This window comes from Ambystoma mexicanum, chromosome 1p, assembly GCF_040938575.1.
Source record: "Ambystoma mexicanum isolate Mex_15411 chromosome 1p, UKY_AmexF1_1, whole genome shotgun sequence".
In the NCBI taxonomy this organism is placed as follows: domain Eukaryota; kingdom Metazoa; phylum Chordata; class Amphibia; order Caudata; family Ambystomatidae; genus Ambystoma; species Ambystoma mexicanum.
This window is the reverse complement of record NC_090921.1, coordinates 665,439,656-665,583,834: the sequence shown is the minus strand read 5'-3', so window position 1 is coordinate 665,583,834 and position 144,179 is coordinate 665,439,656.

Here is a 144,179-nt window from a genome sequence, read left to right as displayed (position 1 = left end):
GCAGCTATCATGCAACAACCACACCAGCTGCACACATACCTGGTGCGCCCACGCACTTTACGATGCTCTCTCTCTCTCTCTCTCTCTCTCTCTCTGTCTCTCTGTCTCTCTGTCTCTCTCTCTCTCTCTCTCTCTCAACTGACTGGAACTGCGGTTCCCGAGGACGTTCAACCTATCAGCGCCTTGAGATCTCACCAATGATACATAAGGCGCTATACAAATGCAAAATAACATAGCATAACAGTGTATTTTCCCTTGTTCCCACCCTTACCTTGAAGCGTTTTGAAACACATTGTGTATAGATGCTATATAAATAAACTATTATATCATATCATAATCATATTCCAAACAGGTCAGGTCTCCGATGAGCATGACCAACACACAAATTAATGAAAACAAGACGCTAACACCATAGGATATGACATGTACACTATGGAATATAACAACGAACACTAGAACAATATGACATACCCCTGAAGAATGTTCCTACAATTAAGCATTACAGAACTGAAACAAGCTAAGAGTGTATGCAACAAGAGTGTATGCAATAGAGATTTATATCAGAAATCCTATATATATGTTTCCCATTATAGAACACAGTAAAGAGCACAACTTTGAATTAATATGGAAAACTAATGCAAAGTAGAAGCTCTTAGATTCGAGCGAAACAGTACATCATGAAATGTACTGAAATCTTGTCAGAGAGCTCATAGAGAATAACTAGGAGGGGCCAAGAGGATAGCTCAGGGGAAACGTGTTTGTCTTGAAACCAAGACACTGCAGAACACCACACGTTTGAATCCTGGTTTGCATTTAAAGACTGGTCTCTGGTATTAAGCGCATTAACAAAAAGGTTACTTAACCAGATAGCTGCCAACTCAAAGAGAACAGTATTTGTATTTCTGAACCAGCGGGTAGTACTCTTTCTCAAGAAACCTGCACCCTTTTTGCATGTTACGAGGTAAACAAAAGCGATAACATGCGGAAAGTTGATCACTGCCTTGTATTTAATTCCAGCAGTGCACTAATTAATTACAGTAGCATACCTGTTATGCTATCAATTCATCGATGTGAATTGTCAGAGAAACAGAAATCAGGAAATCTGGGCCTGCTTAAATGAAATGCTGTACTGGTGGCTGGAATTCTGCTGTGTGCTTGCTTGGTCTGTCACATTGTGAAAGCAGAACCGACCTGTAATACGCTATTACAGTTGAGTAGCGTTGCCACTTTCTCATTATAGATAAGTAGTGATGCCCTTTTCTTATTACAGATAAGTAGCAATGGCCCTTTCTTATTACAGATAAGTAGCGATGCCCCTCTCTTATTATAGATAAGTAGCGATGCCCCTTTCTTATTATAGATAAGTAGCGATGCCCCTTTCTTATTACAGATAAGTAGCGATGCCCCTCTCTTATTATAGATAAGTAGCGATGCCCCTTTCTTATTACAGAGCGATGCCCCTTTCTAATTAGAGATAAGTAGTGATGCCCCTTTCTTATTATAAATAAGTAGCATTGCCCTTTTCTTATTATAGATAAGTAGCGATGCCCCTTTCTTATTATAGATAAGTAGCAATGGCCCTTTCTTATTATAGATAAGTAGCAATGGCCCTTTCTTATTATAGATAAGTAGCGATGCCACTTTCTCATTATAGATAAGTAGCGATGCCCCTTTCTTATTACAGAGCGATGCCCCTTTCTAATTAGAGATAAGTAGCGATGCCCCTTTCTTATTATAGATAAGTAGCGATGCCCCTCTCTTATTATAGATAAGTAGCGATGCCCTTTTCTTATTATAGATAAGTAGCGATGCCCCTCTCTTATTATAGATAAGTAGCGATGCCCCTTTCTTATTACAGATAAGTAGCAATGGCCCTTTCTTATTATAGATAAGTAGCGATGCCCTTTTCTTATTACAGATAAGTAGCGATGCCCCTCTCTTATTATAGATAAGTAGCGATGCCCTTTTGTTATTACAGATAAGTAGCGATGCCCCTCTCTTATTAAAGATAAGTAGCGATGCCCTTTTCTTATTATAGATAAGTAGCGATGCCTCTTTCTTATTATAAATAAGTAGCATTGCCCTTTTCTTATTATAGATAAGTAGCGATGCCCCTTTCTTATTATAGATAAGTAACGATGCCCCTCTCTTATTATAGATAAGTAGCGATGCCCTTTTCTTATTACAGATAAGTAGCGATGCCTCTTTCTTATTATAGATAAGTAGCGATGCCCCTCTCTTATTACAGATAAGTAGCGATGCCCTTTTCTTATTATAGATAAGTAGCGATGCCCTTTTCTTATTACAGATAAGTAGCGATGCCCTTTTCTTATTATAGATAAGTAGCGATGCCCTTTTCTTATTACAGATAAGTAGCGATGCCCTTTTCTTATTACAGATAAGTAGCATTGCCCCTTTCTTATTATAAATAAGTAGCATTGCCCCTTTCTTATTATAGTTAAGTAGCGATGCCCCTCTCTTATTATAGATAAGTAGCGATGCCCTTTTCTTATTACAGATAAGTAGCGATGCCCCTCTCTTATTATAGATAAGTAGCAATGGCCCTTTCTTATTACAGATAAGTAGCAATGGCCCTTTCTCATTATAGATAAGTAGCGATGCCCCTTTCTTATTACAGATAAGTAGCGATGCCCCTCTCTTATTATAGATAAGTAGCGATGCCCCTTTCTTATTACAGAGCGATGCCCCTTTCTAATTAGAGATAAGTAGTGATGCCCCTTTCTTATTATAAATAAGTAGCATTGCCCTTTTCTTATTATAGATAAGTAGCGATGCCCCTTTCTTATTATAGATAAGTAGCAATGGCCCTTTCTTATTATAGATAAGTAGCAATGGCCCTTTCTTATTATAGATAAGTAGCGATGCCACTTTCTCATTATAGATAAGTAGCGATGCCCCTTTCTTATTACAGAGCGATGCCCCTTTCTAATTAGAGATAAGTAGCGATGCCCCTTTCTTATTATAGATAAGTAGCGATGCCCCTCTCTTATTATAGATAAGTAGCGATGCCCCTTTCTTATTATAGATAAGTAGCGATGCCCTTTTCTTATTATAGATAAGTAGCGATGCCCCTCTCTTATTATAGATAAGTAGCGATGCCCCTTTCTTATTACAGATAAGTAGCAATGGCCCTTTCTTATTATAGATAAGTAGCGATGCCCTTTTCTTATTACAGATAAGTAGCGATGCCCCTCTCTTATTATAGATAAGTAGCGATGCCCTTTTGTTATTACAGATAAGTAGCGATGCCCCTCTCTTATTAAAGATAAGTAGCGATGCCCTTTTCTTATTATAGATAAGTAGCGATGCCTCTTTCTTATTATAAATAAGTAGCATTGCCCTTTTCTTATTATAGATAAGTAGCGATGCCCCTTTCTTATTATAGATAAGTAACGATGCCCCTCTCTTATTATAGATAAGTAGCGATGCCCTTTTCTTATTACAGATAAGTAGCGATGCCTCTTTCTTATTATAGATAAGTAGCGATGCCCCTCTCTTATTACAGATAAGTAGCGATGCCCTTTTCTTATTATAGATAAGTAGCGATGCCCTTTTCTTATTACAGATAAGTAGCAATGCCCCTCTCTTATTATAGATAAGTAGCGATGCCCTTTTCTTATTACAGATAAGTAGCGATGCCCTTTTCTTATTACAGATAAGTAGCATTGCCCCTTTCTTATTATAAATAAGTAGCATTGCCCCTTTCTTATTATAGTTAAGTAGCGATGCCCCTCTCTTATTATAGATAAGTAGCGATGCCCTTTTCTTATTACAGATAAGTAGCGATGCCCCTCTCTTATTATAGATAAGTAGCGATGCCCTTTTCTTATTATAGATAAGTAGCGATGCCTCTTTCTTATTATAAATAAGTAGCATTGCCCTTTTCTTATTATAGATAAGTAGCGATGCCCCTTTCTTATTATAGATAAGTAACGATGCCCCTCTCTTATTATAGATAAGTAGCGATGCTCTTTTCTTATTACAGATAAGTAGCGATGCCTCTTTCTTATTATAGATAAGTAGCGATGCCCCTCTCTTATTACAGATAAGTAGCGATGCCCTTTTCTTATTATAGATAAGTAGCGATGCCCTTTTCTTATTACAGATAAGTAGCGATGCCCCTCTCTTATTATAGATAAGTAGCGATGCCCTTTTCTTATTACAGATAACTAGCGATGCCCTTTTCTTATTACAGATAAGTAGCATTGCCCCTTTCTTATTATAAATAAGTAGCATTGCCCCTTTCTTATTATAAATAAGTAGCATTGCCCCTTTCTTATTACAGATAAGTGGCGATGCCCCTCTCTTATTATAGATAAGTAGCGATGCCCCTTTCTTATTATAGTTAAGTAGCGATGCCCCTTTCTTATTATAGATAAGTAGCGATGCCACTTTCTTATTATAGATAAGTAGCGATGCCCCTCTCTTATTATAGATAAGTAGCGATGCCCCTTTCTTATTATAGATAAGTAGCGATGCCCCTCTCTTATTATAGATAAGTAGCGATGCCCTTTTCTTATTACAGATGAGCAGTGCTGTCACAATGTGACTATGCCAAGAAAGGGATTTACTGGTTTTATATGGATAGTGCAGGCTTCCATATTATATAGGATTCCCTGTTTTCAGTCGTTATGTTTTGTGAATTCTGCTGTTTTCCCCCAAGAAATGTACTATCTGCTTTATTTTGCTGTTTATCCCATTGCTCCTGGCTCACAAATGCAGGCAACATTATTTTCCCAATGTTTACACAATACATGTTGCTTTCATAGCTGCATGTATAGAATGCATATTATGTGTACAGGCAAAATGTCACAGTTTGTATACAGTTCTGTTTGCTCTGAGAGAAATAAATTGAGGGCTGCAAGAGGAGGCCGAGAAGGCAGGATGTCAGGCGAGAGGGGCAAGATTGAGAGACAGCGGCTGAAGGCAGATGTGTGTGTGTGTGTGTGTGTGAGAGAGAGAAACAGAGAGAGATTCAGGGAGAGAGAGAGGGGGGAAAAGAACAACATGGATGCGGAAGGGCAGGCGCTGAGGGAATTGGCCAGTCGGAATGCACCCCATTTCCAGTCTTCAGTGTTCATTTTTAAAAATCATTGTCATCGGGTGTCTCAGTCAGATTGATTCAACTGATATGAACCCACATTAGACATCTTAGAAAGCTATTTCCAGTGAAAAAAGGCCATGTCTGGAAATAATTTTGAATGACCTGGTCACAAAATAATAGTGTCTGTTGGACTCTGCCCCCTCTTTCTTGCCTGCCCCTCCTCCACCACTGGCCTTCCCACCTAGCACCGCATCAATTACCAGCGAATGGGAAAGGATTCATGGAGCAGGGAAAAGTGAAGGCATGAGGGCTGGGTGCTTTGGAGAGGAACCATGATAGCTACCAGGAACATTGCAAGCACTGCCATAAACAAGCACACTTGACTGCAAGGAACCCCACATTCGCAGCAAATAACGGTTGTTAATCTTATTCACCTCATGTTGCTATTCCCCAATTCAATGGCACCCATTTCATTGACGTTGGAAGATTGGGATCACAAGGAGAGCAGGTGGCCTGCAGCCAGACCCACTCCCCAGATTGCTAGCGATCTTCAGATGGTGTCCCCCCTCATGGGAGGAATTTAATTGACATTAGGACACATCATTTTTCTTCTCTCACACAATAGTAAACTTAATGCAAAGTGACTTCTAAGCAAGCATTCTCTGATGGCTCTTACATCTAGCTGTGTTGCAAAATGACTGCCCACTTGTTCCACCCAGCTCAGCGTCCTAATTCACACTCGTGCCACCAGAAAATACAGAAATAGATGTATTCAGGGATGTTCTGCAAACACAGTCTTTTCTTCATGCCATTGTACATTGTTAATTACAGAGGCCCCTTTCACATCAATTTCTTATTGGTTTAACCCGAAATCCGGAATGTCTACACGCACGCACGCACGCACGCACACACGCACACACACACGCACACACACACACACATATTACAGAGCCTGTGATAGCGGCCCTGTAGTTATGGTTAAGTTGCTCAACCGATAGGAAGAGCACTTTTTGGGCAGCTTATTACTTTGCCCCTCCTAGACTAATTCTCATCAAACCTTGCAGAACACGTATGTGGTTTTCCTCATACACACAATGGAAATTCTTTTTGCTGGAGCCTACAGCCTAAACCGTTGGATAGATTTTCACCAAACGCGCAGCAGGAGCGGCGGATTGGTAATTTGTGATGTCATCTTTGATATCCCGGGTTTTAGTCTTAGCAGTGCACGGTGGTGGTGCGAGTTATGGTTGCTTAGATTATCATAACTGGCAGATTTCTGTTTTTTTTTGGTTTTACTTGTAACCATAACGTCCTTTAAACAACGTTTTTTCACTGAATTTCATAGGTTTTTATTACTGCAACTTAATCATAATGTCCCTTTAACAAAGTTATTTTTGTGAATACATATATATGTATAACTATATATTTTTTCAGTTAAATAATCATTTTGATCAAAGTGACGTTAATGAGATGGTTTTTATACAACAAAAGCCTAGGAATTCAGCAAGTGTTGGAAGCTATGCCACATTCGCTTCCCTGTTGTGCAGTGCATGAGCCATGAGGTCATTGGTCACATCTCCAGCTAGAGACCCTTAAAGGCTGGCCAGGCTGAAATAGTGCAAGCCATATTTCAGGATGATCTCGTCGTGAGAACGGTGGTTGCACAGTCATACACTTCTTGGGCTTGTTCCTCTAGAAGGCCGGTACGGAGGCGACACAATCAGTCATGTGTTAGGCCTTTGACGTGTGAAGGCTGGTCTGGCAATGCTGGAGTCAAATCCTGTATCAAGATTGTGTTTCTCCTCTATGTCCAATGATGAAAGGGTAGAGTCTGGCAGGGGCACTCAAAGGCCTCTGTGAAGCTTGCAAGATTGGGGCTTTTAAAGGGCATATTGGGCTGGGTGGTAGTGAGTGCAGCAATGAACCATTGTCTCAGAATGGCGGGTGCACTGGTGCTGTGCCAGTCACATGCCAGTGAAGAGCCTTAGAGATATTGATGGAAAGTGTCAGGTCTATATTTTATGACCCCTGAATATCTATGGGTGGTAAGAGTGAGGATTGGTCTCCTGAGGCTGTGATGTCTGTTTGAGCCACCTGTCTGTGCATTGAACATCTGCATGCATTTATAGTCATATGTTTTTCTTGATTTTCCTGCCCTGAAACTATTTTTTAGTTCCGCGGTTTTAAAATAATGAAGGGCCCAAAAGCTCACTGATTGGGCTGTCCTTTGTGTGTACCGGGTGCTTTTTCAAGGAGTTTAATATGTTCATTTAGTTGCTAGCCAGTTTCTGCTACATAGTGGCTCTCCTTGAGGCATTTCATTCACAATATCAAGTATATAACATTGTTGGATGCCCATGTAAAACTCTGCATCATTTTTTCATCCTGCCCCATATGGTGTATCTTGTATCTGTAGACATATGGACAGGTTAGACATCCTTTGTTTTGCATGGTCTGTGCTATATGTATGTAGTTGGCTTCCAATCATCATTTCTTTGAGATTGGCGTTCCACCGGAAAGCAAGTAGGGCCATTTCAAGGAAAACCTCCCACGGTCCTTCATCTTGTTGCAGAATGGGCTGCAGTTTCTGAACATTCTTGCATAGGCTTCCACCTCTAGATTCTATGTGATGACCAGCGGCACATGACTGTGGGCTCCTTTTGCTCTGTATTCCAGGATGTGGCTCAGGGATACTCACTGCCTTCTGGATCTGAATGTTCACAATCCTGCAGTTGTATCCATGGTTTATTAAATCTAATCCTAAAGCTTGTATTTTGTATCTGTGTCCCTTCTGTCTGGGCATATCTGGTTGTATCTTCCTGCTTTGCTGAATAGTGTGGCATGCTTTCAGTGCACTGGGTGTAAGCGGTCACTCTTCAAATATATCGCTTGTTGGTTTGCAACATACTCTGGTCTGTAGCTGGACATATTTTTATTGTTGTAATGGTGTTGAGGTAATGTATTTTCTCAGGGGAGTATGAAAGTGTGATGGCTGTGTGGAATTCAGTGGGACTTCTGCGGCAGCTTCTGATGTCCTGTTCCCCATCATTCCAATGAATGAAGATAGCACCTAATGGTCTGAAGTCACGAGTGGCAAGAAAATCACTCTTCAGTTGTGCCACGTATAGATTTCCATATTGCAGCACCATCCAAGTACCCATGGCTCTCTCTATAATTTGGAGATACGTGTCAGTACCAAATGTGAAAGAGTTTTGGTTACGATGAATTATATGCACTTTGGCTATATTGTCAGCAAGTATAATTGAGAGGATTTATACATGCCCCAGTGCCATTGATGAGATATGTTAGTTTAGAGTAACTTCACATTCATGGTTGGTACTGATGTGCCCTTTGCAGTGGCCTAGGGCATCCCGTATGTTCAGTAAATCAAAGGTGTCCTGAATGTAGCCATGAGCCTCTCTTATGAATGGCTTCTAGATGTTCTCAGCCCAGCCAGAGAAGTTCTCAGTGGGCCCGATGCAGCGATCATAGGGCACTCAGGGTGGTGAACTTTGTGTATCTTGGGGCACCTGCCGAATGTACCCTGTACTCAGATCTGCTGCCAAGCCCTGAATGTCTTCCTTGATGTCATTCTGAAATGGCTCTGTAATCTTGTTGAGTTCTCTTTCACATTGTTTGCTTGTGTCATCCTGCAGCTTTGTATAGCACCTAGTGTAGGACCATTGTATGTGTGCTTCCTGCAAATATTCACTGGTGTTCCCTTTGAAAGCACATCTTCCTTTGTTTTCTGGTTTGATTGTGATACTCTTGTTGCTGTTCAGAGACATTGCGCCCCTCCTTCTTTTGGCGCCATTTTATAGGACTATTTAATTTGTTTGTCCAATATATTGGAAACTGCTGTATGTCTGAAACTGACAATACAGCTGTAAAGTTTTGGCTTGGGACCATTTTCCGGGGGCAAGTAGGGGTGTTGCGTCTTTTCCTTGTTTTCATCCGAGTTACTAAAGATTCTGTTGATGGCCTGGCTTTTGTCCGGCTTGCCATGAAAGTATTCCATCAGTCGCAGTAGTCTATAGAAGGCTTTGAGATCGCTGCGCAGTTCCATTTTGTCAATAGGAGAGAATCTGAGCCGACTAAATAGTACTGAGTTCTCTGCCTGTGTTGGGGTATAATTTGAGACGTTGACAATGCAGTCCTTTTGTTGGAGGAATCTCCTCTAGTTCCATCACCAACACATTCCTCACCTTTATTATTCAGAACAATAGCAGCTTCCTCTTGTGCTCCCTTAGCAGATCCCAAACAGATCCCAATAATTCACCTTATGCACTTATGTTAAAGGATCAATGATTTAGAGAAAGCAACTAGCAAAAGGCCCTTATTCTTTTTCATGATCATTAAGAACACTGCCAGATTTTTCACAAAAATCATGAAACTTTTCTGTTTCCTAATTCAGATATGTGGTTTATGAAAACAATTAGATCTTAGTCGGGTCAAGCATTACGCGGATCACCTTCATTTATGTATTGTATTGCATTGTATTTTGTTATTTATATAGCCTTCTTTCCCCACTTGTGTGGCTTCAATGCACTTTTTTCTTGGTTGGAATGCCCTTGGTAACCGTAGTCGATGTGGTTAGAGATTCTAGGAGGGTTAGATTAGATGTGTGTGTGCATGTTTCCATTCTAAGTCTTGGGTGGCTGGCAAGGCTCGACTAAGCAGCCCAGTAGAGGTCAGACACCTGGGTGGGTGCTCTGGAGGGTTAGAGATAGATTGCTGTTGTCGAAGAGAGTCTATGTGAAGCCAGTTACACCATGTTCCTTTCGGGTGGTGGTCGCTGTATGCTAGTGGCAGAGGTGTTGGGGTACGTCAGTTGTTTAAGTCTGGACGGCTATGTGTGGAACTAGGCCGGATGTGCTTAGCCGTAGACGTGCTCTGTCGTGGATGGATGTTTGACCGTGACTGCAGCCTGTGTCCATGCTAGTGGTTTGAGCTATACGTACCATAGGCTGCGAGATTGCTTATTTGTCCAGGTTTAGGATTGAGAGTCCTGTAGCGAAGGCCTGTGTCCACGCTAGTGGAGTAGGCGATACGTACCGTAGGCTGCGAGATTGTTTACCTGTCCATGTCTAGGGTTGAGAGTCCTGCAGCGAAGGACCAAGGTTTCATGCTGTAACCGGTATCAGCGTATAATAAACAGAGACGGAGTCAAAACCTAGATTAGAGGATCCTGTACCGTGAGAGAAGGCCTATGTGTCACAGTGCAAAATGCACACCATTGGCACACCTAGTTCGAGTCTACCACTAGATTTGAGGATTCTGTATCGAGGAGAGAGTGTCTGGGTGTCACCTTGCAGCGTGATTCGTTATATAGTGAGCCAACGTGGAGGAACAGGTTTCGAAGTGCAGGATGTCTCCACATATAACAAACAGGTGGGGGGGCTACCCCTAGATTTGTGTAGGTGGAAAGTAGCCTAGGCTTGGGAGGCCGTAGGTTTCAGCCTATTGTAGAGTAAGAATCCGTAATGTCACAGTCATCGATGGCTTGTTGTACCTAGTTTGCGGATAGGATTGTGATGGGGGAAGAGGTAGTGTTGGGGGCTTCTCGGAGAGAGTGATGTGGTTTAGCAGTGGCAGTGAATGATTGATGGTGTGCATGTGCTAACCCGGGCCACTTATCTCGTTGTTAGTTGTCTCTCATGTGGATTGGTGTGCGGGGGTGCGGTGAGTATGATGCAAGTATGGCCACAGTGAAGGCTGTTGGCTTAGCTCGGGCGCTTGTTGAGTGTGAATGTTGCTGTGAGTGGGTTGATGGTGGATCAGGAGAGTCACAATGAAAAGCTGCTGGCTTACCTGGGGTTCTAGTCGGTTGGCAGTATTTTTGAGCGGTATGTGGTGGTGCATCAGGTGAAAATCGCTGCGAGAGCTGCCAGTCCCTAAGTTACGATCGAGAAGCAATGGAGTTTGTTAGTTGTGTATCCCCGGAGTAGACTGGCTTAGGAGAGTATTGGGAAGAGCCAGGTTTTAAGGGCCTTCCTGAATTTAAGGTGGTTTTCAATGTTGCAAATGTGTAAAGGGATGGAATTCCAGATGGTTGGCGTTCGTACAGAGAAGGAGGAGCTGCCAAGTCTTATGGAGCTATGTGGTGGGATCACTAGGCGGAATGCATTGCGAGATCTGAGGTTCCTGAGGGGTTTGTAAGGGACAATTTTGTCTCGCAAGAATTTGGGGCCAGTGTTGTGGATTGCGCAATGGGTGATGCACATGTAGTCAAGGAATGGGGCCCAGGTAGATGAATATTTGTGATATTCCTAATTAATAGACCAGGTAATTGTGTCCATTTCTGGAGGGAAAATACTATTACCAACAGTGACGCTGATTATTACAGCATTTAGAAACTGGAAATATTCAACATGGAGCACCATAGAAATCACCAATGTATTATTATTGTAATTTCAGATAGGCAAGTGGTTATGTGTGTTTAAGTGAAATCAAGCTGGAGCACAAAGGTTAGGATTTGAGAATATTCCAGGAATATTCCAGGAATATGGTGATTCTCCCTGGTCGACCTCTAAAATCTGTTATGTGTGAGTCACCCTTAGCCCAGCCAAACCCTGAAACTTATGCAATTAGTGCTCTATGTTAATGCCTCCGGGCTGGGCATGGACATCTGGGTGAGCAAAAAAGTGACTAAGTGCTGTTACCGTCACCCTTTTCACAAGACTTCACCCTCAATGAAAATGTTGTAATAAGCTCTAGTTTTTAAGAAATAAGGATGTACTTTAAACTACCCAACAGGAAAGGCTCAATCAACTGATTTCAAAACTCGATTCTTGTGAGAAGACCTTTACGAACTGCCCAGAATACAGACCTGCAGTAATGGCTGAAACATTTAGAGAAGATTCGTCCCTACAGCGGAAAAAAAACGGGCGGAGTCGTTCAGGGCTTCTGGTTCTCTCGCGATGATTCGACACACAACCAGGAGCCTCATATCTCTGGAGTATAACGTGTTTATTTGTCGAGTTCATCCAGCCAATCAGAAAATTCTCGGGGTTGATTCACAGAGTTTGTTCAACGAATCAGAGCCCTAGATTCTCCGAATGGAAGTGAGAAACAAATATATAAGACCCAGCTCACTTTCTGTTCCATAGTGGGCTTTGCTAGGCAGTGAGACAAGGAGTACTTAGTGCAGGCACATATTTACTTGGTGTTTAGAGGGATTTTCTGAGCTTTTAAGCAGTGTTTTGGGCGATTTAGAGAAGGTGTATCAGTTTGGTGTTGGTTTTTTGTGTAGTTTCTTGGTGTTTTGTGTGTTTTTGTAACCAATTTGTGTGCCTCTGGTCTTAGTGTTTGTTCAGTGTATGACAATGTATTGTGTTAGTTTCCCCTTTAAAAAATATATAAATGTTCCTTTTCCACGTGTGCCTATCCCCTTATATAACTAGATTCAAAAAGGTTTCAAAAATGTTTCCTACACCTAACATTAACCCCAAAAGTAAAAATAAATACAAAAATGTTTTTCCGTTTCTCCAGATTCCCCCTCTGGGTTTGTTGTGTATTATTGTGTGCCTATTGCGCTCTGAAACACTTGTGTACGAGTGCGATAGAAATAAAATATCATATCATATTGTATAGCGTTGCAGTAGTAGTGTATTACTATAGTTTTGCAGTAGTATAGTAGTTTCAGTAGACGGACTGTGATGCTGGATAGAAATGTAAAAGAATGCTAGGGATGGTGGCAGATGGGGTGGGGGTACTCTGCTGTTTGTTGATGCCAGTTTGCAGGCAACGGCCACACAACATCACTGATCCTCTGAGTCTGAGGGGGTGCCTGCGGCATTAGAGTAAGCTTCAAGAGTGGGAGAGGAGGCAGGGCCATTGAATGAGGCCCCAGTGACAAATAGCATAGAGTCAATAACGGCAGGGCCTCTACCAGACCCCCCACCCATGGATGCAGAGGGGGCAGGGCCTCTAGTGGGTGCCGTTACAGAGGCAGGGAAGTCAGAGCCTCATGTGGATACTCCACAGAATAAGTGGAGGCAGTTACTCATGTGAGCACCCCACAGAGGCAGAGTGTCAAGTGGATGCTGCCGGTGAAGATTGGGGAGGAAGGGCCTCATATGGACCCTGCCACGGAGGCGATGGAGGAAGTGGAAGGTCTGGGGGCATGTTCCTCACGGCAGGAGGCTGGAGCAACCTCCTTGGAGGGGGAGCCTTGGATCGCTCCTGTCTGGGTGGAGGGCACAGAGAAAGAAGTTGTCACCACCCAGCAACGCAAGCGTGCTGCTGAGGACGAAGGGGAGGTCCAACTGGAGGCGGCTCAGGGGAGGGTCAGCCTGTGAAAATGCTACCGCAGGTGGTGGACTAACATGAGCGGAAGGATGAGGAGCAGGTAGAAGAGGAAGGGATGGTAGAGGAGGAGACTCTTACTGCCTCTACTGTGGTGGAGGGGGCAGGCCAAGCACACAATGAGCCCAAGGGAGCTGAAACATCAGCCCCCCTTATACAGTCCACATGGCCCTGATGAGTGTTGAACTATTCTGCCCTGACACCAGGGAGACCATCAGGGCGACCATCAGGGCATAATAGCATGAGCTATTCTGCACAGAGAGTGTGTGGGAGGAAGATGAAGCCGGGGCAGAAGGGAGGGCCCAAGGGCCACACTCTATGGATGATTGCCATGAGGAACCATGGGTGCCAGTGACACCAGAGGGTGTACCGTGCGCACAAGTTCTCTATCTCAAAGAGGAAGAGGGTCCTAGCAGATTCCAGGGCAGGGGATTCCCAATGGCAGTGACATTGGGCACTCCATGTCCACACCCTTGCACCTGTCCAGAGGAGAATTGCCTAGCATTTCGGTGCTGGACTGCCGCAGGGAATGACAAAGTCTGAAATGCTTTGGCAATTTCTCCTCTGTGAAAGATAGTGAGCTAAAGACTCTGGGTAAGGCTCTCGTAACCGAGACTAATGTCCGGCAGTGGGGTGCCCATGGACCTCCTTGTTTGTAGCATAATTTAAGTGACTTTGGGTCTCACCCTAAGTTACAAGGGGAATCCAGACGTGGACTCCTTGCTCACTATTCTTAGAGAGGCACAGCTCCACCCTACTGATGAGGTCCAACCAGACCGAAATACGTGTCTGGGGTTGCTGTTGGCACTCTTGTTCAGAGCAGAATTGTCTAGGAGTTCAGTGCTGTACTGCCCCTGGGCAGGACAAAGACTGATATGCTTTGAATACTTCTCCTCTGTGAAAGATAGTGAGCTAAAGAATGTGGGTAAGGCTCTCGTAACCAAGACTAATGTCCGGCAGAGGGACTCCCAGGACCCCACCACCCTGCCTTGTTTTTACATCCTTGCACCTATCCAGCCTGCCCAATCAGTGCCTTTGCCAGGGGTTCCTGTGGCTAGCGGCAGGCCCCCTGTTGCCGGTGCTGCTCCAGCATGCAGTTGAGGGCAGCACACCACAGGGAGTGCCTGTCTTTGGGCGGCAGCCCCTGGGCAACACAATGAGGCATGGACTGATCTAGTGCCTTCATTCGCTTGCTCGCTGCCCTGATTTCATTTGCATTGCCTTGGTTAACTTTTGGTAGAGAGCAGTAGCATGTTTATTTTCATCAAATCTATGAATAAGTCTGAATAAGTTTGAGCTGATCAACACATGAATTGGTTTTGTTTTGAAACCTATCCAAGAAGAAGTGGGTACTATTCGAGAGGCACACTTCACAGAAAATGGCCTGTCCACTCGCCGATAGGTCCGGGCTTCCAGATGGGGCAGATATGAGAGTTTCCCAGTTTGTTTGTTTGATGCAGAGTTTTAAATATGGTAACACACTAGACTTCCCCGATTTCATTCTGATATGGCGTTTCAGCTACTTCCACTTTCACTTTAGGTAACTCTGGCGTTTTGAGCCTTTCACAATGGGCCCTTTATCTCACATGAAAGATGCTTTGTTCCGTTTTCTTTTATGGAGGAAGTTTGCTTCCAGTAGCTAAGCGGATCTGGAGAATTTGAGGCACTCCAGTGACTGCAGTAGCCCACATTTGGATGTTAGTGTCACCCTCGCCCTGCATGGTTCACAGGCTAATCCGCTATCACTGCCCCATGTTACTTCCCACCCAAGGGTGGCTTGGTCTTCACCCCAGACCGCATGGACGGTCCCAGAGTAGCCTTCAATGTTTTCCGTGTGAATAGGCACTTTATAAGCTCACTGTACCTGACCACTAGGCCTTGGCTATGGACAAAGTGGTGTTGCATTAGTCCTGAGTTCTGCACAGTTGTGGGCATTCCATCATGCCTGGGCTCTGCACAGGATCATGTGGCAGGCCTGGGAGGCCTAGACTCCATCCAATACAGTACTGCCATCACATGCATCGTTATTCCTGCACAGGTAAGACCATGCTGTGAGACCTGGGCTCCACACCGGGTAGTATGACAACCCATGAATATTGGCACTGGACAGTATGCCATCCCTATGAGGCCTAGGATCAGCAGGCAGCGGTGTGCCACTCCCCTTAAGGGCTGCTTTCCACACCAGGCAGTATGGCAGTCCAATTAGGGTTGGGCTTTGTACTTTACAGTCTGTTTTCTGTGCTGGGCAGTATGGCATCCAAGCACCAGGCAATATACTATGCCATGAGACTTAGGCTCTGTGCCATTCAGTATGGTCATCACACTGAGCTTGCCCTCTGTCCAGGGCAATATGGATGCCCATGACGCGGGTGTCTCTCTTTACATCAGTGCAGGAGATGCTGCTAACTGGGCGTCGGCCTTCAGATCTGTCGCAGATCCTTAGTTTCCGCCCACAGCTCGATGTGATTGGCCACAAACAGTGTGTTTGTAGTCAATCACATCGAGGCATGAGCGGATTTCCTTGGATTACGGGAATCCCCAGAGACTCCACGCTCTTCCCGGAAGACCCCGAGAAGAGCATAAAAACCCTGTGTCTCTGGAGTGAACCCGGAGACTGGGCAGGTACGCACCAGATGCAATGGCAATGCCACAAATGCCTATCCACTTTCCAGGGGAGATGGTATAAGTGGGCCGGGACCTTCATGGTGCTGTAACCTTTGACTAACTTGTTGACATAACATGCTTTGTCGGGAAATAGAGTCATCCTTTGCGGTAGGCAGTATGCTGTATTTTGCCACTACCAACTATTCAAATCAACAGGTATTGTGTGACAAAGAAAGAGCCATCACCATGGCAGAGCGAACTCCAATTATGAGATGAGCACTTTACCTAACATCAACATTTTAGTGGTCATTCACCATTGCGAGTCTGGCAGCGACACATGGTAGTCCGCCGCCGGATGATTCTGCAGGGCTGAGTGGAGGCTGGAAACAGACAGGGCGAAGGAATGAAGGCCTAAGGCGTCATTGTACGCAGGCCAGGAAGAGTGTGGAGGAACTTGCACATGCATTTTCCGGGTACCATCAAATTATGGGATATTAATGGCACAGGGAAGTGCTTGGGCAGCATTGTGGGATGGATGGAGAGGACGCAGGGGACTGAAGGGAGCATAGTGCAGCATGTGGCTTAGGAGTTGCGACCGAAACATGTTGACAGCTAAGTAGATGGAGAAGGCAAAAAGAAGGAGGTCTCCCTTGTATCGTTTATTTTTTCTTCTGTCAGTTAATCAGTTGGAAAATGTGTATATGGTCTTTGTGGGGTTCAAAATTAAGATTGGATAAGCAGGAGCTAAAAGCAGCTCCTGGGTATCCAGCATTAACATGGAGCTAGCAAATAGCATTCCGCAAATCGAACTTCCACATAAGATGGAAACCTATCATTGTGTCCATTATTTATGACCTCTTATGCTTTAAATATTGCAAAGATGTGCCCTAATGATTATTTATAGATTGTACCAAATGCACAGAGTTAAATTCACTTAGGTTTGTTTGTTTGCCATCATTGGGCCTGGGGAGCCAAAAGTAGCTCCTGGTAGCTGTTGGTGTCAAGCCAACCATGCTCTTCTGGGATACAAGCAGGAGCTAAATAGCTCCCAGCTCCCCTCAATTTCAAACCCTGTCTTTGTGAAATCAATCGCCTCCGGTCACTGATCTTAACTCCTTGGAACCCTTTCCTAACAACTACCTGAACAGATGCTGCTTCAACACTTGCCTGAAACTAAACAACAGTATTATGCTACCATGAATATAATGTAGTGTTGTATTCCAAAGCTTGGGTCTCAAGACTGAAAGTCTTCTCTCCTCTGGTCTGAAGCCTGTCTACTGTGTCATGTGGCATCGAAAGACAGAGAGCATTCCATTTTTGATAGTTGATCGAGAAACCCAAAGCCACCTCAAATCATGCTAATTCTTCACCCATTGTGGCACGGAGGGACGTAGGAAGGTCTATTAGTGTCAGCATGAAATTGTCAGCATAGAGGGACATTTTGTACCTGGCCTTCATAGGTCACCTACATAATCTCTCTTCATCCTCCATAAAAATCCTTCATCCTCCATAGACCGAATGCTCCATCCTGAGATACACTCTGTGATGCCAATCTTAAGGTAGGCTGGAGCAGCACACAGAATGCATTTGAAATTGATGCTCAGAAGTTTAATCTGAAGTCTCTACTAGACGCTGCCATATATACCTGCAAGCAGCTTGGGCATGATTACTCTTCCTACGTCTAGAAAACAATCAGTCCTGAGTCACCTGGATTCTGTTAATAGGTTTCATTGAAGTGTCCCCAAGAGTGCATTACAACCATCCAAGCTATTACTCAGTAGGGCTCCTGCTACAACAGCTTACTTATCAATTGGCATAAAGGGACAAATCCCCTGTAGCCACCATAGTATTCCTGGTGATTTATTAAGCATTTAATCTGATCTGAGATAAGAACTTGATACGTTTCCCATGAATCAAAGGGGATGAGATGTGAAGAGAACTTCCTTCATAGTGTTAGCAGGACATCATCCATCTTCCCCTGACTAAGATGAAGCCAGTAGACTCAATCCAGGCTGAGATGTTTTCCAGGCTTCTAGGCTTCCAGGCTTCGAGTTCATGTACTTATGGCCAAACGGGTTTCAGTTTAGCTATAACTTCTATACGGTGGTGATACTTTATCTTCATAAAGAACAGTTTTAGAATCGTGCAAGTGTTTGTAAAAAGTATTCATTCATATTTTCTTATGTGCTAAATACCGGAGACCAGTCCCTAAGCGCGGGGCTGGGATTCGAACCTGTGTTGCTCTGCGTTGTCATACTTCCAAAACAAATGCATTGCCACTGAGCTGTCCTCCCTCCCTGTTAATAGTAAAAAACAAAAGTAGTGGAACTCAGTTCCTGAAAGTTCCTGCTTACTTCAACCACTGGACACTGTTGACTTGGGAATATGCTGTCAGTTCTGAGACACCATACTGAGGGGTGCTCAAGGATGCCAGTCAATGGAAATAAATGGCAATTGGGTCAGTCATATCCAAGATCATGATATCGGTTGTCTAGGGCCCATTTGGGAAAAGTTTGTTTTGATGAATTCATATTTGTGGCTCTGTTAGGGAGGTCATAACTTGAAGACAGTCCCAAGATCATGGCCCCTTAACGGACTTTATGGCTGTGCTTTGATACCAGGGCTCCATACCAGACACCATGGCTGTCCCATGACACACAGGTTATATATCAGACTGCATGCCATTGCTTAAAGGTTTGGGTGCTGTTCCTGGCAGTATGTCTACCTAAGATCCTTTGATGCTGCACAAATGTCATCACACGAGGCTAGAGTTTGCACCAGGCAGTGTTGCCGCCTCATGAAGCTTAGTCTCTGTTGGCCAGCAATGCAAAGTATGACCCATAATCCACTGTGGAGGACAGTGTCCCGAATGTACAGAAAACTCCACTAGGGGTTGTGGCAATCTCAGCACTCCTCCCACTACATTTTACACATGGTCCCTCTCGTTTTCCTTTATCCTACTGAGTGTGACTTTCCAATTCCAGGGGCATATTGAAAGATCAACAGATATCAGATGAGGTGGGAGGGGTCACTGGTGGCCTGGTTGCGTCATTAGGAGTGGGCACTCCAAAACCAGTAATCTCCAGCATTCACCTCAAAATAGATTAATCGGAGCAGCCATGTATAAATGACAACGCCTTAAAATCGCCCTCGTTTTCTCCGACTGTCCACAACCAGACGTACTAGATGTGAAGCAACTGTTGTCCAACTGGCTATGCGAGGCGAGATGCTCGCCCATGGGCGCCACCACGGCGTGGGTGTTTTTTCATGTGGTGCAGCTCGTGACGTGGCCCGCAGTCGCCCTGGCGTCCTGACGTAATGTTCGAATACAGAGCAAGGGCTGAACCCTGAAGCCGGGACACTCTGTGCTTGTTTTCACCACGCATGTTGACGGTCTGATGGGAAAAACACCAGTTGAACAGGCCGTGGGAACAGGGAGGCGGCAGTAATTGTAGTTCGTTTCTTAAATGGCGCTTTAAGACCTTCTGACATCACGGGTGGGAGGGCGTGGGACGGGAATGTAACATTAGGGATTGAGTAAACACTTGCCAAAATCTTCCACGCCAGCTGGATGTTTTTTTCGGCAAAACATAATTGCTATTTGGAACCAGCATTCGCGCATCGTCTTTAAGACAGTTGGTTTGTGCCAAAATCCCTGTGTTCTTCTGAAGCGCCAGGTGCAGGAAAGGCCATGATTTCCTGGCCTGTTCCCAAAAATGAACAAAACAGAAGACCTGGGGACCTTCTTGACTGTGGAAAGCACTTCCGGGATATAGGACGTAAACGTGAACAGTCCGATTTCAGCTCGATGTATTCCTTAAAAAAATACAGGAAAGAGTCGGACTATCTGGGTCTTGAACGAATATAATACCTGACATTTCAACCAGCTACACTTGGCTCCTATGGTGGGCAAAGTGGCTGTCTCAAATGGAATGCCATTGAGGAGGGCGCTGGTAAGCGCTTAGCATTCAAGTGTCAGGAGACCATTCAGGCTACAGCACGTGCTCTGTGATTGGCCAATGTATGTATTGTTATTACTTTGATCCTTTCCCAAAGCTGTCTCAATATTTTACTAATTAAAGCATCCTGTCTATCCCAAGATGTCTATCACATGAAACATTTCATTGAACCTCAGAGGCAGGTACAGTCCTACCCTGGGGGTTCGGAGGGAACACGCCCGCTCTCTGAAAATAATAGCAGAACAGAAGTTGCTTTATATTATTTATGCTTTTATTAGGGAGTGCAGTTGGCTTTCCATCAACATGCCTTTCCAAAAGGAAACCGTACGCGCCCTGGCTCTGACTGCAATGAATGTGGCACCGCTCAGACTTCAAAAAGGCGATTGGAAAGGATCCCGTGGTATCGTTATAGCGGACATTGTTTCGTGGGTTGCCGCAGGCCGCCACAAGGCTCCTAAATGGTGCAGTAAGTTTGGTTGCAGTGTTGTCGTTCAGCTACAGAAAGGCCCAGTCTAAGCCGTGGTGCAAGAGGACACAGAATGACCATCAAATATGCTACTCTAACCGTGGCGGCGGTAGCGCAGAGAACCTCTATCTAGGCTAGGCTCGTTATTTAAGGGGATGGTGGAAAAAACATATCTCTCGCGTCGTCTGGAAATGTAGGTGGGTACTTTGAACACCCATCATTGGGTGGTGAGGGTGTTTCAGGCTTGAATAGTTGGGTGTGGGTGCTCAGGGATGGCATGTTGTGGTCATTGCAGGTGGTCATGTTGGGGATGAGACTGTTTTAGGGTCTAAGGCTCCATGTTTGAATGTTAGGGTTCAGCATCTTTCAGGCTCTCATGTTTGGATGCTACATGCTCTTGCGGTGAAGGTATTTTAGGCGGCAATATATGAGTCATGGGTGTTCCAGGTTCTAATGGTGAGGTTCTACTAGGTTCTAAGGTGAGTGGTGAGTGTGTTCTGGGCTCTCATGTCAGGGATGTGGGCAGGCAAGGCTCTCGTTTTAGGGTATTGGAGTTCTAAGCTCTCATGTTCGGATGAGGGTGTTCCAGGCTTTCACGCTGGTGGTGAAGGTGTGCAGATGTTTCAAGCTTATATCTTGAGAGTGAAGGCATTGCTGGCACACATTTGGGGAATTGGTGTTCCTGGCTTTTCATAGTGAGGGGGTTGTAGGCTGCCATATTTGGGTTCTAGGTTCTCAAATTTGGATTGAGGGTGTTGTAGGATCTCCTGGAGAGACCTGTGCTAGACTTCCACTTTTAGAATAAAGATGTTCTAGCCTCTCATGCTTGGAATGAGAGGTTCCGTTCTCTTGTATGTGCGGCAGAGGGTCCCAGGCTCTCTTGTTTTCGGGCATGGTGTCCCATGATTCCCAAGTGATATGCATTCCAATGGGGAGTGAATGCATAGCGTGCGGAGATTCTTGTGCGGTGCGCTCACTTTTCACTTGATTTGTGGTATACTGAGGTGGTGTGGCGGCTATTTTCCATTGTCGCAGGTTATTCTTTGCACCGTTGGGGTCCCACTGAGTGCCCGAAAAGAGGTTTGACTATCCGAGGCACAGGATTCATGTTGCTTCCCAGTACTGGACCAGTTGTAAAGTAATTGTTCAAGCTGTGTGTTGCTAAATGAGATACAAAGGGCATTACAATAGTGTAAGATTGAATAAGAATCATAACAGACCTGTTGTCTACAGCCTTAGTGGCATGCATGTCCTTTTGATAAATTAACAAATGTGAAATAAATAAATCAATGTGTAATATAGTCCAGTGTGAAGAATGGATGATTGGTCTCAGTTGGATGAGTTATCAATGTGCATAACTGTACTCATTTTCTGCTGAACCAATAGTCCTGAATGGAAAATTGCTTGGGTATGAATACTAGGCATGGTTCCAGTCCAGTCTTAAGGAATGGGGACAGTGGATGGTTTTTGAACGGTTTTCAAGCTGAGACTCTCCTTGCAAGATCTCCTGAATCTGTGCGTTTACGGGAGCCAACCAATGAGATGCTTATGCATCCAAGGCTAAGCCAAGATCTTCTTCCTATGGTGGGATGTTTCTGGGTGTCGTCTACGTACATTTGGTATTGTAGGTGAGGCAGGCTCTTTATGCTGCCCATTGGGTTTATGTATGGATGAGGGAGTGCAGACCCTAGGCTATTACACAAGAGATAACGATTTAGTCTAATAGACCATCTTCAGATCAAGTTGTCCAATCACAAAGAGGTTTCTCACAGTGAAAATTCCTAACGATGATGCAAAATCCATGCATCATTTACAGCTAGCAGGAAATGACCAAACACACAAGAATCCGGGATAGCAGGACAACAGGAATCCAGCATACAGCTTAATTACATATCTCAGAGTGAGATGATCAGGAACCGCTGCTGTACCTGCCAAACAAGACAGACCTGCTACTCCGTCCCAGCACCAGCCCCGGGATCTGGGAGTTTCCTTTCTGGCGCAGAGAGGTTGATGCTTTAGGAAGGCTTGGACACAGTTGACTTCCAGCCCTCCTTTCATCCGTTTGCCAAATGTATCAAATGTGGACTCAAGCATAAGGGTCCCAAGTGCTAAGCATTGTGAAACAGTTCAGGGCTTGATTAGCATTCCGAAACATTCCCAAGTTATGCCTGTGTTCCGCATACTCTGCGCACAGCGTGAACAGAAAACTGGATTCCCCCCAAAAGACCACACATTTGCTCTATTTTGAACATTCTCGGAAAAGTAGGGCTTAACCTCTTCCTAAAAAGGTTAGGGTTTTCCATATTCTTGACCCCACAAGGAACATAATGCGTGAGCTAATGCTTTCAGGGCACCTTACTTCCGTCAATGCGCATAATTGTATGTAATTAATTATAATTGGTTTTTTATAACACACTTAATACTGAAGGTTTCTAAGCGCGGACCGAATATTTGAACCTGTGTTGCTCTGCATTGTCTTGCTTCCAAGATGAGCGCGTTGCCACCGAGCTATCCTACCCGTGCCATATGTACAAACACTTAGTAACTCAGCCACAGCCAAATTGGCGCTTGTTTTTCTGCCTTCTGAAGGATATGGTGCGGAAGGGTGCTCCACATAGCTCGTACCTACAAACCTGAGGTTCCTCGGCTCGGGCCTTAAACTCGTTGTGCTATATCTCAAATGAGGATTAAAAGTTGTTTCCTCAAGAATCTATGCCTACACAAATACTAACCACATTATTTTGATTGAGGAGTAAAGCAGTGAAAAAAATGCAGACATTAGCTTTCTGCCTGTTTTACCACATACATATATGCAGATATGCCGAAACAATATCTATAGAAGATATCCATCCAACCAAGACCAGTGAAACAGCAAAATATTTGGGCAGTTTCACTGTCTATTTACAGTCAGATTTTCAAAATGGCTATTCAATGTCGGAAATCACCAGGTCGGAATAACAATGCACGTAGAAAGCATTCTATACACTAGAAACAACACCTGCAATTAGCACCTACTCAAAATATGTATTTATTTTATTTTACCATTTATAGCAGCGTACCAAGTCCTCAGGCAGCAGGGTACTAGTTTCGTAGGTACAGTTAGATAGGTGGGTACAGTATGAGCCACTAGTTAAACAGGTGGGTCGTTAGTTTTTTTCTGAATACTTGGTAAAATGTCTCAGACCGTAAGTGGAGCGGGAGATTGTTCCAAAGGTTGGCCACGACGGTGGGAAACTTAAACCACCTGCACTTTTCAGTCTGAATCTGATGCTGAGTTGTCACTAGCTGTTGGAGGATCTGAGCCATCTGCCTGGGGTATAACACGATGCCTCTGGGCTGTTTGTGTGCTTTAGAAGTGTGAAAAGAAATCCATATATATTTCTTGATCCTCTGGGTGAGGTAAGACAGGGCTTTGTTTGCCATTTAGCGGTGTGCAATTGTGAGGATTATAAATTGTATTATTTCCCAGATGGGCAGCCAGTGGACTGAACGCCTTGACTCAGAGATAACCCAGCACTCCCTCTGAGCAGGCATGCTGGGAGTCCCGACCTGTACTAAGCTGCAGCACCAGAAGAGGAGAAGGAAGGCGCCAAGGGTGTGTATGCCAAGGGTGCAGAGACCCTTGCCTCCCATAGATATGTGTGACCAGCAGGTGCCTGTCACATGCTGGGTGGACATGGGCAAAATACAATGACTCTTGGCAGAAATCGAGGAGTACCTCAGCAAAGAGATCAGAATATCGATAGCGCCCATGTTGAAGCTGTTCAGTGTGGAAGAGGTTCAGTTCAGGGCATCCTGGCACTTTCACATGGCATTACACATATATGTGTCCCTACCATCCTTACACAGGTCCTAGGCGCCATGATGTAACGCACAGAGCACTGCGTCATATTTCCCCGGGACAGAGATGCTCGCAATGTCATGGAAGCCACATTTGAGGACATTGCTGGACTCCCTAGCATAGTCTGAGCCCTGGGCTGCACACATGTAGTCATTGAACCACACAGGGCCCAATGGCAGATCTTCTTCAACAGACACATGCAGCATAGCACCAACGTGCAGATGGTCTGTGACGCAGGCCTGCTCCTCATGCAAGAATACGCATGCTTCTCAGGGTGAACGCAAGACCCCTTGATCCTGTGGACAGATATGTGCCACGCATTATGAAAGGACTACAGCAATGCCGGACTTGGCAGCTGGGTATGTGTCTAGTACAACACTTGTACATGAATGTAGATCTTCCCCAAGTTATGATAATAGCCATCTTTCCTGAAAGCCTTCCTTGCACAGGCCTTGGTGATGGTGAGTGAAAACAGGTTGGATGGGGCACGACCGGCAGGCATGTCATACAAATGGAACATGGGCCAGAGTCTCTAGTCATTTCTCCCAGAGGTCTTCCCCAACACCTCCCACAAGCATCAAGCCCTTGCACACAGCCACCGGCCACTAGACGAATGCCCCTAGTTCCACTTGAATCCGAGTGATCCGACCGCGGCTGATTTGGCTGCGGTCGGAACGTTCCCATGAGAAAGGTGTGAACTACCAAAAGTTTGCACCTTTCTCATGCGAACACAGGTACTAGGGGGGCTGCAGGGGGTGTCCCCCATAACCCCCATTAAGCATAGTGAGCGGGGTGTTGCGGGGGACACCACTGCAGCCCCCACAGTCTTTTTTTAAAATGTTTATTATACTTACCTGCAATGCTACCACCAAAGGTACGAACCTTTGGTGTTCGAACCTTTGGTGGTAGCATTTTTAGAACTTTTGGTCATTGCGAGTAAAATCGACCTAAACCGTTCCACTTGACTTGGCGTTGAGGCAGCTCCAAGACTACTTACATAGGTTCTTCATGGGGAGGTTGATGAGTTGAGGAGCAGGTAACCTAAACGTTGGAGTGTGTATTCCTCAAAGCGCCCCACAAAGCCGGGCTCACCATTCCTTTCCCTAAAAGGGGTGCTGCAGCTGCAGGAGGTTGCAGAGGAACATGCACCCTGCTAAAGAAAAGGGGTTGGGAGTCTAACAACACTGCAAACTCGAAATATGCCGTGTCTTCGGCCCCTTACTCAGTACTGATCTCTGTCAGATCTCCTGGGAAAGCTAAAGGAGAGCTCAGGCTGAACCATAGCAAAACGCAAAATATGAAGCATTTATATAATTTTTGGGGCTGCCCTTTCAGAGACATGGATGAGATTTTTAGGGCGTATCCTTGCTAGCCCTCTGTTCTGGCTGCATGAGTCCCAGTGCTTTGTGCATCTTCCCTAGCACCGAAACCATACAGACGCGAATGACTGCCAGATCCATCTCCCATTCTGGTCAACCCATTTCTGGCCTGTAATTGACAGGTGTCTGGGGAGTTGGTGGCAGGGGTTGAGAGGGTGCAAGGTGATTTGGTGCTTGGAGCTCCTCATTGTCAGGATTTACAAATGGCACCTTTGGAGAATTAATAATTGCTGATGGAAAGGGACGGTCAAACACATACAGCAGAAGGATGAATTAGAAGGAACAACAGCCACTGTAAATAAGAACAATGCAACAGGAAGAAAACGAATACCGCAATGGTGAACATGTAGGGATGGGAACCATATACTAGACCAACAATATGGAATCCCTCCAGGGGCTTACACAGGTCGGGGAGGCTCAGTACCTCTGTGTAAGTTATTCTAATAAATAGTCCCCCTACAAGCACATGGGAAAGGGGCAGTAAGTGTGGCTGGCTTCTTTGTCTGGACACTAAGGCACAACCAAGTAGCGTAGATAAATCAGACAAGCCTTTGTGCGTCCAGTCGGAACATATAGTGGGTGCCTTCTGTCAGTGTGGTGAAATTGAAACAATGTATTGGGGGAAAGGTCATCTCTTTGGAGGGGCAGGGCTGCGGGAAGGAGGGGTGGGGCCAAGGGGTGTGGCCCCCAGCCAGATTGCACAGCACAGTATGCCTTGATAGAACCCAATCCTAGCGATTTGCATAAAAGCAAAGAGAATTATGGGAACATCATAATCTCCACAATTTTAAATGTTAAACATGTATTATAGTAATTCAGTAAGAAGCCCTTTTAAGTGAATAATGGACTCTTCTATTTTGATTGGTCACACTATTCATCCTAATAAAGAGATGTCTATAAATTGACGGAGATATATGAACAGCTGCAACACTGCACGTGAGGTTTTTGCAGTTTTTTTCTGAGTCCTGAGTCTTCCGAAAGCTCAGTTGAAAAAACCGCTACTTGCGCGTGCAATGCGATGATCAGTTCTGCTTTCAGAAGATTAGGCAGCGCTCCGTGCCGATACTTCTTAAATCGGTCTGCTCATTGAGGCAGCCGGACCTGGGTGAGACATGTGTGGGCCCTTTGGTTTGTAATGTGCTGGCCCCTGGGTCTGGGGGACAGAGCAGAGCTCCTCAAAACATTTTTTGCCAGAGCGCCGCTCCAGCTAATTCCAGCTCATTCCCTGCACTGCCTTCTGCAGGAACAGCAATCACCCACTGTTACATGAAATCACCAAAGGCTACAGGTAAAAGGAGGCAAAGGAAGGGGCAGAGTTTGCCTCCTAGGTATAGGAGCCAACCTCTGTACAAAGAACTACACAGAGGCGCAGGTGAGGACACTGTAGAACACTTACCAACAACCAAAAGCACAAAGAGGGAAATAAGAATTCAGAACAGGTGCAAGGAATATAGGAAATTATTGCAATGTACTAGGCAACTGTAGCTTGAGATTAAAACGAGGTAATCTACAGCAAGGGACTTCAACAAGGTAACTCTAACAAGGGACCAGAACAAGGTGACTGTAGCAGGCTGTAAAACTGGACTGGAAACACTAGAGCTATGGAAAGCAGGGGCTTCAGACTCAGGACTCGATCTAAGAAGAAATATACAAACAAAAGCAAGAGAGATACAAGAAGCACAGTCATTGCTGAGGCATTTTGAGTTTTGCAGTCCAGAAAAGTGTGTTCCTTCTTCTGTTCATGAAGGAATTTATGTGTGTGCAAGTCCAAGAGAGTTTCCAGATTAGGCTGCCAGTTTTCCAGGTATCTTGCAGGTGCATTATGGGAGTTGAAGTCCATGTTTCCAAAAATACAGCTTTGGGCCAGGAGATGCAGAATGATGATTCTGGGGCATGCCTGTTGATGCTTGACAACATCCAGCAGGTCTACAGACATCACCACTGAGAGACAGAAATGCAGAGTTGTGACAGTCATGTGCAAGCAGCCCCTGCTACACTGGAGCAGAATCAACCTATTCAAATGTTCACCTTTCGGACTAATCAGCTGATCGCCTAGAGAAGGCTCAATGGGTGGCTTCTCCACATCATCCTCAGTGTCAGCCACCTACAACGTGTCACCCGGTCCTCAGCTCCTGGGTTACCAGAGGGCCCATGGTAACAATGTGACCGTACATGCCCGCTGTGGGCATGTACGGTCGGGGTGGGATGGTATGTACAGGTTGGGGCAATGACGAGAGCTGGAGCAGGGTGCCAGGATAGTTGGCCACCTGACGGGTCATGCTGTCTACTTCCCCTTCCATGGTGTTCTCTTGGTCCCTTGTTAGTAGTATGCATGTGTCCCTTTGTGCCCACAACATGCATATCAGACAATACATCCATATTTTCGGGTGTCCCATATCCCCCCACTGTCATTGTTCCTCTATGTGGTTCTCTACAGGTGTCCATGTGATTCCCAAGAATGGTCATTGTATCAGTGGTAGAAGTGCACCAAAAAAAGTTGTGGAACTGCGGTCTCGGCAGGTGAGAGGGTAGACTCAGCATAGTGCAACACATGACAAGGTGTTGCAGCCGGGGCATTGCAATAGTCTAAGTGACTAGTAACAGGCTCCTATTACAACTTTACACTTGCAAAAGGACATGAATGGGCAAATCCTCTGTATAGAATGGTGAATATGGCCGTTTGAAGTAGAGAAATGGTAAACAGAAACAAATACAAGTAGTGGAACACCGCTCCCGACCGTTCCCACTCACTTCGATCACAGCGTTTTATTCAGTTGAGCATGATCTCTGTGACTGCCTCGTAACATTGTGGGTTACAATTCAATGTTCTACAACTGGAGCTACTGTTAGAATAATGGATGTGAAATGTACTAGGGAAGGAATGGGAAGTGTCATTCCCTACACACATTGATGGACCAGTATCCATATTTCCTTACTCTATCCATTTGTGTGAATCACACAGGTCCCTTGAACGCTCAATCCATCGTGCCCATCACGGACATGTGGACACCACTTCTTTTTGTTGATCTGCCGGTCCAGTTGTGATTTATTTCACATTCACATTCTGGGATATCTAGTTATGGATTTTCCACTGTTTTTCAAACATACAAATCCATGACTTCACAGTCACACCTGGACCCGACCTCTAGAGATTTATGGCATGACATGCCATGACAAATTACATGTGACATTCCTGGTGTGCCATTCACATATGTGGCCTAGGGTGATATCGAATCGTTGTTCCTCACTCCATCTTGCATTTCACCTGACACAGATTATACTCAAAAGACCTCATACAGTGACTGCTACTCTGAAAATGTCCATGCCTTTACAGGCCTGATGGGGGCAGGGGGTTGGCATTGCTAAAGAGGGTGGTCACATGGTATTCTTAGGTCAATAGTGCAAACAGTTGTCAATCACATGTGCACTCAGCAGCTGTGGCCAGGGCAGTTTCTAGTCCATTTGCTGCCCAGGGCGAAACACTAAATTGCGCCACCCCCCCCCCGGCTTGGCATGCGCGCCACTCCCAAACTATACCCTGCGGTTAAGTAACTCCTACCCAACGTCAATAAATCACTGTTATACACATGAAACAGGTTTTATTGCATTGTGATTCAAGAACTTTTTTATTAAAATAGCTTTATATTTTTCTAACTATTAGTGTCTATTTTAATTTCTTGTATGTGTGACTTATAAAAGCACATCATTGGCTTTTTGGATCCTTGGCTTCTTTAGTCCATCGTCCAACTGGTCCTTGATCGTCACTCTCCTTCGGTCCTTGGCTCCCTTCTTACCTGCCAGGTATTTCCATGTGCTTCGTGACACTGAGCCATCCCAGGCATCTCCTGTTAAATGCTAGGACTGGCATTTGTGTTCTTCCCATTATATGTATGGGCCTAGAAGGAGCACCATGCAAAGTGAAAATCCAGGACTGTTTCATGGCATCACGCATGGCATGGGCCCCCCACTTAGCAGCAAGGCCCCTATGAGCTGCTCTGCTTTTCTGTCACCCCTCTGGTCCTTGACTCCCTTGTGAGCACTCTTTTCTGCTCAGTCGCCCTTCTGGTCTTGGGGAACCGGGTTGATCGCTCTCCTCTGGTCCTTGGTTCATATGGCCCATCACCCCTCTGGTCATTAGTTCCCTCACAAGTTGATCTTCTGTTCCATCACTCCTCTGGTCCTTGGTTCATATGACCCATCACCCATCTGGTTATTGGCTACCTCATGAGTTGCTCCTCTAGTTAATCACTCCTCACATTTTGATGTAATCATAAAATACCTGGGTGGTTACCGAGGATAATTTTTGGTGAAATAAGGGAAGAATAATGTGTTTACAAAGCATCCACTTGTACTCCCCCCAAGTGAACAAGCCAAGTGCCAGGTGCTATGGTAGTACTGGCGAGAGGACTCAGTCGTCTGGTTCACGTTAGAGTTGTCCTGTCAATGTACTGAGCAAGAAGGAAACTCTTTCAGCTCTCTTTAAGCAAACCTTAACATCAAACTTTGCACTCGCAGTGCATGCCAGTGTTTTTTCAGAGCAGTCTTCTGAGAATTAATGACTTAATTTTAGCTGGAAGTAGTAAAAATGTGTTAACCAGGTCTGCTTTCATCCAATCGATGTATAAGAACTGTGAGTGTCCATAAGCGAAGTCCTGCTAAAAACATTGGCAAAGCCAACAGTTTTTGGCTTGTGTATACGTTTTAGCCATTGGGTGTGCAACCTTTCTTTGCACACTTTACTAGGGGATTAACAATTGGGCAGGCTGCTTGTAGCACAAAGGGAACTTCAATTTAGGTGCCCCCTGATGCTATGTGTGTGGGGGCACCATCAGTCATCCCAGGTCGCTCATTGGCTTTCAACACTGTTGACTGTGGGGCATTAATAAAGGTTCTATTCGTCAACATGGAAAACTAGGGGCTACTTTTTAAAATGGGTTTCATCTCCCTAAAATGGATGTTCAATTCGCGCAGATGCGTCCGCTCAAGCTCAGACCGCATTACTGTGGAGCAGATCATAAAGCCAAATCATTGGAAGACTGAATTTTAGTGGATAAGTTCACCTTCTTTTACTTATTCAAAGTGTAACTATTTTTTCTTCTTTGCCATGCTCACGTGCGGATTACCTACGTGAGCATGGCAAAGAAAAAAAAATAGTTACATTTTGAATAAGTAAAAGAAGGTGAATTTATCCACTAAAATTCAGTCTCATTTATTTTTATTTTTTCCGTTCACTTTTAGATTTTGCATGAAACGTATGCCCCCTTGTCTTAGGGAACAAAATATAAGCCACGGTGAAGTTAACTCCTAACATGATTGAAAAAGGAGTTAACTTCCCTGTGGGTTGTTGTTTCTTCATTCACCCGCTGTGGCGCCGCCGAGTCTGATAGTGACCCCTGCTGCCAATGAAATTTAGCAGCAGGGGTCCTGGCGCCGCAGCGGGGATTGAAATGAAGAAGGCTGACGGGCCGGGGATGTCAATTGGGGGTCGTTTGTGCGCGATTGCTCGTGTAGCTGATGTGCTCTCGTTAGGTGCCTGCCCCGGCACCTAAGGAGAGCACATCAGACATCAGAGGCAGCGCCAGCACTTGCTGCCTCTATTCGAGCAATCGCGCACAGCCCAGGGCAATGGAGCTCGCCCAACGGCGAATGCACCCACAGGGCAAGTGGAGCCCTCACCAGTGTGGGCTATTGCGCCCCTGGGGTAATTGCGCCCCGGGCAGTCGCCCGCCTCGCCCGGGCCAAGAAACGGGCCTGGCTGTGGCACACCCACAGTTCGACCACCTGGATTGCCACATCATCCAAGTCTGCCTCAATTGGCACAGATGCCAACGTTGAGACCGGGATTCCTTGAGATTCTGTATTCTTTTTCATTTGAGTGCAAAGAGCAGGCAGAGTCCACTTGGATCAGCTATTATGACAGCTACCATGCTTATGTTTGTTTTTACTGATCTCTGCCGTGCACAAATGCGTGTACTATTGGAATGTGTCATGGTGGCAGTCCCCTTTCTCAGGGTTCTGGATGGCAGACAAGGTGGGGGTGGGGGGTACAGATGTTGAGCACCCAGGTGTCTGTGATTGAGGAGTATGATCAACATGGCATCCATGGGGGCGTCATAAGCATTGGGGAGCCGTCAACAATGCCAGAAGCTGTTTGTTATTATGCTCAAACAGTGATGTCAGTCATCAGGGGCTGCAGAGCTCAGCACCAGCCTTTTGCTGGGCACGAGCAACGAACTCAGTGTTACATAGGTCAGGGAAGTCACATCAGAGTCCATAGGGGGTAGGGTGGGGGGGCATCAGGAAATCGCCTGTGAGGGGCGGTAACAGTGGTCAGCAAAGAGAGATGTCGTGCAAGGCTTGGGGAAGCAGCAAGGCAAGAGGCCTTGGGCGGGGCTCTTGTAGTCATGATGGCATACACCCCTTGGTAGGGTAGGGTAGGATTCCGTAGGCTGGGGGGAGGTAGTTCCAGCACTGAATCAGAGGAGATCATCTAGGATTTCTGTTTCATGGAGCATGGTTGTGTTCTGGCGCAGGTGGGTGTGCTGGGAGCACTGTCGACAGGGAGCAGTGTTGGCCATTAAGGTGTGGCAGCTCTTTGGAGACCCCATGAAAAAAGAGAACATGGGCAGCCTACCAGCCTACAAGCAGTTTCAAAACCAGGGGCAAGGAGAACCGGGGAGGTAGGTTCAGAGGTGGATCAGAAATCAGATTCGTGTTTCGCAGGGCTGGAGTTAGCTCACCAACCACATAACAAGTGGGCACACCATGAGCAGGTAAGGCACCTCACATTTGGGAGATGGACAGAGCCAGGGGGTGGTAATGGTGCTTGCTTTTCAGGATGATTGTGGGGAGCTCAGCAGGATCAGGTGGCTCCCTCTTTGCTGAAGGGGAGCAGCAGGGAAGGGCCGCTTGGTCAAGTGTTGATAAAGTGGGGCGATTACAGTTTTGAACGGGGGTTGCATAGTAGTAAAAGTGATGGAAAGAATGTAAGTGTGAGCGGGTTGCAGCAAGGGTGTAGTTCACGACTCAGGAGGAATGCTGTTCAGAGGCATTGCTAGGGGGGCTGAAGGGGCTTCAGCCCTGGGTCATTTGGTTGTAGCCCCGGATAGAAGCTCAGGGACTACAACCAAAAGGCTATAGTTAGCCCCGAATCCTGGCAGTCCCGACATTAGCTTAGCCCCTGATCTTTTCCAGACCTAGCAACATGCCGATGATCCTCAAGCAAGACATCACAGAGCAACACAGGTTCGATCCCCGGGTCCGCGCTTACAAACCTCCGGGTACTAAGCACGTTATAAATAACATATCATCTCATATCCTTAGAAGGGATTGGGTGTGCCCTTTCAAAGAGGAGGAAGGCAGCCGGAAGCTGAGCGGAGTGACAGTGGTTAGAGAGCGCAATGTTGCGAGACAGTGCTATAGGAGGAAGGAAATGAACTGAGACGGCCCCATGAGCGGAGAGGAGGGAGAATGGTAGGGCAGCATGATGCCTTAGGGGGAGGGGCTGGAACAGACCACATCAAACAGTCCAGAGCAAAGTGAGGGGTTGGGCACCACCGAACAGATGGAGGAGGAGCCTTTAAGCACAAGCCCCACCAACAAAAGCACAGCCACAGAGGAAATTGGGTCTGTTAGCCCTAGTAATGAATACATGCACTGCCACGAAGGAAAGAACAGGGCTCCTCAAGCCCAATCAAGTACCACACAGATACAGAGGAAACAACAGGGAGACTGACAGCCAGCAAGGCCACTCAGGGGCCATCTCCATAACCCGTGGCAGCAACCACACGTGGCAGAGTGGGGGTTCTTATAAAGTTCAGAAGGAAAAAGAAAGACAAAAGGAACTGTGCTAACCAGGTATTGTACTTTTAGGGGATATATTATTTACAATCTGACTCACAAGTGGGAATTGACATTTAGGGGCAGACTGCAGCTGCAAATAGTATTGAGATGGATTGAAGCCAATGTGCATTGGATAAAGAAGGAAAGGGGGTGAATGAGGGGATGGGAGCCCAATGAAAGTGTGATCAGGAGCTTGGTCAAAGTTCATACATAGGGGGTTTGCTAGAAGGGTATATTTTACTCTTATGAATGTAAGGACAAACCATGATTGGAGTAAATGAAAGGGGCAGAAAAGAAATGTGAACAATGACAAAAGACAATGTTATGGTTTTTATATAAAGGACCTAAAGGATTTAAAAAATAACTCCTCGCGAGTGTCCTGAGCCTTATTTAAGATCAGGAACCAAGGATTGGGTCCATCTCCTGTAGTAACATCAATTTGAGTGGTGCAGTGCCTCACATCCCAGCTGGATTGGGAGGTGGGGTGGTTCCAATGTGGCCCTTTGCCGGCCCAGGATAAGTTTAAAGTGTGCACACCCAGGGAAGGGCCATAAAAGCAGGAGCTACATTGGAGGCACTGCTGATATGTGCCGGTGTCTTAGTGACCACCCCCACCGTAGAGACACCCCTACTTAAAAGCTCTGGGGGGGTCTGGCCAGTATATTCTTGGGACAGGAATTTTGCCGGAGGGGTGGGGGGGTGTAAACCCAGCCCACACTGGGCCCTTTCAGGCAGTTCTTTTTTTGTATATATTGGTGGAGGGAGAACATCACTAGAATGAATACTGGAAAAAAAGAAGACACAGACAAAGGGGTTTTAAACATCTTTATTAAATGAGTATGTGTTTGCTTTGTTGCTTGTTAAGACTTAACTGACTGTACCACGTTACCCCACCCTGGGTGGCACATGGAACACTGAGACTGTAGACAATGGACAGGTCTACCCTGCCAACAATAATGACTTACCTGTTTGAGATTCCACAAGGGAATTAGAAGAAGTTGGAAGTGACAGATGAAAAAAGGAGAAACAGAAGAAGACAGAGAGAGAGAGAGAGAGAGAGAGAGAGAGAGACAGAGAGAGAGAGACAGAGAGAGATAGAGAGAGACAGACATAAGAAGGAGGAGGAGAGAAGAGAAAGAAGAACATTAGCGCTCCCTGGGGAACCACAGCCTTTAGCGGTCCTCCATGGCATAAGGGAGGTTGCTGGCCACGTTGGGTGTGCAGCCCGGGTGAAGAAACGTCTCCTCTTAGGGGCTACGTGAGCGGGCATCCTCAGACCGAGGCATGGCCTGTGAGGTTTACAGTTCATTTGGGGGCTAAACCAGACAGACCGGAGGAGAGAGAAAGCCCCGGGCTGCGTGGTGCGGGACGGCCCGGGTGAACATGGTGGTCACAGCCTAAGTACACCCACACCTGGGTCAGACGGGGCGGGTGGTCAAGATGAAGAGCCCTGATGGCACCAGTAGTGTGCATGAGACTCAGCGACTGAGTGCGGCAGTTCGGTGTAGAGTTCATCTAAATGGGCAGGACATGGGCAGAGCCCAACTTTGACAGCACCCGCTTACAAGAACAGCACCGCCACAGAGGAAATGAGAGATCTGATCGCCCCAAAGTATTACACAATCCCTATCACGGAGGAAATGAAGGGCTCCACAAGTCCCTTAAAAGCTCTGCCACAGAGGAGATTGGGGCTGTTAGCCCTAATAATGAATACATGCACTGCCACGAAGGAAAGAACAGGGCTCCACAAGCCCAATCAAGTACCCCATCAGCATGGCGGAAAAAACAGGTGTACTGACAGTCAGTGTTGGGAAGGGAATAGCCCCGTCCCACCCCCTAAGTGCTTTAAAGTGAGGCGAGATGTATTCAAAGCACTATGATGGGCCAGGGGAGAGGGGGGATGGTGAAAGGACCACCTCCCAATACAAAGAACCCCACTTCAATATAATCAAATCTAATCAACCCATATAGTGTAGCGCAGGGTGTGAGCAACGTTGTTATTTTGCATAGATATTACTAATCAAAGGCAAATGCAGCATTGCATGCACTAGGCCCAAATTGCGAGACAAGGGAAAACTCCAGCCATGCCATGCCCAAGCTCCCATGAAGACAGCCTACACCCCCAACCACCACAACGGGTATTCATTGTTCTAAGAGTGTTGCAAAGATGTGTTTTCTACTCAAGAGGAATGTGCCCTACAAGGCCCTGATCACAGACCGGAGCCTGGTGTGCATGTTATCTCACACTGGCCAAAGCATGACCCGGCTCATCCCCAGGCGACCACGAGTTATAGCCAATATAACTGACTATATTTTAAGATCCCTGAATTCTATGGCACCATGTGCCGTTTGACCACCATCCCCAGAGTAACAAGTCCTGAAATGCTCAAAGAGGATGGACAGAGCACATTGTTGAGCAGCAATCACATGATTTGTATTGCAAGCTGCTGGGAGGGATACATTATAGTTCAAAACAAGAGTGGAGACCTTGGAGCCGGATAATGCGGTAGGGAGTGAGTGAAATGTGTTTGTGAAGGTTACAGTGTCCCAGAACCTCCTTTGTGCCTGTACTAAAGCCTGCCAGGCGCACGGTAGAGTGATAAAATAGCATTATGTCAAGAGTGTAGTTAACTTGTTCTTTGACCTTCAACGTGAGAAGAAGATGATCACTGCAGCACCCATGTGATGGAAGACAGACTGGGCTGGAACCAATGACCTGGCATCTCTTATGGAGCAGGTGCATCATGTATAAGCGCACACCAACCAGCCACGCTATGTATGTATACTGTATGCACTGCATCATCTATGACGATGTTTTTCTTTATAAGATTCTGCTTCTACTACTTTTCAGCAGAACGTTCTTAGCAGCAGAGTTCTTTGCTGTTGCTCTCATCTGCATGTGAGATTAAACCTTGTTATCCTTACAAGATGGACCTTTCTTCCCTAGCAGGTTGTATTTTCTCTGGTGCTAGCGTTCAGGGACTTGCCTTCACCAGCAAGGCAACTGCAGATGCAAATAGTATTGAGATGGATGCAAATCAATGTGCAATGGGTAAATAAGCAAAGGGGGGGAGTGAGGGGATAGGAGCCCTGGGAAACTGTAATTAGGGACTTGCTCAAAGTTCATACATAGGGGGATTTGTTAAAAGGGTGTATTGTACTCTTAGGAATGTAATTACAAACCATGATTGGAGTAAATTTATTTATTTATTAATAATGTGTTACAGTTTATATTTAAACTTTACACATACTGATATATTATATAAATTCATCATATTACTTATTACATATTACACATTATTTCTAATCAGCTAATCAACTAATCAAATAAAAAGAAAGAAAAAAAAAATGTTTAAAAATACCATTAAACATAGCATAGTTAGGACTTATTACGCTTACAATTCTTCAGATCATTCAAACTTAATAACGATTGCACATACTAAAAATACTAAAGCACATATAACAGAGATCATGATCCACTACCACAGTCTATAACCTGCTGTTTAACTAATTCATATAGAGATCTTCAAAGATCTTTCAATTTCCGACCATACTCTAAAAGTTGCGATCTGTAACTGCATGCTCTGAGTGTTCATGAGGCGTTGCCAGAAGGCAGGTTCCCTTATGAACTCCGTATCATGGACAAAGCTGCCAAAGTTTGCTATGTAAGTATCCATTATGTTTACACATCTGGAGAGTACATGATAAGCTGTTTCTTTGCATCCTTTATTCTTACAAAGTCTACAATATCTCTCTGTAGAAGTCAAACCATTATGTTTGCTTTTGTTAGTCAGCAGCGGTAGATTGTCAACCCTCAGTAGAAGTAGAAATCGTCTAAGTCTACTAGAGGGACTGAGGGATAGATATGGCTGCATTTGTTTAAATGTATAGAGCATGTGGTGAGCAAATTTGTATTTTGGAAGCTTGTCAAGGTGTGCATAATTTTCTAGCCAGTCCCAAAGGTCGATTTTTTTAGAAAGTGCTTTTTTTTGAGGTTCAGTAAGTTTCTCTCCACTCATAGTCCAACATATTGTCCTTAGAAGGGCTTCAATCTCCTTTTTCAGATGGCATTTGGTGGATTCCTTTGTACTTTCCGTGTTAAATTCTTTTAATAATCGAGACTCTGGTTGATTAGCCATCTTTAAGTACAGTTCTGCTCTCCTTTTCAGGACAATGGACCTCAGTGAGGAAACCCCAACTTCCAATCTTAGCAATGCCATTGGGATGGATTGAGGGAGACCTAGGATTCTTCTCCAGAACTTCCCCTCTATCACTTGCAGCCAGCTTAAATCCATCTGTAATAGCGCTTCCAGTCCATAGACCACCATTGGGGTTAGTACCTGGGTGTAGATTTGACGGATTCCGTATAGTGACATTCCACAGTTCTGCCTTGCAAATTGGCTGATCAATGACGTTACTTGTGCTGCCCGATGTTTTCTTGTTTGAATGCAGATGTTATAACCCAACCTGGCCTCTATTTCGACCCCTAGATATTTATATTGTTGGGTATATTTAATTTCTATTTCATGCAAAATTAATCTGGGTCGTGCTATCTTCTTATTTGAAAAAACCATCACCTGAGTTTTCTCCTGGTTGATGATTAGGTCGTTGTTTGTAGCATATTCCCACAGCTTCAGTGCGGACCTCCGTAAGCCACTAAATGTGTGATCCATAATAATCAGATCATCGGCATACGCTAGTACCGCACAGTGGATGGTACCGACAACAGGGGGGCAATTATGTTCACTTAAAATGACACCTGGTAGATCATATGTGAACAAATTGTACAAGAATGGGGCCGTCACACAACCCTGCTTGACGCCACGGTTTTGTGGGATCTTCGCTGTGAAGTCCCCCTGATTACTAAGTCTGCAGGCCACTGTGTTGTCCTCATGCAGTAATTTTAGATAGTACAGGAGGATCTCGGGGCAACCTAATAGTTCAAGTTTTGCCCATAGTTTTTCACGACGAACCGAGTCAAAGGCTGCTTTGAAGTCTACAAACAGAGCATATAGAGGTGGATTTCCTTTCCTCATTGCTTTTGTGCGCAGGGTGTCCAAGATAATGATATTATGGGTTGTTGAATATCCTCTCCGGAAGCCACTTTGAAATGTGTTGAATATTTCAGTTTTAGACGCCCATTCTTCTAATTTCTCCAATAGAAGTGCTGCAAAGAGTTTCCCTGTGCAGTCTAACATTGAAAGTAGTCTGTAATTACAGGGATCCTTCTTGACTCCTTTCTTAAAGATTGGGATTAAATAGGCATGTTGCCATGATTTAGGAATCCTCCCGACTGCTAGTACTTTGCCAAATAATATGCTTACAAGTAAATGAAATGTAAAAGCCGAATGGGTAAAAACTCCTCCAGTGTGCTGTGCCTTATTTAAGATCATGAACCCAGGATTGTTGCCCATCTCCAGTAGTAACATCAATTTGAAGTGCAGGTGGCGCAGTGCCTCACCCTGCCAGCTGGACGAGGAGGTGGGGGTGGTTCCAGTGTGGCCCTTTGATAGTAAGTTCAAAGCAGGGTTGTCCAACTCCAGGCTTCAAGGGCCGGAATCCTGATGGGTGTTCAGGATATCCCTAATGAATAATAATTAGATGAAACGTGCATACATTTAGAATCATTATATGCAAATGTACCTCATGAATATTAATGGAGGGTATCCTGAAAATCCGACAGGTTTCTGGCCCTCGAGGCCTGGAGCTGGACAACCCTGGTTTAAAGTGTGCGCACCCGGGCCAGAGCCATAAAACCAGGGACTACAGGTGCTTCCATTAAATACATTGCACGAAAACCGGTGGATGAATTTGCACCAAATAAGATACAAGTTGGGCACAAAGTCTCAAAGATGTTCCTTTTGCGCTTTGGGGTAAATCCATCTGTAGTTTGTAAAAATTTGACAGAAGAAAGGGGTACCCACTGGTCCCAAAAATGCTTGTTTATCTTCCGTGGTGCATTGCAGCAGTGAGACTTTTCAGAAATCATAATCTGCTATTTTATTTTGCTAGATGCAAGTGACTCCTGAGGTGATCCCGAGGGAGGCTGAAAAAGAAAAGTGCTCAATGATTTATGATATTCGGAGTCAGGAATGGGGTGGTTGGGGGGTAAAGAGGAACACATATGTAGAGGGAGATTTATGAGTGGGCTGGCTTTCATCAGGACGAAGGAAGTGGTTATGCAGAGACAATGAATGATTGATCCGGTGTGGGTCGTGTGGCTTTTGGGTTACACAGTAATCCGTGCAGCTAGATCGATTAATCGATTAATCGATCTAGCTGCACGGTTTATACTCCGATTTACCGTCTCACTCATACTCTGATGATAGCCACGCCTATCAACCTTGAGTTTGTAACAGGCCTCACTTGGATTCCTCTCAACTGATGCAAGAGTCCCATACCGTGTTACGCACGAGTGACACGATCCACACAGGATCAATCATTTATTGTCTCTGCATAATCACTTCCTCCGTCCTGATGAAGGCCACCCAATCACTGGCACCATAACATGCCATAAGTGGCCGAAACACACCCGTGTCGACAATTCCTCTCACAGTGTTTAATGTCAACATTATCATCTATTAGCTGTTTCAATCAGCAGATTCCGAAAGTTGTGCGGTTCCCAGCAAAATAGAATGGGACCCATTTGTTTTTCTGTACAATATGTTTTGTAAGAATTGTGTTTGATGTCTAGCACTATATGTGCATTGATTCCTATGCTGTTTTTGAGCAAAGCACACATGTATAATGATATGTTTTTGTCTTGTGTAATTAGGATCACGTTAAGATACTTTGTTAACCAAATATGTCATGTTAAGAAACTCAGTATGAGTGAAGAACTTTTGCAAAAACTTACCTGATGCACTAGAGTTTTTCGTCCGTTCGGGACGCCCTGATCATCTGTATACTTTATTATTTAAGTTTTATGTGAGACTGTGTCATGTGAAATGTCTCTGTATTACACATTTCAGTAGAGGAAAGGACGGATGAATATGACACATCCCTTGTGGCCACTTACCCAGCCTTCGGAAATAATGTAGCACTATATTTCATGGCAAGCCTGTCAAAAGAGGTGGGGGAAATGCTGAAGGACTCGAGGCGGCATCTGCCGTGACCCACTCCTGTTACATAAGCATGCTTAGAGCCATATGTCAGAGAAAGGATTGCAGTTAAATTTTTGACAGCCATTTTCTATTTTTCCATAGAGCATTATCAAGATGGCGGCCCTGACCACTAACCTGCTGTTGCACTTCCCCTTTACACAATTATAAAATATGGACTGTCTCACCTTGAAAATGAATATCTTCAGTTTTAGGAAAACCACTTGAGGAAAGGACTCACAAATAATATGTATAAGACAAATAATTCTGTTTAAAATTACTCTGTTATAGGTCACAACAGTTTTGTCAAGGGTTGGGGGAAAGTCTAGGTGGTACTATTGTTTCTCATAATACTCCTGAGGGGCTCTTACCCTAGGTCGCAGCAGCCTGCAGTTTCACTGTCACAAAGCATGGTGTTTGTGATTGTTTCTGGCCTGACTGCAGGAGTTGGCCTAACTCGAGTGCATATTTACGCCCCTAATTTTGACTCTGCAGAATTCCTTCGAACTGTCTTCTCCCGATGCACTGAGTTCCTCGATGCAGAGTTTTTAATTACTGGAGAATTTAACAGCCCCCTGAGGTGTTCACTGAATGGCCACTGATAGGGTACCATAAACAATTCTAATACAACTATGGTCATTCTTAATATGGCAGTGACATCTGAGCATGTGGGCTTTGCTGTAATGTCCATGGGTCCAAAAGGAAACTTACATATTTCTACTCAGTACATGATAAGCCTTGCAGGATAGACCTGTGGATGGGCTCGCAGGGGATTTTGCATCTCAAAAAGGACGTTACAATTCTTCATTGCAATGCATGTTTTCACTCTCTGTTGCTTATACACTTTGATTTGGGTAAAGCGATCCCCAGACTGCACATCCGGAGAGTCAAATCTGATACACTCACTGACATAGCCTTCAAAACCATATGGCTCTAGCAAATAACACAGTTTTAACAACAAAGAAAGCAATTTGGCAAATCAACTAAATATTTCTTAGGGGAATGTGCACAGCCATAAAAGCTGAGGTATTGCCCATGACACACAAGGAGTTGGACAAAATAGACCCTCAATTGTGGGCACTAGAGATTGTCTGCTGTCCTCATCCTCTTTGACCTATCCTCTGCTTTTGATACAGTGAATCACGCCATCCTGATTAAGTGTCTCCGCAAGAACCTGGGCATCATGGGTCAGGCTTTTGCGTGGCAGACCTCCTTCCTCTTGGATCGACCCTCCCAGGTCCAACTTGGGTCCTTTCTCTCCACCACCTCTCTCTCCACTTGTGGTGTCCCCCACGGCTCTATCCTCTCACCCTGGCTCTTCAATGTCTACTTGGCCCCTTTGGTCCACCTGATTTCCACCTTCTCTTCCAACTTCCAGTGTCATGTGGATGACACACAGCTCTCTTTCAGGTTTCCCTCAGCCTCTCCTCCATTCTTGCTCATTCCTGACCATCCGCGATTCAGAAATGATCTCTACCTCAACGCCAGTAAGACTGAGATTCTGCTCATTGGGATCCCTGCTGCCACTTTTCCTCTTGCACCATGGCCACCCTCCTTGTGCCCTCTACCCTCGCCCTGATTGGAGGCAAAAAAACCTTTGGCTCATCTTCGACTGCACTCTCTCCTTCTCTCCTCACATCAGTGACCTTGCCAGGAAGGCCCACTTCCAGCTGCACCTCTTCAGAGGTATTCTACCAGTTCTCACCTTCCCCCAGAAGCTCTGCTTCTCTCCATGCTGGACTACTGCAACAGCCTCTTTCTCAATCTGCCTAGCTCTACTCTTCTCCCCCTTTAACTAATCCAGAACAGGACTGTAAGACTTTCCCCTGGCTTTAAGCCCAGCGACCGCATCTCTCCAGCCCTGAAATCCCATGCACTGGCTCCGGTGGCTGCAAGGATCCAGTTCAAGACCCTTTGTATTGTCCAAAAGGCTTTCTGGGGCAAGGGCCCACACTATATCCAACTCTCTTGCTGCCTAAATACCTTCCTTCTAGAGCCCTTAGCTCAGATAGCTCAAACTCTCTGAGGGTCAGACGTTTCTCCAAGCTGAGAGTGGGGGTAGATCTCTCTCCTCTGCAGATGCCTCCCTCTGGAACGGCCTCCCTGCCCCTCTCATACTTGAGCCGGACCACCTGAAGTTCCAGAAGCTATTCAAAACCTTCCTTTTCTGCTCTGCCTTCTCTCTCCCTCTTCCTTGCTAATCTTCCTGTCTGGATAACCCTGTCTGTTCTCCGGGTACCCTCAGAGTCTCACAGGTACCAGGCCCTTTCATGGCCTGTCTGTCTGCACTGCCTCTGGGCCTAATGCTCACTTAGAGCTGTAACTGTAACTCCTACTGCCCCCTGCCTTCCATGCACTTACCCAGAGCCACGCTGGTCTGGCTGCACTTACTCAGAGCATTGGTGCCCTGACTGCACTTTCCACTTCCCTCTGCACTTCCCCTTCCCCCTTGCACTTTTTTGTCACACTTGCACGATCCAAATGAACACAGTCTAGTAGGATCGCTGTCCTGTTTTCCCTCTGTCCCCCCCTCCACTGTCTTGTGGCGCCTAGAAACACTTTGTACAGGTGCGTTATAAATACCTCATCTTGTCATATATCATATGAGTCTAGCTTTAGAGTTGTAACTTTACCCTGGATTAAAGAGAATCTACATTGCAGGAAATAGCCACCCCCAAAACTCAATACATGCACCAGAATATTATGGCTATGAATAATGGAGACGGTGGTCGCCCTGGAAGGATGCTGTCAATGAAACAGGAAGTTGAAGGTAGGGATATTGAATGGGTCCAGACACCAGATCGTTAAACAAAATGTGGTTACAGTGAAACAAGGAAGTAGGTTTGAGGGTGAGAATGGATTCAAGAAAGGTGGCTCAGCATAGAGGCAGGGGAAGGACATTCCAAAGTTTTGAGGCTGTTAAGGAGAAGGAGTGAAAACGTGATTGGGGGTGGGGGGCAACAAACAGTTAACAGATGGCGGTGGAATGGGAGGTTGCCTGAGCAGGAAAATAGAGAATGACCAGCAAAGGTAGAGCAGGGGAGGAGCAAGAATGAAAGCACATTTAAATACACTATAAAGATAGCGAAGTCTTAGCAGGGCAGGCAATGAAGGCCAATGAAGCGTGGCAAGTGAAGGCTGGATGTGAGACGTCTCTATGTGAGTGGGCGAATGTATTTCACTGCATTTAATTTTTTGACTAGACGGTTTTGCTGAAAATATATGGGGACCCCCGCCTCCCCTCCTTCACCCCCCTACATTAATTATTCACCTAAACCCACCCCCCCCCATATATTTTTGCGGCAACATTTGTGGTAAAATAAAATTGCCAATTTGACGACGATGAAAAAAGCTGCATCCTTTTTCCATCCACGGAGGCGGATGGAAAAGTGACTGAATGGGTGAGTGATCATCGAGGAGGAGGGGAAGAAGCGTGGGGGGAAGGAAATGTGCTTAGGTGAGAGAAAATGATAGGGCAAAGGGGCATGGCGTCTGAGAATTTAGGGTTTAGATGAATTAAGCTGCAATGAGTGGGGGAACATTGAGTAGATAATGACAGAAAGTCAGAGCTTGCAGAATGAAGGGGATCTGAAAAGGAATACTTTAAAAATAAATCTTGAGAAGGATCCATATACAACTCAAGCCATAAGAATCAATGACAGATGGCAGAGGGATAGATCGAGAAGGGAAGAGAACCAAGGACTGAGTCCTTTCAGACACCATACATAATAGGCCTCATCCTGAGACGGGCTGTATCCCGGCACTAATTACACTGGGATACCGCCCAATGCTATTAGCGTTACCGCAACCTGCTCTCACGCAATTTGCGCCGGATCCCAGGAGGTAAATCCTTATTCCCACATGGTCCATTGGACTCAATGGGGGTTTCTTGGCGCTATTAGCGCCGGCACAATTAGCGTCAAAAACAAGTGGAAAGGGGAGATTTTACCCCCAGCAAAAAGCTGGAGGTAAAACTGCCCCTTTCAGCCCAACGTGAGATTGGCTGGAGTGGTAAATGCAACGGAAACCTGCTTCGAACTACGAGCGTGTCAAAATGTTAATAGCAAAACCGTCAATTCTATAAGGAAGGATGATGACATCAGCCCTTCGACTCAAACGCCACAAAGAAGATCAGCTGAACTGGAAAAGAGTTGAATGCAGCACCATCTCAAATCTTGCCAGCAATCATCAGAGCAAACTAATCAAAGGGAGCTAGCCACTCCAGAAAAAAAGAAATCAGTTCATATATCGCGGGGAGAGAAACAACTATCGATAACTACTCTGCGGAGGAAACGGCTTACAAGTGACGCCTCCCAAGCGGAGAGTAAAGAGACCCCCTCAAAGAAACCAGATAATTTCTCCATTATGTCAGCAGTCACCATAGCACTTGCTCCATTTAGCAAATTATATGAGGCTCTAAATGAGACCTTAAAATATCACAACAATATGATAGCCCTAATGTTGACAAAACTGGTTCACTTGGAGGATTATGTAATGGCCACTGAGACCTGGAAATCAAATGTTAGAAATCAAGGCACTATGACCGACACTACGGCAAAAAAAGATTGCTCAACGGAAACTAAGAATGGGGAGCAGATATGGCTGGAAAAGCCAACTGACTTAGTTGAAGAAGGAGAAGGAGCACAAGCATCCAGAAATCGTAGAGATCTGGAGCTGAACGAGTTGAAAGAAGTGGCACCGAAAGAAACTCCCCCTAAACAACGCAAGCAAAAGATGAGTGTGAGAGAGGCGCACTCAAATCAGGCAATATTAAAATTGGATGTACAAAATCCAAAGAAGCCTAAAAAGATCTGGTCATTGGAAAAGGGGGTAGAGGACGGATCACAGTGTTCTGACTCTCCCCGACTTAAAGTCAAAGCACAGATAAGTTCCGGTAACCAAATCAAACTACAGATGTTCCCTCTAAAAGGACATGAGGTCACCCAAAATCATGACAAGACTATCGCTTTAAAACCACCAATAAAGTTGTTTGCTCCCTCTTCCCCTCGCAGGACCCGGTAAGCACGCCTGGTTTTACCAGGCGTGCTTACCGGGTCCTGCGAGGGGAACTCGTAATGCAGCGGTAAGGAGTGAACGGCGCCGGCACCTTTAACGGCGCCGTTCACTCCGTACCGCCGGGGTCGTAATGAGGCCCACAGTGTCACACACCATGGAAGAACCGACCAAGCACACCATCATCTGATAACTACAGGTCACTAGATGGCCGCCGCCAGACAGTAGCTATTCCAACTAACTCAAAATCACGCTACATAGAGGGCGTGGCCGACTGCCGAGCGATGAGCATGTAGGTCCTGCTAGCTCCTGTGCCACCGTGCGAATCCTGATGAAATCCTGTTAGATAACCACCCGGAGAGTGTGTAAATTTGGACTGCAAGTGTAGGGGAGGCCCCCAGGAATCGACAGTCTATCTTGAGAAGGCGCAGGGAGAGAAAAGAAGCTGTGAGCACTGCCAAAAAGCTCTGGCGGCTCGCCGAGGAAGAGTGTGCTCAAGATGGCCGCCGCAAGGCAGTTACAGCTGATGAGCTGGTGAGCTCACCTGGAGCGCGGGGAGAGGAGGAGCTTGAGGCTCTGAGTGGGCCCGGCATGGTGCTGGTGCCGCGGGAGTGCTGCACCTGGCGCGGCAGAAACGCCTGCTCTGAAGGGGTGCCCCGCACCTGGGCGGGAGGAGAGAGGCGGCGGTGTGGTTCGGCCATAGCGAGAGAGTGGGGGGCGGGCCTCCCCCCTTCCCTGGAGGTGTCCCTGAGTGCCAGGGAGGTGCAGCGGTGGAGCTGGAGGCAGAGCGAGGAGCAGAGACGGCGACGCGGAGGGCTCGGGAGCCCTGCACGCAGACGACACAGAGCAGCCCTTGGCGGGTGGCCCGGACGAGTGGTGCCGCTGCTGGGGCTTGGAGCTGCGGCGGCATTGGAGTGCGCCCTTCCCCCACATGTGGAGACGCCAAGACACAGCGCGGTCTGAGAGGCTGGCAGGAGGGGCAGAGCTGGAGGTGCTCCCACCGGGTAAGGAGGAATTACGGTGTGTGAAGGGGAGGAGGAGTGGACGCTAGGCCTGGCACGGTGTTGAGCTCCTGACTGGTGGGCTGGAGGAGAAGGCCCTCCCCAGAGCGTGGAGGACGTGAGTGGGCCAACCTGGGTGGAGGTGCTGAAGGTTGTGACTGTTGCCGCCCCAGAGACTGGTGGGGCCAGGAAGATTGGAAGAGGAAGGAGCTTTGGGGGTACCGCGCCTGCTCGGAACTTTGAGTGGGGGCCCTGGCTCCTGGGAAAGGAGGATCCCCCCTGCGGGTTAAGGGTGCTCGACTGATAAGTGAGCGGTGCCTGGCCTGGATGGGGGTATCTGCCTGCTAGAGGACACAAGGGTAAGCGGGCAGGGGGAGAGACTGATCTGGGGGACAGCTCATCGTAGGAGCATTTCAGCCACAAAGTGGTGGAGAACCTGGACTTGAGGAGGAGATCCTACAAATCCTGCCTACCATGGGCAAAGTCAGCAGCGGATGGACAAATATACTGAAACAAAAGACAGAGTGGCTTGGACCGGCAAGTGGGGGAGAGATCCCTGGATGGGGAGGGGAGTACAGTAACGTTGGTCTCTCTTATGGAGGTGATACAGGCTTCTAGAACCTCTCTCCAAGAGTGTATCAAGAAGGTGGGGGTGGATGTCTCCTTGGTGAGAGCTGACCTCTGCAAAGTATGTGAGAAGGTTAGGAAGCGGAGCAAAGGGTTGGTATGGTTGAAGATGATATTCAGAAGCTTAAACACCAGGTGGCAGGCTTGATGGGGGCGACCCAAGTGTTGGAAGCCAGGGCAGAGGATGCGGAGGGCCGCTGCAGACGTTGTAACATTCGTCTGGTTGGAATACCGGAAAGAGAGGAGAGTCCTAGTGCGGAGTTATTTGTGGAGAACTTGATCCTGAAGGTATTGGGGATCAAGGGACTATCCAACCTCTTCACGGTGGAGAGGCCCCATAAGGTCCCAGGGCGACCCCCGCCGCTGGGAGCCCCACCGTGGGTGATGGTAGCTAAGATTGTGAATTTCCGGGACCGGGATCCTTCAGGACGCCGTAGAATGGGGGGCTATGAAATGGCAAGTGCGAGGGTGCGGATTATTCCGGACTTTATGTTGGAGGTGCAGCGTCAAAGGAGGTCATTCGATATGGTGCAGAGCCACTTGCGGGAACTCAACTTTAAATATATGATGTTCTTCCCGGCGAAGTTGAAGGTGTTATCCAGAGGGAAGGCGTGGTTCTTTACATCCCCACGGGAGGTATGAGACTGGTTGGATGCAGGGTCTCAAAAGAAGGAGCCCCAGGGGGGGGGGACTGGACGGGTGGTACCCCCGGACGCGGTGGAGCAAGAATAAGGTGCAATAGGAGTGACCATAAGCGGGTATTTCAAAAGCGATTGTCTGGAGTGAAGGAGGAATGGGAAGGGGGAGTTATGACACTGGTGGGGTGGCACGGGAAGGGTGATGGAACCCCCCCGCTTTAACAACGCTATTGGCTACTGACCCTGGGGGAGAGGTGCATGAGGGGTTGGGTGAGCCAATGGGTCTACAGTTCAGGAGAGGAAGGGGAGGAGTCCGGGAGGGTTGGTCCCTGACTGGTAGTTGGGGAAAAAGGGGAGGGAAAGAGGGGGCACGGGAGGGAGGGAGGTGGGGGAGTGGATGGAGTGTGGGGGGCGGGGGAAGGGGATTTGGGAGGGGGGAGTTGTGGGGTAGAGCGCCAGGTTGGGGACAGGCGTGTGAAGGGGGGGTGGTCCACGAGAAGTGGAGGAAAGGTATGGTACAGCAGCAGTAGGGTATGGGGTGTGGATGGGGCCGGATTTGGGTACAGGTATTAGAGGTGCTAGAAGGGAAGAAGTGATAACCTGATAGAAGATCGAGTTCCAGGGTGAGTAGGCTGGGAAATCTGAAAATTGGGACGTGGAATGTTCGAGGGCTGGGGAATTACCATAAGAGGCGGAGAGTGGGTGAGTTTCTGAAGAGGCAGAAGATACAGGTGGCGTTTATACAGTAGACGCATGCGGGTGCGGAAATGCTGGGGAAGCTGGGTAAAATGTGGGCAGGGCAAGTAATTGGCACAACATACTCAACTCAAGGCAGGGGGGTGCTCATATGGGTGGTGCGAGGGACACCTCTGAAAGTAGAGACGGTACTAAAGGATGAGGTAGACAGAATAGTGTTAGGGCAGGCTTTGTGGGAGGGTAAGGCTATCCGTCTGTTCAATTCATACGTGCCCAATGTGGATGATAGGGACTACTTCCCCTCGGTGCTTCGCATGATGAGGGAATATATAGGGGGGAAATGATAATATGGGGTGGAGACTTTAATTGTTATCTGGATGAATGGTTAGATGGGTCTGGGGTTAGGGGTGGGCCTAAGAAGCACATGGCGGGGTCGCTTCACAGGATAATGCAGGAGCTGGATCTGGTGGCGGTCTGGAGGGAGAAACACGGGGAGGAGCGGGGCTATTCTTATTATTCCGGGGTGCATGGTTCATATTTGCGTCTGGATTACATTGTAACCAGTAGGCAGTACTGCCGACATTTTGGGGAGGTGGCGTATCTGGGTCGTGTCTTGTCGGACCACTCCCCCTTGGTGGTTATGTTATTTGGAGCCCATGAGAGGCCCCCGCGGCGACTCTGGCATCTGCATAGCGAGGTACTATGGGATGGGGCCTTCGTTGGCGAACTCAGGGAAGATAATCGGGGTACTTCGAATTGAATGAGTGTTCGGTGGGTTCTAGGGGGGTGTTGTGGGAAGCCTTTAAGGCGACTATAAGAGGGAAGTGCTTGTCTATGATGGAGGGGAGGCTGTAAGCACCTCCAAGATATGCTGCAACGTATAGAGGCCCAGGTGGCGGAGTTGGAGGGGGAAGCAGCTGGGGGTGGGGGCGGAGGTGGGGGAAATACTGGCGTGGAAGCTGGAGCATTATCAGAGAACCCTGGTAGAGTTGTCGCGTTTTGATAGTAGTCGGCGGGATGTTAGATTGCATGGGGAAGGGGATAAGGCTGTTAAACTGTTGGCTTGGTTGATTGGTAGGGAGCACCGAACCGGGTTATAACTCAGTTTAGGACGAGTGCGGGGGAGGTAGTCGGGACCCAGAAAGAGATTAATGACACTTTTATGGCATTTTACAGTGAGCTATATACGAGTGAGGAAGTGTATGTTGAGGTTGAAGTTGAGGACCTCATGGAGTCGTTGAGGCTTCCGGAACTGGGGGAGGACATGAGGGACGGATTAGAGGCTCCGATTGAGGAGTGGGACATTAGAGGGGTGATCCGCACAATGAAGAGGGGCACTGCGCCGGGCAGTGACGGGCTCCCGATAGAGTTTTACGCAATGTTTGCGGATCTGCTGGTGCCGCAGCTCCACAGGGTACATGAGGAGGCGTTCCAGAATGGCTGTCTCCCGGAGTTAATGAGGGAGACAGTCATCACAGTGATTTTGGAGGATGGGAAAGACCCGAGGGACTGTGCGGCGTATCGCCCCATCTCCCTGCTAAATGTCGATGGAAAAATCTTGGGGAAAATCCTAGCTGCTAGACTGGCCGGGGTGGCGCCGCTCTTGATCCACCCAGATGAGTGCAGGTTTGTTGGGGGAAGGAACACATCGGGTAATCTCTCCTGTCTACATCATGTTATGGATCTAGAGAAGTCACAGAGGCACGACATGGCAATAGCCTCATTTGACGCCATGAAGGCTTTCGACTCCCTGGAGTGGAGGTGGCTCTTTCGAGTGTTGCGAGAGTTCGGGTTTGGGGAGAACATTTGTAGGTGATTGGCGCTCCTCTATAATAAACCGCTGGCAATGGTGAGGACGAATGACTGGGTGTCAGCAACATCGGAGCTGGGGAGAGGGACGCGGCAAGGGTGTGCGGCTTCTCTGAATCTATTCGCCCTGGCCACAGAGCCCGTGGAGGTGTGTTTTTAAGGCAGTACATGTCGGAGGCTGGTATCGAGGTGGGGGGGTCAGAAACACATAGTGTCCCTTTACGCGGATGACTTGTTATACGTGGTGGATCCTGAGGTGTTTTTGGAAATATTGTGAAATTTTAGATTTATGTCGGGTTTCTGTATTAACTCAGAAAAGTCAGTGCTGTTTCCGCTAGGGGGATTGAGAGACCGCCCGGTGAGGGAGTTGCTGGAGCTGGGCATACGATGGGAAAGTGAGTCATTTCATTATCTGGGGATCCGGATATTCCATGAGATAGAGGACACGTTTGTACATAATACAGGGAGGGCTCTATCTAGGATAGAAGATTCTGTCCGGTTCTGGAAGGTTCTTCCCCTCTCCCTGATGGGTAGAGTGGCGCTATGCAAAATGGTAATTTTACCACGGTTGTTGTATTTTTTTGTCAATATACTGTATGTGGCCAAAAGAGTTTTCTTTAAGATGCAGGACGTTAGAATTAGGGAGCTAATCTGGGATACGGGGAGACGAAGGGTGTCTCTAGACATACTGCGGAGACCTAGAGAGGAAGGTGGGTTGGGCCTCCCGGACTATGAGAAATACTTTGTGGTGGCACAATTGCAATCGGTGCTGACATGGGACCAGCAGGGGGTAAGGGGACCTTAGGGGATTGATAGGAGATCTGCCATTGAAATGTAGACCGGTGGAATTGCTGTGGCACCCATTGGGTGATAGGGATAGAACTGTAGTGTTTGAGGCGGTGAGGGAGACGTGGAAGAAATATATGGGTGGAAAGGGGATTGGAGGGCGTTATGAAGCTGCGCTCCCATGGGGTGTGGATCAGAAGCTTCGCCAGGCCATTGGGAGGATTGGAGTACAGAGACTCGGGGAGAAGGGATGTGAGAAGGTGGGGGAACTTTTTGAAGATGGGAAGTTGCTTACCTGTAAGGAATGGTGTCGGAAGTTTGGATTACCGCAGGGGCTTTTCCTAACATATGGGGCGGTGGTTCGCAGGGTAGCGGAGATATGGGTGGGAATCCCGGAGGAGCCGGACTCGTGTCCAGTGCTTCGGTATTGTTAGATCGGGAGGGGGGTAGAGCGTGGATTTCGCAGATTTATAGAGTCCTGCGGGTGGGGAACCCAGGGGGTGAACTGAAGGTTAAGGAACAATGGTAACGGGACATGGGGCGCCAAATACTGGCAGAGGAATGGGCGCAGGTCTGGGAATTGGTCCGGAAGTCATCAAGGAATGCCCATTTCAAATGGTTCAATTTAATATTTTACATATGACATTTGTGACCCCGGTTGTACTTCGGGCAATGAACGGGGATCTATCGGATGAGTGTCCCAGATGTGGTGCGGCGCAGGCAGTGTTTTGGCATTTGGCATGGGAGTGTGGGGTGATGGGGACTAATTTGGAGTGCCGTCCGGAAACCTGTTTGTTGGGTAAGCTGCCAGGGGGGAAGAGGTACAAAGTACAGAATAGGATGGGCCGTTTCTTGCCTATAGTGGCTAAACGCTGAATGGCAATAGCATGGAAAACCCCGCAAGATCCGGCGATTCATCTATGGCGGAAGGATGTGTGGAGGTGGGGGTTGGCGGAATTAACGGTTCTGCAAAACATGGAGCCTGAGATGGACAAGGAGGATATGACGATTCACTGGTCCCAATTGTTAAATGACCTATCGAAGGACAATGATCTACGGCCGCCGTGCAGGAGGGTGGGCAGAGGAGAAGGGTTGGGAGGATCAAGAGGAATGGGGATGATATGAACTTGGGGATGGGTGGTAGGCCGGCCTAACCTACAAAGGACTCATGCTTGGAGTTGGACTGTATGCTCTGACCAGGGGACTGAATGGAAGCTGGGTGGTTGATTCTGGACATTGGATGGGGGAGGGTAGGTGGGTGGGTGGGGTGAGGGTAGAATATTGTTATCATTGTTGGGAATAAAGTGTTAAGAGAGGAGTGGGGAAGGGCGGGGAGGGGGAGGGTGGATATAGGGGTGGAGGGGGTGAAATTTGGGTTTGTCTTTGGATTTGCCGTTTAAGATGCTAATAAAGACAGTTTAAAAAATAAATCATGCTACATGGATTCAAACCCAGTCAGAGACTCGAGAAGAACATTAACAGCGAGATTACAGAGCACCTATCAGGAATGAAAACAAGAGGGAAAGACCAGATCACGAAGATCAGGAGATAGTCCAGACAAAGTCCGTAATCCAGATCGAAAACCAATGGGGCCACAGTCCAAACTCAAAGTGACGTTTAATCAAAATAGATTGGAGAACAACAAATCCTCCTCAGCAGACGTCCATTTAAAAATTCTCCAAGAAAAAGAAGCCAAGAGATGGGCCTGGATTCGGGAGGCGCTCGCTACTAACACACGTCAATAGCCACTGTGAAGTGTGATTAAAGTGGATTCAGCTGAGCCAAACTCTGAAAATAATTTAACAAAAGTACAACTCACTCTAGGATCATGGAATACTAGAGGGCACGGACATTTAACAATCCTGAGCAATATAAATCTCAACGAGTTTGACCTGATATGTCTTCAGGAAACCTGGCTCATGGCACCTCCAAGTATTGACAGATCTGAACGATCAACTTTCCAAGCTGTCAAAGGACGGGAGGGCTGCCCGACCTCTGGACTGCTAGTCATGGTTCGGTCAGGAAGCTCGCTGAATATCGACAAAGAACTTTTAATTTCGACATTAATACAAATGGTCTTGGTCAGATGGACCCAGTCAGCAAATACTGTTAAAAACACAACAAATACCTGGATTCTAGTAAGAAATGTTTATTGGAACCTGAAGGCTCAATCACTTAAGATATTTATGAGAAATCTGACCCAAGCACTGTACGAGGCAAACACTAAGTATCCTATTCACCACACCATCATCTGTGGCGATTTCAACTCAACTATTCCGGGAGTTGGACCCAAAGATACAAAAGCTACAATTAACCATATGTGTTCAAGCAAGTGGCACCAACAAAACTCAAAGAAGCAAGGGGGTCAATGGTCCAAAGTTATGGATCAAAGAGACACGCATAACCTTCATTACATGATCGATCCCTCCAAACCCAGAATACCAACGCGGGAGAGAAATGGCCGGGACTCTACCATAGACCATATTTACATCTCAAAGAGTTTGTTTACCACTTTGGAAAGCTTTGAGGTGAGGAAAACCCCTTACAGTGACCATAACATCTTCATAACCACTTGGCCAGATATGATAACTCCAAATCAATATATGAACCTTTCAGTAGAGGTTGGCAACCAAGGGGTGAGGTTAAACCTAACAAAAGAAGCGATCAGAGAAATAACACACCAGTACATGACTAAGACGACAACTGAGTGCTGTAATCTAGAGTGGCCAATTTTGGAATATTGTCCTCTGCTAACCAAATATAAACAACAAACTAAGATGAGGAGAAATCCTGCCAAACAGCACCTGCACACCTATAGTGTAGAGCTAAATGAGAAGAAAAAAAACATGCAAAAAGCCAAAAGAAAAGCCATTAAACATCCGACACTTGAAAATAAAGATCTGGCCTTCAGGCTGACCAAGACATACAAAACATGGTTTAGAAAACAATGCCGGAACATGTATCAACATGACTCAGAAGCCATGCTCAGAGCATTATGTAGCAAAAACTCAAGAGATTTTGGTCAATAATAAAAACAACAGGTACATCGACCATCAATAACTTTCAGAACTGCATGAGTGAATCCAATTAGCTATCGCACTTTGTGGACCTTTTCTCTTTGGCACCATCGACAGAGAAAGACACCCATCAACCCAAACTAATAAAATGGGACATAGAGTATGACAAAGACTCTATATTGAGGAAATTACACCAGGAGGAATGGTCTGATTTTCTCTCAAAGATTATACATAGATGTGTGACACAAAACCAGGTCCCAGCGTCCTGGAAAACAGCCAACATAGTACCCATTTTTAAGAAGGGAGATAAGTCCAATCCAACACACTATCGGCCTATAGCCCTTCTGGACACACTGGGTAAGGATTTTGGCTCACTACTTTTGGATAAATTCTAAATTTGGTGTAAAGAAGCAGAATGCATAGACTCCTTTCAATCAGGATTCATCAAAGGCACCGGAACAAACGCTAACATAATGCTCATCACTACACTTAAAGCAAAAATTCTCTCAGAACGACCTAGAGTGCATCTTGCGATTATTGACCTATCACAGGCCTTTGACCGGGAAAGTCACTGAAAACTATGAACAAAATTGGCCAAATGGAAGTGCCAGGCCTCTCTAATGGAGCCAATCAAGTGCATGTACTCTGAAACCTCAATGAGGGTAAGGCTTAATGGAGTAGATCTATTGTCAAAGTCTATAAACACTGATAGAGGCATTAAGCAGGGATGCCTGTTGGCACCGGCCCTGTACAATGCATACACCAGAGACATGGAAGAGACAGAAGCTGCAATTCGATAATTCCCGCCAACTATAGGAGAGGAAATAATTTCGCGCCTCCTTTATGCGGATGAGATAATTTTACTGGACCAAACAGAAATTGGTCTTTAGTGGTAGCTGAGCTCTCTTTCAATGTACCTGAAACAAAATGAATTGGAAATCAATAAGGAGAAAACGAAGATACTGACACTTGGAAAAGGAACTGGGGGGGGGTGAAAAAACATCAATGGAATTTAGAGGGAGTGATCCTAGAATCGGTCTCAACAAACAAATATCTAGGTATCACGATTAATAAAAGTCCAACAGAAAAACCAACTCAAGAGGTTCTCCACGCCAAGATGAAGACACTTATGTCACAAGCGTTGATGATCCATAAAAAGTACGGTCACTACTCTTTAACAACAGTATTGAACTTTTATAAAGCAACAGTGGTCCCAACGATCATATACGGAGCAGAGGCGACACCTAGTATCCCGAGTCAACTGTGGAAAAAACTAGAAGGGCAATTCTGGTGAAAAATTTGGAAACTACCTAACTCGATGCCTATAGTCAGTATAAGGACTGAACTAAGTTTAGTTTCGTTAGAAGGCCATATGGAGAAAACCAGATTACAATTTTGCGGAAGGATTCAACGAACTCCCAGATCCAAAATTCTGGATTTAGTCAAGAAAGAAATTGATGGAGGCAAAAACATTGTCTTACTTGACTGGGCAAAATGGAACCTAAAGCTTTTAGAAGATGTAGGCAGCTCACTCGAAGAATTGGATCCCGAGCCCGCAAAAGTAAACTTAAAATGTATACCATGGGATTGGATCTGTTCAATAGAAACTGCTTCAAAATACAAATTGACGAAGCATTTGCCACAAATTACCACACAAAAGGTTAATGAAACAGGAAAGTACCTAGGAAGATTTCCAGACAGGATTCTCCTAACAACCTACTTGAAAGAACGATTAAATATGCTAAAAAAATGTTTAAAATCAGGGGACAATCCAAAACCAATAGTTTCTGCAAAAACGAGGACGTTACAGAAACAATTAAACACCTATTATTGGCATGCCCAGGTTCCTTTGCACTTAGAAAATTTACTTGGCACACCACATGGAAAATCTAAGAACATATGATGAGGGATCATGGTGGGCCAGGTTGATGAACAGACACAGTAAGAGGCAGGTTATTGCAGTAGCCAAGATCTTGCAATACCTGGGCTTGGAAGAGGAATCAGCTAGTGGAAAAGAAATTTGAGTACGACAGAGACTTTGTGCCCCTTTTGCATTTCTTCTGTCGCCAATTTTGTAAAGATTGTTTAAATAACAATGAAACCCAATAAAACATTTTGTTTTTAAATGCAGCATTAACGCAGCATTTTACCGCTCCACCGCAACTCATTTTGAGGCCCGTAGTGGGGAGGAGTCCGTCCCATGTTACAAATAGGAATAATTGGAGAGACAGGAACCATCCCATGAAAGAGCCAAACCACAGATATCGAGCATAGAATGACCCACTGTGGCAAAAGCTGCAGAAACAATAGAAAAGAGTAAGAGATGAACCCTTGCTGCAGAGAGCAGAAACGAAAAAAGTTAATGACATGTAGCAGAAGCGTTTCATAGGGTGGGATGGGCATAAACCAGGCAGTTGTAGGGGTAGAGATCATTATTATTCAGCTGAGGAGAAAGCTGGGATTAGGGAACATGTTCAAGGGCTTCAGAGAGAAAAGAAAGAAGAGAAATTGGATGATAGAAGTGACAGATGGCCAAGAGAAGGTTTGTAAGAATGGACAGAGAAATAAAGCATAGTTACACGAGAGGGTAAATAAACTACAGGAGGAGGAAGAATTAAAAACAGACAAGAGATAAGGAAGAGGTGGGAGGTGGGGGAACACCGGGTGAATAATTGCTGATGGGGGACGATCACGGGGAACTGCAGTGGTATTGGCTCTTTAGGGAAGGATAGAAACATTTGTCTCACTGGCTGGGTAATTGAAGAAGACCTAGAGAGGGGATTTGGGTTAGAACAATGACGAGACAGTGGAGATGTAAGGACAGGGTTTGTGGCTCTTGAAGTCAGGGGTAGAGAGGCAGGAGTTTAGAGCAGGGTAAGGAGCACGAGGTGTCAGAAGTTGATTCAGCAAGGCAAACAGATAATAAGGGTGTGGGGAACAGAGGTAGTAAGAGTGATAGCAGAGTTGCATAGCAAGGAATAAGTCAAGACCATAAGAGGAATGCAGAGAAGTGCGGCTCAGTTTTCTGGAGTCTTTCCAGGGGGTTTTGAGAGAAGGGGAAACCCAGGGTTGAGGTGGTTTACGTGAGTCTACAATGCACGCGATGGATGATGAAGAAGAAGAATCAGGCGCTTGAGAAAGAAATCTACCGGCGATTCAGAGTTATGGTGTTTGTCAGAGATAAAGTACAGAGTGTTGAAGTTGCACAAACCATGACCCATGAATGATCTCACAGGCGGGCAAGTGGGGAAGGGGGTTTCAAGGCACACCTATGGACAGTGGTCATTGGGGAGAAAATGAAAGGCAGAGAGATTAGTTTCAGGGAGAACTTGGAGAAAATGGCATCAATCAATGAACCGAGATGATCAAGGTCCTTCTGCCAGCGGAATAACGCCAGCTGCCTTTTATGCTGGAGCATCTCTCTGACCGAATTTTGCCAACATCACTGTTCTCCGTTGAAAGCACTGTGGGTCACTCTGTCACTGAAGTCTTTTCACCCACATCTATACATCTTTAATGCTGGCGTTTCCATATCTTTCCCCACCTAGGGGGTTTACCTTGAATGCCTGTGCTCCTCGCTTTCACTCCTTGTCATGGATGCCTTCCTTTTGGGAACGGGTCCCCCTCCCTTTACGTGGGCCAGGGCTACTCGGGCAGAGCCCTGACTGTCTCCAAAAAGGGCTCCCAAAACAATGCCCGGGGCTCAACCCCCGACTTGACATGCCAACCCCTCAGGAAGCCCGTTTAACCGAGAAGTGGTGCACAGTTAAAAGGCTGCCTGCAGGTGCCAGCACTTTGCATTAGAAAAAAGAAAAGGCATTGCCTCTTCTTTTTTTATCCAAAGTGCTGACACCTGCAATCAGCCCTTTAACCATGCAGTTAAAGTGCTTCCTGTTGCGTGTTGGGTCTTCACTCAGAAACAAAAGGAGGGGCTGGTCAACCCAGCCCCCTCCTGTTTCTGAGTTAAGAGCTGTCATGCAGCAGGCGGCACTTACACTGAAGGAGCTGAGCGGTTAAAAGTTTGCCTGCAGGGGTCACTGATCCCCTCGATTTAGCATCTCACTTAAAGCACAGCTACAGGGTTCTAATTACAGTGTATCGAAGTCCAGCAAAGAATGGCACCCTTTGCCAATCCTACTGCCCTCTGTCATCGCTTAATCTTGTAATACAATTCTGGCAGAGGTACTGCCTACCTACTCCTGTCGCTCCTGCCCTCGATGGTTCTTGCACACCAGTCAGGGTTCATAACTGGTGGGTCCAGCCAGGCTAATCTAAGGTGCTTTCTTTCAATGTCTTGTCACTTCTTGACCCGCAGTGGCCATGATGCTAGACGCTGATAAAGCCTTTTATTCTGTGCAGTGGCCCTTTATGTGTTCATTTCTATGTAGAACGAGTGTAGTATAGCTGAGGGGTTTCTCCCCATGGTTAAACTACTCTACAAAGATTCACCTGCCAGAGTGTACACAAATGGATATGTTTCCGGCCCAGTTTTATTTTAATGAAGGACAAAACAGTTCTGCCCACTGTCCCCACTCTTCTTCGACTTGACTAAAGAGTCCCCGGCATGCAAAAAGACCATTCACAAAAGGGTTTACTGTTCTATGGACTGAAAGTTTGGATGTCACTTTACACTGACACTATGGGCCTCATTTCACAGTAGGCGGTAACCCCGCCGGTACCGTACCGAGTCCGCCATGGTGAATGGCGGAATTACCGCCCTATTCCAAGGTGTGTGGGGGCGGTAATTCCCCATTCACCATGGCACTTCCCCATTCCCATTTGAATGGGGAAGGTGACAATTACGGTACCGCAAATTGCTGTACCGTAATTGCCTACAAGGTCCCTTTGGGGGCCGTTCCTTAACGGCTGGTAAAACCCTACATTACGGATACAGTACGAAGACTCATATCGGCTTCAGATGCCTGGGCTGGTGGAGACTGAATATTCAGGCTGGAAGGGCGGGTGGCTGTGAAGGATTCAGGCAGTCCACTCGCGGAGGACGGCACTGTCACGTCCTGCAGGATCAACAGTGCAGGAAATACACTGGATGTAGCTCGCCCCGCGGCGTAGGTGAAGCCGATATGAGTCTTCGTACTGTATCCAACGCCCAGTAGGCCTCCTCATCGGATTCCATCACGATGGGCACCATCAACATAGTTCCTTTGCCTTGACAGCCCATGAACAGTCTTAGGGCCTCATCACAACTTGGGCGGTAACGGTAACGCTATTAGCGCGGGCGGTATTAGCCCTACCGCCGAACTCCCCGGCGTTAATAGCGCCAGATCACGAGTTCAGCGGTAATGTAAGCCCCCATTCCCCACTGAGCCCATTCGGGAATGCCCCATTCCCCATTGCGCTCAATGGGGAATCTTTGCGCTAATACCGCCGGCGGATTTCCCGCCGGCGATAATAGCGCATATTTCCGGCGGATTTCCCCCCAGCTCAGAGCTGGGGCGAAATCCGCCGAAACCCTGATTCGGCGGACTCTTAAATCCAGCGGTAATAGCACTACCGCCGGATTTAAGGGTTACCGCCGAAGTCGTGATGAGGCCCTTAGTCCCTTGTTGGGCTTTTATTCCAGCACAGACACCTCATCCATTCATCGTGCCAGTGTCTGGCTGACTGAGTGAGTCTTCTGTTCCATATCTCCTGAAGAAGACATTGTGCAATAGACATACCACGTCGAAACCGGTTGAGCTTTGTTTCCCAGGGATGTGATCTACACTACATTTTCATCCTTAGATCCACCCTTATGATAGATTGTTTTAATTATTTCTATTGTATGCTTTTCTACTTCTATACAACCAAAAAAAATATATTAAAATCATTAGATGGGATGCGAGGATTGTGCTCACTCCCTATTATGAATTAACTTTGTCATTTTTAGCTACTGTTGTTTGGATGAATGTCACGTTGAATGTTGTATGGTTTGAATGCTGCACTATGAATGGTTTTGATGATGGACTAATTTTTGCCATGTTTAATATGTACCTTTGCTGTTGTGATATGTAATAATATGTTCTTTAAAGTGTTGTGTCATTAATTGACTATTTTTCAAATTTCTGTATCATGATAAAATAAAACTGATACAATTTGGAAGCAACACAGTTTTGTTCTCTTGACAATTTTTCCGGATTTCTGTTACCTATGTATAGTCAACACATTTACAAATGACCACTGTGTATAGAACCTAGCACCAGCAAACTAACTACCTAAATGTTTAAACACATAAACAAAATATTTGCATAAAAAGTTATGTTATGCAGTGTTTAATTTCAACACTCATAGATGCAGTTAAGATTCCTTTAACACTGCCCAACATGTTTCATTCCCCTTTGTGGTTAGAGGGATTGTCTTCAGGGGCTGTGATTTGTTGATAGTGCAAGATTCCTTGCTGGGCTGTCATTCAAAAATCAATTTGAAAGTTGTTCTGGTGAGAAATTGAATTTTGATTGTGTCACAAATAGCCATAAATGTTACAAATTGTACATGACCCTGGTCTGATTGCGAGGGTCAGACAGCCTCACAGCCACATTGTGATACTGGCAGATTGTGGTTACCGGGTCTCTGGAGGACATGCGGTCTGTGTTCATCTATGTGCCGGCTCCATTGAAATCTGGTCTGTATTTTGGAAACCTCCGACGTTCACCATGTACACCTTCTTCTAACTAAAAAAGACACCTCGAATATTGATGTATCTATCGTCATGAGGTGGAGAACAGGCCTATTGACCATCGCGCAATGCGAATGGGAGGCTGCTCTGGGCACAATCGCTGGCGATAAGGGCTGCAAGGAGGTATGATTACATACCATTCCTTTCTGTATAAATTATAAACATAGGCTTTTGAAATGCAAGTTTCTGTATCAGGTGTAATACCCCCTCTGAAAATCAGAAAGTTGTTTCCCACTTTGGATGGAACTTGGGCACGATGCAAAGTTGATGATGCCGATTCATACACCTTAGGTGGCTGTTCCACGCATATCTGCATTACGCTTAGAAGATACAGCACGTCTGTGTGATATATTGGGTACAGTGGTGGCCTCTGCTGCCCCCTTGATGTGAGTGAGTGGCTCGCTCCAGGGTATTTTGCCTGTGCATTGTTTGTGACCCAGAAACAAGTAGCATTGAATCGGGTGCATTTCTAACCACCTACTTGTAAATGTTGGTTGGTACCAGAGCTGATTTCAGCCAATGTATGGTAGGGGGTTCACAGGGAACTGCTACCAAGAAACTCTCACCCCAAAGACGTTCGGTCATGCATCAGGGAATATCCGCCTCACTCTACTGATTATCTTGCAAACAATGCATGATGACCTCAAACTGTTGTTATGGTATTCCCGATAAAGTCAGCTGTTTGTGCTTTAATAGCACACCTACTATTGCTACTGGTGCGGGATGCATTGCATGCAGTGGTCGAAGTGTACGAAAAGAATTAGTGGAACTATGTTCCCTGCTGGCCTGCCCCCTGCTCCCCACAAACCCCATCTCCACGCCCCCTCCCATGCGCAACACAAACCCGAAACATACCTCTGTTTAAGGGACATTTTACAAAACATGCTAATTGCATGGAGAGGACCACCTGCGTGTAGAAACATTGAGTATTCGCCTGGTTTTTGCACTTTGTTTTGCCAATTATTTAAATGCAGCCTTTCAGTGACACATGCCAAACAGGATTTACAATAGATTCCTATGGAATCTGCCTGCTTTTAGAAGGTATCTAACAATAAAAAAAAGGGTGGATCAGTAGAATGGGATGACACTGGTTACATTAGATGTATATCAAAATATTTATTTGAAAAAACTCATCACATAATCAATCATTTTGCTAGAAAAAAATTTCATAAAAAATCTTGAATCAATTCATACCTTCATACGTATCCACATTCAAAAATACATTCAAACATCCATAAATAAAACTCCCAGTGTAATAGTAACACCAATTTGTATTATTCCAAAATATTTTCAATTAACATTTCCTATAGTGACCCAGTCCATAATATCAGGTGTCATTATATAGTTGGTTTCGAATATCACCAGATATCCCTCATAGAGATCACGTTGACACGTGTTTCGGTCAGAGACCTTCTTCAGGACGTCGGGCGGGGAGCAATTGCTCCGCCCAGTTCTCCACGTATATGGGCCAGTAATAAATCTAAAATGTAGAAAACCAGAATGTCATCCCTATTTCTTTACACAGGTGACAGGCAATGTCACAATATGCTTAAAAAATTAGCACATAAAGCCCTACTCTCCCCCACGTTCCGGCTTGCGGGACGGTAAGTCAGGACAACGGAAATCAATCCTCCATTGGCATCAATATCTATGTGGAGCCTATGGAACCAACAAGAACAACTCAAGTGTCTGTCGCAGAACAACCCACTAATGCACCTGTCTGCAACATTACAACACATCCACTACTAGACATAACTAAGAAAAAGGACTTACAAACACAACGTAGCTGGTGGAGACTCCTATAGTGCATAAAGACCCAGGAACACCTCAAATCCACGTACAGTTACGCCAGGTGGTGTATCAGTCAAAAAATTCTCCCTAACGCTGTAACAAGGGGAAACACAAATGCCATATATCAATGCGGGACCTCGCTACTAATTGTGTCATGATGGGCATAGTGTTTTATGTACTTGTCACCAAGTATATCATGATTAGAGGAGACTAGCCCATACAAAAGGGGGAGACCTCACTGTGTGCTTATGTCTACACATCGATACGAATACCGTGTTATGGACTTAATGCCCAATGCGTATTAAAAACCATCCAAAAGCACCATACAATGTAGCGTGTCAATGCGGCATCACCCGTATGATATAGTAACCACCACCTCCTGTGCGCATCATACAAACACTTTCATGCGAGGACTCAGTTACAGCTATGACCATGTTCAATCTATGTAGTAAGGTTCCTAAAGAGCCCAACACCGCGTCGCAGACACCTCGTGTCTATTCACCATAGATAAATGTATTTTCACGAGTTAGCGTTCACTCGTGTATGTCTACCTAGCGTACCGCACAGCTCCGTGCGTAGTGGGAAACAAATCTTCACGTCTGGTCCTCCTGCTTACACGCGGCATCAACACAGCGACAACAAGAGTGTGCGCTGACCGCTGCCGGGGACCAATATTTGTAGCATCCAAACCTCATTACAAACGAAAACACTAACACTGGAAACTACCAAAGGACTCACTCACTGGAGCCCAGCACCCCACATCAACCAGCTACAACACCACTCAAAACGGAATAACTTGCTAGAAAAACGAGCGGGCAGTTCAGCCAGCTCAGAAAAGATGAACAAGCACCTTTGTTACGAGATCTAGCAGGTTCAACACATATAAAAATATTGTTTTAACAAATATTTTAACGAAAAAAAAGAAAATGCTGAACGAATTTTTTTTACATTTTTTTTGACAAACACCAAACACTCTGTGTGTATAACAATAACTAGACACAGGAGAAAAGAAAAAATGAAAAAATAAATAAATAAAAATGCGAAAGTGCACCCAGATTCACTGCCACGTTTATCACATACAACGTGGACTAAACCAAAAATGGTCAATGTTAATATTACACATACCGCACACACTGATAGAAGGAACTGAGACATATACAGAATGATAACCTGCAAATACATATTGCATTTATGTGAACATATGAACAGATGATACCATTGATTCCCCAAGATACAGCAGACCAAATGGATTGGATCAAGTCAATTGAGACACAGTATATACCAACATGTATAACCAGTTGTGCTGCTTACATAGTTTGTGCATATGTGGGAGCTAATCGCAACTTGTTAAAAACGGATGGAAAAAATGAACAAGATAAATATGTTCCAATGTATATTATCGTTATGATAGAATCAGTTCATGAATATTGTACCCACACCAAGAAGGCAGTAATATTCATTCTCAATTTTTTGTCACCAAATTGTTCCATTCTACTGAAACATTCAGTCCCTTCTGGACTGTGTTGAGAGTATGAATCAATTTTTGTTCAGTGTAATACAATCTTGTATCAATATCGCCCCCTCTCATGGTATTCCTGATATGTTGAAGTATAAACCACTTCATATCTGTGTCCTTGTGTTGCATTTTAATAAAATGTTCCACCAGCGGCTTATCTGCCACCCTATTATGTATGCAGCTCCTATGCTCTGATATCCGCTGTCTGACCTCGCGTGTGGTCTTACCCACATAGAGGAGTTTGCATGGACAGCTAATGATATAAATTACATTTTTCGTTAAGCAATTGGTGTGACAGTTCATCTTCCATACTCTATTGCCATAATGGAATTCCTTCTTGGTTTCCGTAAGCGGGCACGCAACACATTTACCGCATTTATAATGCCCTATAATGGGTGGCAACCCCCATTGGTCATTAATAGTGGGTTCTTTTTTGGGCTCTCGATAGGTATGCACCAGTTTTTGTCTTAAGTTTTGATTACGTTTGAACGCAAACATCGGCTTTTTCAGTAGCGTGCCGGGCTGCTTGACTAGGTTCCAGTGCTTATTGATAATTCTTTTTACATCCGTGCTTACTGGATTGAAAGTGGTGACACATACTAGGCGTTCATTCTTCTTTCTTTCCCTAGTGGTCAAACATATTTCCCGGTTGGTATTATCCGCTCTCTTTAGTTGATCTTTCACTAATCTGCTTGGATAACCCCTGCTTTTCAACCTATCCTTTAACTGTTCCGCATGGGATTTAAATTCATCTTTCTCGGATCAATTTCTTTTAATCCGCAAAAACTGCCCATAAGGTAGGTTTTGTCGAAGGCTGGCTGGATGGAAGCTGTCAAAATGTAGTAAGGAATTTTTATCGGTGGGTTCTCTGAAAAGTGTTGTTATTAGTTGACTCGCGGAGTTTTAATCACAAGGTCAAGAAAACTCACCTGGCGAAAATTATGTTCAATTGTGAATTTGATATTCGTGTCACATTGATTTAACCAAGCATGAAACTCATTAAGAGATGTCACTGAACCCCTCCAGATTAGGAAAACATCATCGATGTACCGCTTCCAAAGCTTCAGATGCATGTTTAAAGTGGGGTGGCTCATAAGCAGATTGTCTTCACCAAGGACAAACTGATCCTCGAAATTGGCCATATATAAATTTGCCACATCGGGGGCAAAAGTAGCCCCCATACTAACGCCTTTTTCTTGTTTGTAAAGTTGTTTCTTAAACAAAAAGACATTTTCTGTCATGGCGAGCCTGATACATTCTTGCACAAACTCAGTAGGGGGAAGATGTGGTCTCGTTCTTTTATTCAGATATTGGCCAAGCACGTGTAGGCATTTCAGTTGGGGAATCGCCGTATATAACGACTCTACATCCATAGTGACCAGAATATCATCCTCTCTGATTTCAATGTCTCTAATGATGTTAATCATATGGGTAGAGTCTTTTACATGCAATGGCATCATCAGTACAAAAGGTTTAAGGAACACCTCTGAATAGACCGACAGTGGTTCAAGCAGTGAGTCAATGGCTGATACTATAGGTCTACCGGGCGGCTCAGTGATATTCTTGTGGATCTTAGGCAATATGTAGAAGGCCGCCTTCTTCGATTCAGTTTTATTAAGGAAGCGACCTTCTTCTTCACTAATCCACTGTTCGTTTACTGCATGGTGCGTTAGACTTTTTATTTTGTCTTGTAGATGACCTGTGGGATCCCTCTCTAGTTTCTTATAGGATAATGTATCCCCCAATAGTTGCAAACATTCTGCTTCATACTTAACCGTGTCTAATAACACAATCCCGCCCCCCTTGTCCGCGGGTTTTATCATGATCGAATCTTCACTGCATAGTCTGATGAGGCTTTGTCTCTCTGCTCTTGTCAAATTATCGGGTTTATGGTTCTTAGACTTAATAGCTGCAAGTATTTCTCGAGTAACAATGTTCTCGAAAGCTATGATTTCGGGTGTACAAGTATGTGCCGGAGGAATGGAATTAGATCTTGTTTTTAACCCGCTCACATTGGGTACCGCATCTGAAACAGAGCTTTTTTCATATGGATGCGCTGGCAGGTAGACCTAAAAAAAATGCTTGAGTCTTAAGTTCCTAAAAAATCTGTGTAGCTCCAATGCCGTATTAAAGGCATCAGCTCTCATCGTAGGGACATATGAAAGCCCTTTGGATAGTAAATCCAGATCTGATTTGACAAGAGGATAATGGGATAAATTGAAATGGGCATTAGATCGGAAGGGCCTTGAATCACTGGTTGGAATACCACTGCCTGGTCCTCATTCCTTGTCCCTGCACGTATTGTGGTTGTCGCTGCCTGGGCCTGCCTCGTTGTCCACCTCTGAAAAAAACCTGTTGTTGATTTTTCCCCCTCCCACCAGTCCCTGTACTGGTACTAGGTTGTCCATTGAGAGAAGGGTCTGATCCACTGGAGGATCCTGAGGTGTTCGAAAAATTAGAATAACGGTTATTCCTCTGATAGTTAAAACCACCTAAGGGAGGGTCTGTGAAAAATCCTTTTCTCAAATATGGGTACGTTCTTTCCTCATTGTAATTTGCCACATCTTTTTTCAGCTTGTTAATTTTCCTTTCCAAATTTAGATGCTTGTGTAATTACACTCTGTATGTTTCTGTAAGAAAAATTGGGTGAAAAATCTAATTCATGTATGTCATTGTACCTGATAAAAAATTCCAAGATAAGGTACCAAAAAACTGAGTGTTTGTATCCAATTGTTTTTGAACTCATGATGCAAAGGAGAGTGCAACGGTGATCCACCCCCCCACCCCTTTTGACCTATTCAATTGTATCCTTGTCCCTACGTAGCCCTCCTGGGCAGAATAGGTTCCTCACCAGGAGCCCCAATTTATAAAAAAAATTAAAGAAACGTATCCATCAGCCAGACAGTCTTCCTAGCGGTAATCTCCCTCTAATGGGATCCATGAAGTATGGGGTGAATACATGCCTATGGCTTCGGGTGAAACTAAACTCAAGAGGTTAACTATCTCAAGGTAATATTATCCCCACCAATAATATCGCCATATATATCTTTGTTGGGAACGGCTATAGGCAATATTATTAGTGGCCATAATTTTGGGGGTAAATGGGAGCGGGGGTTGCAGAGATGTCCCCTGCTCCCTTTAAATAAATGTGGGGAATGCAGGGGTGTCCCCCGCAGGGTCAATAGGTTAATATCGCCACAGAAATACGGCACCATGCTTGTAGGGCGATATTTTTGCGGGGATATTAACACATGCAACCCTCAAGGTACGAGGATGGAGGACACCAAAACAAGAGTAAGGGTCAAAGCTATTATGTTCTAGCGGGCTCCTGCCCGACATCAAAATGTATACAGAAAGTTAGGCAGCAATGATAACACCGACACGGAGCTGGTGTCGGGTGATCTTCTTTATTCCTTGATCACTTCAGCTCTGCCTAAAGGATGCCCCCACATGTGACCAAGCCCATGCTTGAGTCCTGTGGGACTCCACAGGAATAGGAACTTATAGTTCCTGCCACCTGACATCCCATGCCGGTGGGACTTGTAAGATCCCAGTGGCCCCGGGACATCAGTCGGTGGAAACTGCATTACGAGGTCAGCTGGAAGGTTACCACCAACCTCGTAATTAGGCCCTTTGTCCTGGAGTAGTACCATGATGATTTCTGGGATGATCAACAACTCCAGAAGAGCATTGTCTACAATGTAATTGATTAATTGATCCGCTTTGGATGACTGGGCTTCTTCTTTCGCAGGTAGCGGATACCTGAGAAGGAAATCTTCCGTGTTGTTGTCTTTCCCTGGCTGGTGTATAATGTGAAAGCAGTATTCTTGTAGCTGAAGTCCCCAGCGTGTGATCCGCAGAGGCATTTTGTCATTGGGCTTGCCATATTTCGTCGTAAGAGCCTGATGGTCCGTGACAATGGTGAATTTTCCTCCGTATAAGAACAGGTGATAATGTTCACATGCCCAGACAACAGCTAAACTCTCTTTTTCAGTCTGTGAATATGCACATTCAGTGGCTGACAAACTCCGACTGGCATATGCAACAATCCGTTGAGGCGAGGAGGAGCCCGGCTTGAATTGAGTCAGTATAGCGCCAAAACCTACTGGACTTACATCCACGGTTAACTCTGTCTCCAGATCAGGGTCGTAGTAGGCCACGCAAGAGTCTGACGAAATGCAAGATTGTATTTGCCTTAACGCTTCTTCACACACTTCTGACCATGCAAATTCTTGTCCTTCGGCAGTGAGAAGTCATAATGGTATGCTCACTGAAGCAAGATCCTGGATGTATCTTGTGCAGTAGCTGGTCATGCCCATAAATGACCGTACTGCTGATGTTGATGTGGGAGTTGGCGTGGCAACTAAAGCTTGCACCTTGGACAGACCAGGCTGTAGACCTTCACTTGAAAATATATGCCCAAAGAATGTTAGTGTCGATTTACTGAATTCACACTTGGCCTGAATTCAGCATTAAATTGGTGTTCTCTAGTGCCATGAACACTCATTGCAGTGTAATCATGCATCATCACTGTATTTGAGGCACTGGGGAATGTGCCTAATGACTTGATGAATTTTGGTATGAAATATTTCAGCTGCTGCTTAGACTCCAAAACTGAGCCTCTTGTACCTAAATAATCCCAAATGTGTTGTGAAAGTGGTGATATAACACGATTCAGGGTGCAGTTCTATCTGGTGATACCCTTTGTTTAGGTCCAGTTTCGAGAACTCCTTTGACCCATGTAGTAGACGCATGAAATCTGTCATTGTTGGAGACAAATGCCTTTCTCTTTCAAAAGCTAGGTTGGGTACTTGCATATCCCCGCAGATTTGTATTTTTCCTCCTTTTCCTTTTTTCTCCACAGGGACGGTAGGAGAAATCCATGGAGCCCTGTTGCATGTTCAATGATGTCTTGATTCAGCAATGATTATATTTCGTCTTCTACTTGTTTTTAAATGTTCAAGGGGATTCCCCTATAATGCTGGGCAACTGATTTGACATCAAGATTGATGTGTAATTTAATCTGAATCTCCTTCAGTTTTCCCAGCCCAGTAAACAGCAAAGGAAACATTTTGACGATCATGTCTTTGGGGTCTGTGGTGTACGCCAACATGTTTTGATACATTATGTGGACCAAATTCATTTGCATGGCTGATTTGAAACTGAGGATGCTTTCTCCTGGTACCTCACCTTTTACAACATAATTGACCAGCTTAGCCGACTTGTCTTTATATGAACAGGTTGTGTCAAACAACCCTTTACATTGTAGCGGTGTGGTAGATCCATAGTGATATATGCCGATGTCAGGAGATCGCAGTTACACAGTATATTTGAGACCTTGGAATGTGTCTTCACTTATAAAGTTGACCGTGGCATCTGTGTCAGGTAGGAACTCTCATGCACTTCTATTTAGTTGAAGCAATGATGTTATTCTAGTGAGGTCTTATTTCCTATAGCATGGACATATCCTCTCCTGCGATCACCACTCGACGATGAATCAGAGTTGTCTTGATGTCTGAGTGAGGCTGCTATGTATCTTATCTTCTGACGCGGCAACTTTCTTCTTGGTTCTTCTGGAGTGGACACTGCAATATTCCTCTCTCTTTTCTGTATATCTCCCAGATTTGCACTGCAACTCCTGGCATCGGCCTGGGGAGCCCTTCCGCCTGGAGGCGGGAGACCACCATATTCTCAAACAAGAGAAAACCCTGGCATCTGTGCTACTGCCAGGGTTTCTGTGGTCTGTAGATCGCTGGCTGTATTATATGTTCTTGCACATGGATTGAAAATGATTTTCACCTCTGCAGCCGTCAAACGAGTGACAAATCGCTGGACATGGGCCAACAGGAGGAGAATTGTAGCCACAATGGTAACATTTGTGTGGTTCCTTGTTGACTGACTTATCCATCGCTTGTACCTGACATATGGGCGCTGCAGCCGCTGTATGTGTTATGTTTATGTTGCCCAGGGACTCCGCCTGCATACAGATCCCCATGTCAGCTCTTGCGAGCATTAATATTTCTTCTAAGGATGTTTATTTTTTGCAGCAATTTTTCCCGGAATTCAGCAGATACACAGCCTGCAATTACTTGTGACTTTAGAGCTTCCTCCATTGAATAATGGTCAAACTCACAATAAATGACTCTCTTTCGCAATCTCATGACAAATGTGTCCAAGGTCTCATTTTTCTCTTGAGTGGTGTGGAATATATGCCTCTTGTAAATAACATTCCTAAGCGGAGAAAATAGGTGTTTAATGAGTCAATAATTCCTGTTAATGTGTCAGTGACACTCTCTGGCATCTCAAAAACAATGGAGGTCATTATGACCCTGCGGTAGCCGTGCCGGTAAACACCGGCACAGCTGCCGCCAGAGTCATGAATTTTCTGGTGCCCGGTAATGGGCAATCATTACAGCCCCGGTGGACCCAGTAACTGCCCATTTTCGAGTGTCGGAAAATATTACTCTCCATTCCCATTTGAGTTTCATTGGACTCAATGGGAATGGAAAGGCCAGATGCACCGGCACCATTCATGAATGGTGCCGGTGCATCCGTCGAGTTCTGCACCCGGGTGCCGTTCCGTCCGCCATGTCAGACCTGGTGGGCTGAAAGGCACCCGCTCTCAGAACTCGTAGTTTGTCGGTCCGGAAAGAACAGTACTAGTAAGCTTACCAGTACTGTTGTTTCCGGACCGGCAAACTTATAATGAGGCCCAATGTCTCTTACTACTGGCCCTAGTGAATGCATGAGTATTCCTCTCAGATGTCGTTCTTCTCTTACCCTGGTGGCATCAACGTAGATGTATAATTCTTTTAACCATCTATTCCAGCATGGTGCCAGACGGCTGATGTCTGAAATGTCAAATGGTGGGACACCCTTTAGTTGCAAGCACTCATTTCCTCCTTCCACTCTGTTTGGTAGACTAGAGGAAAATGTTGACGGGGTGGCTTTGACACTAATGATTTCACTCTCAGACATGATGGCTGTCTTGTGTGCTTTACTCACAGTGCTGTAATGATATGAGTTTTTGCTGATGCCTTCTGAATCATGTGTTTATGAGGGTCACTGTCTTGCCACTAGACCTGTGGATTGAGTTGCCCTGATGTGAAATATGACTGCACTGCTTTTCAGGTCTCCTCTGGAGGTGTGCAAACATAGAGGGCAATGTGTTGAGGGTATTGAGAAAACATTGAACAACCAACACAAATTACCCAGGCCACTGTCCGTAGAACGTGCTGTGAACAAATTATTTCTGGCACAGGAAATGGGCTCCTCAAAAAGTGCATAGCCAGAGGGGTGGGGGCGCCTAACCCACATGCTCTCTCCCCAGCGAATCAACCACCCGGCAGACAGACCAGGCTCCCGTGAGTCTGTTGAAACTGGGACGTGACCAACAGGCAGCGTGAGGCCTACACAGTGTGGCTGCCGGCATCCGCCAGCCAAGGGCAGTCCTGCACACGGTGAAGACGCAACCCAGGAGCACAGGGCGCAGGCAGGGTCAGCTCACTACTCATCACCAATATTATGTTCTAGCAGACTCATGCCAGACATCAAAATATATACAGAAAGTTAGGCGGCAACGATAACACGGACACAGAGCTGGTGTCGGGAGATCTTCTTTATTCCTTGATCACTTCGGCTCTGCCTACAGCACGCTCCCGCACGTGACCAAGCCCACGAGTGAGGCCGAGCGGGACATAGACAGGGGACACGGTAGGAGGGGCATAGAAACAGGACACTACAAAAGTTCAGAGGGCCTAGGGTCTTTATTCAAATTCCATACCCCACACAGTACAGTTGCAGGTATAAAGTGCTCTGCAAACTATTTGTAGGTCAGACTAAGACCCAGGGTTTATAGTACAGTATCATGCTTTCTTAGCTGCCTGGCCTGTTTGTCCTTGACTACTCTGTATCTCCTGGGTTTTCATGCAAAGGTCTGCACATGCTTACCAGGCAGGAATTTATGATTCCCTTGCCTTAAGGGGGTGACCAAATGGGTGGAACAGCTATCCCCAGTGATTGTTGCCTACCCTGCCGTGCCTAGAGACCCAAGCTACAACTCACTGATGACACCCAATGAGGCCGAAACATGTCTGTGGTTGCTTGTTGTCTCATGCAGAAGAGATGTGACCAATCAGTTTTGGCTGGACTAACTCTTTTGGACTGGGACCAACACTGATTTCCATATGGTCTTTTCCCTTTCTGTAATTGGTTGGTAGGCTGAAGAGCAATGTTCTGAAGGGTTGCCCGGAGCGATGCCAGAGGTTAAGAATAATTCTAAATATTCCAGACATCTCCTTTTTTGTTTTTCTTAGCTGCCTGGTGTGTTTGTCCTTGACTCCTCTGTCTCCTGGATTTTTGTGCTGGAGTCGGAACATGCTTACCAGGCAAGAACCTATGATTCCCCCTGCGAGAAGGGATGGCAAAATGATACAGATACCCGCCAGTACTTATGATATGATAGGTTATTTATAACGCGCTTAATACCCAGAGGTTTATAAGTGCAGACCTGGGGATCGAACCTGTGGTGCTCCGTGTCGTCTTGCGTCCAAGGCGAGCATGTTGCTCCTGAGATATCCTCCCAAGACTCCCCTTGCCTTAGTCGATGCCTACCAAATATTTACCTGGCAAAAATCCCTCCTCTCCCAGGTACTTTTTCAAATGGAAGCTATTTTCACTTCACCTTCCTCATAACCAATTCCCCACCTGTGACGGATAAGTCTCTGGTAAAGTAAGTTAACAGACATTAGGGGCCCATGATCAACCAGCTCCCCTCTTAATAGGAGATGGTAACTTCAGTTTAGGAAGAGGTGGGCAGAAAAGGTTAGATTATTCTCAAAACTCGCAAAAAAGGCCACCCTCATATCTCATATCTCCCATACTATGGCCCTCCCCAGAAAGCTGTTCTGAGTTCTCAACAGCTTCCAGGGAGCCATATTCAGGGCATTGCTCTCATGGGCTTTGAGTGTGCCGTGGGACCTATTGTGACAACCTGCCTATAAAACATTTAAATGTATGGCTAGGAGAGTGAGTCAGAGGTATTTGCTTTACGCTCTCTTTTGTTACCATCTCTGACACAAGTATTACCATCCCATTGAACTTCTTCTCGCTTAATGGTCATAAAGATAACAGAAAGTATCTTTCTGGTGACAAAGAATTAGGATAGAGAAGCGTGATGTAGTCAGGGTCTGAGAAATATGCAGGATCCAGGAGTCAATGTTAAAGTATGCTTTATTTTTTGCTGGTAACGTGATGGAAAGTATATAAGGTAAGTCCATATAAATTTGATAAGAATTCCAATAAATTTGATATAAACTGTGATATAGATTTACTCGAACACCCATACATTTAATCGGAACCCCAATAAATGTGATGACCCCATTACATTGTATGTACATTTTATATGAATTTTGTATACATTTGATAAGAACCCCAATGGATTTTAAATTTAAAAAAAAAACTACTTTATAGCACCCTTATAGTTTGAATTGGTCTGTGGGCTAAATAGGCATATGTCTATGACTATGGCGATATTATGGGCGAGGACTCACAATACGCATATATAGTTGTTATTGTAGGCCGCAAAACCATGTGTACTCTTCAGACTTCTCTGTGCTATCCAGCGTGGCGTCAAGGAAACTGTCATTATGAACAGCTACAGTTATGACAAAGAGAAAACAGCCCTCACAGCCCAACCAATTTGATTATAGTTATTTACCTTATTTCCTTAGGAGAAGATCCAACAGTCTTTATGCAATGGATGACTCATAGGCTTTGATGGCAGACCGTAAAGATAGGGAGCCCAGTGAGAACATGCCTACACTTTCTGTGAGCGGTCAGCTGCCTCTCATCGCCACTGTCATGGGGCGGTCTGTTGACGATCTCATTCAAAACACTCAGGTGGATGCAGCAAAAGATATGGCTAAATTGCAAATGGCTAACGGTGCTGATGATGTGGTTCTCGAACAGCCAATTGGGTAGAGCCCATGCTATCCTATCTAGATATTCAACATGCTGAAATGGAGTCTGTAGACAATGGATACGAGTCTATGATCATGTAGAATGATGGAGTTGATGTGGGGGAGAGTGACCTCAACCTCAACTTTTGGGGACTGCAGGACATGGATCATCAATATCAGATGTCGAGTCAGCCTGTGGGTATATATTTAAAGCAAACATTTATACCTTTTAGGGGTGGGACACCTAACCTGGAGTTAAAATCATACATTTCTGTTTTTGTCTACAGCCTCAAGCTTACAAAATGGATGGCAATGAGGAGAGCCAGGGTGTAGCAGACACTGTCAATATTTACTGTGTTTGCTGCTGAAATCAAATTGAAAAACTGGAGAATCTCAATAATAGATTGTGTAAGCAATGTATCTTGATAATGGAGTCTGATAGTGTTAAAGACGATGCAGTCACAACACTTGTGACCTGCGCTGATAACCTAGCCTTTCAAGGCATCACAGCCATAGAGGTGAAAATGTGTTTAAAACAACACTTTCACAAATGGTGCGCTGGGCATAAAATTGATGAACCGCAGCAGGAGGCTCATAAATGTTTGAAAATATGCTATACAGATAAAGTGTTATGCAAAATATGCTACATGTTGAGCCCTAAACATCTTGTAAAAATTATGCATCTAATACAGCCGTCAGCCCAGCTAAGGGATTGGAAAACTGGCAGAACAATGCATTTCTGAAACATTATGGTCTATATACAAGTGGCGTATAAGCCCCTTTTGAAAATGTAGCCATTTAGATGGGGGTCTCTGCTGTGTGTTAGACGTATAATGGAGTAAACTGTTTCCAGGTGGAGGGAATAAGGCATATTTAAGCCATTACAACAGAGAAATGTGCATGGTGCCCTGGAAACAGACCTATGGAAATTGAGAATGTAGATCATTTACATGTATTTATGCTTATTTGCACAAAATGAAAAATGAACACCTGTTGGGAAGCTGCCAATGCAATGTGAAATCCGCGAGTGGATGTGTACAGCAGTTAATGTTGGCTTTATTTAAAAAGCATCTAGGCAGTCCATCCCTAAGAATGTTGTGTTATCTGCAAAGACAAAATACAAAATGTTGTGGGATCGCTATCAAATTGCGTGCGCTATTTTCCACTCTCGAACTTCAAAAAAGAAAAGGGGGGGTCGGCAGCAAGTGATATCACTCCCTCAAACTTCCCACAAAATTTGTACAAAGTAGTCAAGAGTATCAGAGTTCGGGAGGATATCTCGCGCTCACACCAACAACTTCTTATGAGACCTATTATCACTGTTGTTAAAATTCCTCAGGATAGGTTCAAAAAATCCTCAAGTTACATAACGCTTGTCAGTTCAATATATTTGAATTTTTCTTCCAAAGTAAAGAACAGCCGACACGTGTTTCGACCTTTGGTCGTTATCAAGGCTGTACAGATTATTACATTCATTCAATATATCGAGAAAAAGAGAGAAAATTCAAAAACCATACCATATAGTGCCAACATGTCAGGTCAGGATATGGGAAAATTCACGCCATAGTCAAGATATAAGGTGAATATTCAAAGAAAAATAAACATAAAACAATAATTTAGTTTTTCCTCAAAAAATATGTGTGTTCAACATAACATCCAGTTATCAACTGTTTTCACAATAAAACTCAACTCCAATATATTAGTTGCATGGATTACTAGTTATCAGCCTGTGACACCATTCCAACATGACCAAAGGAGATGTGAATATTCTAAATGCAGCATTAGAAAATAGAGATGAAACTTACCCTCTCTATGTCAATTAGTTATGTCTTCCATCCCTGTATTGTAGACCCTTTAAATTAAATTTAATGGTATGAATTACATAAACATTCTATCCCATATTATAGCATAGATTGAAATTAAGAATGTTCACCAACCTGAAAATCTATGTTCTAAAATACCATATGTTCCAATAATCTTTAGGTTCGAAATGTTTTAGGTCCAAAATTGGCTTTCACCTACAAGAAATATGTATTTTACTACACTTCATAGGGTTAACTATAGACCCCCATATTAATCATTTCCATAGTTAAAAATACTCATGGGTTAATAAATCTCTCATGTGTTACCATTTAAATTATATTGTTAAACAAGAAAATATATAATATAATAATATTGCATTAAGTTCAGTTCCCATATGCACATCACGAGTTACTGAAGGATCTCCCTCAACTATTCCAAAAGGATGATTCTGTTAAATAGAGTACATCCTGTTTAAAATACAATAACATTCTTCCCTATTAGTATTCCAATTCTCCATGGACTTACCTTTACATGGGCTGAATCCCAGAACCTCGTTATGCTAAGGGGATCCCACGAGTTTCCCCTTCCATTTTAAATGCATTGGAACTCACGGGTTCGCGGGCCGCACCGTGATGACGTCACGCGCACGCACGCGCGATGACGTCACGCGCGTGCGATGACGTCACGTGCATGCGCGCGCGACGGCGCCATACACACGCGCACTCAGCGTTACATGGGCATTATTACAGAGTTCCTTGATTAAGCAAGCAACATATATTGCCAATATGTCTCATTAATTGGCTGGTATCAATCAGTTACAGTTACCCAATACTTTAAATTGATAGGGCTATTCCAATTCGAGTTTAACTTTCTGTATTGGTTAATACAAAATGGTGCAATAAAACCACGACTAATTCTACAGTTACATCCTCATGATATGCATACGCCCACCAATCCAATAGATCTCATTGCAACCCTTAAATTATTTAAATAATAAAATTCATGAAAAATATTCTATTTTATTTCCATGGCTGTACTTTCACTAATGAGTACATGAGATCCTATGATTTCTGATCCCATGTTACAATACTCTGGTAAGGCTGGAACGGTATCACAAGTTGTGATAATTACATTAGATAGCATTACCAATTATGCTGGTTTCATTCATTGTAAATCAGAAAGGAAGAGGAATATCAATCATGATATTACTTCATAAGAAAACATGCATTTCATGGTCCTGGTTAAGACCGACTGTAGTACTTCTAAAATAACAAATTAGTTTGCTCTCTTGTTGCCTAAGTTTAAGCCTAAGATTACCACCCCGTTTACCCATCTTCACTTGCATGAGACCAATGAATCTTATATCTTCCTGGCTATCCAACTGATGTTGCAGCTGCCAATGAATGGACATTGGTGTCTTAGCATCACTACTCCTTAGACTGGCCAAATGTTCCCTTATTCGTATTCTCAATTGCCGAATAGTGCTGCCAATATAAAGCTTACCACATATACAAATAATGGCATATACAACAAAGCACGTTTTACAGTTAATGAACTGGTTAATCTTAATTGTCATTGCATTGTCATCTGTAAAGGAGTCACAATTAACATGCACATATTTGCACTGATTACAATTTCCACATTTAAAAAATCCCTTCTTTCCTTTTAGCCAAGTTCCTTCAGTACTGTCTGCCTGAACATCCAAAAAGGAGGGACTCAACTTCTGTTTGATACTATGTGCTCTCGTGAAAGTAAATTTGGGTTTCTCAGTCAGAAACGGTAACAGATCCTTATCAAGTCTCAAAATTTCCCAGTGTCTAGACACCATTTTATAAAGTAAGGATGAGTCTTGCGAGAATTGAGTTATTATAGAAATACAATCACTCTCAGGTTTCTCTTTCACACGGTCACATAGAAGCTCCAATTGACTACACGCTTTGTACTTATCTGCCGCTTTCTTTATACATTTCAGGTTATATCCTCTCTTTTGGAATCTTTGCGTAAGCAGGTCAGACTCCTTCTGATAATCCAAATCTAAACTGCAGTTTCGCCTGGCCCGATAAAATTCCCCCGCCGGGATATTATCAATTGTAGATCTCTGATGACTACTTTTTGCATACAGTATTGAGTTAACTTCTGTTGATTTACGATATGTTTGTGTTTCAATCTGCCCATTGTTCACAAAAATATGCAGATCTAGGAAGTCAATGCTTTGTGTGCTTGCTAAACCTGTAAACCTAATACCGAATTTATTGTTGTTAGTATGTAACACAAAGGTGTCATATAGAGCAGGAGACCCTTTCCATACAATTAAAACATCATCTATATATCTTCTCCATGCTATTAGATTCGTTTGAAAGATCTCCTGATTGTAAATATGTGTTTCTTCAAATTGGGCCATAAACAAATTCGCCAGAGAATGGACAGTACTATGCACAGGCCAAAGGAGTGGCCATGGGTGCTAAATTTGCGCCTTCTCTGGCGAATTTGTTTGATGTTTTAAGAGTTGGTAAGCTTTTGTCTTTCAGATGCCGGAATGCAGTGTGAAGACCTCCGGAGCGCATGAAGAGTAGGTAAGCCTTTGTCTTTCAGATGCCGGAATGCTAACCTGTTCTTTCTTGTCATAATAGGTGTTGCTGAAGACTGGATTCAGGATGGTAAGCCTTTTTCCTTAGGCCCAGGATCCGATGCAGAAGACACGATGAGCGTTCTGCTGCAGAGGATGCAGAATAACGCAAAGCAAGATTCATCCACCGGGTGTGGTTTAAATAGCCTCCTGTAGTGCTTAGGTGTCTCCTTCCACAGCCACGCCTAGGCAAGAAAAGAGTTCCTGCTTTTCAGAAGAGTTCCAGTGTTCTGAATCTAGGGAGTGGCTCCTGCCCCACCCAACAGGAAAAGTAGTTCCAAACAGAAGAGGATCAGAGGCTCAACTGGCAGGCAAGTAAGCAGCATGGTCTGCTGCAGGTAAGTCAACCCAAGCATTATGAGCCTGGCGCTTCCAGCGCTGGGACTCGGCATATTTATGAGCCTGGTGCCACTGGCGCCAGGACTGGGTCCAAAAGGTCCCAATTGGGACTGGTTGGCCCTCGGAACCTGGGTTATGGATCTGCTTCCAAGGGAGTTGGGAAAACCCTGACCTTTTGGAAGCAGAGATCATGACATTAACTCAATACTGTATGCAAAAAGTAGTCATCAGAGATCTACAATTGATGATATCCCGGCGGGGGAATTTTATCGGGCCAGGCGAAACTGCAGTTTAGATTTGGATTATCAGAAGGAGTCTGACCTGCTTACGCAAAGATTCCAAAAGAGAGGATATAACCTGAAATGTATAAAGAAAGCGTGTAGTCAATTGGAGCTTCTATGTGACCGTGTGAAAGAGAAACCTGAGAGTGATTGTATTTCTATAATAACTCAATTCTCGCAAGACTCATCCTTACTTTATAAAATGGTGTCTAGACACTGGGAAATTTTGAGACTTGATAAGGATCTGTTACCGTTTCTGACTGAGAAACCCAAATTTACTTTCACGAGAGCACATAGTATCAAACAGAAGTTGAGTCCCTCCTTTTTGGATGTTCAGGCAGACAGTACTGAAGGAACTTGGCTAAAAGGAAAGAAGGGATTTTTTAAATGTGGAAATTGTAATCAGTGCAAATATGCGCATGTTAATTGTGACTTCTTTACAGATGAGAGAAAAAGGGTGGCAGAAAGCCAACAGGGTACAGCGCATAAGTCAGCAAATTATGTGGCTGTGAAAGGGCTGCGGCTGAGAGCTTGGGTGGGAGCCTGCCAAGTTCCCACTGGTTTAGGGAAGTGGAAGAAAAGGGGGGTTTTGCTCTCCAGCTTCGCACTCACAAAAAGTAAATAAGCAGTTGCAATTATATATGAATAGTTTTAATGCAGCCTGACACGTGTTTCGAGCTGGACGCTCTTCTACTGAGGCTTAGTCTTGGCTTGGCTTGGGCAAGTTGTAATTACTAAATTTGAGGTATAAGCGTTTTAACAAAAAATTATTAACATAGGTCAGGGGCTCCCATTAATTTGCAAGTGCACGGATGAATTGTCAGTAAATTATTAACTTGCAGTGTGTTCACTGCTAAGTGAGGAGAGGGAGCCACTCATCCTTACTTTATAAAATGGTGTCTAGACACTGGGAAATTTTGAGACTTGATAAGGATCTGTTACCGTTTCTGACTGAGAAACCCAAATTTACTTTCACGAGAGCACATAGTATCAAACAGAAGTTGAGTCCCTCCTTTTTGGATGTTCAGGCAGACAGTACTGAAGGAACTTGGCTAAAAGGAAAGAAGGGATTTTTTAAATGTGGAAATTGTAATCAGTGCAAATATGCGCATGTTAATTGTGACTCCTTTACAGATGACAATGCAATGACAATTAAGATTAACCATTTCATTAACTGTAAAACGTGCTTTGTTGTATATGCCATTATTTGTATATGTGGTAAGCTTTATATTGGCAGCACTATTCGGCAATTGAGAATACGAATAAGGGAACATTTGGCCAGTCTAAGGAGTAGTGATGCTAAGACACCAATGTCCATTCATTGGCAGCTGCAACATCAGTTGGATAGCCAGGAAGATATAAGATTCATTGGTCTCATGTAAGTGAAGATGGGTAAACGGGGTGGTAATCTTAGGCTTAAACTTAGGCAGCAAGAGAGCAAACTAATTTGTTATTTTAGAAGTACTACAGTCGGTCTTAACCAGGACCATGAAATGCATGTTTTCTTATGAAGTAATATCATGATTGATATTCCTCTTCCTTTCTGATTTACAATGAATGAAACCAGCATAATTGGTAATGCTATCTAATGTAATTATCACAACTTGTGATACCGTTCCAGCCTTACCAGAGTATTGTAACATGGGATCAGAAATCATAGGATCTCATGTACTCATTAGTGAAAGTACAGCCATGGAAATAAAATAGAATATTTTTCATGAATTTTATTATTTAAATAATTCAAGGGTTGCAATGAGATCTATTGGTTTGGTGGACGTATGCATATCATGAGGATGTAACTGTAGAATTAGTCGTGGTTTTATTGCACCATTTTGTATTAACCAATACAGAAAGTTAAACTCGAGTTGGAATAGCCCTATCAATTTAAAGTATTGGCTAACTGTAACTGATTGATACCAGCCAATTAATGAGACATATTGGCAATATATGTTGCTTGCTTAATCAAGGAACTCTGTAATAATGCCCATGTAACGCTAAGTGCGCGTGTGTATGGCGCCGTCGCGCGCGCGTGCGCGTGACGACGTCATCGCGTGTGCGTGCGCGGGACGTCATCGCGCGTGCGTGCGCGTGACGTCATCGCGGTGCGGCCCGCGAACCCGTGAGTGCCAATGCATTTAAAATGGAAGGGGAAACTCGTGGGATCCCCTTAGCATAACGAGGTTCTGGGATTCAGCCCAGGTAAAGGTAAGTCCATGGAGAATTGGAATACTAATAGGGAAGAATGTTATTGTATTTTAAACAGGATGTACTCTATTTAACAGAATCATCCTTTTGGAATAGTTGAGGGAGGTCCTTCAGTAACTCGTGATGTGCATATGGGAACTGAACTTAATGCAATATTATTATATTATATATTTTCTTGTTTAACAATATAATTTAAATGGTAACACATGAGAGATTTATTAACCCATGAGTATTTTTAACTATGGAAATGATTAATATGGGGGTCTATAGTTAACCCTATGAAGTGTAGTAAAATACATATTTCTTGTAGGTGAAAGCCAATTTTGGACCTAAAACATTTCGAACCTAAAGATTATTGGAACATATGGTATTTTAGAACATAGATTTTCAGGTTGGTGAACATTCTTAATTTCAATCTATGCTATAATATGGGATAGAACGTTTATGTAATTCATACCATTAAATTTAATTTAAAGGGTCTACAATACAGGGATGGAAGACATAACTAATTGACATAGAGAGGGTAAGTTTCATCTCTATTTTCTAATGCTGCATTTAGAATATTCACATCTCCTTTGGTCATGTTGGAATGGTGTCACAGGGTGATAACTAGTAATCCATGTAACTAATATATTGGAGTTGAGTTTTATTGTGAAAACAGTTGATAACTGGATGTTATGTTGAACACACATATTTTTTGAGGAAAAACTAAATTATTGTTTTATGTTTATTTTTCTTTGAATATTCACCTTATATCTTGACTATGGCGTGAATTTTCCCATATCCTGACCTGACATGTTGGCACTATATGGTATGGTTTTTGAATTTTCTCTCTTTTTCTCGATATATTGAATGAATGTAATAATCTGTACAGCCTTGATAACGACCAAAGGTCGAAACACGTGTCGGCTGTTCTTTACTTTGGAAGAAAAATTAAAATATATTGAACTGAAAAGCGTTATGTAACTTGAGGATTTTTTGAACCTATCCTGAGGAATTTTAACAACAGTGATAATAGGTCTCATAAGAAGTTGTTGGTGTGAGCGCGAGATATCCTCCCGAACTCTGATAGTCTTATCTGCAAAGACCACCGCTGACATACAAATGTGAATGTAAAATGTTCTATGTGTCGCACACATATGTTTCAAAAAATGCCATGCAACAATGGACATCTGCTGGCAAAATCGCTACAAAGGGGGTTTTGGCGATTTAAGGCTGCGTGTGGAACATTGAAACTGGTGGTGTATGAAATGCAACATAATTTCCTAGCCGTTGAAGGATATTGGCTGTTTGATAGGGAGCTTTATGAAATCAGCCACCACTGCACTGTGTATGTTTGCATATTGACACAGTGAACGGCAGAGTGTGTATGAAGTAATTGAGCATACTGCAGAATGGAATATGTATCCCGATTTATAACTGTACAGCAACAAACAACTCTCGATATTCAATATGAATACAAATCTTATGGTGTGAATCTGAATAAAAATCTGATGTTGTAAATGTCTATCAAAATCTGTTGTTTGTAAAATTTTGTTGTCTTTTTGTCCAACGCCTATGGGGTAAACATGTCCAAAATATATTACGATGAAGGAGGTGTTGGTAGGTATGGAGGTGTTGAGGGATTGTATTGTAAACTAAGAAACTATGGTGAGAATGTGTCAATGAGTGCTGTCAAGACGTGGCTTTCGAATCAGGAGTCCTACGCGCTCCACAAGCCAGACCGAAAACATTTTAAACGACGAATTAACATGGTATCTGGTATTGATCAATAATGGCAGTCTGATCATTTGGATATGAGCCAATCCCAGGGAGACAATGAGGACTTTTGATATATTCTACCCATCAATGATGTCCTGTCAAAATATGCCTATGTTGAGGCTTTAAAACACAAGACTGGACCCAGTGTAGCGGTGGCTTTTAAATGCATATTTAACAGCAGGCAAGTGCCCACTTAACTACAAACAGATGCTGGTAAGTAGTTTCTAAATAAACTGCTACAGATCCTTCAGAAACAACACAGGGTGCACCATTTCATAAAACACTCCAAAGTAAAGGCCTCTATTGTAGAACGTTTTATACAAACTTTTAAAACACAGATCTGGCATTTCTTCTCAGCTAAAAACACCCGTAGATATGTGGAGGAGTCACCCCCATTTATAAATGTGTATAACAGCATACATCACATCAGCACACATTAAAACTACCCCATAGCTGTAACACCCCAGAATTCCTTGGAGTTCTGCAAAAAACATTTATGTTAAAAGACTTTTTGAAAAGGAGGTAAGAACTCCACTTAAAAATGGTGCTAATGTGTTATTCTCTAACCTCAGTCCGTTTTACAAAGGGGTATGAGCAGAACTATAGCAATGAGATCTTTAGCATAGATGGAGTGGCTCTCCGGGAAGATCTTTATATATCCAGAATAATCGATTAATTAGGGGAAGCTGTTCAAGGTGTTTTTTGGAGATCCAAAAGGTCAGCAAAGACCAACACAGAGTTTATAGAATAGAAAAAGTCCTAATTAGGAAAGGACAAGGCGCTAGGAAACAATATCTAGTGAAATGGCTGGGGCGAACCGTGAAATTCAACAGTTGGGGGGACGACAGCTCTCTAGAGGGCACAGGTGTATAGTGGGAAAGTCATGAAGCCTGCACCTTTTTTAATTGTGCTACCCAGCAACACCTCTGCAGATACATTCCAGAGAACAAAATATCCAACTTCTCCATGGAGCTGACAAAACTAGTAAATTTGTAAGGGCAGTGGACTATGGCACTCACAGAAGTTCAATACGTCAGTTCGTGGGATACTTTCGGCAGCAGGGATGCCATGTTTATCATAATATGAAATAACCCTCCAAGGCTTTCGTTGCGACGGATCGCCGAAGGGTACTACCCAAATATTCAGAATATTGTCAGTGTCATCAACAAAAGCAGATCAACCATACCAGAGTATGGTGACACAGAGTTACATCTAGACCCGCTGAAGAGGAATGTTTTTCTCCATGGGCTGGACACGTCTGTCAGGTTTTCCTCAATGGGGAGACTACATAACATACTGGGAATCATGCAACATGTTGAAAGTAGAGGACCGCGGGACAATACACAAGCTGATATCAATGGGGTGTTTTACAGTTTACTGATTTACAGCAATATAGAGGAGTATCAAATGATGGAGGGTAGCTATGAACCATTACTTAGAATCGTCGAGATCAGAGGTATCAGCACTGATATTGAGAACATTCAATAAAGCAAACCTGATTATGTCCCTGCATGTAAAAAGCATTTTGATACATTAGTATTTAGATAAGAGACGATCAAGGGCAGTTTGTGGGCCTCATTCCGAGATTGGAGGTAGCCATGGCGCTATTTGCGCCATGGCTGCCTCCAATACCGGGTCCGTGTCCGGTCTGGTTGACTTACCGGGACATTCCGACCTGTGCGGACGCGGTAACTCCCCATTCAACCAACCATTCCCCATTCCCATTTGAGCCCCCATAGGGGTCAATAGGAATGGGAAAGGCGCTAATTACGGGCCTGCTAGTAGCAGACCCGTTATTAGCGCCCTGGTCCCTTAGTGGGACCCGTAAAGAACGTGTGGTCAGACCACATGTCCTTTGCGGCTCCCGCTAAGGGACCTCGGAATTGGGCGGTAAGGGTTTAACGGCACCAGTCTCCTTACCGGTGACAGTTATCCCTTAACGGTGACCGTTATCCCTTACTGCCCAAGTCAGAATGAGGCCCTGTATAATTTAAATATGGAAAATCTGGGTGTGGTTGCACTTCCAACCGCTGCGGCTCACAGATTAATAAAACGGTTTTATAATGGCTGTGGTGAAGAACTATGAGGAGCCCAGGGCTCATATGGAATATTACAGGACCCAGGCTGGCTAAGGTGATCAGCCATACCTTAGTGGGAGCTCTTTAATGTATGGAGCGGGGCTCTGCATTATCTTAAAAGTCTCTCCTGGTGTGCAATGCCCTTCCTACGCCCCGGCTTTAAATTAGCTAAATTGCACGTGAAAACGGCTGCCACCAGTATTGCAAAAGCCGTCATGGGGATTTTGACAACAGCTATTTCCAATCCTCTCACCAAACAGAAAAAGGATTGGCAGGGAAGATCAGGCTTCATTTATAGACCTTGTGGGAGTGTTAAGAGGAAGAGGTCCACATCACATCTATACAGCCCTCCGAAACCCATCATGAAAAGAATCTCAAGGGATGGACGCAGACATCATACCAAGATAAAGCATGTTAGCCCTAAAACACAAAAGGGCAGTGATATCTTTTAATGAACAATGGCCTTCTTATATGGTTTCCCTGGGGAGTGTGTGAAATCGGAGCTTGAACTCGTCAGTGTACCACCAACCCAAACCAGCATTGAGAAGAGTTTTTTTATGGAAGGGTCACTCATGGCAGCGCTATCGCTGCTTGCCTCCATAGAATTCTTTGTATCAGGATCGACCGACATGTATCTGGATTTGAATGACACATTGCTGTATCTAACTTGTAAAATAACAAAGGCCGACGGCACCTACCTTGCAAATGGTGTACAACCACCCCACAACTGGTGTACAACTGGCTATGATCCCTACGAGTGTGGAGCATTTTCGATAGCGTTCTCGGGATCAACACAAAGCTAAACATACTCTTTGATATTATGAACAGTCTGCAGATAAAAGGATTCCTGAGTAATGATAGACATGGCAGGAAAACATTTTACGGTATGTATGCCAGCGATACATACCTCACGCAACTACCCCGCAGTCACCCTCATAGCCTGGTGGTGAACACCGATCCACAGGACCGGGATGGAATGCACTGAATAGCTCTGTGGCTGGAGAGGCATACACTAATGGTGTTTGACAGGTTGGTAAGCTTTCCACAATACCCCATATACAACAGTGTTTTAATGGATTATGTGAAAAGCATTGCAAAGTATTTATGTTAAGCCACCGTGCCGGTCCAAGACTCTAAAGTTATGACATGCGGGCAACACTGTATATTCTTTATCAGTCAAATGTCAGAATGGCGATCGCTGTCGGCTGTTTTGAAAATGTACTTAAGCAATCACAAGCAAAACAATCAAATGGTGACAACATTCGTTAATAATGATAAGACATTACACAGCATGTATAGGTCTCACACCCTGTTTACCCTGTGTCAGAAATGCAGATGTGTGTTTTATATTTAGTGTTATTTTGTATAAATAAAGTACGTTTTTTTAAATTAACAAGTGTTGGGTGTGATTATACATAGATGTGGAAATGTAATAAACAAAAAGTCAGTTTTGTTACTTAAAAAATGTTTATTTATAAAGGACATGTTTAATACAGAAAAGAGAAAAGGCATCAGTTACACTTGAACAGTTATATTTAATACAGAAAGGAGAAAAGTCATCAGTTATACTTAAAACAGTTATATTTAATACAGATAAACAATGGGTCATTCTCATTAATCAGACAACCAACTCAGACATATATATCTTCTGCAATGCCTAGGCACTTCAGAAGTATAGATGGCAAGGTCATCATAGCATCGTGAGTTGATAGTTAAAGAGTATTTAAACCCAAGGTATGTCACCTTGTTTCAGGATAGGGTGATTGGGATCTGTTTATAGAGGTGGTTGGCCATGATGTATTTACAGGACTGTGTTGTTTTGGGGTAGTGGGTTCAACAGCTTTCGACCTATCCAGAAGGAATTATTGGGTACCATTACCTACAACGTGTGTTGGGATGTTTAAATCAGCAACCTCCTGCATGAACTCGGTCCAGCCACTGTGGGCATTTTGCATAGAAGTTGGCTGTCGACTTGTAATATCTCGTACCAGATTGTGCAGGTTTTTGCCCCTTGCAACCCTACTTCTGTAGATAAATTCTCCGCTATCAGTCCACTCCGTCACATCCTTTTCAAGCTCCATTTTATGTAGCAGTGGTTCCGCATTAGGTCTATAGTGCTGGCTAAGTGTATTCACCATGTCTGCCAAAAACAGGTCTAGTGCCCGTGGAGCCTTGACACTCTTTCACCGGGTGGCATGTATAATGTTAGTTTGTTCTTTTCTACATTACCTAGCCTGATTTAAGTATGTATGCAGAATACTTGCATATAAAGCTGCTTTAACATGAGCCGTTAAATCAGGCCTGTTTAAAACACCCTTCATTTCAGAATCAAGCCACATGGTTGCAACCTTCCGTATATCCCAATCCTCTGGGGGTGCAGGTGCCAGGCTTTCTAATTGGCATTTGTCCACCAAATACATTTTGTGAGCGTGCTCCATCACTGACCTCCGAGCAATCTGGTGATTAGTGGTAGGGCTTGCCTATGAGAGATCCTAGGATTCCATTGCCTGGTTAGACCACTTTTCCTTGAGCCTGTATGGATACCCACCTATTAACCAGTTTCTTGATGACAGCATCCTTCTTTTTTAACACACTTACTTGGTGTTGTGTTAAGGGGACATTTCCCTTTAAAGAAGTGGTGCACAGCATGCAGCCCGTGGGCCAAATGCGGTGCTTCAGGACATTATTTCTGGCCCTCCAAGCCATTTCATTGAAGTGTTGCCTGGCTCAAGGTCAGCCAGTCACTGTCAGTCATATCACGTGTGTGAAGCCTCTGTGGTGCAGTGTATGTCTTTGCATCATGATTTGTGCAGTTTTAAAAGGGCTAAGCATAATGTCTCACAGTAAAAAAGTAATGAATAAAAAGGTCTCCTCTAAGAAAACATTTTCAACTCAATTCTTTGAACCAATGCCCATACCACCTGCACATTCACTTTGATAGCTCTGCCCACTGTTCGGAGCTTGTGTGGTACATTTGACACTAGAGCAAAACAGGTTGTGCACCCCTGCTTTAAATTGTTCTGGACAATCTCAGAAATTTGCGGGCACCATATTGTCAGAGACCGTAGCTAGAATGGCCTTGAGTTGCTGGATGGTGGCGTACACAAGTATTTTGAGCAGTAGAATGTTTCTGAGTGTGTGTGCAGTTAGGTTGAAAGCTGTAACAGCTACTGACGTGGTACTCTAGCTAAGGGTTTTTTCTAGATGTTCCAGATGCCTTTTTAGGGGTGTAGACAGCGGGTAGACTGGGTGGGAAAATATTGGTGCGTAATCTATAATCCTCTAGAGTAGTTGCTTTTAAATCAACCAACAGATATCCATAGGGTTTACTGGTAGCGTCTTCAAAAGCCTCCATGACGAAACTCGTTTTGGACAGATACATCTGTCGAGCTATCATGGCTAGTTGTTGTTTATCACATGGATTTTAAATAAATCTAAATAACTAGAATTTTGTGTTACAGATAGTCCTACCTTTGTTGAACAAGTTCTGCACGATATAGCAAATGCTTAGATTATAGTTATGTCCATAATAAGGCTTTTCTACTTCGGCGCTCTGATCTCCCTCTGTCGTCAAATCATCAACGATGGCCATATTCACCATGCTCGGTGGTAGTAAATGATCATCATTCAGACTGTCCGGCATACCTTCTACAAATTGGTGGTGTTTAAACTGGTGTTGTAAAGTGGTATAGAGAGGCTGCCAACAGCTATGTAGCCAATGTTTTTTGGGACATATGACATCACTCTGTGTGCATTTTCTAGCTGGTCCAGCCACTACACATGCAAACGGATGTTGTAGGCTGGTATCCATAACACCCGATAATCAATAGCCATAGGGATGTGTCCAGCCTCCTAGTGCTAGCGTCCTTTTATCAAACATGATGCGGAGAGTCTTTTGTAGAGTTTCTCGTGCTAATTTTCCATTGGCTTTTGTCATAAATGATGCACAGCTGTGTAACGGTAATAGCCCTAGGGTTGTTACGCACATCTACCTCTGCATACGACTGTACAAGCTCTTTCAAACTGTCAAAATTGATCTCAGCTGTTTTGTTAACGTTCAGTGTTATGCCTTTCTCATTCATACAGTCCCTAGAGATGTGCGATAGCTGTATGTTTTAGGCCCTGCAGATACGCTCTCCACAATGTACTTGCCGGGTGCTAACTCAGAAGTTAGAATCTCGGTGGCCAGATTGACATGCCCAGGTGCACTGACAAAGATAACACTATTGGTGCCATTATACAGAACGCGTGAGCTGTTGTGAATGCGGCTATGACTATATTGGTATTGTCAGAAGTTGATGGATACTCCTCAGTGGATCGCCACCACAAACAAGCTATTTCAACATCTATTAACACCTAGCTGCTCACGTCGTAAGAATTAACCTATAAATAAGCATGAAGCCCATCGTGGTCTGTGATGATGACTGTGTTTGACAAATTAACTAATTGTGCAAACTTGCCCCTTAGCGAATTAAGACATATGGGGTCATTACGAGTTTGGAGGCAGCCATGGTGCTATTATCACCATGGCTGCCTCCAAAGTAGTGTCTGGGTTCTCTGAATGGGGACTTAGCGGGTCATTCCAACCTTGGAGGACCCGATAAGTCCCCATTCAAAAAACCCTTCCCCATTCCCATTTGAGCCCCCATAGGGCTCAATGGGAATGGGGAGGAAGCTAATAACGTGCCTGTAAATTACGGTCCCGTTATTAGCTCCCTGGTCCCTTAGCGGCTCCCGCTAAGGACGGCTGGTTTTACCAGCCGGCCTTAGTGGGACCCGCTAAGGGACCTCGACATACGGCGGTAAGGGGTTAACGGCACTGGCATCTTTACCGGTGCCGTTAACCCCTTAGCTGCACTCTTAATGACCCCCATAGTTATGCTAACAACCGCGGAGCGGGGTCGTCCTCGATGTGTCCCAAACGTATGTCCTGATGTTTGCGTAAGCCTGTTTAGTGGCATCGTCGCCACACCATGGAGGAAAGCCAGTGGCCTCTTGTTTCTGCTGTAGGAACATTTGAATGTATTCACAGAAGAGAGATAGGGTGATTGTTTTAAAATTCCATATCTCGTGTATGCACCCCAGTTGATAGCCACATTTTAAAGCGGCCTGTAACTTGATTGTACACCAAGTGCATGTCAGCACCCATTCTTCATCCGTGTGTGTACACCGGGGCTGTTTTGTCTAGACTCATGTATGACAAGAGAGGAACATTAGATTGCCACCACTTCTATAGGACAACACAGGTAAGTAAAGGCCTCGGGTGAATAGACCTCACACCTGATCAAAACAAAATACTTGTCTATATCACCAAAATTGTCAAAGATAATCTTGGGGTGTTCCAAAGGATATGTGTTTTCATTGTTCATAGCCGACTTTAGACTGATGAAATATGAATAGTGTATTTGTTCACCCTCTGAGATGCGATGGTGTAGCTTTAAAGCATTCATACGACCAACGTACAATACATCTCAGGGTTGTATGGGGTCAGGCAGTTTCTTCTTATTAAGAAAACTACCCAATTTTGAGTTGCTTTGTACCATTGCTGGCCACTCATGTTCCCAGATACTAACAACGTGAACTCCCTGACTGGAAAGGAACGTCTGTTTCAACAGGGAGCGTCTATACAACTGCTCATGAATAGTACCTCTCAGGTTGTTGAAAACCCTGTGGGGGTAAAATTCAGGACACCCATGATAAAAACTACAGTTGAACTTCCACACCCTGAACCAAAGCATACCTGTCCAGCCAGTATTTACTGTACCTTTTCTCACTGCTACCAATGAGGGTGTGTTGTATGGCGATGTTTTCGGTCTTTGCAATATATAGGAGTCAATGAATAGCCGCTGTGGAATAACATTTTTGGTGCCCTTGGCATGAATCCTGGGGCAGCAGCGTGATCGTTTAGGCTTTAAGTACAATTGTCTGTAGATCTGCATATAGCAACTAGCCAGCATGACACTTTTAAAAGGATTGACCTATGACATGTGTAAGCCACCTTGCATAGGTGTTTCTTGGTGGGTCATTTGAATAATCCTGTCCCTGAACAAACAACATGCTTGTCTTAATAAGTTGACATATTCTTTACAGTAAGCCCTTAATTCCTGGTGAAAGTCAAATATGATGTGCTCATTTGCCTTATACCACGTCATGAATTGGTCTTTCTCGCTAGGCATCATGTGCTGGACACCATATTGATCAGGGGCTGGGATCAGGCCTACATAGGGGCTCTTTACAAGTTGGATGGAGTGGGTACAATTATTATTATTATTATTATTTAATTCTTCTAGAGCGCCATATTCCCATGGTCGTCAGGGCACACAAAAAACAAGGAACGTGGACAGGATAAAACAGTTACAGGGTCAGTGCAGTGGGATCAGATGGACTGTGCACAGGAACTCTTCAACCTGGTCTAACATTCAATAGATGAATTTTGACCAGTTGTTTAAATACCAAGAGAGAGCCTATTGTTCTCATTGCCAGTGCAAGGCCGCTCTAGGCTTTTGGTGTCTGAACATTGAAACTGGTGCAGCAAAATGTAACCAGTTTAAACCTAGGATGAACCATTTTGAAGTTATACTGAGACTGCAGGTTGCAGAAAGGGTGGTCAGGCGGTCTGTTAGGTATGTGTGTACTTTGGTCACCCAACATTTGTAAGATAGTGTCAGGATCTTGTGAGTGATCCTGTGCTTTATTGGCAGCCAATCTAAGGCCATCTGGCATCTTTGATGTGGTCTCTCCTGGAGAGGCCATGGATTGCACAGAATGTGCCATTTTGAGAATCTTGAAGAGATTGGATGTTGGTTTGTGAAGTGCTAGCCAACAGACTATTGCAGTAGTTTAGCCTGGTGTTCACTAGGGCAGAAGTCATTAAGGATCTACTTCTGGTCGAGATGTAAGGACGTATATGACTAAGGAGCTTGGTCACCTAGCCGCAGGTGGATCGAATGTGCGAGACCTGAGGTCTCATGGTGAGTTCTGTGTCTAAACACACTCTGAGTGTTTTGACACTTTTTGCTACCATGATTCTGCTACCCTCGATGATAAAATTTTCCTAGTCTAGATTGTGTTGCTTTAGTCGTGGCCCAGAGGACACGATGAGGAACTCAGTTTTGTCCATGTTCACGGCTAGGGAATTTGAGGCCATCCAGATTTGGATTGCATCATGGACTACGTTAATGGCATGGGAGTCCTTTGTGTAATCAACTCACAGCTCGAGGATGACCTGGGTGTGCTCTGCATTGCTAGTATATTGCGCAACCAGGCAGTCCAGGAGCCCGAGCAGAGGCCTGATGTAGATATTAAACAATGTAGAGGCGATACAGCAACCCTGTGGGACTCCACAAGTCATGGCTGTTGGGATTGATTTGGTGCTGTCTATTGCCACTCTAGCAGTGCGGGTCCCCAGAAAGGAGGATCCATTGAGCCACCATGCTGGAACAACAGGCCTGATCCTTTAACCTGGCCAACAGAAAAGTATGGTTGATCAGATCAAAGGCCATTGAGTGATCCAGCAACATCAGCAAGGCATGGTGTCCTCTATCCACTATGCTGATATGGTTAATAATAATAATAATATTAGGATTTTAAATCCTGCATAGCGGTTTCGGTTCCATGTCTGGCTCTGAAGTCCGATTGACATGAGCCCAAGATGTTGTTCTCGATAAAATCCTGGGTTTGATCAGGGACAGGGAGGAAAGGAGTTGCACAATAGTGCGGATCAGTCTTAGCCCAGTATCTAATCTTGTCTTATGCTTGCCTTTAAAGACCTGCCCCACAGAGATGAGCCTCTGGTAGGTCTGGGGAGAGAGGGCCCGGTGTGTTGGGTTAGGGCAATGCTAGGCATACTCTGTGGACATCAAGTCTGCAGTCAGTTAAACTCAGTGGTATCTGCCTTCTATGACCTGACCCATAGAACAAGCCTGAACTGAGAGGTCGACTAAACACCAACTCTTCCGAATTCACTTAAGATCATGTTTGGCTGCCTGCCATGGTTTGACATGTAGCGCAAACCCAAACCAAGTTACTATGTAAGAATCCAGAATCCAAAATCCAGAGGCAAGCCTGAGGATGACCCAGGACTTGATCATTGGTGATAAAAAGGGGGTTTGCTCGAAAAGAAAAAGCCCAACGTGCACCCATTTAAGGTTGCCACCATGTAAGTGGCAGGCAAAGGAAGGTGCCCTCTTCTTTGAGGTACAGGGAGTGTTTGCCCCCTAAATATCTGACCCTCTGATGCAATAACAATGGGCTGGCTCTTCCTTTTTTAAACCTAAGAAAACTGGGGCCAGATTCCAAGAAACTTTGCACTGGTGCAAGTGCAAAATCAACACAGTGTTAGCACTAGGGCTAAGTTTGCCCTATTCCTAAAAACATCGGGACAGATTAGAAAACCATTGCACCATGACAAGTACAGTTTGCCATGTTATAAGCACCAGGGCAAAAATTGCCCTGGTGAAGAAAAAAATGCACTGAATTTTTACGAAATGCTATTAGCCGTAGGGCAAATTGCACTGAAAATGTACTTTTTGTGCACTAGGGACTGGTACTTAAACAATGCCAAACTGCACTTGTCACGACGCAATGGTTTTCTAATATGCCCCGGTGTTTATAGAAATTGGGCAAAATTTGCCCCAGTGCTAATACTGTGCAACTTTGGACCAGTGTAAAGTTTCTGTAATGTGACCTCTGATAGTGTCTTCAGATGGAACGTGCATTCTGGGCGGGGCCCCCTGGACATGGGGTGATCCATCTGGACTCCATCCACAATGACTCATAAACCTGATCGTCGTTGATCCCCGGCATTGAGATACCGGGGTGGCATATTGATAGGATACGACCAGACGACCACTGGAATTAGCAGCAAGAAAACCTAACTATCTCGGCGCACATCATCAGCGAAGAAACGGCAGAAAGCAATTAGAAGGTCTAGAAAATCTCACCAGTGGAGAGAATGCAGCATTGCATGCAACCTATGGATTGTTTGGCAACATCTGTCTATTGCCATGCCAATAAAGTACCTTGCATGGCACTGCACCACAATGGGTCCTGTACTTGGACCCGCCCCTTTCAGAACCAGAACCTTCTCGTGCACCCCACACCGTCCTGCACCTTGGCAACCGAGCAGGCAGTGTCTGTCCCGACTGTTGCCAAATATGGACCTTTCCATGGAAAAGGCAGCTATGTGCCTCAGCCCCCGCGCTCGCGGCTCGGGCCTCGGATTTAAGCTCCATCGCTCTCCGCTGACATCATTGTTTTTAAACTCCTGAAATCGGAAATATCGAAACCACTCGCTGTTGGCCAGGGGGGGGGGGGGGCTGAAGGCGGGCGGGCGTCTGAGCCCTGTGAGGCCACGTCTGCTCTGCTCCCCTCCACCCTGGAAGTCAAGTTGCAACAGGCGTTTGTAATGTCTATGAACTCGAGACGTCGGCTGCGCGAGCGTCTTCGTCTGGGGCGCGCAGCCTTCTAAATGCATCTGTGTTTCGTTAGGTTGCTTATAAAGCGCCAACCCAAAGGCACTTGAACGCGCTATAGGTGAAGACTGATTTCGTATAGCTGTATACTCTATATGCGCGGGTCATGAGAGCAATAAGAAAGCACATCCTGAGCAGTCAGACATTGACCCCTAACTCTACTGAAAAGGAGTCAAGGAGAAGGACCAGAGGCAGGACTGGCCTAGGCCTACACCTACAGGGAAACAGGGCAGGACCCTGTCTGGTTTGTAAGTCCATGTGGGCTCCTTTGATGAGTTGATCCTCCTGACAGCTGCTACTTATGGCCAATGTAACTGGCCTAATGTGCTTTAAGATGCATAATTTGTCGCAAATGTTGACACACATATGCCCAGGGTTCCACTCAGAAAGTTTGAAGTGGGAAGTGAGAAATTGCAATTCACAACAATGAGACACTTTTGTAATTGTTTTCTGGGGCTGTGTTCAATCCCTGCCTGACCCTGCTTCTCTGTCTGAACCTGCTACCTCTGAAATATGTAGGGCAGGGATGAGTCATAGGAACGCATGCGTCTGACACTGCCCAAGCACAACTGCTCATTAGACAAGCATTGGTAATGAAAACAGTTTTGGCTTTTGTGTAGGCATGGGAAAAGCACTTGTCAGGCACAGCCGTAGTGGTATTAACTGGCCATTGTTCCTAGCAGGTGAGAAAAATGGTGCGAGCACCTGGGCATCGAATACCAGTGACTGGCAAATGCCTAATATCAAAATGGTTGGCTTTGCCAATGCTTACTTTCAACAGGACATCAGTGGACAGGCATAACACTGATACATGGAATGGTTGAAGGCAGGGCTGGTTAAGACATTTTTTATCACACCAGTAGCATGCTTACAGCTCCAAAGTAATTAATTGTCAGAAAACTACCTTGAAACAACACTGGCTGGCACTTTCAGTGAACAGTTTGATGCTAAGGCTTGACCAAATGAAGCTCGAAGAGTTCCCATGTGGCAGTGTTTTGGGCAGGGAGAGGCAGGCACTGGGTGGGAATGGCCATAGGGATTAGCATGGCCATGGGCACTCAATGGGTGGACAAATAACCAAACAACACTGACAAGCTTTGCCCCTCCCACCCCCTCATATCCAATTTCTCTCTATCTGTCCTCTAATCAAATCGTTTTGGCTTAGAGCTGGCACAAGCGCTTCCTAATAGCCCAAACTAGAAAACCGTCATCATCAGAAAATCCTTCTTCTTCATAGGCTGGTCGACTTCCGTCAAGAACAGACTTCATTGGAGTCTGCCCTCACTTCCGCGTCCTTTTACCTATCCCATCCCTTGCGTTCTGCCCTTACGTTATTGTGCCGCACAGACCGCTCATAAGCAGCTGTATGACTGCATGTTGGATTGTATTCATGAAATTTAACAAAAAAACGATATTTCTGCTGACTGCTAAAATATTCCAACCAGTTCCGCTGAACAAAGGTTTTGACTGCAAGACCTACAATGCGGACTATCAGTTAGGCCTAGTTTCCTCTGAGTGAGTTGAAAGGAGGACCTTTTAGACAGACATTGATTTCTCTTGAACCTAAGAAACTGAGGACCAGTCTTACATATTTCATAAATTAACTTTTGCTTTTGGTATCTGTGATGCGGCAGAGCTAAGGAGCAGGAGCTTCACTGATGTCTGCATTGCTGTATCGCTAGGCCACAGAAGCTGCGCTGCTGTCTCTGCATTTCTGAATTTCAGCAGCTGTGTTGGTCTCTTTGGTGTAATGGCTGCACTGGTGTCTATGGTGCTCCATTTTTAGGCCCATCATTTGTGCTATTGACTGTGGTGTCACACTGCTGGACTCTGGTGTCTATTATACTGCCCTGATAGGCCACGGCAGCTACACTGGTGCTTTTATGATGGATTGCTAGGTTTCAGGAGCTGCACTGGTGCCTGCAAGTGAAGCAGTACTATTCTGCAGATGGTACCCAGGTGTGTGTGGTACTATAATTGCAGACCTTAGTAAATACATTGGAGCTCTTTTAGTGTCAGACTGCTTGGCCACAGAAGCTGTGGTGGTGTATGTAGCGCTGCATTGCAAGGCGGCTGGGGCTGAACTGGTAGGCCTATGGAACCATGCTTACACTTTTATTGCCATACTACTAGGCCACTTGAGCTGTGTTGCGTTTCTGGTGTCAAACTGAAAGGTGACCTGAGCTGTGCTGTGTCAGCAATGCCATGTTGCAAGATGCCACGAGCTGTGCTCCATATATTGTATCACAAGGCTCGGTGGAACGCGCTGTCCTGGTATCTGAGGTGTCACAGGAGCTGTGCAGGTGCCTGTGGTGTCACACTCTGCTAGATCGCAGGAGCTGCTCTGGTGTCTATGGTCCTGCATTCATTGTCCTGAGATGCAACATTGTTGCTTTTATGATGGATTGCTAGGCTGCAGGAGCAGTGCTGTTGTCTGTGGTGTCACATTGCTAGATCGCAGAAGCTGCTCTGGTGGCTGTGGCCCTGCACCCATTGTCCTGAGATGTAACACTGTTGCTTTTATGATGGATTGCTAGGATGCAGGAGCAGTGCTGGTGTAGTATCGCACTGCCAGATCACAGGAGCTGCTCTGGTGTCTATGGTGTTGCACCCATTGAGATGCAACACTGTTGGTTTTTTATGATGGATTTCTAGGCTGCATCTAGGTTTCAGTCGTAATGCTGCGAGGTTGCAGGAGTTATGCTGGTGCCTGTAGTGCTACACAGCTAGGGCTCAGGAGCTATGCTAATTTCTGTAATGCCAGGCTGCTAGGTTACAGGAGCTATGCGGGTGCCTGTGGTGCTACACAGCTATGGCTCAGGAGCTATGCTGATTTCTGTAATGCCAGGCTGCTGGGCTTCAGGTTGCAGGAGCTATGCTGGTGCCTGTAATGCTACACAGCTAGGGCTCAGGAGCTATGCTATTATCTGTAATGCCATGCGTCTAGGTTTCAGTCGTAAAGCTGCGAGGTTGCAGGAGCTATGCGGGTGCCTGTATTGCAACACAGCTAGGGCTCAGGAGCTATGCTGATTTCTGTAATGCCAGGCTGCTAGGCTGCAGGAGCTATGCTGTTGCCTGTAGTGCTACACAGCTAGGGCTCAGGAGCTATGCTATTGTCTGTAATGCCTTGCGTCTAGGTTGCAGTCGTAAAGCTGCTAGGTTGCTGGCGCTATATGGGTGCCTGTATTGCAACACAGCTAGGGCTCAGGAGCTATGCTGATTTCTGTAATGCCAGGCTGCTGGGCTTCAGGTTGCAGGAGCTATGCTGGTGCCTGTAATGCTACACAGCTAGGGCTCAGGAGCTATGCTATTATCTGTAATGCCATGCGTCTAGGTTTCAGTCGTAAAGCTGCGAGGTTGCAGGAGCTATGCTGGTGCCTGTAGTGCTACACAGGTAGGGCTCAGGAGCTATGCTGATTTCTGTAATGCAAGGCTGCTAGGTTGCAGGAGCTATGCAGGTGCCTGTATTGCTACACAGCTAGGGCTCAGGAGCTATGCTGATTTCTGTAATGCCAGGCTGCTAGGCTGCAGGAGCTATGCTGTTGCCTGGAGTGCTACACAGCTAGGGCTCAGGAGCTATGCTATTGTCTGTAATGCCATGCATCTAGGTTGCAGTCGTAAAGCTGCTAGGTTGCTGGCGCTATGCGGGTGCCTGTATTGCTACACAGCTAGGGCTCAGGAGCTATGCTGATTTCTGTAACGCCAGGCTGCTGGGCTTCAGGTTGCAGGAGCTATGCTGGTACCTGTAATGCTACACAGCTAGGGCTCAGGAGCTATGCTATTGTCTGTAATGCCATGCGTCTAGGTTTCAGTCGTAAAGCTGCGAGGTTGCAGGAGCTATGCTGGTGCCTATAGTCCTACACAGCTAGGGCTCAGGAGCTGTGCTGATTTCTGTAATGTCAGGCTGCTAGGTTGCAGGAGCTATGCGGGTGCCTGTATTGCTACACAGCTAGGGCTCAGGAGCTATGCTGATTTCTGTAATGCTGGTGCTTGTAGTGCTACACAGCTAGGGCTCAGGAGCTATGCTGATTTCTGTAATGCCATGCGTCTAGGTTTCAGTTGTAAAGCTGCTAGGTTGCTGGCGCTGCTATGCGGGTGCCTGTATTGCCACACAGCTAGGGCTCAGGAGCTATGCTGATTTCTGTAATGCCAGGCTGCTGGGCTTCAGGTTGCAGTAGCTATGCTGGTGCCTGTAATGCTACACAGCTAGGGCTCAGGGCCTATGCTGATTTCTGTAATGTCGTTCGTCTAGGTTTCAGTCGTAAAGCTGCGAGGTTGCAGGAGCCATGCTGGTGCCTGTAGTGCTACACAGCTAGGGCTCAGGAGCTATGCTGATTTCTGTAATGCCACGCTGCTAGTTTGCAGGAGCTATGCGGGTGCCTGCATTGCTACACAGCTAGGGCTCAGGAGCTATGCTGATTTCTGTAATGAAAGGCTGCTAGGTTGCAGGAGCTATGCTGGTGCCTGTAGTGCTACACAGCTAGGGCTCAGGAGCTATGCTATTGTCTATAATGCCATGCGTCTAGGTTTCAGTCGTAAAGCTGCGGAGTTGCTGGCGCTATGCGGGTGCCTGTATTGCTACACAGCTAGGGCTCAGGAGCTATGCTGATTTCTGTAATGCCAGGTTGCTAGGCTGCAGGTGCTATGCTGGTTCCTGTAGTGCTACACAGCTAGGGCTCAGGAGCTATGCTATTGTCTGTAATGCCATGCGTCTAGGTTTCAGTGGTAAAGCTGCTAGGCTGCTGGCGCTATGCGGGTGCCTGTATTGCTACACAGCTAGGGCTCAGGAGCTATGCTGATTTCTGTAATGCCAGGCTGCTGGGCTTCAGGTTGCAGTAGCTATGCTGGTGCCTGTAGTGCTACACAGCTAGGGCTCAGGAGCTATGCTATTGTCTATAATGCCATGCGTCTAGGTTTCAGTCGTAAAGCTGCGAAGTTGCTGGCGCTATGCGGGTGCCTGTATTGCTACACAGCTAGGGCTCAGGAGCTATGCTGATTTCTGTAATGCCAGGTTGCTAGGCTGCAGGTGCTATGCTGGTTCCTGTAGTGCTACACAGCTAGGGCTCAGGAGCTATGCTATTGTCTGTAATGCCATGCGTCTAGGTTTCAGTGGTAAAGCTGCTAGGCTGCTGGCGCTATGCGGGTGCCTGTATTGCTACACAGCTAGGGCTCAGGAGCTATGCTGATTTCTGTAATGCCAGGCTGCTGGGCTTCAGGTTGCAGTAGCTATGCTGGTGCCTGTAGTGCTACACAGCTAGGGCTCAGGAGCTATGCTATTGTCTATAATGCCATGCGTCTAGGTTTCAGTCGTAAAGCTGCGAAGTTGCTGGCGCTATGCGGGTGCCTGTATTGCTACACAGCTAGGGCTCAGGAGCTATGCTGATTTCTGTAATGCCAGGTTGCTAGGCTGCAGGTGCTATGCTGGTTCCTGTAGTGCTACACAGCTAGGGCTCAGGAGCTATGCTATTGTCTGTAATGCCATGCGTCTAGGTTTCAGTCGTAAAGCTGCTAGGTTGCTGGAGCTATATGGGTGCCTGTATTGCAACACAGCTAGGGCTCAGGAGCTATGCTGATTTCTGTAATGCCAGGCTGCTGGGCTTCAGGTTGCAGGAGCTATGCTGGTGCCTGTAATGCTACACAGCTAGGGCTCAGGAGCTATGCTATTGTCTGTAATGCCATGCGTCTAGGTTTCAGTCGTAAAGCTGCGAGGTTGCAGGAGCTATGCTGGTGCCTGCATTGCTCCACAGCTAGGGCTCAGGAGCTATGCTGATTCCTATAATGCCAGGCTGCTAGGCTGCTAGGCTTCAGGTTGCAGGAGCGGCGCTTGTGCTTTTAGGACAGCAGTGATGAGGCTGAAGAGCTGCCCTGGTTCCTGTAGTGCAGCTCTGGGCTGGATGTGCTACACTGGTGTCTGTAGTGCTACACTGCTAAACTGCAATAGTTGCAGTGGCGTCTGTTGATCCATATTCTAGGCCCCAGGAGCTGCGGGTTTGGTGCATCGCTGCTAGGCCTCAGTACCTTCACAGGTGCCTGGTGTTCGGTACTTCTTGGCTGCGCTGATGGACGCCCAGGAGGTGCGCTGGTTTATGGTGTGTTAACCATAGGCCACAGAAGCTGTGCCAGTGGCTGTGGTTCTGAGGCTCCTGGAACTGTGCCGGCGTGGCTCTGTGCCGCAGTTATAGTTGCCTTGTTGGTCTACGGTGTTCTGCTGATATCATATGCGGCAGGAACTGCCTTGTCTATCCAGTGGCCTACTGCTAAAGCCCATAGGCGGCCCTGGTGCTTTTGGTGCTGCAGTGTGGAAGCCATTCTGGCGCTGTAGTGCTTCAGTGCTGCCTCGGGAGCTGGGGCTGCTATCTGTCTGCACAGCCCCTTGCCCTTTGTACTAAGTCCTGCATAAAGCTCGATGCAGTCTCAATCAGCCGAGGCCTGAAGGGAAGGCGGCTGCCATAGAATTGTTAATGAACATATGAGTCCTGAAGGGCTGGGCTGGCCTTGCTGACTGTCAGCAACGAATGACAATCCGCCTGTGCACGGAAAACAAAAGCTGATGTGTCAACAGAACCAGAAGGTACATCAAACATCACAGCTGGCACGGGGAACCAGCATAACCTGTCTTCAGAGAAAGCAGGAGAGACACAAAGGACAAAAAAACAAAACCACAACAACGAACTTGGCCGAGGATCTCCGATAACTAAGAGAGCAGCGTGACAGAAGCCACAACAGCAAAGTGAGCAGCCTGATCGGAGCCACAACACTGGTTGGGGAGTCGTGCCTTGTTCGAATCTCACTGATGGCGAATGTGGAAAAACACCAGGGCTGGAACGTGCAATGTGCCCAGACACCAGATACCCAGGAAATGTATCCAAGCATGTGTCTAAGCAATTTGCACAAGCATCAGTCATCTATGCAATGTGCAAAAGCATCAGCCATCCATGACATGTGCCCAAGCATCAGCCATCCATTCAATGTGCCCAAGCATCAACCATCCATTCAATGTGCCAAGCATCAGCCATCCATGAAATGTGTCAAAGAATCAGCCGTCCCTGCAATGCGTCGAAGCATCAGCTGTCCATGCAGTGTGTCGAATCATCAGCCATCCATGCAATGTGCCCAAACATCAGCCGTCCATTCAAAGTTCCCAAGCATCAGCCGTCCATGCAATGTTCCCAAGCATCAGCCATCCATGTAATGTGCCCAAGCATCAGCCATCCATGCAATGTGCTCAAACACCAGCCACCCATAAAATGTGTCCAAGCAGCAGCCATCCATGCATTGTGCACAACCATCAGCCATCCATGCAATGTGCACAAGCACCAGTGACCCTTAAAATGTGTCTAAGCATCAGCCACCCATGTAATGTGCCCAAGAATCAGCCATCCATTCAATGTGCCCAAACATCAGCCATCCATTCGAAGTGCCCAAGCATTAGCCACTCATGCAATGAGCCCAAACACCAGTAACCTATTAAACACAATGTGCCCAGACCCTAGCCACCCATGAAATGTGTCCAAGCATCAGCCATCCACGCAATGTGCACAAGCATCAGCCATCCACGCAATGTGCACAAGTATCAGCCGTCTGTGCAATGTGAACAAGCATCAGCCACCCATAAAATGTGTCTAAGCATCAGCCATCCAGGCAACGTGCACAAGCATCAGCAATCCCTCAAATGTGTCCAAGCATCAGCCCTCCATGCAATGTGCACAAGCAACAGCCCTCCCTGAAATGTGTCGAATCATCAGTCGTCCATGCAATGTGCACAAACATCAACCGTCCATGAAATGTGCCCAAGCATCATCCGTCCATGCAATGTGCTCAAGCAGCATCCATCCATGCAATGTGCCCAAGCATCAGCCATCCATGCAATGTGCCCAATCATCAGCCATCCATGCAATGTGCCCAAGCATCAGCCATCCATGCAATGTGCCCAACCATCAGCCATCCATGCAATGTGCCCAAGCATCAGCCATCCATGCAATGTGCCCAAACATCAGCCATCCATTCAATGTGCCCAAACATCAGCCATCCATTCGATGTGCCCAAGCATTAGCCACTCATGCAATGAGCCCAAACACCAGTAACCTATTAAACACAATGTGCCGAGACACTAGCCACCCATGAAATGTGTCCAAGCATCAGCCATCCACGCAATGTGCACAAGCATCAGCCATCCACGCAATGTGCACAAGCAACAGCCCTCCCTGAAATGTGTCGAATCATCAGTCGTCCATGCAATGTGCACAAACATCAACCGTCCATGAAATGTGCCCAAGCATCATCCGTCCATGCAATGTGCTCAAGCAGCATCCATCCATGCAATGTGCCCAATCATCAGCCATCCATGCAATGTGCCCAAGCATCAGCCATCCATGCAATGTGCCCAACCATCAGCCATCCATGCAATGTGCCCAAGCATCAGCCATCCATGCAATGTGCCCAAACATCAGCCATCCATTCAATGTGCCCAAACATCAGCCATCCATTCGATGTGCCCAAGCATTAGCCACTCATGCAATGAGCCCAAACACCAGTAACCTATTAAACACAATGTGCCGAGACACTAGCCACCCATGAAATGTGTCCAAGCATCAGCCATCCACGCAATGTGCACAAGCATCAGCCATCCACGCAATGTGCACAAGCATCAGCCGTCTGTGCAATGTGCACAAGCATCAGCAATCCATCAAATGTGTCCAAGCATCAGCCCTCCATGCAATGTGCACAAGCAACAGCCCTCCCTGAAATGTGTCGAAGCATCAGCTGTCAATGCGATGAGTTGAATCATCAGTCGTCCATGCAATGTGCACAAACATCAACCGTCCATGAAATGTGCCCAAGCATCATCCGTCCATGCAATGTGCTCAAGCAGCATCCATACATGCAATATGCCCAAGCATCAGCCATCCATGCAATGTGCCCAAACATCAGCCATCCATGCAATGTGCCCAACCATCAGCCATCCATGCAATGTGCCCAAGCATCAGCCATCCATGCAATGGCCCAAACATCAGCCATCCATTCAATGTGCCCAAGCATCATCCATTCATAACTGCTTTCAGCTTGTTCGAATGGCTGGGCTTCACAGTTTGGCTTCTGTCGTCTGGCCTCGTGTAACCCTTGGGATAGCCCACACCTTTGTTTTCAGTGACAAACAAAAACGCTGGGATTTGAACACTGCTTCATTTACTCTGAAGGTCTACTGTGTGAATCAGAAAACTGGGCCCAAGATTACCAAGGGCAGCCTTTGCAGGAGGTGTGGATGAACGCTGCAGTGGTGGTCCAGTACAATGCACATATGTGCATCCTGAGTCTCTTGGCGTTCTCGGTATTCCTGACTGTAGGTGATTGCCAAGAAACCCCTCACTGCCTCCCTTCTTAGTCCACACTAGTGCATAGCGTGATCTTCTACATACAGTGGTGCCGTCTGTAAGGCCATTATATTTGCCGGTGAGCGTGGTGCACCGGTCAGTCATTGCGCATGCCAGAGTCTTTGCATCAGGAGGTTCAGAAATGGGGATCCTTTGCCAGGTATAGGACTGCTGCTTCTCCCTGTAACAGAGAGCAGGGACGTTGCTAACTGTGGGGGCCTGGCAGCAGAATCCACACTACCCGCATGTACTGCTAACCGCTGCCACCTGTATGTTACAGTGAACTTCCCACGCCCACCCAAACCTGTAAACAGGAGTACCTACCTGAAGACTGAAGGACACCTTGCACTTTCCTGCAGACCTCACAGACAGATGGCATGAAGAGTCTTGCTTTCTGGTAGTTACCCCATAGACCTGTCATAATGCCTGCCAGTAAAACTGGCACAAGAGCCTGAACCTTTCCATGGGGCTTCCGTGGTGACTACTGAGCAGGATCTCACGTTCATAAGCTGCACGTGCACTGTTCAGGAACACTCACTGCTTGCCTTGACCCGTCTTGAGAATGGGTGATTGTGAAAGCAACCTCTGTCCTTCCCAGTAGATATGGCAAAAAGGGCCAGATTATTCCGCTGCTAGGGTTTTAAAGGCCTGCTGCGGATGTGCTTTCAATCACACCTGTCCTCTTCTTCTGCCCTCTCGGGAGGATAGCTCAGGGGCAACGTGCTCATCTTGGAAGCAAGCCGACAGGAGCACCACCGGTTCGATCCTCAGGTCCGCGCTTAGAATCCTCTGCGCATTACGCGCGCTATAAATAACCTATAATATCATCATATCATGTTAGCAGGAAGTGCAACCCTTCTAAACATTGGAAAGTGTACATTTTCAAGGGTGCATCAGGCCCTCCACTGTCCCTGGACCCTCACCTGAGAGTTTTTCAGGGATCTTATGGTGCACAGATGGCCTGGGAGAATGCACCCAGGCTCAAAAGGATTGTCCGTGTCCATGTAGAGTCAGCTTCCCACGCATGGGTACTGGATCATTCCTGGAAACTAGAGCATGGAATTTGGTAGGGCCACTGTGACTTCTAACAGACATTGGCCCTCATTACGACCCAGGCGGTAAGGGGTTTACGCCGGCGTAAACTTCGCCGACCCTTACCGCCTGAGTACGAGTTCCCGTAGCGCCATGGTGATTTTTACGCCTGCTTTTTGCAGGCGGAAAAATCCATGGCGCTACGGGACCTTGTTGTTAATTACGCCACCGTAATTTACGGTGGCGTAATTAACGCCTTCCCCACTCCCATTATGCCCTATGGGGCAAAAATGGGAATGGGGAAGGGTAAATGGGGATTGGGGACTTACCGCCCCGCCAAGGTCGGAATGGGGCGGTAAGTCCGCCAACCACCATGGCGGAGTTGGCAACTTAGCGCCATGGACCATGGTGCTAATAGCACCATGGTTCTCCGCCAAGGTCCTAATGAGGGCCATTGATTTTATTGTTTAATATGTTTACTATTATATGTTTCTAGGCGTTCTACTGGCAATCCTTAATGATACTTTCAGGTCACAAGTGCCATTTGATGGACACTACACCGGGGACTAACAGACCAAAAGTGGGTCTTACAACCCTCATCTGCCCTGAGTTATCACATGCAAAGATAGTTGTAACAACAATTGACCTCTATGTTCATGTTTGTTACCTACAAAGTATAATTTAAAAGTAACAGAATTGCATGATAGCCCTCATTGGAGACTTCATTTCACAAACAGGGAGAGTAAAACAAATGGTTGCTAATTGACTCCATGTGATCAGTGAAATGTTGCTGGCAGTTTGCAAATACACTAAAAATGACTCGGACAGGAAGCTGATGGATATCCTTGACAATCACGCCATGATCTGTCTCATTGTCAAATCACTGAAGGTTATGACAGACATTTCATCCATCAGACATTTGGTCACTGAACTATGATTATACAAGCATTTCAGCAAAGCATAAGGGGAAAATTGATGAGTTCACAAGAACCCCTTACTCAGAAAGTGATTATATCATGCAAAGGTTTAGAATTGATGAACCCATCTAAGGACCAGTTGGACGGGAGGATAGATCAAGGGCAACATGTTTGTCTTGGAAGCAAAACAATGCCGAGCAACACAGGTTTGAATCCCCTTCCATTATTAGGTGCATAGTAAAAGATACATTAATTAACAGACCTTTCGCAAGAGATTCCAAAATAAAATGGGTCTTATAAGTAAAAGCCTCCACAAAGTGTCCCAGTGTCTTTTTGGTACCACCACAACTTGTCTGATAATTGAATTACATACAATGATCAATAAAGAATTATCTAACTTTAATCATTTTGCATCACTGGTTTATAGGCCCCAAGAGAACTAAGGGCCTAATTCACAGAAGTGTATTATAATGGGAAACCCCCATTGGAAAACACTCTGTGAATCTGGCCCTAAGTGTTTGCAAAGTTAAAGGACTTAGCTTGTCAGTTTCAAGATGCAAACCCTATAAGTAAGCCTACCAACTTGTATGACAAAGATTGTAAACCTAATAAAGGTGCCTTACACCATTAGAAGAGATCAGCATCCAACCCATTAATTTGGAATGTATAGATCGCTGTATTAAAAAAAAAAAAAAAACAAGCCATGACAAGGCACAAAAAAACACAAACAAATTAATTGCAGTATTCAATCTCAAGTCATAGATGAACGCAGGGAGAAAGCAAGAGCAAAAAGACAATACCTCGATTTCCCCACTTCACTGATAACAAAGTAGATGAGATTTTCTGGGTCCGATTTATTATGAACTACTATCAAGTTGATGGTGACCTTGCTAATAAGCACGTAAACCCACTTCTAACAGCAATAAGGGACTGCCCTATTCTAAGAACGGTACAACCGCTGAACAAGGATCTGCTCCTGGGCGCCAAGATGTCAAGGGCATGTGTGCCATGCAGAATGGCCAGAGATATCATAAAGATTGCTGAACCGGTGGACAGGGCACAGCTCCAACTGTGTAACTCACTTGTCTTGAGCTGGATCTCCTCAAATTCCAGAAGCTCCTCAAGACTCTCTTCACCTGCTCCTTCCCTTCGTCCCTCCTCTGTTAAATGGCACTGTTGCTGAGATTGGTGACAAGGGTCCTTATGTGGCCTCCCAGGTCCTGGACTCCCACAACCAATTGCCTACATCATCCACTCCCCCCCACCTCCACCACTCCAGCACTTTGCCCTGGCACCCACTGACCTATGTCCCCACAGGCCTGCACTTATTTATTTGCAGTTGACCACTTCACCTTGGTACTTACAGCTGCTCACTCCCTAGCTCTTGATATACTGAGCACGTAACCCCTCTAATCCCCCCCTCTCTCTCTCTGCACTTGCACATTGCAAATGCACACAAGGTCTAGTAGTACCGCCTCTATCTTTCACTGTTGTATTTGTTCTTCATCCCCATGTTCCCTCCCTGTTGCCCTGTGGTCGCTTTGAAACACAATTTACTTGATGTATAAGCGTCTTACAAATGCACATTAAATACATGTTTTGCAAAGTTCTTCTTAACCCAGGGACCAATGAAATGCAGATGTTTTCGGAATGTCAGTGCAGATATATAGAAGGGGGTGGCGATTGTGGCCTTGCCAATTCTCTAATCCATACAGCTAAACACCATACTTGCCTAAAAGGTCAAAAACACTGGATGTGTTATTTGGATCACTCATCGGCTTCCGCCAATAGCACACGTAGGTCAGAAACGCTTACGGTATTGCTGACAATTTACGTTACCCGTGTTCATGAATTACACAGAGAAAATGGATTAGAGTCTGATTGGGAAGAGGCGCAGAACCCAGCTTTAAAATAAAAGTCATTGAGGGTTTAAAAAGGGCTGAGCTGTGATTCCTTTCCTCTTTCACACTTTTAGAGCAGATTTGCCACAAATGTTGGTGAAGGCAGACAGCGTTACAATGATGCACCTATCCCTTATAGATGTCCTGAACCCCTATAAATCCTCAGAGACGGATACATGCCATAATTAGTTGACAGTTAATCGATTAAAAATGAATGCCCAAAAAGAGAAGACTATGGACTGAGGGGGAGGGAAGCATCAAAGGAACTGGCACATGAACAATAGCACAATCAAAACAACCACAGTATCAAATCCAGAGACTTCAAGTTCTTCAAAACTTGCTCTTCAAGCACCACGTTTGACCGCCTCCACTTCTTTACTTCTCCGGCTCCATTGGTTGTCAGTGGGATCGAGGATTCAGTTCTAGATTTTGTGCATTGTGCATCGCGCACTTCACAATGTGGGGCCTCATTATTTGAGTAAAAAACTGGTGAGGTATCATCCCGCTAGAAATCTCCGGTGGGAAACTCAAATCCTACTGAAAATTCCTAAATTCCATTGCAAGCGCTTGGGTAGTCAATCCTTTTCAGTACTGGCTCCCACCCTATGGAATGCCCTGCCATTTCACTTGAGAGTCCAGACTGCATACCTTCTCTTCAGGAAGCTCTTAAAGACCCATCTTTCTGGTTCCCTTACTGCTCACTATGCTGTGTTTTTTGTGTTTTTTTTGTTTTGTTAACTGCTCCTTCCCACCCTTGATGGAAGCGCCTTGATGCCTTCGGTATTAGTTCACGCTCTATAAATCATAAATAAATAAATAAATCAAACAAAACCTTACTTTAAATGTCTAGCTTTGATCTTTAACAGGAATAGCACTTGGGATACCCACGCTACAATTAACACAATGTGCAGCTGCTAACTCTCTCCTTTGAGTTCATATTAAATTGAAGCACTTACATGATGGGTCACCTTGAGTGTCGTTTTAAAAAAATTACAATGGAAACATATTCTCAAAAGCACTGTGTAGTCCCTAAATGTGTAACAGTCACACTTAATCCAAGCTAGAAATACTGGAGGGAAGATTCCATTGAACCATTTGGCGTCTGCGGGATTATATCCCAGCAACAATTATTTCCCAGGAACTGTGGAGGTCTGGAGTTTAAGCTCAAGATTTGGATTTCTATGGATCATATACAGAAGTAATCTGTATTGCGCATCCCAATGAGGGAATTAGCTGTGAAGTATTGAATGAACCGTTCATGTCCTCCACGAGACATTTCCGAATATATTTGGATATTGGAATGGCAAATATATGCGGGATTGGTCTGGAGAAAGCAAATTGGCAGCACGGGCGTGACCGTTTCCAGAGTGAGCATAGTCTGACTAAAACCTAAGGAGAAGAAAGTCTTTAAGCAAACCAGTCCACTAACAGGCCTTCATAACGGCCAGCAGTGGTGAAAAGGGTTAGCCGATGGCGTGGCATTTGGGCTGGAGGGGTACATAGAGCTAAAGAAGTGAGCAGTGGCGTTGTTCTTTCAAGGTGAAGATAGTATTATTAGGCAGATTGCTTCTGTGTCTGGTGGTGGTCTGTGTGTGCAGTGTAAGGTGGCATGATTCGGAGAAGTGATTCGGTGAGTTGCAAGTAAGAGAGGACATTGGGATGAGTGAGGAATCCAGTCATAGGAGTTTGCTGCTGGAGTGAACCACTTGAGTTTCTTCTGGGTTCTGTTTTATGGAAAGGGCTACAATCCCTTCTGCAGTTGGACAACGGCATCAATGGTGTCTCCATTTTGAAATCCAAGTGAAGGCCCACCAAGTCACAGAGTGCAGTGTCACACATTGTGTCCCCTGCCTGCCGTATTGATTCCACTGCGACAGTTTGGCAGAAAAAGGCGATCGTCAACTCTTTTTGGCAATTCACATGTTCCTGTATCATTCTCATCACATATGATCAGGTTGCTGCAAGATGCAGGCTCCACTGAGGCCAAGGACTTATCACTGTGACATTTTCGGTCGAAGGAAGTTGAGCAGATTTTGTCTTCTGATGCAAATCTGAAGTTCCAGGCAGTTCCTGTTTCTGAGGGAGCTTGCTCAGTTGCAGTGGATGCAAGATCAACATGCCATTTGAGCTCAACACAGAGACCTATAGGCAATCCCTTCCCCCATCATAAGCCAATGAAAGAACTTTATTTCGGGAGTGTTCTGCGCAGATGTTTTTTGGCCCAGGACTCGCTTGTCTGCTCGAGTTCAGAGCACCTGCAGTTGTAGTCCAATCTAAATGCTGTCACAGTGATGGAGGTGTGGCAGCACCATGCCAGCACCGGTCCAACTCCATACCAAAGCTTAGCTTTGCAGATTAAGATGCAGATGGGAGTGAGCGCTCCTTATCACAGTATTTATATGTGAAATTAAGTGGAGAGATATGTTAAAAAGAATACCAAAGTCCTTGCATTGCTTACCAGTTCTGGGCAAGTCCCAGTGACATTGGCCAACTGAATAGGGGTTGTACTGAGGTGACTTTATTAAATGCTACCTTCTGTTTGTTAATCTTAGAGGAACATGCATGTGTATATCTATATATTGCTATATCCAAATCCTAGAGTGTGGAACCATCTAGCAGAAGCCCTTCATCCTTTATAATTTTCACCAGCGCTGTGTTGAAAGATAACACCCAAATCGGCAGCGTTGAAGTCTTGGAGTAATGGGACAAGCTCTGAAATAACAGCACTTTCCCCTCCCTACAGCAGAGGATGGACTGAATGCTAAACATCATCAGAAGGTGTAGCTGTATTTTAACCAATACAGGAATGTGTTCCCCACAGCATCCTGAGGTTGGAAAGCCTGCAAATCTGGCAGAATTAGACAACACATGCAGAATGAAGGAGGTGCAAATGAGAACTTGCTGAAGTGTTAATAAATGCATAGCCATAGCAGCAACAGGACCCCGTCAAATACCCCCTGATGCTGCTTGTCATCGGCCTGGCACCACCTGTCATTGTCTGGCACCCCTTGCCACAGTCTAGCACCACGTATGATCATCCTGCACCTCTTTCCATCACCCAGCATCCCTCATTCTTACCTCTCACCACAAGCCGGGTTGCATAGCACTTGGCGTGATCATGTGGCACCTTGTGTTATCATCCCATACTCGCATCATGGTCCTTCACTATAACATCACACCAAATCTGATCATGGGACACATCACGTCTTCAATCCATGTCCTGTCCTTTCTCTCTGTCCACGGGGGTAGGTGGACGTGGAGGGACTTGCATGCTGTGAGGAAGAGCATGGGCAATATGCACCGGAAAAGGAATAAAGAAGGTTCTTGACAGGAACCCTGTGTGGTGCCCTTATTAATATTATTATTGCATCCCGGACCTCCCTACGGACACGGGACATAACAATGGTGATGCAAAGGAGCAAGTTTACTTGGGCCCTTCGCTGTCCCTGGTCGCGATATGTGCCGAATCACTGCGGTTTAGCACACTGACTGGTGTTACATGCAAAGACGCCCCTCACCAGTGCCAGCTGACCATGGGTCCAATCCGACGTGAGGAAAGGAAATCCCACACTACAGGCCCAGCCAATCTGCGTGGCGGCTGCAGTGGTTGCCACAGCTTGTGAGCTTAGTCTCGTGGAGCAGGCAGGGAAGCCTCACTCACAGCATGGGCAGGTGCTGACAACGAGTACAAAGTCAAGGAGTCGAGGGTGCCATCTCACAAAGGCAGTGGAAATACTTGTAACAAGCATTGTCCACGTAAACCCTCACAGGTGAATATAATTCTGTATCTTTGGCTTCTTAAAACAAGATTTTGCAAAGCCAACAGTCTTGTTTTTGTTTTTTTCTTTCGGCTCAATATCATTCAAGATCACCATGTCTGAAGGAGACACATATGAGGCCACGTCACAAAACATTTCTCCCTCACAACTCAGCAGAGGTGACACCTCTGACTACACCATACAATTGCAGGCAATTCCACCATTTAACATAACCGATTCAATTAATCTGGGACCAAGATGGGCCAGGTGGATCAAAGATTTCTAGGTGTACTTCGATGCAATGGGCGTGAGAAAAGATTGACGTATAAAGGGATACTGGTGCACTTTACCGTTCCCACATTCAGAGACATCATATATGAGATGCCGGAGTGAGCCACAAACACGTTTACAGGACTGGTTGACACCCTAAACGCATACATTTCTCCACACAGGAACATTGATTATGAGAGATATGTTTTTCATACCACCACTCAAAACAAAGGGTGAGTCTCTGGACACATTTATTATGTCATTGAGGAAGAGAATAAAATATTGTGACTTTGTCAATTACTCCACAGAGGAAGCTTTTCGTGCCCAGATAAAAGCAGGGTGAGAGTCCTCAGCGTTCGGCAAGAAGCCACTACAGAAAAATAGATCATTGGAAGACATTCTAATGCTAGCTCACATGACAATGGCCATTGACATGCAGGCAGACGCCATGGACAAGATCAAGATATTGCACACAATCCCAGCACCCATGTGTCCAATCAGCGCAGCTGACAAGCAAATAAAAACTCCACCACGTAAATGCTACAGATATGGATACGAATATCCCCATGAAGGGACGTGCATGGCCGTGGGGCACACATGCAATGCCTGTGGCAGATAATCATTTAATTTCAACGTGCAAGTGAGACAGGAGTGATCGTGGAGAAATTCGGCACATTCTCGACAAGAGCGGAGACGATCACCAGCCCCACGACAAAGAAGTTCAACAGAAGGAAGTCAAGTGTCTCCACAGAGACCCTGGAAGTCAGAAGGGCAATGCTGAGAGTCACAACAAAACTCCATGCTGCAAAACCACAAGTGTAGGTCGACAAGGCACAAGGTGCGTTACCTGGAAGAGTCACCAGAGCGTTAAGAGTAGTCAGACTCATCCAGTGGAGATAGGAAGAGAGGTTATCTATATGCCATAGCGAACAAGATGGCAATAGAACACAGCCCTATGTTTTTACTTCAAGTAAATTGTAGCGCTCGAGAATTCCTAATTGACACTGGAGCCACCGTAAATGTCATGAGTGAAGAAACATATGTAGGGCTGAAATAAGCTGCTAAACTGAGGACACCTGATGTTGGCATATACCCATATGGCTCAAGGACGGCACTCCCATGCAAAGGAATGTTCCAAAACACAACCTTCCCAAAATACCTATGGTTATTTAGGTATCACTCGAGAATTCCTAAGTGACACAGGAGCCACCGTTAATGTCATGAGTGAAGAAACATATGTAGGGCTGAAATACGCTACTGAGCTGAGGACACCTGATGTTGGCATATACCCATGTGGCTCAAAGACAGCACTCGCGTGCAAAGGGATGTTTCAAAACACAACCTTCCCAACATACCTATGGTTATTGAGGTATCGCTCGAAAGACGGCACTCCCGGTATAAAGAGACTCAACTTCGGAATCTCATCAGCAGCCGACGTATTTCAGAATGAGATACACAAGTTCATACGTCATATTCCACATCGTCTGAATTATAGTGACAATGGGGCTCATCACGAGTACGCCGGTAAAAGAGGGGTAATACCGGTTCTGTAGTGTTAACATTTATGGCAGGGTGACCGGCGGAAGTACTGCCGTATTATGACCATGCGTGGGAATGCGCACTAGTGAACTGGTAATGGTAATACTGCCAAACCGGAATAACCAGCAACCAACTGCCTTTGCATGTAAGACCGCCAAATAAACAGTGTTATCACCGATACCGGCGACACAGCTGGTAATACCGGCAGTGGAAATAATGCTGCTGCTGAAATGGGAAGTGGGGCAGTGGCCATTTTTAAAAGCTCAATCCCCATTTCCTGTTGCCATCCAGTCCTAATACTTGTGGCAGCATCATGGTACAACAGAAGTAGGCATGCCTCCCAGAACTGCAGCTGTGGAAGTCAAAGTTCACAGAGGCCGAGCTCACTGCTCTCGCTGATGCAGTAGTGGAGAATGCTGAGGAGTTGTTTGGGTGCATACAGCACAAGACCCCTGCACAGAGGAAGATGGCCATATGGGCCGAGATCATGTCAAGGGTGTCAGCAGCGGGCACCGTCCCCCGCAATTCCATGGACTGCCACAAGCAGTGCAATGATTTAAAGGCGAGAGTGCGCCCATGCCAATCACGCAAAATGTGCATCGTTGGAACACACACAATGTTGTATGAGCGTCCTGCAAGCCCGCAAACAAGTCTGCAAGATGGCTGACAGCATGTCCTGCTATTTCCAACAGGAACACAGTCCACCGACAGTGATGAGGCAGGACCCTCCACTGCAGGTACATCAGCTGCCACCACCCCAGCACAGGCCGCACCCCTTGCCAGTGGGCGGAAGGAGCAGAGCTGGGCCACAAGGCCACCACCACCAATACCTCCTCCGCCTCCACCGCCTCCACCGCCACTCAACACCACAGTGGAAACACCAGCCACTAATGAGGATGACACCATCCCTACAGTCACCGCAGACACCACGGCCATGCCACAGCCACCTATCCTGTCATGGCACACACCTATGCTGTCCCAGCAGTGGTGCACAGCTGTCAGGGTTCCAGCACGCCCTCATCTCCATCACATGCAGTACAGACATTGGTACATTGTGGCAGGGCCATGTTCCTAACACCGATGAGGGAGAGGAGGAGGAGTATGACATGGCCGATGATTCTCCATGCTTCAGCCCAGAGCCACCACAAAGCCCACATAGCCCACGGCTTCTGCCTATAACCAACATGTCGGCGGGTCGGTCAAGGCTGAATGTCATTGAGCACCACCAGGCATCCATAGAGGGACTTGCAAGCCAGCAGCTGCATGAAATGCAGGCCATGCGTGACTGTCTGAAGGGGTGTACCCATAGGATTGCATGGTCAGTTGGCCATGTCACAGTCGCCATGGTCTCACTTGTACAGAGAGTGCAGGAGCATACAGAATCATCCTCAGCGTCTGCCGAGTCACTCAACCAAGCCATCGAGCTCACCCTAGAGTTCATCTGGCCCAGGGTCAGAGCCCTCCACCTCTGTGAAACCCACAGAGGGCTCCGTACCCAGCGCCCCAAGGCGCTGCTCACTGCGCCACCTCACTGCCAAGGAGAAGGACCCCATGCCCAAGAGGAATAGGAAATAACTGATGGACACTCTGAGGGTGCATTGAGATAGAACCTGGGGAGGGTTGTTGGAGACAGTGGATGCTGTCTTTGGGAAGGTCAATTTACCTCTGCACACATATATATGTTCCGCTTGACTCAATGTGAGGACATTCCTTATTGTGTGCACATTTTTTATGTGAGAAGTGACAATTTACAAAGGTTCAAGGGAAGTGCAATGAGAAAAAATTGTCTATCAATTTCTGATGAGCCAGCACCCCTCCCTGACCCTGACCTCAACTGGCTCAGTGCATGCCTGCACAACACTCACAGGCACTGTGTCGTCCTCTTAAGGGGGGTGGCATGTCCCCATATGAGGGCAGGGAATGTTCTGCCATATGCAGAGATTGTGCAACACTGCACATGCAAAGACATTCTGTCCCACTTTATCGGGCCAATACATGAGGGCCCCTCCTGAGCGATGTAGACTGTGGAAGTGAGCCTTCAACAGGCCAAAGGTGCGCTCGGCACACACCCTAGTCCATACATGTGCCTGGTTGTATGCAACCTCCTGTGGCATCTGGAGATCTTTCAGTGAAGTCATTAGCCACGGAAGCTGGCAGTGTCCAGAGTCACCTGCAAGGGAAAAGAACATATGTATCAATCATGATGATCTGTGGATGTGTTGCCTGTAACAACAGAATCTTGATAGACAGTTGGTGCATGCATGTGACACGTTGCACCACATAACACAATTTCACATTCCAGTCCTTGCATGTGGAGTTTTCTACACGGGGGTTGTGTTTAGTCTGTCATGGTACGTCTTGCACACAGCTTATATCCAACACTCATTTCTTTCATGGTCTGTGATTGACAGGGCAGCATGCCATGGTGGTGGTTAGGGCCTGTGCATTTCTCCCATACATAATTCCTAATGGGAGGCTGGGTTACATGTGCAGGTTGTCTGTGTGGATTCGATGATGGATTCATGTAAATGGTGGCCTGAGTACATGCCATGTCAAGTGCCAGTGTCATGTCCCTTAGTTGGAGTTTAACAGAATGTCATTCCATGTATGGCAGTGCTCTTCACACCTTTACATGACGCAAACCCCAGGATCTCGATTGGTGTTTGTGGGCCACCAAGTCATTCTCAACCCCTGCTCAGGTCACACAAATGGTGTCTGAGGGTGGCCAGGCTATTCTGAATTGGGGCAACTACTAGCCTTGTGTAATATTGTACTGTGTGGTTTTACTTTGAATGGATGGTAAACTTGGTCATTGGTGATTTTGCCAATTGTCCTCTTTGTCTCTTTTCCCTGACACGGAGGCTCCCCATGGACATACTTTGGACACCTCAAGATGGGCCAGCCTCCAGTTGGCAGCCCATAGATGTTGTGGGATGTGTGATGTTGCATTGTGGTACCTGTAGTCCAGGGTGTGTGGCCGGCCTAATGGGGTAACATCCCTTGGCCATTTACTGCTGCAACATGAGGCATGTTCTTATCCTGTGGGTTGCAGTCTGTCATGTGCAGGCGGGTCCTGCATGTACAGGGCCTTGTCGGGGCATGCAATCTCCATGTGTGTTAACCCCCACCCCTCACATTGCATGTCACTTGTATGCAAAGTTAGTGTGATGGAACATGTAATCACCCAACATCCAAGTCGGTTGGCCTCTGTGCCCCTCCATGTATGCTGCCAGCATGCTGTTCCGCAGGCCCACGGCACCATGGGTCAATCCTGGGAAGCGGGCACCAAAGTGCATGATGGTGAGGTCTGGACAAAAGGTGACCTGAACATTGAGCGAGTGGAAATGCTTGCGATTCCGGTATATCTCCTCTGATGCCTGCGGTGCCACCAAATCTACACAGGTACAGGCCAGGGCTGCTAGCACATTGGGCATGTGTGCCACAGCATATAATCGTGCCTTTGTGGCATTCACCTGTGCCGCGGTGGGGGTAGGGTGATGGACACATGGCGCAGGAGTGCTTCCAGCACCTCACTGAGCATATTCAAGAATGTGGGCTGGGAGATGCCATGCAGTGTGCCCACAGTGTCTTGGAATGTCACCATCACAAGGAAGTTCAGGACTGACACCAGATTCACCAGCGGTGGTATGGCTGTCCGAATGTTGATCCTGCTTCTAATTTCCTCCTGGATCAGGGTCAGCAGCTCAACGATTGCCTCTCTGTTCAGCCGGTACATGGTGAGAATATGGTTGTCTGTGAGGGTCCATGGTGAGGCCCTAACCCGGGGTATGTGTATGCCTTGCATGGTGTCTCCTCCTCACCATCCTCCTCCTCATCTCCTCTGCTACATGGTCCCTGTGTTGGTCCTGCAGTCCCTGCAGCTCAGTTTTCAGCTGGAGCAGCTGCATGTCTATGCTCACACACCCCACTGGCAGCATGGAATTGTTGGGATGTGTGTTTGGGGAACGTGTAGCCCTTTTGTACCCTTAATGTGTGCATTGGGTGCACCTGTGGTTTCATTTGTATCACCTGTATGCATTCAGGTGGAGGTATCTCTGCCTTGCATTTGCTGGTACTACCGGCAAGAAACGATGGTGTTATCGCCATTACCCAACTTGTAATGCACCGGTAATACCATTGTAATACCATTGTGCCAGTAACACCGGTGATGGTTATAACCTCACCGGATATACCGTTGCTGGAATTTCCAGTGCCGTTTGTAACTGCGCTAGTATTACCAGCACAGAAAATACTGCCAATGGTATTGCTGCCGTCTAGTGATTTGCCGGTACGGTAAAAGTGGCAGTAACCAGAATTAGCTAAGGCTTCTCACTAAAACTGGATGAGAATTCCAGTGGTCACCAGACTGTGAGGAGACTTTTAGAGAGATCAAGAGTTGCATATAATCGGTGTTGTACCTGGCCTACTCCGACCCGGATTTAGAAGCTGAACTCACTCACCTATTGGATCCTCGCTGGAAAAGAAGAGAAGATCTCAGAAGAGAAAGGAATGAAATGTACACCCTCACTCCCTATATCACAAAAATACAAGGGCAGCATCAACAACTACATCAAAAAATAGAAGATGAAGAAGTAGAACATTTCTCAAACACAGCTATCAATCTAACAGAACGATTCAACGATGAAGTTCCAATCAATTTGTGTAAGCAAAACAGAAGCAACCGAACATAACTACTGCAAGACAAAACAGACAAAAAATGTAAATAAACATAACACTGTCAAAAAGATCCATTGTAACCTAATCAACGCAAGATCAATGGCCAAACATGCCACAGAGATTTTTTACCTCCTGTGCGACGGGGGTATTAACATCCTCTTCATAACCGAAATTTGGCTAGACGAAAACTACAAAATCACACTCCACAACTGCCTCCCTGAAAACTTCAAGTGCTCACATGCAAACAGAAAACACAAAAGAGGAGGAGGACTGGCAGTAGCGTACAAGGAACACCTGAAAATTAAATAGATGAACCACTAAGCATCAAAAACTGCGAATCCCTAATTGTTCACCTAACAGCAAACCCCAAAACAAACCTCAAATTTTTTCTAGCTTACAGACCACCAACATATGATACAACCTTCATGGACGCTTCACAGAAGCCATTACCATCCTAGCCATCGAGCAGGAACACCTAATAATCCTGGGAGACTTCAACTTCTGGTTTGAAGAAGAAACCTCTAACTCAAAAACATCACACGGCGGTTCATATACTAGATGCAATCTTCGCCAACAAAAACCTCATCACAACGGCACCAGCAATACAAATCCTCTGGAGCGACCACCTCATCATCCCTTTCGTAATCACACTACCCAGGAGAACAGCCAAACAACCTGACAAATTGACAACCTCCAGGAAAGGAAACTGGTGGACCGTAGCTAGCAACCTATTAGAACAACTGGAAATCAACAGACCACCTACAATGGCCCTGGACGAAGCTGACCGATAAAAAAACAGAACTACTGCACAAGTGGATTGCCAAAACAATTGACGACATCTCCAAAGAAAAACCTTTCACCCCATCACGCAAAAGAGCAACAGCAAAATGGTTTAATCCGTTTCTCAGCAACATGAAAAGACAAAACAAGACGCTTGAACTAGAGTGGAGAAAAAACAACGACCAGGCAAATAAATTACAATTCCAATGACAAATCCGCTCATACAAAAAGGAAATCCACAAGGCAAAAAAGAAATTCTACGACAATCGAATCTCCAAAGCTGCCAACACTCAAAAAGAACTGTTTAACATCATAAAAAAAAAAATAAGAAACCCCCCTGGTTGCAACAACACACCCATGCCATCACCAAAACCATGCAATGACCTCGCAGATCACTTCAAGAACAATATCAGCACCATACATCAAATCATACAAAGCAGATCAATCTACCACAATACGCAACTGACCTTGCCAGCCGTGGATCGTCAGAACAAACTACAAAACATTCCCAAATATCAGCAGAGACATTCATCAAGCTGGTAAGAAACAGCAACAGAGCCGGCTCCCCCATGGATCCCGGCCCCCCAGACATGCACAAATCAATCCTCACGCAAGAAGCACCCATGGAACACTACAGAAACCTCTTCAAGCAATCACTATTAACAGGGAAAGTACCACGATCATTCAAATCGGCATACATTAAGCTCCTCCTCAAAGACACAGCAGACAGCGTGGAATACCTCAACAACTACAGACCCATCTCAAACATCCCCTATCCAGAGAAACTGCTCAAAACCTACGGATATAGAACAATACAAGATTACATTGAAGAACACCTTCTGCTGGACCAGGCGCAAGTAGGCTTCAGTCCGATGAGAGGAACAGAAAAAACACTGCTCTCAGTCTGGGACGACCTGAGAGACGACCTGAGAGGCTAATTCAGACACAAGAGCAGCTCTAATACTTCTGGATCTCTCGGCAGCATTTGACACAGTCAACCATGACATCCTCATGATGAGGTTGGAAGAAATAGGAATTACTGACCTAGCCTTATGCTGGATTAAATCTTTCCTAACAGATAGAACAGAAACTGTCTGGATAAAACCCTTCAAATCCACCCCAAGGGAATCCACCACAAGGATCCCCTCTTTCTACGCTGCCCTTCAACATATACCTGGCTCCACCAATCAAGCTCATTAAAAGACATGGCCTTACATGCTACAACTACGCTGATGACACACAGATCATATACAAAGTACAAAAAACATGCGAAGAAAACACAAACCTGCAAGGATGCCTACAAGAAATCTATGGTTAGATGAACCCAAACAACCTCAAACTCAACCCTGGCAAAACAGAAATAATGGTTGTATCCAAAAACAGCCACTATATCCCATTGCCAACAGAACTAGGAACATCACTGACACCATCAACAACAGTAAAGAACCTCGTTGTCCTGATGGACAACGAACTAACACTTGAGCCACAAGTAAAGGCTATAATCAAGAAATGTTTCTTCCTCCTGCACACAGTAAAAAGGATCCTAGCGTTCCTCTGCTTCACCCACAAAACACTCACCATCATCGCACTCATCATGCCCAGAGTAGACTATGCCAAGAGCCAATACCTAGGAATTCATGAACGCCCATTAAAGAAACTTCAGCGTATCCAAAACACAGCAGCCAGACTCCTGCTCAAACTACTATGAAGAGAACACATTAGCCCAGCATTGAAAATACTACACTGGCTACGGATACAATAGCAAATAAGGTTCAAAACAACGTGCATAATGCTCAGAGCAATCCACGGCCGAGGAACAGAGTTCGTAAACAGGAAAATAACCATCTACCATCCAGCAAGACCACTCAGATTAAGCTACAACATTTGCCTAGAACCAAAACCATACAATAAAAGAACATTTGGAGGAGCATCTTTCTCACATCTAGCTCCTAAAACATGGAACTCCCTACCAAAAAACATACGCATCACGGGATCATCTGGAATTCAGAAAACGACTACAAACGTGGCTCTTCACCCGAGAACCGGAAGGGAACGAGTAGGAATCCTAAATTCTGGCAGAAAATAGGAAGCCCAGGGAGGGACCTACAATCCATTGCCTAACCATCCCCAACTGGTTGGCATAGGGAGGACATTTTGGATGTCTCATGCATTCACACCGCCAGCGTTACAGAGGAATACCAGAGTAGGCAGGGACCCCCCACTAGAAGTCAAAGGAGAGACCCATAACCTTCCTAACCTAACCATCTCTAACCTATGGGGGGGGGAACACACCTCCATGACCCATGTCCACATACTGCTAGACTTGTACAGAAGATAATTACCACAACGCAACGTACCTGCCGACTAGAATGCCAAACAATATCAAAGCACACAGATGGTCATAAATGCCGACCACAGAAACCAAAGCAAAGAGGTAACAAACCCCCCCTGCTAACCCAATAGTAAAACCTCACTTTTCCGCAAACTCTTCTCCTACAGAAACTCAGGCAACCACATCTCTTCACAGCAAACCGTGCATATTTCACCACACTGCAACAGCACAGAAACAACACATAACCATGCACAACAGCACATGGAAATCGCTCATTCTCAAAAATCCCACCTAAGCTCAGCGAACGGTGCAAACCAAACTCAAGCTGCCAACAGATCATCATATCTCACTTTCCTATCCCCAGTGCACCCTACTACCTGCTCCCACAGCCTCCCTGTTCACACCGCCCTTTTTCAGATCCGCCAGAGCGCCAGGGGATCACTCCGGTGGTGATAGTGCGCAGTACAAATAACCTTTAACATTAACATATTAACTCAATTTCAACCTGGATCCTCGTCACCACGTCACATAGAATCCCATGCGAGCAGGAGCTTGTCAACCACAGAGTTTGTATACTTCCAGCCAGAGAACAGAGAAGACTGGCGGTAGTCTGGGGGGGTGTGAGCACTATCACCTTTTCCGGAAGCGATTAATCTCGGACCATCCGGCCATCACAACAATTTACGGCAAACCAAATGCCAAGATGCTGCCGAGGATTGCGTGGTGGAGACTACGTTTGCAAGAGTAACAGTTTGACATTGTGCATAAACCCAGTAAAGAGAACAACCCTGTGGATTTTCTGTCCAGACAGCCCCTCATCAAAGAAACGCTCAGACGTCAAAGGCTGTCCAAAACAGTAACTAAATAGTTTACAGTGCCCTTCTGAAGTCTCTTGACATATCCTCTATTGTATCAGAATCAAACAAGAATGACCTCCTGTCAAAGATAAAACAAAAGGTGTTATCTGGAAGGTGGTGCAGCGAGAATTACTCAGAAGAAACGCAAAATGAAGAAGAAAGAAAGATGCTTCAGACATTTGCATTCATGTAGGATGAGCTCTGCATATCACCAGAAGGGCTTCTTCTAAAGGAAAAAAGAATAGTGATTCCATCAACACTACAAGACAAGGTAATAGAACTTGCACATACTGGCCATAGGAGCATAGTATCGACCAAGGGATTGCTGAGGGAAAAGGCTGGTTTTACAATACGGTCATCAAAATAGAATCAGCCCTTCAGGACTGTGTTGTGTGCAAATCAGTAGCCCCAAGAACATTCCCAGAACCATTGAAAATTATGCCTATGCTGTTAAGAGTATAGGAAGACGTAGGAGTCAACATGTTTGGGCCACTACCAAATGACAAATATGTATTGGTAGTCATTGACGAAATGTCACGATGTCCAGAAGTACAGATGTTTCATCCACGGGGGGGGGCGCTCAGTCAGTTATCCCCACCCTTGAAATTTTTTGGCGGATTACGGAATCCCAACGGCAGTCAAATCAGATAATGGCCTGTCATTCAGTGGGCACGAGACCAAGCTGTTTGCTGAATACCTCGGGTTTCAGCATAGGAGGATCACACCACTGTGGCCTCAGGCCAGTGGTTCTGTGGAAAGGTTTGTGGGCAACATTAAAAGAACCTTGCAAATATGTAACATCACGAAGGGATCACTTATGCAGGCTATCTGCATTTGTTTGAGAGACTACTGGAACACCCCACACAGCACCACAGGAATATGCCCATCAGAACTCATGTTTAATTGAGAGGTCCGTACACGACTACCTCAGGTGCACTGTGGTCCGTCCGATGATGAAGTGGTTACATGAGCAAAACGAACTGAGGAAGTGAAAATAAAGATGAAAATATATGCGGGCCATCGGCGAAGGGCTAAAGAGTCGGTTCTTAAAGTAGATGACTGTGTGCCAAACACAGTCACAGAAGGACACACCTGCGTTCAGTCCCACTCCACTGTGACAGACGTCAATGGATCTATGGTGTAAAGTCTGTGACGGGTAATCACTCAAAACTCCTTTTTCAAGAAAACCACAGCTGAGCCAATTGTGACAGAGGAAGAGTCAGATTATTCAGACTCCATGGATGACAGCTCTGATTATGTACATGCGACGCCGACGCAGGAGACAGCAGTGACAGTGAAGGGAATCGGTCCATCCTTAGAAGAGACCCATCTCAAAGACTGGTCAAGAAACCATCCACATGGATTGGAGAGATGGGGTAACATGTGTACGCATCCTTTTATTTAAGGGGGAGATGTCATGTCCTGTCCTATCTCTCTGTCGTTGGCGGTAGTTGGGCGAGGGGGGACTTGTATGACGCAATGACGCAGGAAGAGCGCAGGCAATGTGCGCCAGAAAAGGAGTAAAGAAGGTCATTGATAGGAACCCTGTATGGCATCCTTCCTTATTAATATTATTACTGCATCCGGTCCACCCCACGGACACGGGGCATAACAGCTGTCCCGCAGGAACCCCCTGATTAAAACAAGTGGAACGATCATTGGAAATAATAGAATTGATAGTAGATGCTCTTAACATGTTACATTGTACTTCGACTACCGGCCACACGTCTGGCATCCGCCATTTCGCTAAGATTGTATTGTTATTTCTCAACAGTCGCCACCCTGTTTTAGCACTGCTAGCTGTAGCCCTGGCACCCCTCATCCTCTTTCATCGCCCCGGGTCCCCTGGTCTCTGCCCAGAACCTGCCTTATCACTCCAGTACCCCGTGCCATTTTCTTTTGGACTTTATCCTCTCCAATCACGCTCGTGTCACTTTTTATCACCTTCTCAGTAACTCTCATTACCCAGCAAATCTTTGAAATCCCTCGGGAACCCTCATCATTGTCCAGTACCCTCTGTCAATTGCTCCACACCCACCTTTGTCATCACACCCTCCTTCTACTGCTATCATGGAGCTGACGACGGAAAACGTCCGCAAAATGGAGGAGGCAGCAGGGTAACCCCTGCGGGGTCATGCCGCCAGGAGCGGGGGCCCTCACCCAGAGGGGTAAAGGACAAAAGGGCGAAGCGGCGCCAAAGCTGAATGGGCCGGAAAGCCCGCGAAGGACAAACAAAAGGAAGGGGGCGGGGCTGTCAGGATATAAGCAGGCGGGACCAGGGACCAGGCATCTCGCTCCTGCACTGGGACCCGGTCGCCGCCACCTGACAAGGACAAGGAATTTCGTTTCGTGTGGTGTGCCTGGAAGATGTTCGGGATGTTCGTGGTCCAGGTTCCTGGTTCCTGGTGCACGAAATGGAGAAGAGGCGTTCGAGGGAATGGAGGGTTCCAGTGCATGCCGAGGTACAGTCCCAGCGTGGAGAGAACGGCGTATGCAAACCGCGCTTTGAAGGTAAAAAGTGGGGCCCTAGATTGCAGGAGTCAGGGTAGTGGGCTTGTGCGGGTACAGGCGCGGGTGAGCGAGGAACCTATGTGCGCAAGGGGTTAAGGCGAGGTGTGCCCGCTGTTGATCCTCGTAAGAGGAAGGAAAAGCATGGCTGACGGTAGGCCTTTAGAGAGGCACGCCGGTGTGGATACCGGGGGCGATTAAGCACGGGACGGGTGTCTCGGGGGTAAGCTGTGATTCGCCCGGGGCCCGTTGTAAATTAATTAGGCAAAGTTATGGACACCTGGAACGCGGGAAGGGGGTTCGTTTACCCCCCTCCGAGGTGCGCAGAGTTCGTGCAAGTAGGCGGCGAGGTCAGAGGAGGGGCAGGCACACAAGATGTTCGTGCATGTTTTAATGGCCTTCACGCAGCACAGCATATCCCAATACGCCAGGGAGTTGGATGGCGGGTAGAAACCGCCGTTGGGGGTGCGCAAACTTAAGGTGTACACGGGATAAGCATGGGGGATAGCTCACCGCCAACGTGCACGCATTGCGAACAAGACGACACGAAGCAGCACAGGTCAACTCCCCGGGCCCGCGCATAGAAACCTCGGGGTATTAAGCACGGGATAATTAGGCAACGAAGGCAGATTCTCATAGCAGCGCCTCGATGCCCCCGGAGCGCTATAGAAGGTAAATTAAATAAATAAATACGCAAGCCTGCAGTCCATCTAGATGCCCTTTTTACGTGCGGGGTGGGTGAAAGAAATTCGCATAAACCCAGCGGTAATGGTAAAGTTGGGCGTGCAGCACATAAAAGTAAGTTTTATGGCGGCGTTTGAATGTGCTAATCTCTGCACGGATAGCGGGATTGACGGGTTAGAAAGGGCGAACAGCAGCGGCGTTCGGGTGCACGCCAGGTTGGCGGGGGTTTAATGGTTTCGTATGGAGTGCCATAGGAGGCTCAAAGGAGCTAGTAAGAGGAAGGAAACGACGTGGGTATTGGGTTTTGCGGAACAAAGACGGCTCTTTGTTACGGATATCGCTCAAGGGTAGAAGGAAATGTCGTGCATTTAGGGACCTGTCTGCCGCGGCTTGGTGGCGCCACGAGTAACGGTGCGTTGTGGGCGCACACAATCAATGCAGTTACTGGGGTGGGCGCACATTCACAGAGGAACAAGGTGCATTCAAATAAGCAAGCGGGGTGCATAGGCGGGTGTTGAAGGTTGACGGCTTAAGTTATATAACAAAATGGCAGGATAGCACACGTATATACGAAGGTTTAATGGCTCACCTTTCAATGATGAGGAAAATTAATGGTTTAGAACACTGCATTCGTTATGAATGTTATGCATATGAAGGTTTGTAAAACGAGCAGGTGGAATGCGATTGCGCGCCTTGCTAGCAAGGTGCATGGAGTGTGGCCTTTGACCACGGGGTTGTGGTAAATGGAAAGACTATCCATAGGGGGAGCTGGTGAGGAATGCATTGGGTTGCCACATTGCACCTACGGGATCTTTTGACTTTCAAGGGGTGCGAACTGAATCAAGGTTCTGAGCGAGCATTGTATTCCGGGTCCAGGGCGGCACAGATGGCGGTGTACGACGGTAGATGTTAAATGAAGAACGTGGCTTGTTTAAAGGGCGGCAATATAGTATGAAAGGGGGCTCGCGTTACTGGGAAAGAAAGCATTGTGTCTAGAATGGGTTGGTCATGGGCGGCAGTGGTGCGTTGCGAGGTGGGACCAATGTAACGGGAGGTAAGCGCATTACTAGGCAGGAAGGTGGGAGTTTAGGTCAAAACGCGCTGTACTGGGGCTGCCGGGTACGACGGCTCACACCGGCATGCAGAAAGTCCTTTTTAGACGCTTTTATGGGTTTCGCCACCACATTACTTGTCCGCGCCGAAGGGAGTACAGGTATGGCAATTGGATCGCACTTATATCAATGTGATTGGTCACACTCAAGGGTGGTGGTATGTGGTAGAGTGGCGGCGGCACGGGGAGGCCACTACGGTAACAAGTGCAGTCGAAAAGGCGACTTACATGTCATTTCTTCACCAGGCGATAGGGAGTAGCGGCCAAGGGGCCCGCACGGTGAAGCTGGCGCAGGGTAAACAGTTACATAGGAAAAGACGACCTAAGTGTGTGATTCATAGTTCATGGGGTGGCTGGGCTAGATCTGCGGGTCAGGAAAGAGATGGTTTGACCGGTTTTACTGATGGTAGGTAAAGGAGCTTGTGGAAGATTGACTGATCGGATTGTTATAGGAATATGAGAGAAAGCGCATGTGTGTTTCATTGATGTCAAAATGATCACAAGCAGCGTAAAGAGTTAGATTGACGTGGTACAGGGCTGCCAATTGTGGAGGGGTTCCTGGGACGAATCCCGGCAGGGACAAACCCAACCTTGCATCTTTCCGAGGTCGATAAATGAGCACCACACACCGTGGGTAATAATAAGCAGCGCTCAAGTAACTGAGGGTTCGTGGTGCTATATAAATGCTAAGTTATGGGGGTCTTGCAGCACGTCTGGGGTAGAGGCGCAGTGGGGATTCCTTAATGGGGAGGGGATTCCTTGGGTGATTTACGGCCTCAGCTCCACTCAATAGGGAAATGTGTCAGTAGAAGGTCCTTACATTGGTGAGCGGCAAGGGGGCTATTTCATGCACATTTGACTCATGGACCGGGCTAAGGGGACTCCTAAGGGTGTAGGTACGCCAGGTAACACAACCAGGCCTCCAGAATTTCGAGGGCAGTTGTGTGGATTAAGGCCTCTCTGGAACACCTAAGGGACGTGTTCATTGGCCAAAAAGGTGTCCTGAGGTCTGGTAAGCCCGGCCTCTGGAGGCACGGAAGTTTATAAGGGTTGCCGGGTTAACACTGGCAAAACAAGGTTGGGGCTCTCATACACGGAAGGGGCGCAAGTTCAAAGGACCCCCAGGGCGGCCGTAGGTGGACCAGCGGCAATGCCGCGGTTCAATAGACTTCGAAATTAGTTGGGCGGCGGCAAGGCCACAGTATTAATGACCTACGTGTGGGCTCGTTACCGCAGGGGTCGCATGCGTCAGGACAGGGCCTGAAACGGGCAGCAAGGTGAAAGAGCGGAATCTAAGGGCAGTATCAGGTACGCGCCCCATCGAGCGAAGTGGATAGTGGAAGGTACATTGGGGCTAGAACACGTGGGCTACGCTGAGTACAGGAGTGCAAGGAAGGAAGACACGCCGTACGCTGGCTACAAGTTAACTGTCAGGAAGGCCAGTTCTATTTTGAGTCTTGAGATGACTCTGCGTACTGGAGAGTGTGCACGAGTGGGAGATTAGAACACGGATAAACGTGGTTCTTTTACATTGGCGGCTGGCCCAGGGGGCAGCCGGGTTTTCAAAGTTGTGATTGGGGGCCATGAGTCAAGTATCACCACCCCATCAGGCATACAGGGGGGTACATCGTTAAACATTGGGAAGGGGGTTTGTTGTTGACCTGGGCATCAGCTGCGGGGAGGCAGGCTGCTGGGGCTATGGCAAGAGACCTTTGGCCGGCGGAAGGAAGGGAAAGGTCCCATCCGCAGATGATTAAGTAAGGGGAAATGGGCCGGACAGGACAACGGAACGGGGAACCTCCCATTTTTAAGTATCGGTCGACTATATCAAGGAGGAAGCCCAAGCAACTCGTAGGGAGTAGGGGTCAGGGGAATTGGGCGAACACGATAAGAAATATGGAAGGGTAGAGCCTTCCTTTAAAGGAAAGGGAGGGATAAGAGTGAGAGGAGGGGCAATGGAGGCAAAGGGGTTCGGGAAGTCACGCAGGAGTAATGCAGCCCGACCTCACCCGCCAGGAATGGCGCTCTCCCAACAGGGTAACTCCTGCAAGGGCAGGCAGAACAAGGGTAAATGGGTTGGGGGCTTTGGTGAATAAAAGTGGTGAGGAACCGATTGCCCCAGAGCAGGCCCGTCCTGGTTAAGGCTGAACGAGATGGAAAGGTGACGGGTGGCAGGGGCTGGAGTACCCCGGAGCAGGCCCACCCTGGTTAAGGTGGAGCGAGATGGGAAGGTGGTAGGGGCAGAGGTGTCCCGGAGCAGGCCCGCCCTGGTTAAGGTGGAACAAGGTGGAAAAGTGGCAGGGGCAGAAGGGTCCCGGAGCAGGCCCACCCTGAATAAGGTGGAGCAAGATGGAAAAGGGGTAGGGGCAGAGGTGTCCCCGAGCAGGCATGGCCGGAAGACATCAAGAAAGTGGGGAGATGGTCTTCTGGATGTTACAAACGATATATCAGGCTCGCAAAATATAAGTTAACCAAGCCGTTCCCTCCTTTTATCGTTTCACAGCAGCAAAAGGAAGGAGGAAACGTACCGTGTAGGTAGTGGGGGCACTCATTCATCCCAAAGGCTAAGGCGAGCCGGACGCAGCAGCGGGTGGCGCTGACGGCCGGCGAGTTCAAGAGCGAGTGGCACAGGGTGCCAGGGACGAAGTGGGCTCAGCTAGAGGGGCAGCTAGGGAAATTGCTGAGTGAGCGGCAGAAGCCAGAGGTGTGGGTAATACGCTTGGGAGGGAACGACCTGAGCAACCTGAGGAGGAGTGTCCCGTGGGGGCCATTACAGGCTCATTGAGGAAATCACAGCACAGGGGGGCGAAACTGAAAGTAGATGGTCGGAAGGTATGCCCCGGGCGCAAGGGAGGCATGTAGCAGTTAAAAAAGCAAGGAGGAAGCTGAATGGGGCCGTTGCAAATTCTGCAGGGGCAGGGTGTTACATCAGAGCAGGCTGGGCTGGATGGATGAGGAAACACCCATGTACTTCCTAACGGACGGAGTATACGCGTCCATGAAGGGAATGGAGCTCTTTTCTGGGCATTTCTACCAGATTACTGGAATTATGAGAAGGAGACAGGAAGGAGGGGAGCCACAGTGGGCGAGAACCCACTCAGTGGCGTGGCGGTGTTTGGGCAACCAAGCACAAATGAGAGACTCCGGACGAGCCAGAAGGAAACAGAATGGGTCTTCGCTCTTCTGGACCAGCGCCTCTTGGGGGCCTAAACGGCGGGGGCGTCTGGTAGGAACAAACAAGGCTCAGCTTCCCCCCCAAAACAAACGGCGCTCTCCCCACCCACGGACCCCTGCACGGGCAGGATAGGAACAGGTACAATGGGTCGGGGGAGTTGGGGGCCTACTATACCAAGTATAGGGGGAAGCAAAGGGAAATCCGGCAAGCAAGCGCCACCCGCACAGAATTAGGTCACTATTGTGTACAAATACTTCTGTTGTCATGGAAATAAAACTGCGGCCAATTTTGCCAATTGAACTCTTGTGTCATGCCAATTCATGGGGGTTAAAAACATTGTGTGCATGCGCAAAGATAATTGGGAGTAAAGGCAAATGGACGGCTGCAGGGGTTATGGAGCTGACGACGGAAAACGTCCGCAAAATGGAGGAGGCAGCAGGGTAACCCCTGCGGAGTCATGCCGCCAGGAGCGGGGGCCCTCACCCAGAGGGGTAAAGGACAAAAGGGCGAAGCGGCGCCAAAGCTGAATGGGCCGGAAAGCCCGCGAAGGACAAACAAAAGGAAGGGGGCGGGGCTGTCAGGATATAAGCAGGCGGGACCAGGGACCAGGCATCTCGCTCCTGCACTGGGACCCGGTCGCCGCCACCTGACAAGGACAAGGAATTTCGTTTCCACCCACCCACCCACGAAATACAAGGAGGAGGACACCTGGGTTTTGCTGTCGCAGGGCACCCAGGTCAGAGGATGACGAGTTGGCGGTGTTTGGGCAACCAAGCACAAATGAGAGACTCCGGACGAGCCAGAAGGAAACAGAATGGGTCTTCGCTCTTCTGGACCAGCGCCTCTTGGGGGCCTAAACGGCGGGGGCGTCTGGTAGGAACAAACAAGGCTCAGCTTCCCCCCCAAAACAAACGGCGCTCTCCCCACCCACGGACCCCTGCACGGCCCCCACCCCACTCTCCATTATTACCCAGCACCACCGGAGTACCAATGGCTGTTCTTAGGGGTTTGGTGGCTTTTTGACAGTGCGAACAGTGGTATCAGGGGACGGGTGACATCCCCAATACCATGCTGGGACGATTTATTCATTTATTTTTACATTTGTAGCGAGCCTTCGTCCTGGGGCATGAATGAACGTGATCAGCTGTGAGCTGACAAACCAACAGTTCCGTCTGCTGTGAAAAGGGGTAGCGTGCATGACTCTGGGTGTTGGGTTCTGTGGTGCGTGCTGCTGACCGTGCCTGGGTTTATCATATCCTGGACGGCTTTGCACCGAAAGCAGAAGTTTCAGCATTCCAAGCTCTCATGATTGTGCAATACAACGACCGCAGCCCCGACGCTTGCTTCGGTTCCTCGCCGCACAGGGAGCAGGGCGGGGGGGCGTGCCGTCTGCAGAGTCCCATGGCCGCATCCTGACAGTGCAGCAGAAAACATGAATGGGGCTGTGGGTAGAAATACATGAATGGGCCAGGCCGCCACATACAGTGCACCCCTGCCCACATGACAATACACAAAGACCTTAGGCAACGGTGAGACCGTCATGAAGCCCTGCATCCTGTTTCCTGCGCCGCCTGGATCTGGCCTGACATTACATTGGCAGAGCAACCAAATCCCTTTGCAAATGAGACCTATTCAGCATTGCAGGGTCAATTCCAATATCAGTGCCAAAAAGGTAACTTACGTAACCCCAAAAGTCATGGGCTTTGCACATTTGTTGTTATGCAAAAGCCCAAACTATTGCATTGTCCGTGCGCAGTCGCCATGCCTGCAGACAGGCCCTGCTCACAAGAAAGGAAAATGCAAAGCGACCGCACATACATTCCCATGTTCAGATGTTCATTCATATATTACCATTGGCCTTTCCCACACATGTTGTAGGCTTGGCTTTGCAAGCGTTGGGTGGCCCAGAAGACCAGCATTGGCACAATCGTCCAGGCAGAGGGCATGTGAGCCAACGGGAGGTTCATTGGACCGCGACACAACCTGGCAAGGGTCAAGGTGAGGACTGGGACTTAAGGGAGAGGCCAAGGGGCACTGACGCCATCTTTTCTCCAAGCAAGGCCCATCCACCTCTTGCCTCCAACCATCAATGCTTGGACTGATGCCCTCAATGCAATAAGGCAATGCCCAAAAGGCCACCTGCAGACCAGGGTTTTCCATTCTCTGACCCAACGTGGGCCACTTCTATGGCTGTGCCAGTAGTAGCTTCAATTTATGGTACTGGCCAAATATGGCTTAAACAGCATAATTTCCCACAAATGTACCTTCAAATGTACCTCTTTGTACTCAGTTTGTTGTAAAAAAAAATATCACAAACTGCAAAAACAGACTATTTTTTTTTGTTCTAGCCTGACCCTGCGTCCTAAATTAGACAAAAAGTCCAAATGCAGAGAAGTAACCAAGGTAGAGCCAACGGCAACTCCGGAAGAGCTGAGTACCAGCCCTGCGTTGAACCCAAGCGATCAGTGTAGGGAGGTCGCGGATCGCGGAATGCCAATGCAGGCTGCCAAACTGCGGGAAAGTGTAAGGCATCAGGTCTTCCCAGAACTGCTCCTGCCTCTGGATCCAGGTTACGGTTACAAAGCGAAGAGGTTTTTTAGAGGACAAGAAGCAAAGCGGCCCATGTTGAAAAGCCACCAATCCGCTCGCTGCGATCCCAAAGATGGAAAGTTGAACTCCAGCTAGTTGAACTCCTTGGAAAGGATATTTCCAGTGAATCTTAATTTGGTGGTCGACTACACAGTGACCAGGGAGATTTACACTGAAGGCGGACATGGACACTTAGGAGGGCCCTCCTGTTTATTGAGGAGGGACATACATATTGAGGAAGTATATATCCAATATTCTGGAGTCATCATTGATAACAAGTTAGGAAACCACAACTAATAAAGATTCAAACAGCGATTATCCAGCACCTGTGTGCCTTAAGAGCATGTACACTAAGGCAAGGGGCTAGTCACTGAATGCCATTCTCAAGGTATACAAGGCCAGCATAGTGACTACTATGACAGATGGCGCAGACATTTGGGAACATACATTCCACAGAGAATTAGAGCAGCTCGAAAGTAAATGCTTAAACACACTATGTAGGCTACCTCCAAATACTCCTGCTGAATACCTCTATGCAGAACTTAATATTTGTAGGATAAGCACCTTCTTAACTTGCCCTTGCCTTAACTTCCATCTAAAGCCTTTACACGCTTCAGAAAGTTCCTTGTTATCTCAAGTTGCTAACACATATGACCCACAGGCCACATTCCTTAGAGACAGTGTGATTGCCCACATTGGGAACATAGCAATCCTTTGTCACCCTTGTGTACGTTGTGAGCACTCTGAAGTTTTCTCACCTTACACATAAAGGTGCGTCCAAAGAAGTTAAAAAATACCACAGAGAACAAATGTTGGTAGACCTGGCAATCAAGGCAGATAGCTGACGATATACCTCAGTAAATATACTAGACCACACCTTTATGTTTATTCCTCGCCAAATAATAAAGCAATGAGGAAATCCATGAAAATACAATTTAAACTCGTTGAAACACTGGAAGGGATAGGTGGAAGGAAGGTGATAGCCAAAGCAGAAAGAACCTGCAGACTGTGCCAGGACAGTGTATTGGAACTACTTGCGACATTTTGTTGGAATCCGAATGTCTGAAACACATACGCACAGCACACTGGCTAGCATATGACAACATGCAAGTTGTAAATGGAAGGCACTGGGAAATTTGAAATTCATTTATGTTAGGAAATTATTTTAATATTATCTACTTTCTGACTAAGTTTTGAATTTTACTCATGATTCATTGAATGCACTCAGTAATCGTTGATTTATTTATGACTTAGATGCAGACTGCTGTAAATATTTTCACATGTAGCTATTGTATAAAATATCTTAATTAAGTATAGTGCACATTACCACAAATAAGACATATACATTTAGCAGGGACATATTCACCACACAGTGACATGTATACTGAGAAGAGACAGTATGCAAACAATTGATTAGGGCGACCCGGTTGTGCAAAAGGACACAAAACAATTGGGTAGTATTTATAACATGGACCTCATACTGTGTGTTACATACAGGAAAAATGATTGCCACAGGTAAGTGAGCCCGACACATTCCCAACAAAGCGACCTATACAACAACGTGAAAAACATTTGGTAAACTTTTTTTTAACTGTCTCGTGACTAACAACGTACAACCTCTGGCATTTTAAGAGGGGGTCAATATCGATGTTGAATTAAACATCCAGTGCTTGGTGCCCGGTGCGTGTGGCAGACACTACTATACATAAAAAGTCGACACGGCTTGGTTTTGGCCTATAGACATTTTAGATGGCTGTGGAAAAAACGACCTTCATCAGGACCAGGAATTGTGGTCTGGGTTCTTCACAACCTTTCCTGTGGTGTAAATCATGCTTTGGTAATGTAGCACGTGATATCAAAGCATGTGATATCAAATGTTGCCGTGCTGCTGGCTGCAGCCACACAATTCCACCAGTGGTGTGTGTGTACTTAGACTTTAATTGTCCTAATATATGACCATTTCATGGAAAGTATTCTGCCCGGACAATCAGCTGATGATTTGGCATGACTGGGGGGTCTTCACGGGTTATACATTGATATGACACGGAGTGCACGTGAGACTTTTCTATCAAGAAGCAACTAGGATCTCCAAACGGATCAATAGGAACCTGTGAGAACCCTCCCGTCATGCCAAATCATCAGCTGTTTGTCCGGGCAGAATACTTTCCATGAATGGGGTCATAAACGAGGACAATTAAAGTCTAATATATACAAATGCTTAAAGAATCTTTTTCCATCATATTTGGTGGATAAAATCAGCAGATACCAACCTACAAGGACGCTCCGGTCAGGCGACAAACTTTTAGTGAGAGTCCCATCCTCTTCTTGTACTCTTAGGGAAGACCATAGATTTGCAGTATACAAATCTACGGTCCTAGATTATGGAACAGCCTAAGATGGTTTCTTCAATTTCACAGAGCCTTAAAAACCTGCTTATTTAAATAAAACAATCTAGAGTAGTCTTGGGGTCCGCATACTGCTTGGGGTCATGAACTGAGTTGCCTCTTTTTTTTCTCCCCCGTATATTGCTGATAAATACGATTACATTCGCTAAGTGCGCTATACAACTACATCCCATCAAATCAAATCAAATTGCTCCCATTCTATCCTGGTGGATATTGCCCTTTTTCATACCATCTCCACCCTCTCAGCAAGCCACATTCAGCCATAAACTTCAAAGGGATCATAATCGCAGCAAACCGTCATTACCTCGCCAAAAATTGTCTTCTTCCATTGACTTCACACATTCAACACCACTCAAATTCAAAGCCAACTGGTTGAGAAGAATGTAAGAGCCAATTATGCATGCACACACCAATAAGCATAGCTCTCCACCAGTCAAAGGGGGGTCATTCTGAGTTGAGCGGTAAGGGATACCGGACACCGGTAAGGAGACCGGTGCCGGTAATCCCTTACCGCCCAATTCTGAGGTCCCTTAGCGGGAACCGTAAAGGACGTGTGGTCTGACCACACGTCCTTTACTGGTTCCGCTAAGGGACCAGGGCGCTAATAACGGGCCTGCTATTTGCGGGCCCGTTATTACGCCTTCCCATTCCCATTGAGCCCTATGGGGGCTCAAATGGGAATGGGGAATGGTTGGTTGAATGGGGACTTACTGGGCCCTCCAGGGTCGGAATGACCCGGTAAATCCCCATTGAACCAGACCAGACCCGGAGCCAGTATGGGAGGCAGCCATGGTGCTAAAAACACCATGGCTACCGCCCAATTCAGAATGACCCCCAAAGTTGTAACAAGGGGGGGGTCATTCCGAGGTGGGCGGTAGAGGATAGCGGGCATCGCTAAGGAGACCGGTGCTGGTAATCCCCTACCGCTCAATTCAGAGGTCTCTTAGCGGGAACCATAAGGGACATGTGGTCAGACCACACGTCCTTTACGGGTCCCGCTAAGGGACCAGGGTGCAAATAACGGGCTTGCCATTTGCGAGCCCGTTATTTGCACCCTCCCCATTCCCATTGAGCCCTCTTGGGGCTCAAATGGGAATGGGGAATGGGGAATGGTTGGTGCAATGGGGACTTACCGGTCCCGCGAGGGTCGGACTAGACTGGTAAATCCCCATTGCACCACACCGGACACGGTCACGGTATGGGAGGCAGCCATGGAGCTAATTGCTCCATGGCTACCACCATACTCGGAATGACCCCAAGGATTCGCTAACACTGGGGGTCATTACGAGTCAGGCGGTAGGGGATACCGGGCACCGGTAAGGAGACCAGTGCCCCTAATTCCTTACCGCCCGATTCCAAGCTCCCCTAACGGGAACCGCAAGGGACGTGTGGTCGGACCACACGTCCCTTACGGGTCCCGTTAGGGGACCAGACCGATAATTACGGGCCTGCCATTAGCAGGCCCGTAAATAGCGCCTTCCTCATTCCCATTGAGCCCTATTGGGGCTCAAATTGGAATGGGGAATGGTTGGTGCAATGGGGACTTACCGGTCCCACCAGGGTCGGACTAGACCGGTAAGTCCCCATTGCACCACACCGGACTCGGTCCCGTTATTGGAGGAAGTCATGGCGCAAATAGCACCATGACTACCTCCAATCTCGGAATGACCCCCACTGACTAACAACAAGACAATGGGCCTCATTACGACCCTGGAGGTAACCATGCTGCTTTTTGCGGCATGGCTACCCCCATTCTGGGTACAGAGTGCGGGATCCCTGAATGGGGAAATACTGGGCCATTCTGACCTTAGAGGGCCCGGTATTTCCCCATTCGGGGAACCCGGATCCGGTACATCCCCATTCTCATTTGAGCCCCAATAGAGCTCAATGGGAATTGGGAGGATGCAAACAACGGGCCTGTTAATGACAGGCGCGTTGTTTGCATTATGGTCTGCTCGCGGGACCTGCTAAGGACGCCTGGTTTTAGATGTGAAAAACACAGATGTGTGCACACAGCGGAATAGCATGCACTGTTCTGTGAGCACACACTGGTCTAAAGCACGCATATTGGGATAGAGGGTACACAGGGTGATTAAAAGCCTCAGTGTGTGCTACTGGAACCACTCTCTGGGGGACACTCAGCATGCCTTGCGTTTGGTTTCAGTGTTTACAATGATGCTATGCCAACAGGGGTCTGTGACAGAATGTATGGTCTCCGCTGCTTGTTTTGGCTCAAGGTCAGTAGTGCTTTATCGCGTTTGCTCCTCGGGAGTGGACTCAGACAGCATGACATGATTTCCTCAGCTACAGAGCGGAGACTGTGGTGGCTTCTCCAGAGAGATAGTGGCTGGCTATCCATCGAGTTCTAGAAGTTCTTGGTGCTGTGGCCCAGCTCTGGGGAGTGTTATGCAGATATGGTAAAAGATATGTCAGCCAAACATGTGCCGCGTCCCCTCCTGACATGTAAAATAAGGGCATCCCTGCACAACCACTCATAGAGGGCAGCCCTGCCTAAGAGGAATCGCGAGCACCCTGCCTGCTGTTACTGGGGCCATGGGGGTGGGGGTTCCCAAACCATGTTGGGACTCCAATTGTAATTAATTAATGGCTCTGAACACACCTGAACAGCTTCTTGATAGAGAGACTGCTTGCACTGGAACTGGAACTGGCAGAGCCTCTGGAACGGCTTGCCATTTTCTTCCCACAGAGGGATGGACGTGACATTGCCATTTCCATTTGATGAAGATCAACCTCCCACTGAGGTTCAGAATTCAGATGGGTGAGCAGGCAGATGGGGAGCAGGTGCAAGTGGATCTAGGTCACCTGGCCTAAGCCCCACCCACCTGGTGCCTTCCTGGTTGCCGCTCTTTTCCCTACTTAAGCAGCCCTCCAGCCTCTTTTCGTTTGCAGATGGGGAGCAGGTGCAAGTGGATCTAGGTCACCTGGCCTAAGCACCACCCACCTTCTTAGCCCTGCATCTTCCTTTCTGCTCTTAACTCTTAGATCAAGGGCATCTCTCGCCCGAGCGTCCGAAGCAAAGGGCAGACGATGAAAAGGGCAATTCCTGGTGCTGGGGTGAGGACAGGTGCTCCGTTGCACAGTAAATTGTGCATTTGCAAAGTTGTATTCTTGCACGCAGCGCGTGTGTGCCTGCACCCCCCTTCCCTTTGTCACAGTTTCTTCCTTGTTTGTTGGCCCTCTCTCCATCCCACCACGCTCCAATTGGTTGGCAGGCTCTTTACATCGGCATTCAAGTCACCCCTGCCATGGCAGCTCCCTTGGCCAAGGACCACAGGCTAAGGACAACTCCAGTGGTGTCTGACGGTGTCCCCCGTGGTAGCACGTAGCCTGCAGCCGTCGACCTGCTGCAACTGATCAGGTAAGTGGAATCTGGGTGTGTTGTGCTAAAAAACATAACCTTTTTCCCCCTTTTGGGAAAGTCGAATCTGTGTGTGTTGTATTTTGCTGTGCTCAAATACTTAGCCAACAACTTGGCCGTGTACACTCCCTTGCATCGTAGGTCCCTGCATCCTGTTCCATTCCCCCCTCCTGCGTTTCTCTTCCTTCCTCTCGCATCTCAGCTATTCCCGCATCGATCTATTGTGTACTATTCTGACACTGTCTCTTGCTCTACTATTTTTCTGGCATTACTTTGCATTGCCTGCATTCTTCTTCTAGGTTCCTGTTGTGTTCTGTGCCTTGTTGACTGCATTGTAGATTGTTTTGACTTGGTGTTTGCTCTCTACGGTTCTTGATATTGTGTTGCTATCCACGGTTTGTGGCATCACATTGCAATTGGCTGCATTCCTCACTTCAAGTTCCCTGCTGACCTCTGTGTTTTGCTTTTGGTCCTGTATTTCATCTGCTTTCTTTCCCTGTTGGGATTTGTGTATTGCCTGGTTCTGTACTACATCTGCATTCTCTATTTCTAGGTTTCCAGTTGTGCTCTTTTTTTCTGATGGTTCTGTACTGCATCTCTATTTATTTATTTATTTAGAATTCTTATAAAGCGCTTTATGCCCTCAGACCTCAAGGCGCTACAAAGAGAACACAACATACAAACAGTAGAAAAAACATGCAAAGCAGGAAAACGAGACTATATGACACAAAATAGAGCTGCGAGACCCAATGTTCAGAGTTTTTGAGCAGCAGTCCACTCAGACTACAAGCCCCAGATTCGAGGAACCTCTGGGAAAATACTTGCACTGTCTCAAATAGAGGGGTATGGTACTGGCACCACCACACCCCACGATGATACAATCCCTGTTTCCCTGGCCACACCAATCCTCCAGTCAATCCTGCGCAAAAACCTCAAGTCAGAACAGCAAACCCAGGTCTGGATCTTTCGCGAAGCCAGGCAAGAACTTTATTTCTAAGGGCGTCTTTAGGTTCATTCTTGGAGGGTTTCATAACGTTTGTAATAATATAATTTCTGTGGTCCAGAACCAGAGTTTTGGTGGCTTCATTTTTCGGTATTGGCATATTAGCTTTTCTTAAACGAAAGATTCTTAAATTAGCCGGTCTAGGCTTCAAAGATTCACCAGTACTCTCTGGACATGATTTCCCGACACCACCAAAGACTCAGGGAAAACAGAGTGAAGGTTCTGTAGTTGTTTATTACTTAAGGGAGCCTGAGAAGGCAGTGCATCTTTCATAGCTGCTGTGAGTTTGGAACTCTGACCAGCGCTGAGGGCCCCTACGGTGTGTACATGATTCTCAATTTCCTTGAAAGGCAAATCTGTTTGAGAAGCACAGTTCACTTTATTGTCGGGTAGATGACTTGCAGATAAAGGGTGAATAGTTTGTAGGCTTTTTTCAAACATAAGATAGTGGTATTTCCCAGCAGAGATGCCTAAGGAAACTAACCAAGCAGCAAAATCCATTGAGGTAACACAGTTATTTAGCTAATTAATGAGAGTAATCTTCCAATCCCACCAGAGCTCCATGGTACTGGTACTCTCAGAACCTATCGAGAAATCCAACGGGGGTTTAGGGTTGGATGTTACAGCCCCTCTCAACCGAGGGGGAGTTTCCAAAGAGGAAGAAATGGGCAGATCCCCAATACTATCAGGGTTGCACGGGGACACAAGAGAGGGTTTAGCAGCCCCTCCACCCGAAGAGGGAATGTCAAAGGCTGTTTGACTAGGGAGCTTGTTAGATGATGGCCCTGATTTGTAGGTCCGTTGTTCTTGTTCTTTGTGGTGCCCCCCTCCCTTTCGTGTCCCACCAGAGCATCCCTCCTGTCTGCTCCCCGCTTTTGTGAACTCCCCTGCCCTCTCCCCTGACTCTGCTACCCTCTCCCTACCCCCCTCTTTCCACCATGCACCCCCTATGGTGCTCTCTTTCTCACCTATCTTTTCTAACTGCTTTTCCATCGAATATCCTTCTCACTAAGTCTGGCAAGAAGAAGTTCAAAAGGGATATCCTGGTCTCCAACCCAGGCCTCCCTGTCACTGATACCTATACCAGTGATTCCTCCAGACAGGCCCTTACTGACATACTCTTTGTCGTTCCCTCTCCAGGCCTATCGACCCCCATGTGTTCTCTCTCCTTTTTCCTCTTCTCCCATTAATAGTGGCACCCGGTGGGAGGCCCTCCTGGCCCCCTTCTACTCCTCTAAGACCATCATTAATGTCTACTTAAATGGCACGACTTGGTCCAGGGCCCTCAGGCCAATCTCCTCCTCTTTGATAGATGCTTCCAGCACCTTTTCCAACTTCCTTCCTGCTATCCCTTCTTACACCTCTCTGGCTTCTCTGCCGCCCCATTCCTCTGCCACCTCTTCGGCACCCCCTGATGCTCTTTGGCCACCCTGTTGCCTCCACCCTCTGCCATCCCTCTGGCTCTCTCTTCTCCCTCTCTGACTACCCTGCCTTCTCTTCCTTCTCCCTCTGCCCAGCCTCGGGTACCGCCAGCCTGTTCCCCTCCTCGGAAGTCCTTCAAATGTGGCAACTTGCTCCACATCACTACTCTCGACTCTCGTTCAGCTGTCAAACACTCCTCTGACATCTGCCATCTCCTGTAAGAGCTTGATTTGGATTTACACGGTCTCAACGAGACTTGGTTCATGGCCAGCTCTGTCACGAGTTTAGACCCTCTCCTTCCCGATGGCTACAAGATCCTCTCAGAACCCAGAACCAACTGTCCCGGTGGGGGCGTAGCCTTGATTTTCCTAGAGTGGATTTGTTCTTCTATCATTCCAATGCAGCACTACTCCTCCTTTGAATGCCTGGTCTGCAGGCTCTCCATCTCTCCTGGCCGCTCTCTCACTGTGGGCACTATCTACAGGCTGCCTGGTCAGGTCACCCCTACTTCCTCTCTGAGTGGGCTGACATCTCCTCCTCGCTCCTTGCCTCTCCCACCCAACTTCTCCTCATAGACTTGAACATCCATCTGGATGCTACCAGCCCTTCTTCAGGACTCTTTCGCAACCTCTAGGATTCTCTATCCCTCTCTCTCTCTCTCTCTCTCTCTCTCTCTCTCTCTCTCTCTCTCTATTCTTCTGTCTGGCCCGACTCACCCTGGATGTTCTGATCTCCTGAGACCTCCCCTTTTCTAACCCTCTCACCACTCCTCTCTCTTGGAGTGATCTCTTTCTCCTTTCTTCCCACCTCTTTCTCTCTTCCCTGCAGGTCAAGCCGACTCCAGCACTGTCGCCTACCTTCTCGGTCATCCGACCCATGAAGCGTGTGTCAGTTGAGACTTTTGCTGCTACTTTCTCTCCTCCTACTGCACCTTTGGCCGACTCACACCCTGACACAGCCCTCTCTAACCTTCATCTCTCTATCTCTACCACTCTGGATGTCCTTGCCCCTGTCATGAGGATTTGCTTAAAAGCCAAATCCAAGTGAAATTCTTGGTATGATTCCGACCTCGCTGCCCTTAAACACAAGTCTAGGGTGGCAGAGAGGAAGTGGAGGACCTTGTGTGCACCCCCTGACAAACCGGACTGCCGCCTGCTCCAAAGGCAGTACAGACTCTCTATCTTCTCTAAGAAGAGAGCCTACATCCAAGCCCACATCTCTGCGGCATCTAACAACTCAGCTGAACTTTTCAAAATCTGCAAGGAGCCGGCCAATCCTGCTGCAGTCTCTACCTCTCCTGTTCCCTCCCAGGCTCTCTGCATGGCTGTGACCTCTCATTTCACTACTAAAACTCAAACATCCTGTTCATCCTCTCTTCCTCTACCTCCTCTTCCTCCGCCTCTACCACTCGTGGCTCGTCTGAAGCCGTCTCTCCTCCTCCTTTCTCCTCCTTTCCCCTGTTCACCCCTCACAATGTTTCACAATGTTTCTAGACAAGTATGATCTATGAAAGTCTCATCAAAGCAGGTTCTCCCCTGCTCATCCAGAACTATCAACGACCACATTGACACCCTTGCACCAGCCTTGGCTGATTTCTGCAATCACTCCTTTGCCACTAGAACTTTCCCCTTCCCCTTAAGCACTCTCTTGTGCACCCCCTTCTAAAGAAGCCCTCGGCCGATCCTGCCTCTCCGGCTAACTATCGCCGATCTCCATCACTCCTTTCCTGGGCAAACTCTTGGAAAAGCTGGCCATCACCCAGCTCAATCTACATACTGAATCTGTTAGTTGCGTACATGACCACCAGTCTGGCTTCAGAGCTGCCAGAAGCATGAAGCTGCTCTCCTGAACACCTGTGAAGACTTGCTCTCCAATCTTGACTTTAATCTCCCTTCTGTCCCCATTCTCCTTGATCTATCCTCTGCTTTTGACACGGTCAACCATGCCATCCTGCTCAATCATCTCTGGGACAACCTTGGTATTACTGATCAGGCCCTGGCCTGGTTGACCTCCTTTCTCACTGACCGACCCTCTCAGGTTCAACTTGGGTCTTTCCTCTCTTCTATCTCTCCCTTTCTACTTGTGCTGTTCCCCAGGGATCTAACCTCTCTCCCTGTCTCTTCAACCACTACCTGGCACCTCTTGTCCACTGCATCGCTACTTTCTGCTCCAATTGTCAATGTTATGTGGATAACACTCAACTCTCTTTCAGGCTCCCCTCAGCCACCTCTGCTTCTTCTCTCATACCAGACAGTCTGGCCGCAATTCGGGAATGCTGTGCCACCAATGATCTCTGCCTTAATGCCAGTAGGACTGAGATCCTCCTCATTGGGACACCAGCTCCCTCCTTTCCTCTCTCTCTCTCTGGCCGCCAACGCTGGGCCTTCTTCTTGCTCCTTCCTGTGAGGCTACGAACCTTGGTGTCATCTTTGACTCCACCCTCTCCTTCTCTCCTCACATCTCTGACGTCTCTAAGAAGTCATACTATCAGCTGCACCTCCTCAGAGGTATTCTTCCTTTTCTCACTTTCCCTCAGATGCTCACTGTCTCCAGAGCTCTGGTCCTCTCTAGGCTGGAATATTTCAACTGCCTCCTTCTAAATCGTCCTGCCTCTACTCTTCAACCTTTACAACCTATCCAGAACAGGACTGCAAGACTTGTCTCCCCGTGGCTGCAAGGATCAACTTCAAGACCCTCTGCATTGTCCACCAGGCTTTCTGGAGCCTGGGAACACTCTACCTCCAACTTTCTCCTCCAAAACATCTTCCTCCTTGAGCTCTCCGCTCATCTACCTCCAACACTCTGAGGGTCAGACGCTTCTCCAAGCAGTGATTTGGGAGCAGATCTATCTCCTTGGCTGGGGCTGCCCTCTGGAACAGCCTCCCTGCTTTTCTCAAACATGAGCAGAACCAACTCCGGTTCCGAAAGCAACTCAAGACCTTCCTTTTCACTTCTGCTTTCTCTCTTCCTCTACTCTGCTGATGCACCCGACTGCTCCGCACACTGGTCACCTGGTCACCCTCTGAACTCGGGCCCAGGCTCCTGCATGTCCAGTTGCCCTTGCACTTCCTCCGGGCACCCCAGCACTTAAAGGTCTGTATCTGCAACCATACAGTCCCTTCTCTCTGCACGTATGACCCCCTGTTGGCTGCACTTGTGAGTTAACTTCACTTACCCCTTCTGCTCCCCCCTGGCACTTCTACCATTTCCTCTTCCCCACACTTGCACAATCTGAATGACACAAGGCCTAGTAAGATCGTTATTTTCTCCTCCCTTGTTTCCCCTCCTTGTCTTGTCGCACCTAGAAACACTTGTGTACAGGCGCGTTATAAATGCCATATCATATCATATCATATCATACCCCTTGTACTGATGTGCTGAGATAATTGCTGTGTTTCAAGTGAGGATGGATCTCCTTCAGAGATTTTGATGATCAACATGAAAGATAAATGTGGAGACCTTCAAGCTGTAATGGAAATGACGAGGGCAGACAATAAAAGAAAAAGTCAAGATGGAAGTCTATTAGTTCTGATGGGTGTTATGGCTTCTGCAGTGGACATACTATTTAGCTGACCTTTTAATAAAGAGCATTGACTTCCATCCAGGAGTGTGACTATTTACCGAAGTATTGGTATCAATGACTGGGAGGTGCCTGTGATCTATGTAGCTCTTAGAGGGTCGTTGTGCCTACATAGTAGACTTAATTAAGTACTTGTGATGAGATCCGCACCGGCATTCTGTATGGGGGCAACCAAGGATATCAAAGATCACTCAGGTGGGCTTCACGGGTAAGCTTTCACCCACTTCACATGTA